The sequence below is a fragment of the Symphodus melops genome (genome assembly GCF_947650265.1).
Source record: "Symphodus melops genome assembly, chromosome: 11".
Lineage (NCBI taxonomy): Eukaryota > Metazoa > Chordata > Actinopteri > Labriformes > Labridae > Symphodus > Symphodus melops.
In genome coordinates this window covers 13,256,209-13,387,798 of record NC_136701.1, presented here as the reverse complement: position 1 = coordinate 13,387,798, position 131,590 = coordinate 13,256,209, and the positions used below count along the sequence as shown (strand labels likewise).

At 40.4% G+C, this 131,590-nt stretch overlaps 2 protein-coding genes and 1 long non-coding RNA gene across 4 annotated transcripts; 2 read left to right on the top strand and 1 right to left on the bottom strand.

Moving 5' to 3' along the window:
* The first annotated feature begins 44,129 nt into the window (after nt 1–44,129).
* Nucleotides 44,130–98,951, top strand: clmpa (CXADR like membrane protein a). Of its 2 annotated transcripts, XR_013780095.1 has the most exons (8): nt 44,130–44,463; nt 88,914–89,071; nt 90,330–90,528; nt 90,729–90,896; nt 91,880–92,002; nt 92,872–93,013; nt 94,636–97,513; nt 98,188–98,951. XR_013780095.1 is itself a non-coding variant. In XM_079355695.1 (7 exons), the coding sequence occupies exons 1-7, from the start codon at nt 44,430–44,432 to the stop codon at nt 95,000–95,002; spliced, it is 1,191 nt and encodes a 396-aa protein (XP_079211821.1). In that variant the 5' UTR covers nt 44,130–44,429; the 3' UTR covers nt 95,003–97,522. The 2 variants fall into 2 exon arrangements, 1 of the variants encoding a protein (XP_079211821.1); XM_079355695.1 differs by lacking the exon at nt 98,188–98,951 and having other exon boundaries at nt 94,636–97,522.
* Nucleotides 97,608–98,194, bottom strand: LOC306831541. Its single transcript, XR_013780096.1, has 2 exons — nt 97,773–98,194; nt 97,608–97,721 (listed from the first exon to the last, which is right to left on the bottom strand). It is a non-coding gene; the product is annotated as an uncharacterized lncRNA (long non-coding RNA).
* A 14,449-nt stretch (nt 98,952–113,400) lies between the features above and the next one.
* On the top strand, nt 113,401–128,720 carry LOC306831467 (uncharacterized protein). The gene is made up of 3 exons (XM_079355586.1): nt 113,401–113,811; nt 125,299–125,425; nt 126,260–128,720. The coding sequence occupies exons 1-3, from the start codon at nt 113,572–113,574 to the stop codon at nt 127,918–127,920; spliced, it is 2,028 nt and encodes a 675-aa protein (XP_079211712.1). The 5' UTR covers nt 113,401–113,571; the 3' UTR covers nt 127,921–128,720.
* The last annotated feature ends 2,870 nt before the right edge of the window (nt 128,721–131,590 follow it).

The following is a 131,590-nucleotide window of genomic DNA, read 5'->3' as shown; positions in this document are numbered from 1 at the left end:
AGATTGGGCTGCTTGTAGGACCACAAGGGCCTATGTATAGGGACTGCTAATAGATAGTAAAGGCTGCACTTGCTGGGAAAGGGTTCAAGTTCTCATTATTATTAGTTGTGTTCCACCATATAGTGATGTACTTTGATAGTCAAACAGTAGGCCTGGTTGGGGAGGTCAGCAGCAGCAGCAGCAGCAGCAGCTCTTCAACCACTTTGATGCTGAAAGTAAGAGGAAGGAAGAACCACTACCAAGCACAAGCCATAAACCCATAACTATACTGAACAGAGTAGGCAGTATCATAGTAAGTCAATGTTTATTATGATAATAATCTCAGTATATGATATAATAATATACAGTACTGCCACCTTTCACGTATCAGTAACAAGGGTGTATATAATCGATTGTTTTTTATTCTCTTAATGTCCATGTGCAGAAGAGCACTTTATATTCCTGCGTAATATTCTTCATTACAGCGAATTTGGGTTCGATTCTGTCCTTTGCATGCTCCAAACAAGACTCTTTCTGAATCTGGTTATAATAATAATAATAATAATAATAATAATAATAATAATAATAATAATACTAACTTTATTTATAAAGCGCTTTCAAACAAAGTGCTGTACAGGTACTAAAAACACAAAAAAATAACACAATAAAAACAAATCAGGATGAATAACAATAACAATAATAATGTAAACAAGTGTGTCTTTAGCTTGGCTTTAAAAACATCCACAGAGCATGCCTGCCTTATGTCCATAGGTAGACTGTTCCAGAGTGTTGGTGCAGGGCTATGCTCATACAGCTGCTGTTTTTGGACCGAATAAGACTAACAGAAAGCAGTCAATTAGGGAAAAGCTGGAAAAGAAGGAATGGTACATACCCGACTGTGTTTTTTTGCTGATGATGCTGGCATTTCTGATGTTATAGGCAGTCATCTTAGGTCTACAGGGAGTTTTAACAAAACCTAATTGAGGAATACTTTGGGAGACTGTTGGACCAGTAACCCAGCACTGTTGGCCATCTACACAAAAAGAACAAGGGCCCTGGACAGAAAAGAAATCATTGATGCCTTCGCCATGACACATAGCATCAGACAGACTTAATTATAATTAGGGCATCAAAGATTAGTTGTGTTTTTTTCCCTGCAGCTGTGGATTCTATAATGTTTAAGTCATCCACATACATTTTATATTATTGGAGGCATTTATAAAATTAATATGGAAGGGAATAATGTAAATTTGTAAGCTGAAACATTGGTAACTGGCAGCTGAGTTATTGGCATGAATTTGTTTGGATTAATAATGTTTCCTATTTCTTAACTCCTAAATTCAAAAAAAAAAAGAAAAAAAAAAGTTCAGCTATCTAAAACTAATATAAAAGGTCTGGATTTTAATGGCCTCATACAGTGAAAGAATGATGACTAAACCTTTAAACTGAAATACATTAAAGCAGAATATTAGTGTGTACTGTATGTGCGTGATGGATGGGTACATGTGCAGTGTGATCGTCAACAGGTGATGAAAATTTAAAAAAAAATGTATTTGACTCCCCAAGTGTTGGCATACAAAGTATATAATGATCTCAATAAGAAATGTAAGAAGGTGTTAGGTAGAGATTTTTTACGTGTTAAGAAAAATACCAGTGACAGTAAGTACTTGAATTTTTTTTTTAATATACTTTATTAATCCCACGAGGGGAAATTCGGTTTTCACTCTGCATTAATGGAGAGGTCTCAGAGTGAGGTTGCTGCACACAGCGGGCGCTCCAGAGCAGTTTTTGGGGTTCGGTGCCTTGCTCAGGGGCACCTCGGCAGTGCTCAGGAAATGGACTGGCACCTCTCCAGCTACCAGACCAGTTTCCGGACTTGGTCCGTGCCGGGACTTGAACCGGCGACCCTCCAGTTCCCAACCCAAGTCCCTACAGACTGAGCTACTGCCGCCCTATACTTACTGAATGTAAGTATAGGTCTTATAGGCCTAACATACAAAATACTTGTGTATTTGTATCACTTATTATTTTCTAACACGTGAAAAGCCTTCCCCTCATGAGAAAGAAGTAGAAATAATTCTTAACTTGATTACGGTAGTTACCCAGTGAGGAGTTACGGAAAGGACTATCATCCCTCCATAACAAGCTAGCACAAATTGCATGCAACTGATAAATATCCTTAAGCAAATTACCTCTGTCCTATTCACATTTTTCTTACTCTTCTCTTTTGTCCCTGAACTCAGGAGGCTTTGTTTTCTTTTGACATAATAATGGTTGTTATATGGTCGGTCAGTGTTACTCACATCTGATAAATTACCTTTCCATCTCGACCACAATGAACATGTAACAAGCAGTGGTGTTATGAGGCGCCCAGGCGGGGTCAAACAGAAAGCAGGAAAATAGGGCCTTTTTTTAAATAGGTGATGTAGACTCTTTCCTTGACTTCTTACTGAATACTATATATAAAATAACTGAAAAATAACATGAATGAAAAATGAGAAAAAAGAAAAATAATAAGTAATAGTTTTGCATGTTTTCCTTCTTTTTCTTCTTATCATCCACTTACCTTTTTTCTCATAGTAGGCGCCAACGCCCGGACAGCTCTATAGACAGGTCCATCAGCTCCTCCCCCTAACTAACTCCCTTTCAGTTGATCACTGGAAATAACAAGATACTAACATGAAAATGCTGCAACAGTCCAGCTGTCAGACCTGCCAACAAGGTCAGGTCCTCTCTGTCTCTGCTGTCCATCACCTGTCAGCACTACAAGGCTGTCCCACAACCTGTCACTCACCTGTCACACCTGCCTGTATGTGGGAGGATCAGGCTGCCCACTCAGCTCTTTGTATGGGAGGCCAGTCATCACCTTGTGTATGCGAGTGTGTGTGTGTGTGTGTGTGTGTATGCGAGTGTGTGTGTGTGTGTACTGTATGGCTGTGCAATAAAAAAGTGCTAATATTGTAGTAATATTGGAGTTTCACTTGTTGTCTACATAAAAAGTAACCAAGTAACCCATGGAGTATGATGGGCTTGGTTATGGAGTCAGAACAGTCTCTAGTGAATAAATGCACACAGAAATAAATAAATGCACGAATAAGGACTCACAAATGTATTTGGGAGTTGTATATAAATATGACTCGATACACAAGTGCATTTTCAATGCACACACAAATGTGTTTCAATCCATATATAAATACAAAAAAAATAATATATAAAAATAAGATTTGTAAACACATTTGTGATGAGCAGAGGTTACCATACATTTCAGCTTTGGACCCCCACAATAACTGTGCTAGAGACCGGGGAACCCGACTGTCTCTATTTCAGCAGACTAATGTAAGAAATGCTGTATAATAATATAATGTATAAACAATATGACTGTGTGGACATTCAGAATTTCCTTAACAGACACTCTACACTCTACTACAGTTTATGTAGGTGTCAAATGTTATTCATAGGGAGCACCAGACACCTGCATTGTTTCACTTTTGGGAAGCATAAATTACGTTGCCCCTGTTAACCATTTTTGAACCATTAGTTAAAATTCAACTAATATTTGAATGGGTTTTTTTTCGACCATATGAAATTTTAGATCATTCAACTTTTGTATTTGGTGATGGAAAACATCTCGCGACCCCCCCTCTCAGCGTCTCACAAGCCCCCAGGGGGTCCCGATCCCCACTTTAAGAACAGTAGAGTGTGAAAAAAACTCAGACCTGGACCCCTAATACATTAAGCAATGTGATGCAGTATATTTCTTAACTAGTAGTCGAGATATTAAAATCAACATATAGAGCTATTGTAAATTTACATGTAAAAGTGGGCATGGCCATTTCTCCACCAAGGACTGGATTTTTTGGAAAACAAATGTTTGCAATGGATTCAGAATCCTAAAGAACCCCTAGTTTGACCCCTCACAAGCTACCAAAAGCAAAGGTTAACATTTTCAAGTTTTTCACCAATAAGTATATAGTACCAATAAGGTACTATTCCAGGTACCCCGACTTTGAGCCACTCTCACGGATTTTCCTATGGGAGTTGGATTTAAATGTTTTTTTATGCGTTATAAGACACCTTTATGAACACGTTTGTGAAGAAATCTATTGGTAAGGAATTTATTCCCAGATTGGCCAAATATCTGATAAAATACCCTTACTATGAGGTGAAGCCGGCAAGAAAGGGTGAGCGTTTTCTTGTGTATATACCTCTACTTTGGAATATTGAATTCTCTTTATCAGCCTGCCAAAACAACTCTCTAAAAATTGTCCACAATGCTGCAGCTTTTGTAGAACTAGGACAATAAATCACATTAGTTCTGTATAAGCTTCTCTCCACTGGCTCCCTGTAAAACCTTAAATATTTACAAGCCTCTTAATGATTGAGCTCCGTCATTCCTCATAGTGCTGTTTAACCCCTCTAGAATGTCACACGCTCAGAATTCAGGCCTGCTTGTGGTCTAAAGTTTCTAAACATACTATGGGAGGTAGATCTCTCAGTTATCAGGCCATTCTCCTTTGGAATCATACGAGCCAGGGTCCAGGAAGCAGGGGCGATTCCAGGATCTGTCAGGGCCCTATAGGCAATAACTAATTCGGGGCCACTACAACCACTGTTTCTTATTATTTCCCTTTTTCCCAACCCCAACTCCTCTTCAGTTTCCTTCACTGATACATTTTGGTTTTCACAGGAATAATGCTGCAATGCTTAGCACTGCAGGGCATTGAGAGTGAGTGCTGTCAAATGGGCCCCCGATTAGGAAGGTTTCCTATTGTTATTACAAAATTTGCACATTTATAGGCAATACTTTTGTTTAAAGTTTGTCAGCTGTTGGGGGCTCCCTGCCTTGCCGGGAGGCAGACATCTTTTTATTTTTTAAGTATATTCTGCTCGATGCGGCTTGGACTGAGCTCCTGTCTTTATCCCACCCTCTATCTGCATGCATTCATATCATACTTCTGCATGTCACTTACATTGAATATTCATGTACCATTTAAGTTAACCATATTGCTCCCTTTGGAGTTCCTGAGCTCCCTGTCTGTACATTCTTCTGGCTCAGTAGTGATAGAATATTAGGCCTTTTTCTGCTTATAATCGATGTGTTCACTGCAATAAAATTTCATCACCCAGTCCAAAGGAATGGTTTGATGTCTACAGTTTGAATGATGTTTGTTTACATTTACATCATATCAGTTATTATATCATGTTTTACTCAGAGTGTTTTAATCTAATTGTTTGAGATTTTAGTTCAGAGGTTAAAGGTATTATGTGAAGAGGGCTTGCAGAAGTGAGTGCACATTCCAATGTGTTTTGATGTGGCCCTTTGAACTGAATCACTCACCAAATCAAACATAGGTTTAGTTTAAGGCCCTGAACAGTTACTCACTCACCCACTTTTATATAGGTTGAGTGAGCCTTGATTCTTAATTACCTAAATTGTCTTCTCCTTAAAAAGAATTAGTTACTAGACAAGATGTCAGGTTGTGATAAGAAACAGGTAGGAGGTGTCTTCCCCTACAGATTGGACAAAGGATTCGGGAGTATGATGCACCAATGAGAGAAGCGGAACCAAACATCAGGAGACGCATAATTTGGAAAGCTGCCCAATCGGAGGAAGGAAACCGCACATTCTCAAATGCATAATTTGGTTAGATATTCTCTGTCTAATGTATAAAAGGGTTCAGGGAAAGATAGTCGGGGCTCAGACTTCGCGAACTGACCAGGTATCTGTCTGGCGTCAGGGACACGTAGTGTTGAACCCAGAGACTCTGTAACTTGTATTCTTGATTCATCGGGTTAATAAACTCTGTTAACCTGAAAGAGACGCCTCCAGTTATTCCTCTCATCCCATCAAAAGAATGCGCAGAGATTTGAGGTAATTCTTTAGAGGAGTCAGATTTCTATTAACAACATAGGAAAAGGGTTATATACAAACTTTTATCCTTCAGTAGTTCAGACGGCCTGCTGCTGTGAATCTGTATGACTGCTGAATGATCTGCTACAACTATTATCATCAGTCTTACCTTTATTATCACTGTTTTAATGCTAATATGAATCTTAGAGCTGCTCAAGTGCTATGCTATGGAAGTTGTTTAAATTAAACTGATCAATTATTATCCTGTTTCTGCAACAAATCTGTTTTATTTGTTGTTGTTGCACAACCTAGTCTCAGTCTAAGGATGGCTGTTCAACTTGAGCCTGGTTTTGTTTGAGGTTTCGAAGGCATTTTTTCCTCGCCACTGTTATTTTATTAAATGTTCCCAAGAGCTGTTCTAATGGTGGATTAACGCTGAGCCTCTGTAAATAATATAACAAAGCGCACCATTTAACACCTGTTCAAAAATAATATTAATTACATTTGTTACATGTTGGCACCATACAAATAAAAATAGATTGACTAATTGGATGGTTGATTGATGGATAAACCAGCTACACACATGACACAGTGCTGGAAAACCTTCTCTAATTTGAAATCAACTGGTTTAAAGGACGCTGAAACTTCACCTATTCAAAAAGTGGTATCTATTGAGATAGTTTTAATTTCCCTCTTGTTTTTGAAGATCTGATAAAGGCTGGTAACTTATATTTACACCTGATTGCATTAGAATGTAATGTCATTGGATTTTGCTCGATTCTTGATTATTTTACACATTCCTCTTTTAAAAATAACCAGAGATTTTCTGTAACTACTTTAGGCTAAATAAATTTGCACAGGCCTTGAGAAGCCTGTTCACAGGCCACCTCTGATGTGCAAAATGACTTTCAAGTCGCCTGGTTTCTTAAATGATTAAGTTTAGATGAACATCCAGGAAGTTGAGTAGTTCTGTTTCCTCTCCAGTGACTTCATGATTCCCAGGATGTGCCATGAATCATTGAGCAGCGTTGTGAACATGCTGCCCCCGGCTCACCTCGTTCACAAGCTGTCGCAGCTCTTTTCAAAGTTAGGGGAGAGTGACGCACAACACAGGCCTTACAGCTCAAGCTGCGACTGACACACTCACAAGGTCAGACAGTGTACATGACAAAGCTTTAAAGAGAAGCGGTAGTCCTTCTAAACAACACACATTTTAAGCTGCATTTTAATTGGGCCTGTCTGAAAGGTGATGAAAAGTGCAGACAAAGAAATGAAAACGCAAGCACGCCTTATTGTTGCACATTTACATTGACAATAATGGGCCTCATTTACTTAAAGACTCTTTTGGAATAATTGTTTTCTTAAACCCTTCTATGTAAATTTACAGAAGCTTTTAACTTTCACCAACATTTTCTTAACTGGAATGTGTTTTTATGTTGAACTAAATCTATAACCTGTTCAACATTGTTCATTGTGTTTATGTGTAATATACAGATATGTCTAAATACATTATTTAAATCTTGTCCACTTTAAATAAACATATATCAAATAAAGACTGAAGTAACATTTTTCTTCTTCTTTAAACTTCAACAGGTTATTAAATTAAAATGTATAACCTGCCTTTATACGCAGACATCTAAATTTTTCCTCCTTCTTTTCCTCTTCTCTAATCCCTCCTCTCTCTCCTTTTTTCTCACCTCAACTTGCTCCTTATCATTTGTTCCTTTCGTGCTCTCTTCTTTCTCCTCCTTCATGGCTGTGGAAAATCACAGTACATTGATTTTGTTCGGGACCTCAGTGGAGCAAAGTTGACCTGACATTGTGTGTGTGTGTGTGCAGGTGTGTGTGTGTGTGTGTGTGTGTGTGTGGGGGGGGGGGGGGGGGGGGGGGGGCACTTCCAGTGCTGAAGTGCTGAAGCAGCTCCTTTGCTTTATGGGATTTCCTCATCTCTTGGAGTGACTTTATGGATTGAATATTGACGTTCCTGCCAACTGCTGAAACAAGATGACAAGGACAGCAGCTGCAGAGGAGACGCAGCTTCAGTTCAGAGATATGGATACCAAGGAAGAAGAACACAGCAGGTTTAAAGTACACCACATGAAAAATAATCTTCTGAGGGAAAAGAAGAGCTCTGCATATATATATACATGTTGTAAAATGTTGTTCAAGGCATTAGTTCTGACAGCAGTCAGCCTGTTTAAGGTCATGTTTTGTGTTTACATTCATTCACTTTCATGGTTTTGGTCATGTGTTGGTAACCCTTGTCTCTGTGTTTCAGACCCTCTCCTTTCTTTGTGTGTAACAAGCCCTGCCCCTGATTACCCACACCTGTTTCTTGTTGCTCCCTGATTGTCTTTGCTATTTAAGCCCTGTGTTTCCTCCCTCATGTTGCCAATTCGTAGTGGTTCCTTGTACGCCAAGTGCTAGCGGTGTCTGTATCCTGCCCTCGCGTATGCCTCCTGCCTGCTTTTTGTTACCAACTTTAGCCTGCTACTCTGGATTTGTTTGCTCATCTGACTAATCGTCTACCAAACCTGTTTGCATTAAAGGACTGATTTTTGAACTTCCCTTTGGGTCTGCGTTTGCCTCCATACACTTCCATGGCATTATGGCAAGTTCTGTTTTTACATTAAAAACCATTCCCAAATTCCCATTTGTTTTTTGTTTTTTTCCGCCTACCAAACCAAAACTAACACTCAGGGGAGGACAACACACAAAACAACGAAAACGTAATGCCAAGGAACCCTGAGCACTTGGTATGGACAATAGTCTTACCTGCCAAAGTCTTACCTGCAGGTGTACAGGTCCTTAAATTGTACAGGTCCTAGATAGATGTCAGATTGCAGCCATATTCAGCTCTCACGAGACATCCTGGGTAATGATGGGATGCAGAAAGACTCCACAGTGAAAACTGAGTCCAAATATCCGCAAGCGGCAGCATTTTTCCTAAAGTCAAAAACCACCTCCACTGTCTTTAGAGCATGATGCAGTTAGCTGTTCATACCGCATACAATAATCCCTTCTCTGCTTCAAGACAAGCTCAACTTGCCTGAATCCAGCTGCTTAAACCCTAAATATGTGCATGTTAAACCCTAACTAAGCTTAAAAACTAGCTGTGTTTTTTTGTGTTAAGTTTTTTCAGAAATTATATTTAAACTTTATGTGACCAGTCATTGAAAACATTTTACTTATTGCTGTGTTTGTGCTGCGTGTCTGTATCTTATGTTTAATTGTCTCCGACACATAATCAGTCTGTTTACTTACAAATTATGCATTATGCATTATGATTAGTTGATTACTAAAGCCTGCAACCTTAACCCTCTGCAGCTCGTCACCATCCAAATTATCCCACCATTCAAAACCATCACCATGACAACCAGGTAGGAGCTTGGTGTTTAGTTTACAGTAAATTGTAGGGTTCAAACAAGGCTATATTTAAATGTATGCAGAGCTGTTGCAGAGCAATTTAGAGCTTAAAACTTTGTAAGACACCAGAGATTTTAAGTTCAAATTCATTGCTCCTCCTGTCCCCATCACCATACCTATTTTGTCTAGAATTTATAAATCCCTTTTACCTTTGTTTATTTTGTTGCTGCAATCACACGTTAACATTGTAACAGAGCAAACACAACCAGTGATGTTTATACAACAATTCTGAATGGACAATGCAGTGTTATCAGCTGTGGTCACATAAATGGTGTTGACACACAAAAGCCAAATGTGTAAGCCAGTGCTGTGATCTCATCTGCCAATGTGGCCCGACATAATAAGCCTCTGCATCAGAGAAATTCCCCACTGCCCTTTAACACACATAAAGCCCCTGCACTTCAATTCATGAGGGTTGAATTTGACGGCTCTGACACCACCATACTATGTGTGTCCAATGCAGTGATCCAGGACTCAGTTGAATTTGGCAGCCTGCCTCTGCTGGATGCTCTGCTGCTGCAAGGCCTGGGCTATCCCAAGGTGACCCCCCCTCATCCTCCAAAAGGATTACAATAGGATCCTAGAAGGCCCCCTGCCTGTCATAAAGCATCACACATACATCAGAAAAGCTTTACAAATAACACATCAACACAGAAAAGCCATCACTGTTCAGCCACATTATGCATGGTAATGAATTATAAGGGCTTGTAATCTTAAAGAGACAGTACTGTTTTCTGCAGAATGGCACAGCTTTGTGACAATGACTCTGTTGGTAATTTAATTCTGCTGTTTTCTACGGTGGCCCTGAAGGTCAACTGTCTAAATATTTCGCCTGCTGTGACTATATGTCACCTGCTGTAAAAAACTGTAAAGAGAATGCCCATACGGCTTGTTAATGATTGAACTGAAGTCATGTCAAACATGTGACTCTCTTCTACTGTACTGTCCAATGTGCTGTCTATGGTCCTAGTTTCTTGGACTGGCTGCAGGTGTTGACGGGAGAGCTTTTTGGAAGATAGGATGAATTGAAGTCAATTTTCCAAATAATTGGATATCTCTTGTGTAGCCAGAATTATGGAGTATTCCAGTCCAGGACTTGGAGCATTTAGGACCCGTACTGCTTAGTTGTTGATAGTTTGGAGTAAAAGGCCACACTTGTGTTGACCTGCATGTGTGTTTACGCACCGTTTTGTTCAGAAACCATTAACATGTTGCGATGATGTGTGGAATGCCGTTGTTGTGGACAAACGAGTATCACTTTTTATTTTATTAGACACCTTCAGCGATCAGAAACAATTATGCCATGGTGAATCGTAGTATCAGTATAACCTGTGGGTAACCCAACTCAGTGCTCAGGCTTAGACTGAATTTGTTGAACCTTCTTTCTGAAACAAGACATTTACAGTAAGCCTTTTGATGTTCACAGTAGGTGAGTTTGTGCACAGTGAGTCCTGTGGTCTGGAGACGTCGCTCGAGGGCACGCCCAGCTATCCTCATTTTTCTCAGCTTGCTGGTGAACCAGGGGGCTGAGTGTGACAAGGTGACTGTCCTGGTTTTAACACGGGTGTGGATATCCAGGGTTCTGCTCAAGGTTTGGTTGTAGAAACCTACTGCTTCATTGGCTGATGGGAAAAGTGGCAGGGAGGATAGATGAAGGAGGTCAGATGTTATGGAGCTCGGATTGACGTTTTTTTCAATTTCTGAGCTGAAATTGGCATTTTGGCTTGGTTTGAGAGCATAGAAGTGGCAATTCCATTGAAATGAGACTTGAAGGTTGTTTTGTAGTGGCAGTGTCTGGGATGACCAAGTCCAGTGTGTGCCCCTGCCTGTGTGTGGGGTCAACATTTTGTGCCAGGTTGAGGCAATCCAGTAACTGTAAGAATGTAAACAAACATTGGCTGATGTTATACAGAGGGTCGTGAGGGGGGTGTTGCATTTAAATGAGAGACATCCACATGAGGACAGCTGCCACAACCAGTGCTGCAGGCTTTCTTTAGGTAGCTGTAACCTGTTGGGCAGGCTTCATTGACTGCAAATTAGGTCAATCCCCTGATCCAGGACGTGTTCATAAATAAAACATTAATCTGTGCGCTCAGTGTTAAATCAATAAGTCAATCTTTATTTGTATAGCGCCAATTCACAACAAATCTCAGAGCTGTCATGAGAGAGCTGTCAGACACACAATGTGTTTTTACAACCATCCAATTACAGGCAAGTTATTTATTGAGTATCAAACGAAATCCTTCAACAAAATACATGTTTGTAAAAAAATATAACCCAAGAGGACGATTTTTCTGGAACTAAAGTGCCTATTTGGCAGATTGGGTCAAATAGCCTTGGAGACCATACATTGGAGACCATAAGCCAAATGCAGCATGCTTGAACAGCAACAATCAAGTTTGAGGTAAAACAGATATATGAACATTAATATTGCTGAGAACAAGCTTATTTGGTATGCAGAAAGAGATTTTCACTTGATAGGTTTTCATATAATTAGGTCAATATGTCAATCTTAATAGAGAAACAGTTCTCTTCAGGGAGAACTGAATCAAAAGATGTGTCTGTACCTTTGAATAGAGAGGAGTTTGATCTAAGGCACTTTCAAACTAGGCCCTATTGCCCCATACTGTGCTGAAGCATGACTGTTCCCTCAACTAATCCCCCTTTTCGTCTTCACTCATATTGCTCCAGAACGAACTAGACCTGGGCACAGTTACCTCTTAAAAATACATAATCAAACAGTAGACCTCTGCATCATCATCAGGAGATGCCTGTGACGAGATCCGACACTGAAGATATAGGCTATGCTTTGCTGCAGAATAGCTATTTGTATGTTCACTTCTTAATTAATTAATCAACCAATAAATGTACTTATTAGGGTGGTCAGACATTTTTTTAACTCTTCTTTTGTCTATATCTCCATCTAACTAAAGAAACCCAAATAAAATAACAGATGATGATGAGGCATGATGCTATTTTGGATCTCCATTCAGTTTCTAAATTCTGCTGCTTCTTATTCTTGACTGTTTTTTTTGTGGTGCCCCATGGTGCTGAGTTTGGGTTGCTTGGCATTTAGTAGCATCACAACCATCCATCCATCCATTTTTTGCCGCTTATCCGGGGCCGGGTCGCGGGGGCAGCAGTCTAAGAAGAGACGCCCAGACTTACCTCGCCTTATAGTAATCCAGAGACTTAAGATACTCAGGGCGAATCTCATCCACCCCTGGTGCCTTGTGTCCGAGGAGCTCGCCAACCACCTCGGTGACTTTGGCTTGGTTGACGGACGAGTCTACCTCTGAGAACTCAAGCTCTGCTTCCTCAGTGGAAGACGTGACGGTGGGATTGAGGAGATCCTCGAAGTGTTCCTTCCACCGCACAACTACATCCCCAGTTGAGGTCAGCAGCTCCCCACCTCCACTGTAAACAGTGTTGGCACTGCTTCTCCCTCCTGAGGCGACGGATAGTTTGCCAGAATTTCCTCGAGACCATCTGAAAGTCTTTCTCCATGGCCTCCCCGAACTCCCCCCAGGCCCAAATTTTTGCCTCCACAAAAGCTTGGGCTGCAGAACACCTGGCCTGCCGGTAACCGTCAGCCGCCTCAGGAGTCCTATGCACTAGCAATTCCCGATAGGACTACTTCTTCATCTTGACGGCCTCCCTTACTTCCGGTGTCCACCACCGGGTTCGGGGATTTCTGCCACAACAGGCACCAGAGACCCTGCAACCACAGCTCAGAGCAGCAGCTTTGACAATGGAGGTGGGTAACATGGTCCACTCGGACTCCATGTCTCCAGGACTCGAGTCCCCAGTCGGAGCATTGTCCAGCACCCCTCTCAGGAACTCCAAGAAGGCCGGGTACTCCGCACTGCTGTTTGGTCCGTAGGCTGAGATGAAAGTGAGAGACCTGTCCCCTATCTGAAGGCATAGGGACGTGACCCTCTCGTTCACCGGGGTAAACTCCAACACCTGGTGACTGAGCTTATCACATTATGAATCTTTTAAATAATTGCGTTTTATTTTAGCCTGACTAACAGTAACATTGCTGCTGTTTAAGCCACTTTTACACTTGTAATCCTTTTTCATATTTTCAATCCAACCCTTTGAAATACCAGTTTTGATTCACTTGAGTTGTGACTTTAATATAGTCTATTATTGTGGTTTGATAAACTTTGATTTCCATGACATAATGTTGGCAGAAGTGGCTCCAGGTAATCTGCGCTTTCTAAATGGAATACACTTGAAACTGCCCTCAAAAGTCTTACTTTATTTCTACTTTAACCTACTGTAATGTGTTATAGGATCCTTAAACCATCTTTATTGATTCCTCAATCATTGTGCTGTTTGGGAGTCTTGTGAATGTTTCTTGCTCCCAGGTCTCTTTTATAAAACATATCTTGATCTCAATGGGAGTCATTGCCTGATGATAATAAAGATTACGAATACATTTCAGGACGGTAATGAAATGTAGTTTAATTTAGCCTGTGACTAATGTATTCACAAGGCTGTGCCAATTTGCTTGATGTCTTGGAAATAAGACCCTGGCACACTTAGGGATCTCGTTTGTCAGGATCTACAGAGGGACCGTGCTCTTTGTTTTTGCTTTGAACAAAAGTGATCATGAAAGTAAACTGAATGTAAATATTTGCTCAATAAGACGTATCTTTGCTATGTAACATTCACATTATTCAAATAGTAGCATTACTCCCATCTCCGTCATCACTTCCTCGTCACAGTTAGGTTTTGTTTTGTAGAGTGAGGATGGGCTCTGGTTAGATTTTCAGAATGAATCAGGTATGAGTCATAAAACAAGAAATATGGTTGACTAAAATCAGTCTTTAATTATTTAAACACGCTGATTAAATGAGGGGCCGGAGTAGATGAAAACACACCACCTGTATCTTAGCTTAAAGTCTTTAAATATCTCTGCTCTGTCATGATGTTTAATGACGAGAGGTAGAATATCTTGTCATAGTGCAAGGTCACTCTCAGTAATGAATTCAGGACACTTGTTAGAAACACTTTGTTTGTATTTCAGAAGCACACGTTAGCTCCCAGTCCTCCACCTGCAGAATGAAGACGCTGTGCTGCAGTGGCCCTCTCTTGTGATCACAGTGTGTGTGCAGTCTGTGCTACCTGTACTGCTCTGATACACACTGCAGCAAACAGGAGAGGGGCGGGGAGCTTCAGGTATCTATAATTTAGCCAACTGAATGTGGGCTATTTTTAGTTCAGTGCCGCTCTGTGATATGTGAGTGGACTTAATTGGCTGGGTCTTCTTCCCTCTATGCTTCAAATGCATGAGAATGTTTCTAATACCTGTTCTGCTCCTTCTCTTTTTTCGTTCTCTCTTTTTTGCTTATGCCTGCTGTTGTCATCAAATTGATACATGCACACAACGCTTACAAGAGTGATGTTCTGAAATGCAAAGAACACTCCTACTCGAAAACATTCTGCTCAGCTGTTTATTCCATTCTGCAATTCAGTGAGGAAACGATGCAGCAGGTTGTTCATTAGGCAAATGTATTCTTATTAATATTCTCCCCCCAGTATTTACCAGTTACTGGTGCACAGTTGATGAGGCAACCTCAGGTTCCCAAAATCACTTTTTTTACCAGCGTTCCGAAACAGTTTGCAAAACTATTTTTTCTGTGAAAAATAACTTCATATAGTGCTCACAGCTCTGTTGGAAACAGACCTGAGATTTGAATACATAAAACATCTTTGTATTTTGCTTTCACAGAGACATAGCAGTCTGCTGGTGGAAGAGAAAATGCTTCACTGTCATGACAATAATTTCTATTTTTTTTTTTTTAAAGAAAGATTTTTGGGCTTTTTGTACCTTTATTGCAGAGATAGTACAGTGGATAAAGAGTGGGGATTGAACCACAATTTGGATTCAAACCTGGTCCGCCCGCATTGAGGACTATAGCCTCCATATATAGGAAGCACACATTAACCACAGCACCACCAGCGCCCTCAATCATTTCCATTTAATAGTGCTACTAATCAAAATGCCCTACCATACAGCTCTGTGCAGTGCAGGGAGCATTAATTGATAGGCGGCTTTTGAAAATGCTTCCTCTAAAATCTGAACTACTTGTTATAATAGATTATCAAAACATGCTTCCTTTTTCCTAAAGTGCAAATGCAAGGATTAGTGTTTCACAATGATTCTGTATTTGAAGCAATATTTGATAGGAGATTATTGTCCTGAAATCTTAAATGATCGTACCACAAATTGATCAGCCTACTCCTACAATGCATGTGGAGTGCGTAGTAAATAAATCAGTCAGGGGGATACAGATTGCTCTGATATCAGATACTAAAATAGATAATATTTTTGAAAAGGGAGCACATCTTTACATAACTTACAACTGTTACACTGTTTGGACTGTGCATACATTTTATTTGGTCTCTTGAAACAAACATCAAACATCTATTTAATTTAAATTATTCCTTGGCTGTGTCCACCCAATAACACATGATGCACATTCAACTGATGGCTGGTGGTTGGTGTTAACATTACCGGCTTTAAGTTCGATGTGAATTACCTGAATGTCGCCCAGAAGCCATCACCATACTGATGTCTGTGTCCACTGACAGTTGTGTTGACAGTGCTCTGAGTTGTGCAAAGACAGATCTCAGAAATAAAATGGCAAACATATGACTGACTACATATGACAGATTAAACACATCAAGATCAGTCATAATTGAATTGATGCTGGATGTACAGGAGTTTAACATGAAGGAATGCTACTTGATTTCCTTTTGTCCTCTTCATTTTTGTGATTTACGTTATTATAGTGTTGCTGAATTGTGGTTTGTTAGTTATCCTCTCTTTCGCCACTGCATTGCTTCAAATAATGTTACAAAGTGATGAAATCATGTCCTGCTTAACACCACCACCCTCTAATTTACACAGAATCCTGATGACTCAGCCTGTTTTTAAGGAGGAAATTGCAATCTCCAGCATGTTGCTTCCCTGTATTTAGATTAAAACTTTCCAAGCTGAGAGGTGGATCAGATGAGTGTGGTGGGGCTGCAGGATCACCTCTGTGATCATACAGAAAGACTACGCCTCAGTCTTTATGATTAATGTAGCAAATATTTCGCTAGTTATTTCCAAAGCTGCTGGACATTAATAATTCAAACAGTATGAGCTGCAGGTCATCAGGCCAGTAATCATCCCTGGCTGACTTTCCTGTGTTCATCCCTTAAAGGCAACGTTCTGAAGTGAGGCACTATAGAAATTCTGCTCATTAGCAGCTGAAAATAAATAAATTGTGTCTTTTCTTTGCCTTCATCTTCATCCTCTGAGGCTAGAGGAGGGACACTGTTTTAAACTTATCACGATGGATACATAATTATTTTGTGCACTTTTGAACATTCAAACTGTACTTTTAATGCATCACTGTGGAGAACACTTTTACAGACACAACTCACGAAAGAGCTTGTTATTGGTACAAATACTTCATTGTCTCAATAAGTGGAATGTGAATTTGAAAATGCAATGTTGGTGCTCTCGCTCAAGCCTTTTTTAGTGAAAAGAGGAGGGGGGCTCAATTCCTGAGTTGGAGATAAATGGAAGCAGATCTTGAAAAAATGAAGCAAAAGTGGAATCGCAAAGTCCTGCAGGCTCCAGGAACAGAAGAAGTCACATACACACCACAGGCAAAAGAGTCAGTTTTTACGGGATAAAATAACGTGTTTACAGCCGAGTAAAGAATAAAAATGGTTCTGATGAGTTACTGGGCACACACTGTACAGAGCCTGAATTAAACTGTTTTAACTTGATGATTGTTATTTGGCACGTAGCTGATATGATTGACAGGTGGGTGAGATGTAACAGTGACAGATTGCTAAAGTCACTGACCCTCCATCCCCCCCATCAAAACGCAGGCCATACAAACAACAAATTATCATCACAAAGACTAAGCTACATGTTGTTTGCATGTTTTTGTCTTTATTATGTGATCTTGAAGTTCTCCTGCGATGCAGAACCATGGACTGTAACATGCACATATACAGTATGTTGGTGATTGATTTGTCCATTAATATTTGAAATCTATGGTTTGATGGTTGCTGACATGTGAAGAAAGTGTTGCCCTGTCTTTTCAGGTGCAAACCGAACCCATACAATTTGTCAAACACGACTACAACAGGACTTTACACCATCACCATGTTCCCTTTAACAATTCTGCCACATTATTTCTATTATGTTCCCAATCAATATCAACCTGCTTTCATCCTGAGGTAAGGCCAACGATTGATTTATGTGTTGAGCCAGACATTCAGGATTATCTACAACAGGCTATGGAGAGATTGTAAGCCTCAGAACTGAGTATTACTCTAAAGGGAAAAGCTGGACATTTAAAAATCAACTTCTGGAGCCATTATTTGTGGTGCCCACTCCTTCCAGCAGGATATCATATAAACATGACATTTTTTTATCACCAATCAACTGGAAGGTTGAGGGCTCGATCACTGGCAACATTGTCCATTGTGTCTTTAGCTCTTTTTATCACATCCCCGGGTGTTTCTGTTTATTTCTGTTTTCCTCATGTTTCATGTCTTGCGTTTGTGTTTTACTTTGATCACTTACCCTGTGTCTCGTTTCAGGACTGTTGCTGCATGCCCTTGCCCCAGTGTTTCCCGCTCTACTGATTACCTGATGTGTCTCACCTGTGTCTTGTTAACCTTTTCAGTATATAGTGTCTGTGTTTCCCTCACTCTGTGCCAGTTTGTCTTGTTCATTTTGTATCAGCGTTCCAGCATTCTTTTGTCTAGCTTTTTCTGATTCTGACCCTGCTTTGTTCTGACCTCGTTTTTGCCGATTTTTTGGATTCTGTTGCCTGGATTGTATTTTGGATTACCGTGTACTAAACCCCGGCCTGAACATACAGACTTTGAAACTGTCTTTGCCTTTGAGTCGTGTGTATGGGTATTCTGCATCTGGTCGTGACACTTTTGCTCTTGCTGCATCGTCTGCAGTGTATGAATGCAATAGAAAGGGATTAGTTACTTCTGATCGTCTCACTGCATAGCAACCACTGCCAATAGAGTGCAAATGGGTACGTATGATATGCGGTGTAAAAGCGCTGAGAGTAGGCAGAACACTAAAAACAGCACTATAGAGTATAAGCTCAAGTACATTTACCATAATAATATCTTACACTGTGCTATTTGCACATTAATATTCTTGATAATTTTTTTGCAAGACACAAAACAGAGCGTGGCACGGTGTGTTTAAAAGAGTACAAATATTTATATATCTCTGAAGAAATAAGCACACTACTGTTTCCCCTTGTATTAACATTTTATCACAGGATAATCTGAGTGAATGTGTTTCATATGGGTGATATTATTTATGTTAAAGTCAGCTTGGTCAGTAGAGAGCGCTCTTAGCTTTACACTAGACTGTGCATCAGTAGCTGGCACCAGTAGAGCAGAAGTAGTAGTCAGTACGTGATGTTCTAGTTTGCGCACATCGGAGAAAGTTCCTGATCTGTAACTGTTTCATATTTCTACAGGAAATAAATGTGTTGCGCCAAAGATGGACGTGGCTTCATTTTTAAACCTGTAACAAATGCAAGCTAGCTTTGAATTACCCGATAGTCAGTCAATGATAAACATCAAAACAAAATGCTAAATACTGGAGATAATTTTATAATGATAATTTTATCTCTTTCCAAATCTCTCTCCTTTGTCACTGCAGTAGTTTTCATATTTATGGATGTATTCATTTTGATTTTGAAACTCCTAATCTTTTTCACGAGAATTTCTGATTCACTAGTAGAAACACAGGCAGAACTCCTTTTTACAGCTGTTGCCGTGGTAAATTGTAGGCTCCATTGTTGTGTTTTTAATGCAGGCTGAACCTACTTAGAAATGATTGAACTAACTCTCATCCACTGTACTAAGATTGGACATAAATAGGCTTACATATCAGCGTAGATATACTCAGACCTGTCTCAGTTTTCTGACTGATCAACACAAACATATACCGGCACAGCAGGTCAAAACTGCTTTGCAATGGCTACTGATTATGCCACAATGTCACAACTATTTTCTGAATACAATAATATGACTTGCCTATTTCTGTTATATATTCCTTTAGATTCTAAAGATTTTTGAGACTTAAAAGTGGGCCCTGAGTTGGAAAAGGTTGGGAACCACTGCTTTAGAATAAATGTTTTTTGTGTCCAAGGGATATAAATGACTTGAGAGCCATCTGGATACAGAAAGATGAAAGGTCCTTCATCCCTTTGATGCAGTCCCTTTTTTCACAGCCTGATGTAGCAAATTTGGGGCATGGTATTTGTTGGTGTATTGTTAGAGAAATAGTTTTTCCATGCTGTCGCTTGATACCACCTGTTTAAGTGGCCATAAAGCCAACATTTATCTGAAAACACACAGACTGCTGGGGAGCTATGTTTAATTAAAAAATATTTTTTTTGTGCTATGACATTTCATAATATTGGATCCAAAATGCCACTGAAAGCATGATATTATTACCAAGTGATTGTTTTGACATTTTTTATCCTCTGGGCACTTACTTTCTGAGTAAAAGCAAACAGACTGGGAGCTGTAGAGATGGCCCTGTGGGATGCAAGTTTTGGCCAGCCAACTCCAAAGAAAACAGCAAATGGGCCACTTCCCCGACTATGTGGCCAGTTATTGATAATAAAACAAAAACTAAGATAATTCATACTGGCCCCAAAGTGCATAGGCACACCAGGAAAATACCATGTCTGCCAGATTACAGAATGAATGCAGCTGAGCTCCATGCAAAACAATACTCAGTCTCTGTCAGGTTTCCTTTTAAAATCTACAACCCTTCAGTGTTTGGATTCTTGTTAACCCTTCTACCCTGTTCTGTTAGTCTCTATAGAGCTCTGCATTATCTTGATACTTTTACATAATGGTATATTTAATTTTTAGTGCCCTAATATCATATCTTGGTCACAGCATGTTGAGATGTGATTAAAGGCTCTGAAATGCCCACATATGGGAGTGTTACGGAAGCACTGTAAAGAATAGATTTTGAGCATTAATACAATTTTAAAAAGACAAGGTGTTGTGGACTACGGGAGGTCTGGACCCAAATACACGACTCACAAGACAGATTCTCAGTGCAAACACAAATCCTTCGATAATAGTGCAGTGGAATGGGTGTGTCCTGCCTGTGAAACAAAGCCACGCCCATGCACTCACATAAAAGAGATAGGGGAGGAGACACTAGAGGATCAGACAAACAAGTAGACAAGAACAGACAAAAGAGGAAGGAGGAGCTGCTAGGCACAGATCCTGACACAAGGAGACACATTTTTTTCCACAGATGTGAAACACTGAGGATAGGTAGAGGCAAACAGGTAAAAGTTTATAAAGATACAGTCAGGATCTCTGTTGTTGTGAATTGGCAGCTTTAATGATGACCAAAACAGGTTGGTTGGTTAAACTGAAAAACCATGTACTGGTCTAGTTAGAAGGTTTCATGAAAGAAAGGGTAAACAAAAAAAGTACAACTTGTTGTATTTAGTTTGACATGGTGATAGAGAATTGGCCAGAGTCTGGACCTCCAGCAGCTAAAAGAGCAGAAACTGTTTCGAAAGCATCCATACTGAAAGGACTGAACCACAGGGAGCAGTTCATCTTTCTGTAAATGTTCTGTTTGTTTAAACACAAGATCTTTACTGACGAATCAAGCCAGAATCTGTGCAGTCTGCTGCACATCACGCCCAATTTGACAACAACAGAGCAGAACTGGTGGGTAGTCAGTGTGTAACGCTTCACTGACTGAGAGCTGAACTCTAATAAAGACATACGTACTGTGTGTCCAGGTGGGAATTGGATCAAATATAGCATAGTTTTTCAAACCACAAAGCCTGGCGCATATATATATATATATTATTAGTTCTGACGGCATTATTTGGCACTGTTTTGGCATCGTTGGTAACGTGAAGAAGACGTGGCTAAATAAATGTCTGTGAGCAAAAACGAACGACTTGAGCCTTGATTAAGACCTCGGAGGGAGTAACATAGTTTATTTATTCACACAACACAAACTACAAGATAGTACAATACTTGCACGGTTTCCTAGTTTGGTTTCTTAGTTTAGAGTTTCCTGCTTTATCTTAAGTTGTGTGTTCGGTGTTCAGGTTTTACGCTGTAGTTTTCCTCAGTGTTTCTGGTCTTGTGTTCTTTGCTCCTCTGTGTGTTTCCCTCCTGTTTGATTGCCCTGATTGTCCTCACCTGTGTAACCATTCTCACCTATCTTTGATTACTCCTCTTTAGTCTCAGTGTTTCTTCCCCTCTGTGTCAGTTTATTGTGTTTTTTTTGTACCAGTCGGAGCTTTCCTCGTGTTCCCTGCTCCTGTTTTTTTTTTTGCCTTCTGCTATTTTAGTTAAAATAAATCATCTTTTTGTTTTACCTGCACTCTGTTTTTTTTTTTTTTTGTTGAACCCTGATCATGGCCAGATGAGCCGTACTGGGAAATCAGTGGCTACACCTGGGCAAGAGAACGCAGAAAGTGGAGACGGCACATAAACAGCATAGGGAACATACAGCCGTTACAGGACTGAGTTAAAGATATTTTTGTCAAACCTTTTATTCTTAGTATTTTTTAAATAATTACATCATTTAAAGTGACTGCCTGTCTCTGAAAGAAACAACTCATGAGAGCACTATAATTATATTATTGAGGGATCTTTGCATGTTTTTTTAACCTATTATCTGATTCCCCAGTGTTTATCCTCTGAAAAGAGCCCATGAATACATGCATAAGAATTAGGTATGGATTCTATAAAGGAGACAGCACTAATTAAAGTGAAGCCAGCAGCAGTCCAGGTTCAGTGTATGAACAGAGTTCGACAGTCTCTAAGAATTTCTTGATCATGACCTGAAAATCATAATCGGCTTTAACAAACTTTTAAGCACCTTCATAAGCATGCCAGACTTAAGATGGCAGTAGTTCCCCAAATCGGCAAAAAAAACCATCCTTAACATCGTCCTTCGCCTGTGTTCTTGAACATGGAGCAGTCTCTGGGCTTGTAAAAACAAGCAAGAAAAAATTACCTGGACAAAAAACAAAGCTAAAATCATTGTGAGGGCATCCATACTGTTAACGAATGTAAACACAGGTCGCATATGGGACATATTTTGTCGCAGGCAGTGACGTTTCGAAATGCGAAACCCCGGTCATTGACGTCCACATGTAAACGCATGTCTTCACTTTGGTCTGCATCAAAAAGCTTAGTTTTTGAGCATACAGCATACATACAAAGCATACATTTATTGTATTACGATGTTGCGTGTATGTACAAGAGGGTACAGTCAATCCTGGTGCAGTGTGACCATGGGCCCTGCCGGCCAGTGTGACCATGGGCCCTGCCGGCCAGTGTGACCCCACCCTTAATTGAGCTGCGCTGCACCAGATGTTCAACTATTTGTTGTTGATAACTACAGAATACCTGGAGCCCAAAAAATGGTATTGGGCACTGTCCGTATCGGATGTATAGCAAAAATGACCCTTAACAAGTCTGAAAGTTAGTTATCAAAAAGCTTAGTTTTTGATGCAGTATCTGCGTTTTCATGTGGCCAAAACGTAGAAAAATATCTTCTTCATTTTGTGAGATACCCGGTTATGTATGGACAGGAGTCTGTCGCCGCACACCGTAGAACAATACAGAGAACATGAAAGTTACTTTGTGTGTTATATTGAGTCATTTTAGTCAGATACAGCCATAAGTCTCTAAAACATTACTACTTAAAACAGTCAGGTGATTTTTTATACTTGTTGTGCCACCATGGCAGGACAGTTTCAAATTGCATTTTTGGCCCACTGCCTTTGTCTTGTCTTTACTTAATTTGAAGGTTCCACACCGTTGAAGTCTTCAGCATTTTGTCCGCCATTTAACAGCAGCGGTGAACTGAAATGTGACGTTCACTGATTGCAGTGACGATAGAAAGATCAGGTAACCCCCAAAATAACAAAAACAATCATCCGAATTGAAAAATTAATAATTGATTGTCTATGCGATGAACGAATATTCAGGACCAGTCCTGACAGATACAAAGAAAGTCTTCTGCTCATACTCTTATGTTCAATTTGTACGTAATTTCTTATCGATACAAACGTATCAATATCAATGGCGCGGCAACATCAAGCTATGTAGCTAACTGTTTGAGACAGACAGACAAGACACTACGAAGATGAATACTTTGGAAAATTAGTCAAGAATTTTGAGTATGCTGTTATCTTGCCTGGACATAGGGACAGTCAACATTAACATAGCTGGTCAGAAACAGGACCTAGACAGGAATTTAACATCGGTTGGACACGGCAGCGAAGGAGACATGGAGGTCTAGGGAAGACAGAGCCCTGGATGCATTTCTTTTTTTGTCTTTTATGCCTTTAGTTCAGAGATATAGGACAGTGGATAGAGTAAGAGACTATGGGAGAGAAAGAGTCCTCTCGAGGACTACTTTATGTAGGGTGCACTCTCAAAACCACGAGGCTACCAGCACCTCTTGTGGATGCATTATCAGCCATCTCAAGGACTCATGGAAGTAGTGACTGTTATATCATTTAAAACATGCGTATCTATTTCCAAATTTTAAAGAAGCATAAATGAGACTTTAGATAGAATGTATCATGGTTTGTGATTAGTGTGGTTCCTCCTTGCAGATCGTTTAGACTACAGCTGAGTAATCCTGACAGAACTGGAAGGCTGCAGAGAAACAGCATTACAGATCTGCGCTTTAGACTTTTCTCAGATAACAGCTCTGGCTTTGACTCATGCATCGCTATATTTGATTGTTCAGTGATGTTTTATTCATTTTTTTCAAATGAGTCCCGACATCTCCTAACAAAGGGAAACACAGTCTATATTAAACATTAAACAGAGCCCCAGGTGGTTTGATAAAGGATTATAACATACCAACATAAATAACAACTTCAGGGAAGCTGTGTCTGCACCAGCAGAAGCTGTCTCTTCATATTTTTAAACACTCAGCTGAAACTGAGTGTTTAAAATTTGATTTGATCAAAACATTTTTTCCTGATTTGCAGGAATTTAGACTAACATGTTTCTCTGTGTGCTTGAGATTTGTATTGGTCTTTGGTTTTTTATCATGAAGCATGGGCTCTTTCTGGTTTGTCTGCTGTAGAGGTGACCCAAATCCTGTTTTCGTCAGGGCCTCAGATGCCTGCCATTCTCACAGTCGAACACAAGGATCATCCCATATCAGCCATATGGGGGTGCCCAGTGTTTAATCTTACAAAGACAATGCCTTTTTTTTAATCCAAATAATTCATGGCTCACACTATCTTTGTATACAGAACACATTGGTAATGCTTAAATACAATTCTGAAAATTACACCTCCTTTAAATCAATCTTTTAAGTGTGAGCATGAAGAGATCGCCCCAAAGTATTGATAGAAGCTGCATATTAAGGCTATTCAAGGCTGCTGACCATGGCTTTGTCCGTGGCCAATGTAAGGTAAATGAAGGGTGCAGCTCTGACCTGAGATTCTGGTCTAGTTTACTGACCCATTGGAACAGAGTGACGTTCTTTTATGACGACCTGGTTTACTCCTCTGCCTCCAGCTTGTCATTCATCCGGACATCAAACTGCTGCTACTGTAAAAGGTATTTTAAAAGTTTCTCCTTCTAACCCCCAATCCCCACATACTCACCACAGTCTGTCAGCACCACGGTTTTGATCAGTCAGATCAGTTTGATCCCCATTACTCTCCCCATGTTGCTCAAATGAGTTTTGTCCCTCTTAAATCCATATAAAGTGTAAATATGGGGAGACATTTTGGAAAAGTTAAAAGGGATGCACCAAGACATCAAAGTTTGACCGCACGCCGTGGCCACGCTCTTCAACGAAATATTGTGAAGAGCACAAGATGAGTTCTTCAACATGTCTAAAAAAATTGACGCAGAGTTTGCAATGATCAGATGAGCCCCCTTGTACAAGTTAGTTCAAATAGGTGACCTGTGAAACGTGAATTTGAGCCTTTTTTTTTTAATTATAAAAAAATATGGTGGACTTCCTGTAGTGTTTTGACTATGGATGTAAGAAGATTGTAGGTATTTTCAGGTGAAATTAATGTTTTCTTAAAGAAATGCAATTTAAATATCCTTAAGATAACACTTTGAGTGGACTTAAGCATGAGTAGATCTGAATCTTACTTTTGAGTTTAAACAAGTAAAATTGATCATGTTGGTACAATAAGTGGCCGTGGATAAATGAAAATGGAAAAAAAAGGCCTCCCCATTTATGTTTTGTTTGTCCTACATGAATGACAATTTTTATGCACATTAACCACGTCAGGACCTACATCAAATCCTCTTACAACCATTGTCAAAACAATACAAGAAGCCCACTATATTTTTGGGATTGCAAGACGATTGCTTAAAATTCACATTTCACAGGTTACCTATTTAAACAAATTAGTCTGAGGGGGTTCAGACGATCATTACAAACAGGGTGTTCTAGACATGTTGAAGATCTCCAGTTCTGCTTCTCACGATTCTACAGAAAAGGGTATGGCCTCAGTGTACTGTCAAACTTTCACACAAATCAAACTGTAAGGCCTGCTCCTTGGCCACATCTTGCGGCTGGACTCCTGCAATCGCAACACACCCCACACGCACTGTGTGCTTCGGGCCCTTCATCATTGCTTGCAGTTTTAATTGAAGGGTTTGTCTTTTTCCTTATACCAACAACACCTTATGTTATTAGTGAACTGTCCTCAGTAGCATCTGACTAAGGTATTTGTCTTAAACGTGTAATTCTTACTATATAGTATTATAAAGTAAGCTCGGTAATTTAATTTCAATGTATCTGATTTATTTGTATTTTCTTTACTTAATGTTTATCTGAAGTGGTACATTTATTTCTTTCATTCTATGTACACAACCGAGTGAGCTTTGGTGTTTCTTCTCTATAAACAAAAAAACTCTGGGACTTAACTCTTTCCTGCATTGTGGCAGGTAATGATGCAATTGCAGTTCTGTCCTTGAGACAAAAATGGAACCAACTGAAATTGTACTACAGTTCCTCTAACCACCACTGGGGTTAGTTCTAAATGTGAGTCCTGCCATCATATTTGTTGCATGTTTGAGCCAGTGTTGTTTTCTGTGGCCGTTTTTTTTTTTTGCCCTATTTTTATTTATTTATTTATTTTTAACCTTGCTGGTTCCTGTTGTGGACCCTGACGTGGGCTCATGCTGCACGCTGCCACTCACTACAAAGCTTTAATCAGGTCATGATAATAAGTTGCAAACTCCCTCATGTGCCCCTATTTCAACAAGAAGACCTTCATGAATAATTGGTGGGGGGGAGTTGGGGTTGTAGGGGGGACAGGCCAAAGCAGCCAATCTTTTGAAGTTGTCTATTTCATAAGACAGAGAAAATAATGTAAGCTGAGGATAGAGAGAGTCCCTGAGCGAGCTGGATGAAGATGGCTGTCTGCGGGAATAAAACATTGCATGTCTGAGGACCAGATTTCTGCTGAAGACAAACTCAGTGTCTGGAACTAATGTGTTTGTTTGTGTGCTGCTTAGAAATAACAACCTGTGTCAGTCAGCTTATACTAAAAAAAACCCTATAATGATTCCTGTAATAGTTGTGTGCTCCCATGATGCATAGTGTGAGGGACAGATTTAGAGATAAACATTTAGAGATAAACATGCGATTTCTCTAAATGAAGAGGCTTTTTCCCCATTCACTTAAAGCTTACAGCTCCCTGTAACTTTTTGTTCTGTTTTGGTTGTCTTACAAAAAATGGAACATGCCAAATCTTTTCCAAAGATCTTCTTGTGGGGAAAGTAGCAAAAACTCTTAAATATACATTTTAGATAAAATTATATATTTGTATTTGTCAATTTCCACACATATACCTCTGCTCCACTACGCGTAACAGACCATAATGTATTTTTTTTTTAACCATGTCCCCGCATAAATCTGATAACATAATCACTTTCACATTACATAATACAAAATATATAGCAAAATAAATACGTTTATAAGAATGTATTGAACTATGCTGGAACAGTCACCTATATTAGTTATAAACAACAAAAGTCAGCTAACCTTCACCTGTAAAACTTTGAGCCATTTTAGCATTTTAGCTTACATCCTAGTGTATCATAAATTCCTTTGAAGTGTCTACTTCTATTTTCTACTACTATTTTATCGTCTACACTAAAGCAGTGTGTGTACTACAGTTTGTGTGAAGTAGCATTCTGTGTGCAGAGCAGCAGTTTGCAGAATTCAAGTGTTTGCAGCATTATGTCTGCAGCATTGTGTCTTTAGCATTGTGTCCGCAGCAGCAGTGTGTCTGCAGCAGCAGAGAGTCCGCAGCAGCAGTGTCGAGGTAAACTTTATTATACTTGAGGGGCATTTCGTTTTACAAGCGGCAATACAAGAAAAAGCACAGTCACATAGAGCACTGTGTAACGCAATAAACGCACGAATAGGACAAGGAGTCACATGGTGCTGTTTAAAAGGCCAGATGTACCAGGGAAAAATTAGTTCTTGAATAGTGCTGCACCTTGGGAGATACTGTATACCTGTGACCAGATGGCAGCAGCTTGTGCTCAGCATCATGTGCCTGCAGCATTGTCTACATCAGCAGTTCATCTGCAACAGAAGAAAAAATTCTCAAACTCAGGACTCCATCAGACAGGGGTTGTTTTTTCCTCTAGGTTTTACATGGAGCCGGGTTTTTAGGGTAACAGAAGAGAACTGAGGGTAATAGTGATGGTTGCACATGTGAGGATTGGACAGAGCTTCACTGTACCATGATGTGGCTGATCAGTTGACTTCACACGGCACATCATCACATGGGTCATGTTGCAGTTCAGAACTGCTCTCTGCTTTCATGTAATGAGCAGCGAGCAACACTTTTTTTAAAAAAGTGTGGAGGGGGATTGTGGGAGGTCGGTCTACATGAAAGCCCAATTCTGAAATTAATTTCACTCAGAGGGCATGAAAAACAACATAACGACACTTTTAACACCCTTCAAAGTAAATCTCACACTCTGAGATCTGAACAGATGCCCAGGAGACAAATCAAGTCCCAGAGTGGACAAACAGCTCTGCTGTCAGCTCATGTCAGCATCAAATAATAATCTATCAACAAGTATACTGAACATGCTGTGTAGCCTCTTGTGTGCAGTCAAACATCATCCATTCCAGTGTCTTTGTGAAGAGACAGTCACATCTGCCAAAGACCCCAATAATGGCTTTATACAAAAAGAAAATGTAAGTAATTAAATGTGTGGACTACATATCAAAGATAATCTTTATAAGAAATGAGCACAGACCTTCTGAATGAGATGTGTCCGACTCTGTCACTCTACCAGCCGATTCACAAGATTCATATAAAGATATGTATTTTAGTGTGTATGTTCCTGCCTTGCTAGTTTTCAGCTTCTGTTCATTGTATTAATATCCTTGTTTAAAAGTTCAGTTTTTCTGATGAGGGATTATTGGTAGATCATTGTGCATGTTGAGCAGGATGCATGGGTAAGAGGTGCATAACCTCTCCTGTGTAACCTCTCCCCACGAAGAGAGGGGGAGAGGTCTCCACCTCCAAAGAAAGCGTCATGAAAAAGTGCAGAGGATCAATGTCTACTTTCTGACCACACAGATGCTGCTGCCCTCATCTCTTCACCTCTGAGGGATTCCCATACTCCAGCTAGTCCTCACGATAACAATGCTCTTGTCTGAATTCTGTCCTTTGATTAATGTGAACTTGATAGAACACAAATGGAAAAACACTGATGATGTTTGTCTCTTGTATTTGTCAAGATAGGGGAAAGAGAGGGAGGCCTACTCAACACTGTATGGACCTCAATGGCTCAATGAGCACAAATAATGATGCGCCCGTCATTGTTGTAGCAATTATCAAAGGAGATGATGGGACGTTATTTGCCTGTGCTTTATGATATATTGTTTCATTGAGCGGCTGTTGCTGCTTTATACAGGGCGTGCGAATGTGTATGAATGGATTGGTTAATACTGATGGACACTTTTGCAGCCCCTGCCATCAGTGTGTGAATGTAGTGTGAATGGGAAGGTGTGACCTGCGGTGTAAAAAGCATTCTTGGGAAGTTAGAAGTGCTATAGAAGCTTAAGTTCCATTAAGCATTAAAGTTACATGAAAAAGATTTTGAAAGTTAACAGAGAGACTGAGTTCAAGTACTCAGAGTGTCACACACACACACACACACACACACACACACACACACACACACACACACACACACACACACACACACACACACACACACACACACACACACACACACACACACACACACACACACACACACACACACACACACACACACACACACACACACACACACACACACACACACACACACACACACACACACACACACACACACACACACACACACACACACACACACACACACACACACACACACACACACACACACACACACACACACACACACACACACACACACACACACACACACACACACACACACACACACACACAGCAGAGGGACAGTGGAAGTTGTCACAGCAGCTATGATAAAACCTCTCCCTTTCCTCTCCTGGCACATCAACTCAGAGTGACACATTTCAAGAAGCTGCCAGAGTGTGTAAGTCTCACATAGAAAACTGAAGATCGCAGAGCTAAAATTACCACTTATGACATGTCTGAATATTTGCACTCAGGCCATTCTGTGAGTTGTAACACACACAGGAGTGTATAGATATGCCGGTGCTGAATACATAGATATGGATATAACAGCAGTAAGAAACAGCAGTAAACAATAAAAGGATTGCGAGAGTAAAGATAATGTCCTCAGCCTTTATTGAGCCATGAAGAATCCCTGAGCTCAGAAAAAAACAGGGCTGCTGTACCCTTGATACATTTTTAATGAGCCCGTCTTTGTTCCGCTCCCTGCTATTTCAGGATGATTTTCACAGTCAACACTCATTTGGTCCTGCACACTCCCTTATTCACTGCAAGACAAGAGTCGGAGTTTCCACTAAGCAGCATGTTGATACTCATCAACTCCAAACCCATGTTGGATCAACCACACAGACGATTCTAGTTAGACTACAATCAGTCAGACAAGTAGGTCCAAGTTTCAGCATCATTGTGCTGCATTCTCCTAGTGCCTCAAAGCAGGTTGAAGTTTGCATCTGGTTCCTGCGCCAGAAAGAGAAAACTGAAACCAGTGTAACCTTGCCCTTGTTGTGTCTATTGGTCTATTTCCTGACAGACTTTGGGTGTGTTTATATCTTTATGACTGGACACAAAAGCCACTCTGCTTGTCTACATTTTTCATGCTCGTATTTTTTTTTTGATTTACTACTCTGACATGCAGATACCCAGGCTGCTTTTCTCACTCCTATGTGCATGGTGTTGACTTTAAATCATAATATCAATAATTCATATTACATGTGGTATGTTGTTGGTACTTTTTGCTATCTAACAGTCTTTTTTACTAATTAAGTATGGCACATACAGTAACCCTACAGCACAGGATGTGTAAATTACCCTCTCTGCTCTCTAGGTTAGAGTGAATTATGTTTCTCATTTCTCTTTATCATCCGGCATTAAAAATTCTTATTTTTCTTTTGCCTGAGGTTATGCATTTTTGCAAGCTGATTCTGGTCTATTAATTATCGGCCCAAAGTCTCTTATGAGGATCTTTACAGATAACTGTAGCTGTGAAGGTATTCTGTGAAATCATTTTAAGGTTCCAAAGTACCGAGTACATCTTTCATATCTTAACCCAATGAACAGAGAGAGCAGCACAGCCTGCACATACCAGTGATACTAGTATCAGATTGATCCTGGATAAGCACCAGAGCCTGTATTCATGAAGCTTACTAGCACAAAGAGTTGCTCCTACAAAATTCAAAGAAATTCCTATAATGTTGATGTCTTCTAAGAATTCCCTTTAACAGTAAGACCAGGGGCCTACGAAGCCAGTTCCACATGTCCAGGGTTATTTTTTGGGGTGATCTGGCTTCAAGAACCCTGACACAAGAGATTGTGCTTAACAGTTTGATGTAGCTGGTTATGATTCTGATAGGTCAACCCAGAGTTGCCAAAAGCGCATTCACATAAAAGGGCGGAGTTAGCTTCATTTAACCTATCACAATCATCACCGCGTCTGCCGTCAGCACATCGTCTATAATCTATAGACTCTGATCAAACTATACTAACAATATAAAGACATTTAAGACAAACAGGCTCCCAAAGACTGAAGTTACACCGCTGCAGCAACAAATGCAGGAAGGACACAAAGGCACAAAAAAAGACAAATTGACGATTAATAACATGAAAACTACGGCTAATAATTTTTGATTATTAGTTCACCTTCAAACTGACTATAATAGCTCCTGTTTCTTCTCTGAACTGAATGTGTTGCTCTGACTTAAAGTGGCGAACATGCTGGACACATGTAGTGTCCTCCCCTCTCAATTGACTCCATGTTCAAAAGATCTGATTGGTCAATGGGCAGAGATTTTTTCACAGTTTGATCTCTTATCTCCATCATAACCTGCTCTAGAGCAGGTTATATGTGCAGCATAAGTTACCATGGCAATGTATCCAGGCGAACGAACACAGAGTTTCTCCCTGTCTCCTCCTTTTTAACAGAGTCAGAAACGCTGTTAAATTTTCTCTTTTATTAAGTCTGTATCATGTGTGTAAATGGAGATTTGTGGTTATCTGAATAAAAATCCAGATTATTTAATATAATCTGTTTGACATAGGCCTACTGTTTGGAACTCATACTGTATTGTCAAACATGGCATGTCCTTTAGTCAAGGAGCCTCTATGAAGGGGCTGCATTATTACTCCCCAGGGAGTTACATTAATGTCAGTTGAAGTTAATTTAATAAGGCCGAATTAATTTACTAAAAAGGGTATGGGTAACAGGACCTAGATGCTGTCAGCCTATGTGAAACAACCATTGTATTTGGGATAAAGCTGGTGTACATTGAAATATAGATATTATAGAGATATTTAGGCTACTTTAATATGTCAAAGTAAGTTTAATAAAGTAACGTGCTACCACCATGACATTTTTTGCCAAAGCCTTTTGTTTAAACTACTGTATTAATCTAATTTCTCGTTCAGCAGTTTTCTCCTCTCTCCTTTGCGCTACAGCATGTATTGGATTTCTCTCAGTTTGTCTATACTCTTTTGATGTCTGCATCAAGATTTAGGATGAGAGGGTTAAATAATGCAGACTTTTTTTCGTCACCTGTTGCCATGGTGAATTATAGTATCAGGGCTTTATTAATGTTGGTTTTTATAGCCGTGGTTCATGCACTGAAATCTGACTGAACCTAGAGTTTATTGAAGAAACTCAAATCAACTCATGCAGAGGTTCCCACCTGAGGATAAATCAATTTATTGCTCAGGGTTGGACTGAGAGTTTATTGCATCTTCTTTCTGAAACATGCCTATTGGCATAATGCCATGTCTGGAGTGGGATTGTTGTGCATGTTGAAGTGACATAAGATCAGCATATTGTGTGTCCAAAGAAGAGCAATTAACTGATTATGAAGCTGAAAATTCAAACATGAGATCCATCCATCCATCCATTTTCTGCCGTCTAAGCAGAGACTCTTAGCCCCAGACACTTCTTCCAGCTCTTCCAGAGGGATGCTATCGGCATCCGGCTTACATGCCACCTACCAAATAGGGCACAGGTGGCTGTGGAAACGCAATCAGGATCAATCAAACCGTACCAAACTGTACCGATCCGTATCGGATTGCTGTGTGGAAATGGGGCTTAAGGGTGCACCCAGCCACCCTACGAAGGAAGCCCATTTCCGCTGCTTGTATCCGAGATTTCGTTCTTTCGGTCATGACCCAAAGTTCATGACCATAGGTGAGGGTAAGAACGAAGATTGGCCGGTAAATCGAGAGCCTCACCTTTCGGCTTAACTCTTTCTTCACCACGACTGACTGATGCAACGACCGCATGACTGCGGACGCTGCACCGATCCGTCTGTTGATCTTACACTCCATCCTCCCCCCACTCGTGAACAAGATACTTAAACTCCTCCTCCTGGGGCAAGGACACCCCACCGACCCAAAGAGGGCAAACCACCTTTTTCCGGTTGAGAACCGTGGCCTTAAAGGTGCCGATCCTCATCTCAGCCCCTAACCCTGGAAGAGACTTTCCCAGGGAGGCTGAGGAGCGTGATTAGTTCGAGAGTTGGAACACACCTTCCGATCCCCCTTCTTGAAAAGAGAGACCACTACCCCGGTCTGCCAGTCCAGAGGCAGTGTCCCTGACCTCCACGCGATGTTACAGAGACGTGTCAACCATGACAGCTCCTACACATCCAGAGACTTCAAATACTCAGGGTGAATCTCATCCACCCCCGGTGCCTTGCCACCGAGGAGCTGGCCAACCACCTCGGTGACTTCGGCTTGGGTGATGGACCGGAACATGAGATGTCATACGGAAAGCAACTCTTTTCATTTTGAACAGAAAAGACGAGGTCGATATACGTCTTGGTGCTGGAGACAGGGCTTCTGTCTGATCCACAAAGGGGACAGTGTGGAACTCAACAAAAGCTATTTCTCCTATCACCAAGTTTTTATCAATGCCTTACAAATTACAAATCAATGTTCAACAATATCATTCCCAGTATAAAGTTTAATGAATATAAAATGTTTGTATGCTATAATATTTTCAGAAAGTATACTTTTCATGGGTTGAAATATTAGAATAATATGTACAAAAATGAGTAGTTAAGTAGTTAAGTATGTTAATTATAGAGGTTGAAGATGAGTACCTCAAATAATTACTTTAATATTTATATTAATAGATATAAGGTTAATATTTATATTTGATTTCCTTCACTTTGCACAATAAAATCCGACACTGTCTTCTATGTTAAAGCCATGGTCTGCCAGAAACATGTCTTCAGGCAACAAATCCTTCAGAAGTCCACTCTCTTCAGTTATTTGCTTGTCACTCACTCACTCTCCCTCCACAAGCACGAGAGATGTGACATATCCTTGAGGAGCAATACCAATGACAAATTGTTAGTACGCTTCGCCACTCTACTATAAACTCAAGTTAATTACCTTGTGACAAATTCGTGAAACTGTGTTATGGTAAATATTGAAGCTGTAAGCAAGATCTTGGAGTGGAAGATATAATCTGAGTGCTCTTGTAAAGAAGGAGGATGCTCAGAATCCTTCAACAGATGAGCTAAGGAAAAAAAGTCCAGAGGCTTTTGAGAACAACTAAGAGAAGACCAAATTGTCCAATTTCTTAGTCTTTCATCTGTGGGAGTCATACATTACCTATGTTGAAAAAGCAGAGGGAGTTCCGACCAAGCACAATCTGATTGGACAAGAGACATTCCGTGAGTGCTGATATAAAGTATAGAATCACTTCGACTTTTCACAGTATGTATCAATGTTAAACAACTGTTACAACCCGGCTCTCGGCCGCAACAAGAAACATGAACCTGGACACGATTTCTGCTCAGAACGCAATCACGTTTATTCACATCCAGCCAAACTCGTGTCATCCAGCCATACAGCCACACATCTGCGCCACCACGTTCCCACGGTCCCGTTGTGCGGTCTTCAGAGAGAGAGAGAGAGAGCGCCATCTTTCCTCAATCGCTTTTATGGAGGAAGACTACTCTGGTCCCAGGTGCAGCACATCCACTGATTACGAGCCCGCCTCCTGGAACCTGCAACAGAATATAACCAGCAGCACAGGAACACCAACTGGTGTGGAGGGGTCGTCACACTCCCCCCCATAAGAACGGAGTTCCAATAGGAACACCGGTAGCTAAACGGACCCACAGTGAATTTTTTTTTTTAAACAACATTTATACAACTTGTATTTACAAACATACTGACCCTTTGGGAAGTAGTGTTCTCCAGCTAGCTAAACCCGCCTCCATACCTCCCATTCAGCAACTCGAGCGCCTGAAGGAGCATTTAAGAAGGCAGAACAGAGACATAGAAGACCAGAGCGTTAAACAGTACTTAAGAGATAGGGGCTCTAGACAAAGCATCGGCCACAACATTATCAGAGCCTTTGATGTGACGAATGTCTAGACAATAGGACTGCAAATACAACATCCACCGCATCAGCCTGCGATTTGGGCAATGTATAGAATGTAAAAAGGTTATGGGGTTATGATCAGTGTACACAACCAGAGGAACGCTAGAGCCGACATAAACATCAAAATGCTGTAGAGCCCAGATGAGTGCGAGAGTTTCTTTCTCAATCACAGAATAGTTTAACTGAAATGAATTAAACTTTTTTGAGTAAAAACTCACGGGACGATCAACATCATCACCATCTGTTTGAAACAAGACGGCTCCGGTACCCACATCACTTGCATCCACGTGCAGTTTAAAAGGCCGATCCATGCGAGGAGCTGCGAGAACAGGCGGTGAACACAGAACAGACTTGACATTGTCAAAAGCTTGTTGACACAAGGAGGACCAAACAAACCGAACTTTTCCCTTCAAAAGATCAGTCAAAGGAGATACCACAGTGGAGAAATTTTTGCAAAAACTGCGATAATACCCAACTAAACCGAGAAAACGCTGAAGCTCTTTCTTCGTGGTGGGAACAGGATACTTCTCAATGGCGACAACTTTGTCCTGAACTGCACACACATTCCCCTGTCCCACGACTTTGCCAAGATAAGTGACCGTGGCTTTAGCAAACTCACATTTCGCCAGGTTCACGGTCAGTCGTGCATCCCTCAGACGATTAAACAGTTCCTTAATACGCCCGATGTGTTCCTCCCAATTATGACTATAAATTACAACATCGTCTAGGTACACAGCACACCCTTCCAGCCCTGACAACACCATGTTCATGAGGCGCTGGAAAGTCGATGGTGCATTTCGGAGTCCAAAACTCATTACAGTGTACGAATACAACCCGGAGGGTGTAATAAAAGCAGAAAACTCCTTAGCTCTTTGAGACAAAGGGACCTGCCAATAACCCTTCAGTAGGTCAAACTTACTGACAAAGCATGCAGAACCAACCTGATCAATACAATCTTCTATCCGGGGTAGCGGATAAGCATCGGGTTTGGTAACCCTGTTTACCTTGCGATAGTCCGTACAAAACCTCGGACTCTTATCAGACTTCTCCACCAGTAAACAAGGGGATGCCCAACTCGAAAATGAAGGTTCTGCTATTCCATTCTCAAGCATGTAGCTTATTTCTGCATCCATTACCTTTTTCTTCTCCTCAGACACCCGGTAGAAACGCTGTCGAATGGGCTGTGCATCACCTACATCTATGTCGTGCTCAATGAGATGTGTTTGACTCGGTGTATCACTAAACAACCCAGGATAACTGTGAATAAGAGCAGACAACTCAGCACATCTTTCTGCAGAGAGATGACCCAACAAGGACTCAAGATTACACAAGGTTTCAGAATTTTTCAGTCTACCACGCAACAAACTTTCATCCGGTGCGGTGACCCCATCATCCTCCCCTGCTGATAATGAACTCCCCACTGTTGCCGCTGCTGAAACAAGTTTGAACTCCCTAGCATAGTAAGATTTTAGCAGATTGACATGGCAGAGTTGAGTTGATTTCCTACGCTTTGGTGTGGAAAGGAGATAATTTTGGTCAGACACCTGACGCAGCACTGTGAAGGGTCCAGTAAATTTGGCCAGAAACGGTGAATGAGAAATCGGCAACAAGGCAAGGACCTGATCCCCAGGACTAAACAGTCGCTGTTCGGCTTTACGGTCGTAAAGGGACTTCATTTTACCCTGGGCAGACAACAGCTTTTCCTTAGCCATCTCCCCAGCTGAGTACAAACGATGCCTGAAACCGTTTACATACTCAAGAAGGCTAGGAGGAGGTTCAGATAGTGCGATAGCGTCATGCAACAGCGCAAGCGGCCCTCGTACGGTGTGCCCGAAAACAAGTTTATTTGGACTAAAACCGGTGCTTTCCTGCACAACTTCCCTGGCAGCCAATAGAAGCCACGGCAGCCCCTCCTGCCAATCCTGATTTAGCTCAACACAATAACTACGCAGCAATGATTTAAGAGTCTGATGGAACCTTTCCAAAACTCCTTGGCTCTGTGCATGATAAGCTGAAGACTGGTTATGTTGAACTTTTAACTGTTTTAACACTTGCAAAAAAAATTTTGATGAAAAGTTCGAGCCCTGATCACTTTGAATTACCTTTGGAATTCCAAAAATGGAAATAAACTGAGTTAGTGCTTTTACTACTCCCTTGGTATTTATGGAACGCAGTGGATACGCGGCGGGATACCTCGTGCTCTGACACATCACAGTGAGTAAGTAGCTACAACCAGATTTGGAACGTGGTAAAGGGCCAACACAATCAATGATCAGATACTCAAATGGCTGTGCGATCGCAGGAATGGGGCACAGAGGCGCAGGCCTAATGCTCTGATTGGGTTTACCGGTCATTTGACAGACGTGACACAATTTAATAAAGCGGGACACATCTTTCTTCAAACGCGGCCAAAAAAAATAACGCAACATATAATTATACGTTTTTCGAACACCCAGATGCCCCGACTGGTCATGTGCCGCCTTCAGGATGTCATCACGAAATCGCACAGGAACCACGATCTGGAATACTGGCTTACCAAGAAAGTCCTCCCCATGTGGCAACCATTTCCTCACCAGCAGCTTCCCCTGCAGCAGATAACCACTGGCAGAACTGTCTCCATCCATCGTAGACAGTACGGCATCAAACAAAGGACGTAAAGAGGAATCCACTCTCTGCTCTTCCACTAGATCAGTGCGAGAGACAGACAACAATGAGTCAGGAACAACAACAGAATTCTCCTCACTCACCTCTTTTACACTCTGCTCCAATTTCCCCTGTGCACAGCTCATAGCCCGTGTAACAGCACAAACTGAAAACACTTCCGGGAAACTTTGTGCACTCTCATCTGGGTTCTCAGTCACAGTGGGTGAAGCAGACACTATAGGAGGTGGTGGAACGTCAGGCCACACACGGTTACCAGCCAGGCCGTTCCCAAGGATGATGTCCACCCCTCCAATCGGCAATGCAGGCCGCACTCCTAAGACAACCTCCCCTTGTACCAAACCACAGCTGATCACAACAGAATGTAGTGGAACAGGTACAACGCTCAATCCCATACCTCGCATCAAAACAAAATCCCCAGTATCTGAATCCTCAGAAAAAGGTAATACAGAGCTCAAAATGTATGAGTCGTATGCTGCAGTGTCTCTTAAAATTTTTACTGGCCTGCTGATGTCACTCCCAGCCAGTGACACACGACCGTCAGACACAAAGGCCGAGAAACCTGAATCCTCCCAACTACTGGGTTTTCCACTCTTTGCCTGCGGGTGAGAAAAAACAGGGACAGGTTCAACAGACACAGCACAAACAGCAGAGTTACCCCGACCCCCGCTATTTGACCTTCTGGCATTAGCTTTAGGACAATCAACTCTCCAATGTCCTCTATCTTTGCAGAAATTACATACTTTAGAAGGGTCAAAGTGAGACTGGACATGTGTCACTTCATCCTGACCAGAATGAGAACTCTCCTCCCATCTAGCCGAGGAACGATACGTACCCCCTTCAGTCCGGACCCTGAAGTCACGACCACCTCTGTGCGTCAGCACATACTCATCGGCCAGCGCAGCAGCCTCGGCAGCAGTCTTTACCTTATGCTCGCTGATGTAAACCGCAATGTGGCCAGGTAAAGAATTTTTAAACTGCTCCAACACAACTAAATCACACAACGCAGCATAAGTGTCAATATGTAAAGCATTACACCACCGGCTGAAAAAGGTAACAAGATTTCTAGCGAACTCTACATGAGTCCGTTTGTTCGACTTCTCCCATGTCCTGAACTTTTGACGGTAAGCTTCAGGAACTAACTCGTATGCCTTTAGCACAGCATCCTTCACCGTTAAGTAAATCTTGCTCTCCATCACTGTAAGTGCAGAATAAGCCTCTTGAGCCCTACCTGTTAGTACACATTGCAATAACAAAGTCCGTTCAGAATCAGACCACTCCCTGCTCTCGGCTACCCGCTCAAATAATGAAAAAAAAATATCAGGGTCCCTCTCACTAAACTGAGGAACTAACCGCAGATTACTGCCAACATCAAAAACAACAGATCTACCTGAGGCGTCAGAGGCCTGACTACCATTCCCAAATGTGAAACTCAACCTCCGCTCTTCAATCTCAAGTCTTCTGATCTCTGCCTCTCCCCTCAATTTCTCCACGGCCAGCTTCTCCATTTCCGTTTGCAAGAGCAGCAACTCTTTCCTCTGCTCGAAAGTCAGACCAGCATCGCTACTTATCACCATGCCAACAACCCTCTTTTCAGTTTTGAGAATACCCATGTCGGTCAAATTTGCTTTTAAAATGCCTTTAATGTTTTCCTTCATTCTCTTATCACCAATATCCAAGTTGAAGTGATCTGCTATCTTGATCAACTGCTCCCGTGAACAGCACTCAAGCAGCTCCTCTGACGGCGCACTCAGAAACTCTTCCACACTGCCCATGTTCAAAACATTCACTTGTCTACACACAGTCTTCTACTCACGAGAAACCCGACTAATGGCCACCCAGCTCACGCAGCCCTTTACACAGCCTGGACGTCACCGCAGCTTCTCGTCCCTCTAACTGCCTAACAAAAACTAACTAAGCTCCCCCCTAGCGTCTTCAGATGCTACTTGTGATGGGTATTTATGCACTTTATCCCGCAAGCCCGGCAAAGCAACCAGTAATTGGCGACTTCACCGCAACCTCGGACGTGCTCCCGAGCTGTTAGCTCCAACCACTTTCACACCACTTCTACCACCCACCTCACGAACTCCATATGGGAATCCGCGCTAAACCTTACAGGGACAGAAACCATCGGCAAATGTCAGCACTGCACCGGAATACATAACTCACTGCCAAAAAATAAACTCACATTAAACCTGGCGACCCCGACAACACCCACCGCTGTCTACGCCATTCAGCTCCGTGCCACCTCAAAACGTAACTGCACAGGTCAACGCTACTTCCTCACTCTTGATTGCGCAACACCCGACTTCATTCAGAAAAAGGAAAAACTCCGCCCATCAGGCCCTTTACCTGAGCTGCGGAAAATCTAGTAGGACAATTTCCCGGACGAGCCCCCATCTGTTACAACCCGGCTCTCGGCCGCAACAAGAAACATGAACCTGGACACGATTTCTGCTCAGAACGCAATCACGTTTATTCACATCCAGCCAAACTCGTGTCATCCAGCCATACAGCCACACATCTGCGCCACCACGTTCCCACGGTCCCGTTGTGCGGTCTTCAGAGAGAGAGAGAGAGAGCGCCATCTTTCCTCAATCGCTTTTATGGAGGAAGACTACTCTGGTCCCAGGTGCAGCACATCCACTGATTACGAGCCCGCCTCCTGGAACCTGCAACAGAATATAACCAGCAGCACAGGAACACCAACTGGTGTGGAGGGGTCGTCACAACAACATTTCAATGATTGTATTTTTTTTTTTATTTGTTATGAATTGAATGTTTGAATTGAAACATTGAATGATGAAGAAAATTGAATGATTACATGTGTATATCTTTATGTAGGTATATGACTGGTAACATGATTGGAGGAGTGGAAACATAAAGCTTCTGAACAATCTGTATTTAGAGTTTTTTGTTATTTTCATATTGCCCGTTTCTGTTTTTCACAAAAAAAATTCCTCAATAAAAAGAGGAGGAGAACAGTGAGTTAATCAAAGATACATATTTATTTTTCACATCTGATATTGAATTATTGTCAGATAATTTTGCGCTTGAGATCTGCAGGGTGTAGACTGTAGAAGGTGTCTGCCCTATGCAAATACTGGAGGTGTCATAATTTAGTTTTGAATCTGAGTTTTGATTTTTCGTCTTGTTTAAGTTCTCATTTCCTTTGTGTGTTTCCCTGTTTTAGTGTTTTTGTAGTTTGGTGTTTAGTGTTTCTTAGTCTTTATTGTTTCGTGTTTTATTTTGTAATATCTTGTTTAACTTGTGTTTTAAGTGTTCAGGTTTTACTTCAGTTTTCGTCATTGTTTCTGTCTTGTGTTCTTTGCTCCTCTGTGTGTTTCCCTCCTGTTTGATTGCCCTGATTGTTCTCACCTGTGTAACCATTCTCACCTGTGTTTGATGACCCCTGTGTCTATTTAGTCTCTGTGTTTCTTCCTCTCTTTTTCAGTTCATTGCTTTTCCTGTACTAGATGTTTCCTTGTGTTGCCTGCTCCTGTGTTTTTAATTTTTGGATTTTGTTTTGTGAGTGAGTTTTGTTTTTCCTTTTTAGTTTAAATAAGTAAACTAAAAAGTAGATTAAATAAGCCAAGACTGCGTTGACTGACGATGTGATCTGAGGCTGGTGGGATGAAGAAGGTGATGAAACTGCTAAGACTTGATGGAGGTGGTGGAGGGTTGCTTTAATGATACCTCAGAATCACACAACATACCTTGATTTATTTGGTTGCATGATAAATTCAAACATGGAGTTCAGCCTAAGTTCAAGCAGGAAGACTGGTTATATCAGGGGTGTCAAACACCAGTCCTGCAGGGTTGACTTTTTCAGACTGTTAGATGTCTCCCTGCTCAAACGCAGCTGAATCCAATGAGCGACTCGTTATCGGGCTTCAGAGCTTGATGATGACACATGGTTTAAAGCAGGTGTGTTGGAGCAGAGAGACACCTAAAAGTCTCGGGTATCTGGCCCTCGAGGACTTGAGTTTGACACCTCTGGGTTATATTCTCTCACACATTTATTCAATTTCTTCTCTAACTCTTCCTCTGTCCCCCTACTCTGCTGATTCTGAGCGTTGACTCTTCAAGTAGTAATCCAACCCGACCCTGCCACAGCCTCTCTCAACCAAGCATCCTGCCGCTAACAAGAAAACCTGTTCCACAGTTAGTTGTTTAATTTCCCTTCGACCCTCCGCCACCCCCATCACCTCCATTCCAGTTAAGCAGAGTTCAGCCTCAGAAACCCAAGAGCTCAAGGTGCCAGTTCTCCGTTAGTCCAAGCCTATAGCAGCATATCTAGGAACAGGTCGACGTCTGTGATCAAAAAGGAAAGTTTTAAGTCTATTCTTAAGTGTGTCTGCCTCTCAGACCTTGACTGCAAAGATTCCAGAGAAGTGCCAGACAACTGAAATCTCTACCTCCCATAGTACATTTAGAGACCGTTAGCACCACGAGCAGACCTGCATTCTTGAAACGTAGTGTTCTCGAAGACTAGTCATGATGGAGTCTAATCCCTAGAGACTTTTCACGTTTGTTCTCAAAATTGTTCAATAAATATTTTCTTAATTCAAGACTGTCCTGATTGCAATATAATCAAGTAACTCAGTGACATGGAAAGTGTTCCTGTTAGCCACACTTCTTTGCTGCTATGGCGAGGTTGGAACAGGCCGTGCATGAAGGAGGACAACAAAGGATTGTGGGGACGGCTAGTTCAGTTGGTGGAGCAAAATATAGTTTGAGGCAGCAATAGGGACTTGGGTTGGGAACCAGGGGGTCGGCTGTTCAAGACCCGATGCAGACCAAAGTATGGAAGTTGCTCTGGTTGATGGAGACATGCCAGACTACTGAGGTACCCTTGAGCAAGGCATCAAACTTCCCCACCAGCTCAGGAGGTGCTTCCTGTGGGCTGCCACTGCACTCTCACATCTCATCGTTAATGCATGTTCCGGGTCCGTTTTGCCCGTGTGTGAGAAGCATGTCTCTAAAAAGAATATATTTAATTAAATTAAAAAAATAATCTGGTTGACTATTAACTTTACTTTGCTGTCTGCATGATTTACTTGTATATAAAATTATTTTAAGACAGTCTTCAGCCTCATTCCTGTCTAAATCCCTTTGTTGTTGAGATTGTTTTGTTTGCTGCTTTTTACCAAACCTTGAACTTTATTAAACATTTTACCCTCTTGAATCCATTATGTGCTTATCTTTGTGTCCATAGTCATACAAAATATAATAAAGAAATATAGTTAATGTTGGCTCTGATTTTGTCAGCTGTAGGAAGTGTTGACAATGTATGCATCAATCTGATCTGATACTATGTATAACTTAGCATTTACTACCTCTTTCCCTGATTTAGTGTTGATATACCTGCCCGCTCTTTGATATGCTCCTTGAGTCTGAATCACTCTGAACACGCTGTATCGAGATAGAACAGCATGCTACATTTTACATTTTAAGTGTTAATAATAATCCAAGCTCTTAGCAGGTACACAATTATGTATAACTTGTTTGATTATATGTTACCCACTGTGTGTGTGTGTGTGTGTGTGTGTGTGTGTGTATGATATTTTAAAGGTATGATATGGTTTAAGTCCCAAAGAAAAGCAGCACAAGGTTGCTGTATCGCTTGAAATCCTTGCTGTGTAAACAGCGCCCAGGTCTCTCCATCCCTCCGGTGATGTTTCTGTCCCCTGTCTCACACCTTTTCATCCCCTCTTCTTCTTTCCCACTGCCTCACAGGGTCACAACTCATTCGTGCAGTGAAAGAGCAATCAGCTGTTCTCTGTCACTGTGAAAGAATTACAGGAAAGGCTATTTTGTTTCTTTTTCTGGCAAATTGATCTGTCACTTGCACGGGTCATTTAAGATTGAATTACTCAGTGATCAACCATCATGTCTTTACTGCACACGACACTCAAAGCTGAATTTGAATGATCAAAATGTTTGATTGCATGCTATACACACAGAATTTTCTAAAAAAAAAAAAAAAATCTCATGTCAGTATGAACGTTAGAACAGAAATTGTAATTTGTGTCACGTATTTGTCTGTTTCTGCCCACGTCACCTGTAGAGGTCCCCCTTCCACCAGATGCACGCGCACCTTTGTTGCACCTCCTCCTCTGGCTCCAAGCAGCGGATCGCGGGGCAGGACGTTCTCAGAGGAAACACCCGCAAGAGCTGAGGGTGAGCTCAAGGAGAGAGTCACAGAGGATGCTGCAGCTGACGCGCGTGGACGGAAACTGCGTGGTGCGCGAGTGACACGCAGGGCTCTTCACTGCTTCTCCACCACCATAGTCTACCTATTGTGAAGTCCGTCCGGTTTGTCTCAGAAACCTCCGCGGTCCCCCTGCTTTTCTGCGCGGGTTTGTCCTTGCTGCATGCCGGGATGCCCACCGCGCCTCTCCTCGCGCTCTTCTCCGGTAAGTTCCTCCGCGTGCACCGCTGCTGAGCTCAGCTGAAAAACTGTGTGGTGTGTGTGCGTTCGTGCGTGTGTGTGTCTGTCTCTCCTCCACTTCAGCTTTCAGCTCAGTGCAGTCTTTAAAAACTGTTTTGGAACAACTTCCATGTTGTGCAGGTTCAAGCTCCCTCTGTGGATAAAAGCGGTTCATCTGATGTTGTAAAGATCTTGACAAGACTGGTCTGTGTGGATGTGTTTTGAGACATCTTTAGTAGTCACAGCATGTCTGCATGTCACAGCAATGAAACATTTGTGATATTTCTGAACAAGCTTTGGGAATCCTTGGGGGCTTTGGGCTTGGTTGATAACCTGGAATGTTCAGGGTCCATGTCAACATACGGTGATAAAGAACATGTTCGCTACTTGTCTTTGGGTTTGGCTGGTTCAGGATGAGAGGTGGGTGCACCAATTGTAAAAATCTGTCATGATACTAACACTATGTTTACGATGAGAATGTACAAATGTTTTTTTCATCCCTTCTTTGTAACTCCTTCTGTCTATTTTTCAAATGAGCTACATGCTGGATGTAATTAATATGTCCTTAGTCCCTCCTCTTGAGATGTCACTGGAGCACGATTTACAAACATGTTAGTGGTCTTTCCTGGGACGGTATAACACTTAAAAAACATTCTTATTCACATTCGACCATGAAAACTAATTTGCCACATGGGAGAGTTCTGCCCTGTGAAAAATCTCTTCTTCATAGAGTATAGGCTACATGATACCTCCATTCAAATTGACTTTTTGAGCAGTCATTTTATTTTTTATTTTTTTTTATAAATAAAGCTTGCAATAGTTCTGATCAAGTTCTTATAGATCTCTCCTTTCTCCCTGATCAGACACTCATTTAGAAGTCATTTATTTTAGTGACCAAACTGAAGCTCAGTGTTTAACAACATTCTCTTGCTGCTGTCTCCTGCTCAGTTTTTCTGGTGATTGGATACTCTTCCTCACACAGTGACAGGGGCTTAGTGATTTACAATGTGATAGGAAGGTATAAACTCAAAGGATTGATTAGCGTGATTATCTGAAGATGTCTGCCAGATGGCAGCCGAGAGAAGCCGGGAAGTCTGTTGTTTGTGACCGTCAAAGGAAGCTAACTAATAATTCACGATTCCAACAGTTGCTCTACTGCTGTTACTGATACCTCTATGACCAGTAAAAATGTAAAGTAGCGCTGAACAGATTACTCAGATATAGACATGACCAAGTCATGTTTAGTTTGGGCCTCTGGCCCCTTATTGACAAACCGAGCCACATAGCCAAAGAAAGTGCCACACTTATTGATAACATTTTTACCAATGCTCCTTTTCAAGCAACAAGTGATTTGCTTTTAAGTGACATCAGTGATCATCCTCCTATTTTTGTAATAGTACATCATTTTAATACTAAATGTTCAGCAGCAAACCTTGCGCTTTAGTGAAAAAACTCTACATTTTAAAAGATATATAATAACATTGTCCTATTAGAAAATGCAGGGTGATAGATACTATAAACATAAAGGAAAACCATGGATGAAAACAGGTCTGCCTCAATTTTCAAAAAGTTTAGAGAAGTTATTTGTGAAACAATAGAACCTGTTCATTTGTAAAATTAAATTGCTGAATTAAAACCAGCATGGATTTCGGGAGGGGGAAAATCACTACTTATACAGTAATGCAAATGGTAGAAGAAATAGTTTTTGTTGTGTTCTATTGGGCTTTATTGACCTGCAGAAGGCTTTTGATGCTTAAGATCACAGACAGTTATCGAACAAAAAGAAGAAGAAGAAGAATGGGTTACACAGTGTTGTATTTTCTTAACTGGAAAGTCATTTGGACAGTAAACAGCGGTGTGTACAAATACATAATACAGTGCCAGGAGGATTTAGGAAGGTTATCTGTGGAGTGCATCAGGGATCAGTGATTGGTCCAAAACTGTTTATACATCAATTATATTTGCAGTGCTGCTTTTTTTTAAATTCACAGTTTTTGCAGATGGCTCTGGTTGAAGTGTAAAATAGCTTTTGTGTAGCACTCAAAGGGACTGGAATTTCTCAAAACTTGGTTTGATGTTAAGAAATTGTCTCTAAACAAATAACAAAAACGAAGTTAATTTCTAGAGGAAACAGAAGAGAATGTTGTGCAAAAAAAATTAATATTAATGTAGAAACAGTTTTTGAGACAAAGTTACTTGGTGTTGTCATTGATCATAAATTAACAATGAAAAAACATTTCGACTAAAAGGGAATGGAGGAGATGTCAAGGTCAATAGCAATCCTATGTAAATTGAGAGATAAAATACATTTTAAGGCCTTGCATGTCATTTATTGCTTACTTATGCTACCGCACATAGCTTACTTTGTAGAGTTATGGGGATTCACCTTTAAAAGAACTCTACATTTTTTTAAATAAGAGATTATTATGCTCACACAAATCCAGTTTTCTAAATTAAAATATGAAATTCAATGATTTGTTTGATTACAAAATAATACAAATGAGGTTTAAAGCAAAGTGTGAATATAAATACTCAAAGGCTAGAGGTCAATAAAGAAATCTGATAACATTATTACAGGTTACATGCCAGCGAAGTAAAGAGTCCTTAAAAAATGTGGTCATAAACTTAAAAGTAATTTGTTTACTGATCAGGTCATAACCAATTGTATTCACCAAATAAGATTTTTGTCCTCAATGGGCTGATGTCTGTCAACTTGGCAGTTATTGGCTGAAACCGATGGACTATAGTGCATCATAGTTCGTATTAGATTAGAAGAGTTTATGTGGGAATGTACACCAAACTTTTCTAGCCTGAGAGAGGGAGGGAGGGAGCGATGGATCGATGCATTTTATTGATCCCAAGCTGAGAAATTGTGGAAAGAGAGGACTTGAAAACTGGAACAGTTACAGTTTAAATAAACGTTGCTGTTAGATCAGGAAAGTAAACTAGTTTTAACAACATTCCTTATCTGGTTTAACCTCTGGGTAACAGATTCTGCTGCTCTGTTTAAGTGATTTAAGTAAATGGACTTCTAACTACATGAAGCACTTTTTACACCACAGGTCACCCTTTCACACCACATTCACACAGTGATGGCAGAAGCTCCTATCTAATCTGTCATTCATTATTAACTAAGCCATTTGTATGCATTCATGAGAATCTAACGCATCAGCAATTTGGGGTCCAGTTAAAAAACAAAAACAAAAAAACATTCAGACATGTGACAACAGGAGCTGGGGATCAATCCCTGACCTTCTGGTTGAGAGATGACCAACTCTCTCACTGAGCCAAAGCCTGGGATTAAAGGGACATTAAAGTGACCTCCATGGAGTGTACACATGCAGCAGTGTCTCATCGTGTCTTTGATAAATACATCAGACATTTGTACAGAACAGCTGTTTTAGGAGAGAGTTGTGCAGGATCCGTTTTCTCTTCTTTTGGGGCGGCAGTAGCTCAGTCTGTAGGGACTTGGGTTGGGAACCGGAGGGTCGCCGGCTCAAGTCCCGGCACGGACCAAGTCCGGAAACTGGTCTGGTAACTGGAGAGGTGCCAGTCCATTTCCTGAGCACTGCCGAGGTGCCCCTGAGCAAGGCACCGAACCCCAAAAACTGCTCTGGAGCGCTCGCTGTGGGCAGCCCCCTCACTCTGAGACCTCTCCATTAATGCATGTCACTAGAACCCTGTTTGTGCATGAGTGTGTATCTCGGCCTATGTGTGCGTTAGACAGAGTGTAAAAACTGAATTTCCCCTCGTGGGATTAATAAAGTGTAAATTATTATTATTATTATTAACCAAGTTTGTCTCAATCATTGTCCATTTGTGTGATCACACTTTGGTTTCTTTGCTGATCTGGTATTGTGATTGCAATATTCTCGTAAGAAAATCTTCTCTTGCTTCCATTTACTGTCAAACATATCGCTCACTTTGAATGTTATCAGGTAATAGCATTAAAGGCTCTGTCGGTCGACTGCTATAAATCAGTTGGTCTGAAAGCAACCTGCATAGTGACAGTGCTGACTAATGTCAGAAATAACAAAACACTTTTCACACTAATGGTCTGCCTCGCAGTTGTACTGTAGGCCAACTGGATACAGAGACATCAGCTGCACACCTCATTGTCAGTTTAATTGTTTTGACCACCCAAAATAATCGTTTTATGCTGTTTTTTTAAGTCCCTGGAATATTCTTCAAACTAAAAGCTTTATATGTTCAGATTGTTACAGTGCCACAAAAAAACTCTTCTATGTCAATGTGAAAACATTCTATAAACATGTGTAATGTGCCTGCTGTGCAAAGTTTGCTTCATCATCAGCCTATCGGCCTGTGTGTGTGTGTGCGTGTGTCTGTGTGTGTGTGTGTGTGTGTGTGCGTGCGTGTGTGTGTGCACATGTGCTGTGACATCAAATCAGTCCAGTTGTCCAGGGGTGATGAGGGGGTTCGTTAGTTGCATTATGGGAGTGAGTGAGACGGGCCGGGTTGTAGCTGATGGCAGTGCCTATGTCCTCTCTGCTGCAGAAAAAAGAAATCTCCCTTCTGACACATTACAATCAGCTGAATGAACGAAAAAAAAGCCAGCACTAGCCTTTCACTATTTATGAAAACTGTTTCTTTAAAACACATCAACAGTTTATTACATATTATATGGAAATGTGGATTATTACGCAATGCTTTCATCCTTCATGTTTTATATCCCTTAAGTCTGTGTCATTTCAAGTCAGGGAATAATAGATTTTTGAGTCATGCCTTTGAAATGCGAAAATTTGCCTTTTTTTTATTTTTATTGAAAAGCATTTAGCTAAACACACAAAACCAGAAGTTTTCTGTACTCTTTTTGAAGTCTTATTAAATATGTTTCATAGTTTGATCTACAATAACATCATAGTGTCTTCATAGGTATTTTCGTCTAATCTGCTGCCTTTAACTTCAAACTTTAAATGTCTTATACTCTTAAAATCTCTTCACATTATGGTCATTTAGTCATGTCACTATAGGGATTTATGAAGAGTTAGATCACACATGAATTAAAAACAACAACATGCAAACTGTAGATTACTTTGGCTCTCTCAGGCTGATTTGCTGTTCAGTCATTATCCGTTTTGTCACAATGTTGAGAAAGTGATTGGATATATAACCATGAAGTCTGTAACGTTTGTAATTTTGAAGTTTACTGGATCCTCTATGCATTCCCTTTTCTGACTTCCTTTGGAGTTTGACCAGTAATGTTTAATTAATAAATCTGATAGTTAAATAACTGTGAAAACCATTACCTAATTGTTTCAGTAATCATTGAACCATTAACATAGTCGTTAGTTGCAGCCCTTTATGTAACTCTGGCTTTAAAACTTTAACCTGAAATCAGTATGTGTCCATCCCTATGAGGATTTTGACTGTTAAATGATAATGTGTGGTGGAGGTGTTCTGTCTTTATAGGTAACATTTCAGGTATACATACCTGGGCCTGCTGGTTGTGCTAATGTTGTGATCAGCCTGCAGATGTTCTGACCTTCAATATAAAAGTAGCACAGAGTCTTAGGCACAATCTAACCATTTACAGATTCTTATGACACTTTGTTGCCCACACAAAAAAAAACTGCAGATGCAGTGTGAGTCAGAGTGACTGATGTCCTGATGGTGTCAGACTGAGCAAAGGATTTGTGCAGGATGTATGAGTGAAGCGATGAATACGAGGAGAGGGTGTGTGTCTTTGTGCTGGACAACTCTGCTGCTCTCCTTCTCCCTCTTCACACTCTATTTTTAGAACTCTTCCTCTGTGACCTTTATGTTGATGACCATTATTCTGTGCCTGTGAGATCCTCAGAGCTGTGTGTGTGTCTGTGTGTCAGGTGCTGTAACCGTCTCTATATTTAGAGGAAATGACCAGCGGCAGCCACACGATCTGTCAGTGTGGAGATGACAGAAGTCTCCAGAGCCAGAGGTGACCATGTGACAGCACTCTGGACTTAAATCTTAGGCAGCCCCCACCCACCCCACCCCACCCCCCCACCTCTGCAGTGAGGCTCTGTAGGTGACTTTGACAACCACAGACTCATGGGTACCATGGCGTCTGTTCTTCTTTGGGATGTGGGACTGTTCTTTGGCCCAGGTTCACACCCGACCTTTTCTTTGTTTTACCAGGATTCTGTCTTCAGTTTGAAACTAGGGCTGTAGTTAATCTTGGTCAATTGAAATGACACCAACACATCAACGAATCTATTGGTCAAACTGTATGTTACCCCATCTTTAGATCAACCAAACAAGTGACAGTGTAGTCAGTGCACTGTGGCTGGTTGTCTAAGTGAACTTAAAAATTAACCTAACAAGCTTTATCTTTATGACAGTGTTCTTCGAATCCCAGTTATGAATTACATGACAAGTGATGGTAACATACAGTATTACTCCGTGGGTTAGAGCTGTCAGTCTGTGGTAACACAAGCTTAATTGATCCATTGCAAAGAAGTCATCATAATGACTGGTCAATCACAGTTAAAACAGTGTTAAATCCTCCCCTTCTTTCTGGCGTTTGACTCTTAATGGTAATTTACTAAATTAACATGATGTGTTGACTCAGACTTGAAACTAGAGATTTGGATCATATGCTCATAAGGAAAATTACACTGAGGTAATAAACTTCTAATAGACTTCTATACAACCAGACTACTTTTTGTAACCACTTTTTGTAAAATGACCCTCTATACTGGACATTAGAAAGGATACCGGTGGTCACATCTTAAAAAAAATCTGCTCCATATTCAACCAGGAGATTTGGGGTTGTCTTTGGATCTCACTCAGTGTGTGTGTGTGTGTGTGTGTGTGTGTGTGTATGCGATTGTGCATGTGTTTGTGAGCTTTAATTAGCTGAACACAGCAGCAGGAGGTACTGTCTCGTCACTGAGCGCCTCCTCAACCATCTGACAAAAATTGCTGTGACAACGTCTACTCTCTCCTCTCTCACCCTTTTCACATCTTACACCTACCCCCACCACTCCCTTCCCCCTCACACAGTCCCTCAGTTCAAGCCTCACCATCGCTCTCTCTTTCTCTCGCTCTCATTTGGGAGCAGCTCCATAATCCATACACACTGCCGGCTGTGTGTATAGCAGCAGACAAACAGCTTGAGGCTTGTATATATCGCTCAGAGAGTGAACTTCTCACCAACACACACATCCAGCAGGAAAATCTGCTAATTACTTAATTTAATCACACACTTCGGTGTTTGTGTTTATCCACACCTGGTGAAACAACTTTCAGAGAACAAGAATTGATGTTTGTTTGCTTTCTATTGGTTTCATCTGAATATTGTTCATCCCCCCACATTGTTCAAACCTTGTACACGAGTTATAATATAGAGTGATGGAAAACTCTGCTGTTTGCATTATTGTAAAAGTTAAGTTGCCAGAATCCACACTAACGTGTTCTTCTGTTAAATATTAAACTGTCTGTCCTCTACACATCAGAGCTGGTGAGGTTTTCCTCTGAGTTCACACCCTAAGCTGCTCTCCACAGTGAAGTGGGAGAGTGATGGAGGCTCCGCCCAGCTGCTAAGAGAGGTTCTTTGTTTGAGTCCAGAGCGCTGTAATGGAAAGCAGATGTGCTTCATGTTTTCACTGAGACAAATGACCCTGATGTTAATTTTCAAAAATATTTTCCTTTTATATGAACTCCAGCAGATTTACAGGCTGTTTGCTCCTGCAGGAGTTCACAAATGAAGGAGTGCTGCAGGCAGAGCCCATGCTGATGCTGACCCTCTGATCATTAACACTCATCTGGATCACTGTGGACTCACAGCCCACAAGAGAGAGTGTGCGTGCGTGTGTGTGTGTGTGTGTGTGTGTGTGTGTGTGTGTGTGTGTGTGTGCAGAGGACATGCAGCGTTGTGGCCTTTGTGAATGACAGTATGTGGCACTGCAGGAAATGTAATGTATTCCTGTTTGTGTGAGAAGGCCTGACTGATGTTTGTGAGAGTGACACAGGAAATCAACAATATGTGATCAATGTGACAACTGAGCTGCAGGGTGTGTGTGCTGTCTGAAAACTTCTCCTCACACGTGTTCATACAAGGACAGGCAAATGGCAGACAGTCTAACAAGCTCTAATATGAGGACACCTGAAGAACTCCTGCTGTGTGTCTGCGTGATAATTGGTGTGTAATATTTACTGTACACTGTGGAGAGAGCCGCACAGTTGTTAAGTGTAAGTGAAGCAGCACACACTTACACTCCGTCCTGACAGTGAGCACAGCTTTTTGTTGCAGACATAATGAACAGACTTAGTCACGTCTATAGGAGCTTCATGAAGTGTGAGTGCTGTGAGACAATGCCGCCCTCCCTCCTTCTCATTTACTGACTCCCTTCTGATCCCTCCTTGTTTTTTTTTAATAAAGTCCTCTTCCCTTAGACCTTTATTTTTCTGATGTTTTCTTTATTTTTCTTGAAACACTTCTCCTCTGTAAATGTAGGTTAACATTTTAAAGCCGTGCCCCAGATCAGGGCTGCTCAGAGAGACTTTGTGCCAGGAAACACAGTCCCTTTTGTCTGAATATTGGAACAAAACCCCAGTGTCCTTTACAGAGCTCAGTATTCCATAATCCATTTCTGCCATTCAACCATATTCAATAAATATGTACATTTAATGGACAGATTCCCATGGCAATGGGCATCACTGCTTCAAAATGTAAAGGTAATCTTCACTGGCTTAGCCCCTCATATCAGAAAACAGCTAGTACATAATACACACAATTAAATTCATTCATAGAAAAGATAGTTTCACTAAAACATTTTTTGTAAACCAATGCTTTTGATAATTTTTTTCAAACATTTGGATTAAAAACATGTGTTCTACCTTCAATGTCTGTATGTTTGCAGCGAACCGCAGAGCTGCGAAGCTAATGAGCTGCTGAGCTGCATCCAATCACCGTCTGTTATAATGTAATTAGAGTGCATGTTCGTGGAGGGGAGATGTATTTCACTTCTTGAACATACATGGAGTAGAGGGAAATAGAAGATAGACTCTGCTGTTGTTCACTGTCTCCTTTCTTCACAGTAACCTGATTCCATGTCAGGCAGGCTAATTATTAGCTTGCAAGCTGCACAAAGTTGCTAACCAAGAAATGAAGAGAAATCTGCTTCACTTGAAGTTTGATTGTTTCTGCTCAATATTAAACAGCTAAACAATTTGTACTGCTGCCCTACCTCTCAATTTTACAGCATTGTGTCTGTGTGTGTTTAGCCTCATTTGCAAAACACAAACAGGCACATATTTCACCCTGACTTTTCCTGCCAGCCACGTAAAATTACTGTGTGAAGTTTGATGAGCCGATGTGTGAGCTAAGCAGGAAATATTCTGGAAAAAGAATGGGGTGATTTTGTTTATACCTCCAAACTGGTATGATTTTCATGTAAAAGGATATTTATTCATAGTTCTGCTAGCTAGTATTTTCTTTTGAACTTGTTTTTCTGTCAATATGTCCAATTACACGAATTTGATTACACATTGATTTACAGTAAAGAAAAACTAACTGTCATCATAGCATCTGACTCTACTTCATCCACCATCGTGGATATATTGTAGGCTAAACATAACACTTGGACTTCCCAGTGTCCTTTATCTTGTCCTGCCTCTTGAGGGAGGGAAATTTCAGGGTCGTCAGAAACCAGTCGAACTAAAAGATTCTCAGTTATTTAAAATGAAATAATCCATTTGTGATATTGATTTTGATAAGCTTTTATTTTTCTTACGTGAACCATATCTTCTTAGTCAGTGAAGCAGTTTCGCTAAAGTGACTAAAGTGAGTATTAAAGTGATCCTAATCCTACTTAGTGTTGAACTAGAGGATTTTTATGGATAAACTAAAGGGTCAGATTACTTGATATTTTCCCCATTATGTCATCTTTTTTTTCTTTGAAACAACCAGATTTCAGAAGGGCCCAGTTAGGACCATTTGGAACTGAGAAACTCAAATGAGATTACTGAGCTATGCTGTCCTGAAAATTTTCTAGAAATGTTTATAATGTTTGGGTGAAAAGGGCTTTTTATAGATCTATTCTATTCACACAAGAAGGTGGATAGGACACGTGAGAGTTTCCTCAAATGCATGTACAGCTACTGAAGATGTTCTGATAACATTACTTCATGCTCACACTGGTTCTGATTTTTAGACTATTGGCTGATAAACTACCTCCAAATAATAAAAAAGAAACATTATGAAGTAACCATATTTACACTATGCTGACCGTTGATCGAGAAAACCCTAATCAACCGTTGAAGAGCAGGCGGTTGCTTGGGATGCAGCTCAAATCAGTGTTTAATTATATCATATACCTTTGTAAGATTACTAGTCATGACAAACATCATTTCACAACACATTTGTAGTCCAGCAGCGAAAGGCTAACAATTGTATGTTGTAATAAAAAAACTAACCGATATAAACAATGAGTGAGTTACTAACTGTCATGAAAGCTTTTGGCCTCTTGTAAATGTTTGGATTAAATTCCATTGTCTTCTCCTTTTTTCTCCTTCTTCTTCTTCTGTTCCTTCAGTAGAAGTTAGGACAAATTGGAGGTTATTAGTAAGCTATATGTTTGGTGCAGGTGTTGTTTCCTTTCCTGTTAGCCAGTGTTATCCTCACTGGCTGTCCCTCTCTCGTCTATTCTAAGCCTTTCTACCTTGGTGCACATGCAGGCTGACAGCTAAACTGCAGTGTGCAAGAGTTTAATGTTACCCCTTCTGCTCTCAGAACTACCTTGGCTTTGTCTTCATTGTAAGGTGGCATTCAAGAAAATAAACGGGCCATTAAAGAGATCATGAGGAATTCCAATAAGCATCCACAGTGATCCACAGATTTTCCTGACATCAGAAATATTATATCAAAACTTTTAAGAACAAATGTGAACAATTTGTTGACTGTCTCATTTCACAGACCTGACACAACATGAATTCAGAATTGTAATACATCAGAATTATTTCAGAATCATTTCAGCATGTTCATTGTAATCATAAGTAAATCTGTTAATCTGGGTTCATTTTGCTGTCAGCTATTGTGTGACTTCTTGTTAGATTTAGTGAATTTCTCACTCGGCAGACAGATCGGCACGAGCTTCACAGCTGAAACAGAAGACTGGTAATTGGGGTCCAGCACAAAAATCCTGGTACTGATCCTCGTTAACAGGTCAACAAACTGAAACCTGTCAGGCCTTATGTCCCTGACACCCAGACACTACCATCGGACTGTGTCATCCCCACAACCATTGCCACCCTTCATTCAAATCCTGCCTGCACATTATCCCATATGCTCTTTAGTAAACGATTGTAAAAGATTGATTATGTAGCTGGAAGCAGCAGGAAAGTTCATCCAGATAAATTTTATGGAGGGGCGATTAACTCAGCTGTGAGAGAGTCCAGGTGATAATCTGAACACACCATGATGGAGATGGGAAAATATATTCAGTCTGTGTTTAACAAAAGTAAATAAACAATTGAATAACTCAAGGTGAATTCAAGAATGATCTTGTCTTGAAGATTACTCTGTGAGGACTTTCACTTTGGTTTCATTCGTTGTTATTCAACCTTTTATCTTGCTATCTAAGATTCTCTGGCTGCTTAGCCAGAAGCAATCAGAGAATAGAAGAGAAGAAACACTCCCCTCGTGACCAAAGCGATGCTTTACTGTCAGGAATGATCATTTTAATTGCTTTCATTAAAGAAAAAGGCTTATACACACTAGCCACCATCTACAGGCCACCAAAACCCTCCACCGTGTTCCTCAATGAATTTGCATCACTACTAACATCTGTTTGTGCCATGTCCCCCACTGTAATCCTCCTCGGCGATTTCAACATACACATCGACAATCCGTCCAACACCTTAGCTAACGACTTCACATCACTCCTGGACTGTCTCGGAATCACACAACATGTAAAGCTCCCAACTCATAACAAAGGCCACATACTGGACTTAATCTGCTGCACTGACATCACCCCCACCAACCTTGACATCATGGACTTCCCCATTACTGACCACAAAGCTGTACTTTTTGACATTCACACCCAACTTCACAAAGTCAAAGAACAACGGACCATCTCCTTCAGAAACATCAATCATATCAACACGACAAATCTCTCCACCCTGATCAGCTCCTACCCCAGCCCTCCCCTAGCATCTTCCCCTTCTGACTTGGTGACCCACTATAACAACTGTCTCTCCACTGCCCTTCAGACCATGGCTCCTCTGAAAACACGCTCAGTCTCCTTCAATCACACTGCTCCCTGGTTCACCCCTGCCCTACGCCAGCTCAAAGCCACAGGTCGTCAACTGGAGCGACTGTACAAAAAAACCGGACTCACCGTTCACAGCCAAATGTACTCGGACCACCTGCATCACTATAAGAATGCGCTTACTACTGCCAAATCTTCATATTATTCCAACCTCATCAACACTGCTACTGGCAGCAACAGAGCCCTCTTTGCAACAGTCAGCCACCTAATTCAGCCTCCTAAAATCCTCCCACCAGACATATCCACCGATCAGTGCACTGCTTTCCTGGACTTCTTCAACTCAAAAATCACTACCATTCACCAACAACTGGCATCATCCTGCACCTCCTCGATCCAACTTGGATGATCACTGCTGGCCAACCTCTCATCAGCTGCCTCTCTGACTTCACCCCAGTATCTGATCACACCATCTCTGAACTCATCCGCAAAGCTAAAACCACCACCTGCCAGCTTGATCCTCTTCCCACTTCCCTCGTCAAAGCCTGTCTGCCATCCATCTCTCCGATGATCACCAATATAATTAACTCCTCCCTCACCACTGGCATTGTACCCCCCACTCTCAAACTAGCTGCTATCACTCCCATCCTGAAAAAACCCGGCGCTGACCCAACTGACCTCAACCTCTACCGGCCCATCTCCAACCTCCCCTTCATCTCCAAAACACTTGAAAGGGTGGTTGCCGCTCAACTACAGTCCCACTTCAACACAAGCAACCTCCATGAACCCTTCCAATCCGGTTTCCGTCCAAAACACAGCACTGAAACAGCCCTAGTCAAAATCACCAATGACCTCCTCTGTGCAGCTGACTCCGGACTTCTGACCATACTCATCCTCCTCGACCTCAGCTTAGCATTCGACACTATTTCCCACACATTACTCCTGGACCGCCTGGCTGGCATTGGGATCACTGGTGCTGCACTCCGCTGGTTTACATCATACCTCACTGACTGCCAACAATTTGTGCAAATAAGGGACCACAAGTCTGGGTGTTCGGGTGTTTCACTGGGTGTTCCCCAGGGGTCAGTCTTGGGTCCATTACTCTTCATCATCTACCTCCTCCCCCTGGGCACAATCCTCCGCCATCATGGGATCCACTTTCACTGTTACGCCGACGACACACAGGTCTACATCTCCTCCAAACCCACTGCCACCACCCCTCCCACCTCCCTCATCACCTGCATGGAAGACATTCGGAACTGGATGAGCAGGAACTTCCTAAAACTCAACGGCAACAAAACCGAGGCCCTGCTCATCAGTTCCAAACCCACCCTCGCCAACTCACAACACACCCCAGTACCACCCATCATCATCGACGGTTTCCCTGTACCCTTCTCCCCCCCAGTCAAAAGCCTCGGCGTCATTCTGGACAGCACCCTCTCATTTGCTCCCCACATTAGAAACATCACCCGGACTGCCCTCTTCCACCTCCGTAACATTTCTAGACTGCGCCCATCACTGTCCCAGTCCAGCACCGAAATCCTAGTTCACTCATTTGTCACTTCCCGCATCGACTATTGCAATGCCCTCCTCACTGGACTCCCCGCCAAACTCATCAACAGACTGCAACTCATCCAGAACTCTGCCGCCCGGATCATTACTCGCACCACATCATCTGATCACATCACCCCCATTCTCATTCAACTTCACTGGCTCCCTGTACAATTTCGCATCAACTACAAAAACCTCCTCCTCACTTACAAAGCTCTTCACCACCTAGCCCCCACTTACCTCTGCGACCTCCTCCATCACTACAGCCCCTCACGCACCCTCCGCTCAACCTCTGCTGGACTGCTAGTCATCCCCACACCACGCCTCAGTACCATGGGTGCCCGAGCCTTCAGCTGCTCGGCACCCAGACTTTGGAACTCCCTCCCCCCCCACATACGACAGTCAGAGTCCATCTCCACCTTTAAATCCCAACTCAAAACCCACCTGTTTAAACTGGCATACTCACTGTAACTGTTCACTCCACACTACACCTGTCTTTTGTTTGTTTTTATGTTTGGTTTTAACCTAATGTATTGTTTTTATCCACTGTAAGGCGACCTTGGGTGGCTTGAAAGGCGCCATTAAATAAAATGTATTATTATTATTATTATTAGTTCTTACCAAAAGACCCTTGGGTAAACTATCCAGTAAGTGGTGAATTGTAGTTTAGTTTGTATGTGCAAATCTAGTTTTGACAACCTTAGAGCAGACATGGCCCTCGGTTCTGAACTAAAACTCTTCATGAATGAGTTTTCCCAGCATAGAGGTACAGAGAATGGATCTGAGTTTGGAGAAAATGCAGAGCTGTATGGAATTTACCTTTCCAGGAGTGAGCCAAGATGTGGTGAGAAACTGTCAATAGACATTAAATAAACTAGAATGTATTTTTATTGAGTTCAAGAAAATGTGCAGTCATCCAGGATTTGATGTCTCGATGACAGTTACTCAGGTCATTCAGTTTGTGGAAGTCGTTGGGCTCTAGGGTGAGGTAGATTTGTATATCATCTGCGTAGCAGTAAAAATAAATTTTGAAAAAATGTACTCTTTAGGGGTATCATATAATTTAGATGGAGAAGAGGATTGGACCAAGTATGGAACCTTGGAGGACACCACAGGACACAGAAGCAGTGGAAAAAGATTTTCTGAAAGCAGCTTAGAAAGGGTCACAAACTCTCAGGTAAATGTTTTTGCCTTTGATGTTCAGTTAGCAGATAATTAGACAAGTGAGTCATGCTTTCGCACATTCAAACCAGGACAAATGTATTAAGCTTAAAAATTAGCAACAGATAAAAAGCCTGTTAAAGTTTGTATGCTTGTAATCTGCCTTCTCCTTTTTCCCTCCAACTGATGTGGACTCGTATGCGATGAGCTTTAAAACAGAACACATTTTCATTTCAAGCCTTTGGAGTGTCACTTCTACCAGAGTTGCTAGATTTGTGTTGACATGTAAGAGCTGGTTAGGGACCATGCTTCATCCAGCTCTACTGATGGATCAGATTTTGTGGGGGTTTGGAGGGATAGTAATCCATGCTGCCCCCTGTATGATAAATCCTTAATGTTTCACTCTATGATGAAAGCTAACGTCACATAGTGAGAAAGAGCGGTCAAGGTTTTTTGACGGCTGTCAGTTTTTCCTCCTGGGAAGGGATTACAGCTGCTCAGGAGAGCAAATTAAGATGAAATATATGCAAGGAGAAATTACCTGAAAGTGAATTATTTAAACGTGTGAATGCAGTTTTAGATAAGGAGCAGTCATCTGTGATGTAATGGGTCCCTGGTGCACTTTGTGCTGTGTGATGAGCAGGCAGCTAAATCCAAGCAGAAACTATCAAGGAATGAGCGCTGCTTTTACAATGGACCTCTCTGAGTGTGTCAGTTATCATTATTCTGATATGGCTCAGATTCATTGTCTATCTGAATCCACCCTGTAGCTGCCTCTGTAGTCTGCACTGCTACGGATAATGTTGTGTGTCAGTACTGAATGAGGAGTAGGGGTGTGTGCTAAAAAAATAATTAGAATGTGTCTACTGGCGTCAATGATTGCAGATGAATTATTTGTGTTGGAGCTCTCTCTTTTTGATTTCCAAGAAGCATAAAAGCCATGACTTAAAACAGTCAGAATAGTTAGTCTTGTTTCCTCGCCTTTGTCAACAACATGGAAAAGAAACCTCATAAAATGATCAATTGTAGAGATGAAAACACACATGATGCTGTGTGTCAGTACTGACTGACTATGAGTAGCTATACGAAGCTCTTTAACTCCTTACACTAATCAGCTATCCTTTAAAACTGCTGATTTTCAAAGCAACAAAAAATGTATCACTGTCCTAAGTCCAGGATGGTTAAAAAATTAGCTGTTACTCATGGTCATAGGTTATAAATACTGTAACTCCACAGTGTTATTACAGTGTTACTCTATGGTTCAATGCATTCGATGGTACACATTTTATTTCTCACAAATTGTTTTTAATAAACGTCATCAGTACTTTTTTGAACTGCTGTTTAATTAATACCCTATTCCCAAAAAAGTGAGATTTGCAACCTGTTTGATCTTCTGTCAACTGTGAGACTAGAAAACTGTTTAGTCACAGTGTTTCTGTATACAGTAGTGACGTTAGTAAGTTTGAACTAAACGACAAGTGTGTCAAAATTTCAAAGCTTATAAAGCATTATTGAAATTTTAAATTCTTGTGCTGCTCCCTCATCTTTACTCTGTGCCTGAATTTAAATTAAAAGTTTGGAGGTGGACAACTGCTGACTTTCTGCCTCACTTGAACTGTTCTATCTGAAAGCTGCATGCCGTCTGCATGATGTTTTGAACTTCTGTCACAATGAGCAGCACATGTTCCCTCATTATGTTTATAGCCTCACAACGAGTTAGAGCACATGTGAGCCCCTATTATCACAACACAGACAGTGTGTGTGTGTGTGTGTGTGTGTGTGTGTGTGTGTGTGTGTGTGTGTGTGTGTGTGTCAGTGTGTGTGTCAGTGTGTGTGCCTGGACATTGTCAAATAGCAGAATTAAAATCAGGAGTCAACGTAACTAATTTGTCACCATGGTAACAAGAGAAAGTTATGTCATGTAATCATCAGCAACATGCCTGATACCAATCACATGTTGTGGATCAGACAGTGTTTGCGCTCTGTTCCCATAGTGCATTGCAGCAGTAGGTCCCTGAGTTTCTGTATTTGGGACAAGAAAAGGTCGATGACATCACTGTGACACATCTGAGACATTGTATCAGGGCTCTGTTCAAGATACACACTGCACACTTCACACACACAGCTGTATCTTGGTGAGATCTGACATCCCTTTCTTTACTCTTTTTTATTAATTAATGCTGTCAGATGATGAATGAATCTATCAGATTGATTACATGCCCTGTAATATATTCAACCTAACCTACATTTTATTCCATGAGAAGCATTGTATCGCAGGTATGATTCAGTCTGTCTGTTTCACTCTATTCAAAAAAAGAGCTAAATATGTGCTGTCTACACACAGAGATCCCTCTGTCCCAGTTTTCAAGGAAAGAACACCAAACAGACTCAGGATTTGATTGTTTTCACAGCTCTGTTTTTGCAGATGAGTTGTGACACAAAGAAACAAAACAAATCGACTTTATTTTTGTCAGTAATTCTCATTGTACTTTTATAATGTTGCAAGTGTGAAAATTATGTTAGTATATATTTGTGGTGTGTTTATCAGAGCAAAAAAATCAAGGGGATGGCAAATGGATGGTATGGAGATTAAAGGGTGGCAATTTTATTGCAAGAGATCATGTGCTACTGCTTAAACAGCCATCCACTATTTTAATTGATTTGAAAATTGAAAGTGAATCCCTAATTGAAAGTGAACTGAAAGTGAATCTGACGCAGAAGTGAATGAACAAGACTGGAGTGGAGTCTCTCTGGTGGTCACACCCCACCGTCTACTGAGCAAAAACACAGCTGTGTTTAAATAGTTTGTGGTTGACAGATCTGTTATGCTAGCTTAGCGAAAATGCCAGTTGCTTTATTTCTAAATTTTCCTAAGTTTCCTTACTCTTTCCAGTTAACAACACAACTGTTTCACTATGTAACCATGCAAGCCTCGTGCTCTTCTGGATTTGCAGCATTTGTTTGCAGATGTTTTCTGAATATGTGTGTTTTTGGCTCCTTGCAGCACGTTTGATTCATTTGCAGAGGGTTTTAGGCCTTTAATCTCTTCTGGACTTCTGAATGTTCTTTTAATTAGCTGATAATGCTTTAAAAAAAACAAACATTGCTGAGCCTTTTGGGGCAGCTATGGCTCATTGGTAGAGTCGGTCATCTCTCAACCAGAAGGTCGAGGGATCAATCTGCAAACTGTTAATTCTGCCTACAGTGTGTGAATGGTGTGACATGCAGTGTAAAAGCACTTTGAATAGTAAGAATAAGTGCTATTCAAGTTCATCCATTTACTTTTCATTTGTTGTCCATCACGCACGCGCGCGCACACACACACACACACACACACACACACACACACACACACACACACACACACACACACACACACACACACACACACACACACACACACACACACACACACACATAAAGGAGTGACAGGACAGCAGATCCTTCCTTCTGATTAAAACAAACACACACTCTTTCTGTCTTGATATCTGTTGCTCTTTTCTTTGTTTTTACCTCTGGCATGAAGCTTGTCGCAGATGTCTGTAGTGATTTAATTTCTTTGATCGACAGGGAGAACTTGTAGTCACAGATTAAAAAGGGTAGCAGCAAACATGGCTAATAACAAGGTGGCAATTCAAAGCAGAGACATTACACACGGTTAATGTTATCATTTCCCCTCTTTTGTTATTTGATTTAATGTTAGAATGATTTTACTTTAATAGTCTCCAAATACAGTATAAGGTGAGATACAGTGAGCTTTGCAAACAAACAGCCAGGAGTAATGTACTTCAGAGGGAATATGTAAGAGCACTACTTTTACCTTGTAACACAGTTCTTTTATCTACTGCAGTAAATACTGAGTGTTCCTTTTGCCAGTAATAAGTCACTGCACCACATTTAGGCTGTGTGTTGATTGCAGAGCAAAGACGTAAGAGGAGAAAGAAGAAAAAAGACATAACCCCAATACACTTCTGCCACCTCTGCAGAGCTGGCACAGTCCCACCTGTTTTGCAGGACTTCTGCTCAAACTCACACACACAAACCCAGTACACACACACATGGACACACCTGCAGTCTAGTGGTGATATGCAGGTTACACATTCTCTGTCCATGCTCTGCATGCTGAAGGTTCATAATTGCCCCGATGAAAGCACCTACACCAACTGTGTGTGTGCCTGTGTGCGGTTGTGCATGTGTGTTATCTTTAGGGATTGGTAGCAGTAATGGGCCTAATTAATCATTCAGCATGGCTATGAATCTGTATAAAATCATTCAGATGCATGGCTAGAGAAAGTGCTTCAGCAGCACCTTCATGCTGAGCACTCTGTGGTGTCTGTGTCTCAGTTTGCTTTTATTTAAGATTTGTTGTTAAATGTTTAATGCATCATGAGCAACAGTAGCAAACAGCTCACCCAGGGCTTCAGCATACATTAAGACCCCTCTACCAACTGGTGTTGTGGGATGTGTGGGCGGCTGTGGTAGCAGTCCACACGTTATCCTTTAAAAGAGGAACACGCACACAAAGAAACAAAGTCCCGTGTCCTATGAGGATGTTTGTGTGGCAGATTGACTGATAAATTATCAAAGACGTTGATATTTTGATATTTTTTAAAGCCTTTCTTTATTCAGAAAGTTACTCTTCAGTTCTCTTCTTGCACGATGGATCTGACACACACACACACACACACACACACACACACACACACTCTTGGGAGCTGCCCAGTACAGCTCAGTCTGACCTGCTGACCTCTAACAACTCTGTGGAACAGTAGTTCAGGGTTCAGAGCAGCTAATGAGTCAGGTTAGGTTCTGTTGTCATACTCTGAGGGTTTTGGATCATATCTGCTGAGATGTACGGTATGCTTTCTTACACAGATTTGCAGCTTTCGGAGAGAACATTTCTCAGCGTCAGTTCAAAGATGGAGGATGTTCCTCTTCCTGTTTGAATGACAAACACATTCAGCTTATCTGTTTTGATAAGACTTTCACCTCCAGGAAATATTTCTGACTTCTTGTATATAGGATGACGAAAGCAGATTTTTTTTCCACCGTCTGATTGTTATACTGTCATTCTAAATCAAATTAAAAACATTTATTTGGAAAAATGGACCAGAGGTTTCATTAATAAAAGTTGACCACCCAAAACGGGGGCCTGAAGCTGGTTTTAAGCTCTCTCACAAAGCAAATCTGAAAGTTAATTCTGTGCACAGTACAAGAAAACTGACAACGACAGGGTGAATTGCTGCCAGACAATGTTAACTATGATCAAATCAACAGACCATCTTTTACAGATCAAGCTACTTTTGATAACATTCTAGAGTGACAGAGACCGCTGATCAATGTGAACGCTAGTGAAATCACTGTCCTGTACACGTATAAAAACTAGAATGAATAGTGGCTGTTTTGGCAATGCAGAAGGACAGCATGAATGCAGCAGCATCGTGGTGTCACTCACATTTTTCTGCTGTTCATTCTCCTGCATTTTGCAGAAAAAAAAAATCCACTTTGTAACTTCATTTAAAAGCATCTCAATTTCTGTGTTAGAAACTTTATCTTCTTCCTCTTTCTTCCAGTTGTTGCGCTGATTCCCCTCTGGAAACCTTTGATCTGTAAATGTATATATTTCAGATTCAGAAGGTGCTCTGGTTTGACTATTTATGATGGCATGTGCGTGTTTAGAGTGTAGGATGTTTGGCTGAAAAAGTGCATACCCGGTGTTATTTATACAGTAAAAGGAGCATTGCATGCAGTTGTGTTTGCATGGTTTTATAAATCTGAACTATCTTTGGCGCACGCAATTTTAGGAATTTGGGCTGAAGTTTTTCATCTCTGAAATTCTTACTCTGTTTAATGTGCTTGCAATAATCCATTGATACCTGTGTGTGATAGCTGCGGGTTACTCAGGCTCAACACATAAATCCAATAAATTAAACAGTTTTTTTTCAGTGTTGTTGCACTGCTGAAAAGTGTATACATAATCAACACCTTGGAAAAGAACACGCACACTGTGCTGTTTGTGCTCACTCTGTGTAATAAACCGACATGCTAATGTGCTGAATTTTAAGTGTTTATCTGGTTGTTGTTTGAAGCAGAGGAATCAGCTCCCTCATTATCACCAAACACGGCAACAATGATCAAAGCAGAGCTTCAGTAGGCTGACGCTCACACAGGGCCTTGCTCCTCAGAGAGAAATCCTCAACCTCTTCAGAGGCCTTTTCTTCTTATTTTTAGTCTATTTAACAGAGTCCTTACAGATTTACACAAATGTTTCTGACTTTTTCTCTCCAGTGAGTCACTGGGCAGTCTTTTGATTTATGTTTTCTTTGAAAGTGTCACTTCCTATCTGCTGCCATTGACGGCATGAAGCATTACATTCACAAGGTGCTTCTTGTGATTATATAGGGTGAAATGCACATCACATCTATTTAATCATCTACAAACGAACGAAAACGATTTTAACTCTTTTGACTTCAAATTTGAAGATTTACTGTACTCTCCCAATCATTAAATTACATCAAAACCAAGTCCTTGCTATCCAAATCAAGAGAAAGATTTAATCCAGAAATATTACATGGATATAGATCCACGATCGCAAATCTGCTGTTTTGCTGACCTTTTGATGACACTTCAGTCAGCCAATTACAGCCTTTGAGATTCTTCTCCCCGCTCCTTTCCAAACATGACAGGATTGTAAATACTTTATTTTTCTTTCTTTTTTCCTGTGAACCATGCAACATATATGTGTTGACATGTTCGAAACAAATAAACAAAATGAAATGATATGAGTTGCCAGTTGCACGCAAATATGCAGATGGATGAACATTTTGTAGCCAATTAGATTCTTAAAATGTGAATATGTTGCTTCTATCAGTATTTCAGGGTGATTATTTAATGTACACACTAGATGACTGATTTAAATTTAGAGAGGTTTGATAATTGCTTTAACAGTATTAATAAGGTGATCTTTAAACCAAGATAGACTATGGGACATTAACTATTTGAAACCCCCCCCCCAGAGAAATCTGTGTAAAATTAGACATTGAGCATCCCCTTATAGCGGGAGTTAAATTATTATTGTGTTTGAACGATACTCTGATGACATTGGGATCGCCCCTAGAAAAATTTAATTGTTTTGTTTTGATTTCTTGAGGAGCTCTAGGAGCAAATTACACCAGCCTATTACATATCTGTTCGTATTGCATTTATTTCCTTAGAAACCCTGGTGAGAAGAAGTGAGACATACAAGATAATGGTAGTGATGTAACCATAATGTTTCATTTTGCATTAGTCCTTCCTAATTATGTTTTTAATATATATATATTTTATAGTCTAACAGAACAGCTACAAAACAATTGTAAATGCTATAATGGGAATACAAATATACATGTGATGTGCCACCACTGTGTTAGTGTTTTTGTGGAGATTATTAAACAGGGGGAAGTCTGTGGGCTTACATTGCATATAAGGGAATAAGACACTTTTATCAGGGTGAAGAGATCTGTTCCCAAAAAGAACAGCAAACAAACCAAACTCTCCACAAACAGCAGTCTGATGCTTCAAACTATGACCATCTCAGCGCCAGTGTGCTGTCAAATTATTAGAAACAAAGGCAAAACATCTATGACGACTTCTGTAATGAAGAAGGTTACACTTTTCAAATCTAGTCTCTTTAATGGTCTTGATATGTTCAAGCACAGAAAGTAGTTCCAAAAGGGTCCAAGTGTAGAGAAAACAGGTAACACAATATTTGCAAACAATCATACGTAGTTGCATAGTATAGAAAGTAATGTTTCTACTGTATGTTAGAATACGTATATTAAAAAGAAGTCGACTTAACATTGATTGTTTTACACAGAAATCAAACATTGGTTTCTTGGATGAGACCCTCCACACATCTCCAGCAACTGTAATTTCCTATTTTTTCGTGTGCTTTCATGCCATGATTTTCTGTGGAAGTGTTTTGACATGTGTATAATAAACTCTAAAATTAAATTAAATTATCTTTTAAAGTATGCATTTAATTTCCTACATTAAGTTCACATATTATAAACTTTTTTTAACAGACATTATTAAATGCTCATTTGAGCTCTGTTCTTCAGTGTAACTCAATAAATAAACCGCTTCACTCTCCTAAGATGCATTTTCCCTGACTAAGCATAAGATCAAAACTGACTAGATTATTGAGGACTGGCCGGTCAACGACAGCTTATAATCATTTTGATGTTGACTTGTGTAGAGAATGGATGCAGCTCTCCAAGACACCTCAGTGCCTCTAGGAAGGTGGTGAAGATGGGTGGTGGTAGGCTGGCTATATTTAATCTCTGCTGGAAGTTGAGATAATTTTTGCATCTTCTGCAGCAGATGAGACCAGGTGAGATTGTCAAAAAAAGGTGTTTTTTAGAGGAAGTGAAGGTGCTGTTTCCATGGTGACAAACAGAATCTGTGAACAGTTGCTATACCATTTGTTGGGATGACGCTCTGCTCACTGTTAACATGGCCTTGTTGAACTTAGATCAGTGTAACATCACTGAGCATGCAGTACTGTCCTCTGCTCATGCTTCCATAATAACAGCAGGTGTTTGTCCTCACACCTGGCAGGACAGATGGCCTACTGCTGTTTGTGCTGTCTGCTCTCTTCTTGGGTCAGTCTGTTCACCTGCACCCCCCCACCCACCTCATACACACGCACACACACACATGCACACACACACACACACGCACACACCTAAACACACACACACACACACACACACACACACACACACACACACACACACCATATTTGTTTAAGTCTTAATGTTTCCCACAATATTCAGATTTCAGAATATATTACCACATGTAAGTTACATTTGAACATTTCTGATATTGAAATGAAAGAATAAATCTTTATTGTCCACCAGAGGTGGAAATTTGCCTTGGGCACTTATATACAGAAAAACAGTATAAGAACATTCACAGTCGACAAAGCAGCTACATTTACACAGTAAAAATAAGTTCATGTCATGGTTCAGATCTCATCAATAATGTTGCAAGATTAAAGATGTTTCCTTCACTTGGAATAAATGACTTCTGAAAGACATTTTTGGTAGCCAGAGGGACTCTGTACTGCCATCCAAAGCTCAGTGGCTCAAATTGGTGGAAGAGAGGATGGGGATTAATGCGAATGCAAAAGAGCAAAAAGTACACAAATGATGTTTGATAATAAAGGAGGAAGGGAAGACAGATTGCTACAGGGACGAAGAAAAATCAAGGGGAGGAGGGGGACAATATGCAGTCACCTTCAGCTAGCAGTTGGCGCCCTGCTGAGTCCCATGCAGCCTTAGAGGAGGAAAGGTTGGGCCTAAATGAAAAAAGGCTACTCCAAGCCTCAAAACAATAATTTAACTGATCAATTTATTTTCATTTTGGCTCTAAAATTATCCACTGAAAACATAGTTATTGTTTTGACAGAAAATGTTTGTTATTCCTGAATGAACATGTTCTAATGTGCTTGTCATGCTATTTACAATGCAGGTCAGGGATTGTACTAGCACACTAATGACAACCTGATTAATGTCCAAAATAACACTACAAGCAGTTCATCACTACTATTATTATTATTTTATTATCATTTTCTTTCTTAGTTGCTGTTGTTGCTAACCTGTGGTGTTTTCACCCTTTAGAGAGGTCTGGGTGTCTTCACTGAGGTGATTGAAGCGTTAGCTTGCTCATACAGGACTGTTTTGGAGCACCTTTTGGGATGCATGTTCTATAAACCACTAGTAGTGCTGAATGAGATATCGCTTTAATATCACAATTGCGATTTGCACATGTGCAGGTAATCATGTGACCTGAAGCAAGTCATGCTGCCACTTTTCTGTAGTTTGACAAAACATAAAAGATGTCTGACATGACCTTCAGTGATCACAAATCTGACAGTTTTGCATGCAGTCTGTGTCACAGGATATACAGGATACACTGCTGCTGTCACATACCCCATTAACTCTTTAACATAGGTCTATTCCCGCTATCAGCTGCATGGGCAACTCTGTGGATACATTTACAGACGGTTAACAGAGCAGATAATTGTTTACTTTTCACAGCTTCACTTGAAGCGCCAAGTGTTGTGTGAGTCACAGGCAGCTCAAGACATTGGTCTAATTAGACGTAACAATCTACGTGCACATAGTGCAACCTCATCATAACTAAACTGTTTACTAAACAAAAAGTTTACGAACCCCCCCCCCCCCCCCCCCGAAATTACAAAATTGAAATCCAAAAAAGTCCAAAAGAAGAAAAGAAACCACACAGGAGCACAAGGATAAAACTGCCGTCTGACATAGGGAAAATGTGACCACAACAATACACACTGGAACATAGAGAAACACAATTTTACAAATTACTTTGACATGAAGTATTAGAGGTAATGAAATGTGAGGTAATGCCATTTATCAGAGCTGTGATCTGTGGTGGTTGTAAATCTGGCTTTAATCAGAAACCATATACAAACAATATGGTTGTAATTATTTGTGATCTCCATGTATGACATGGGGGTGAGCCATCAACTTGGATCTTATCAGATACAGCAGATGAGGAGTTGAGGATCAATGGAGGCAGCAGAGAGAGACACAGTTGGAAATAAAAGTTGTAAGAATAATCATCAGAAGATTTGAACGAACAAGTACACATTGTCAGGAGACTGGGAAGAGAGAGACCATGAATAATAGACACTGGACACAATCAATTTTTCATCTTCTGTTAAAAGGATTAAAAATATCAAATTTTTATTTACATTCCATCAAAACTGTATGGAGATAATAATGCATGCATTAAAAAAGCTTTAAAATAAACCCATTTTCATAATACAGTTTGTCTGTGAGTGTGTGCGTGCACGCGCACTCGTGTGCCCATGTGAGTGTATTTGTGTTTATGTTGTATTTCATCCTGTGAATATTGTCTTTTCTGATTAATGTCTCTGCTGGGACAGAAAACCAGGACACCTCAGATCTACGGCAGTGTGTGTGTGTGTGTGTGTGTGTGTGTGTGTGTGTGTGTGTGTGTGTGCTGACAGCAGCAGAATGCTGTGGTCTGTCTGATGGTTGCAGCGCATTAACCTGACGGCTGCATGTCTCATTGTGATGGTGTTTAAAGGTGCAGGGTGCAGGAGCATTCTCCCTCCTGCAGAGCTGCAGAATAAACACAGTGGGCTCCCTGAGAGTCACGTTCCATCTTTAAGAGATTTAGAAATTTACATTGGGACTTTAAGGGGACTTCAGTTTGAAGGAAATGTTTGCTCAACTGTGATGGGAATTCAATGTCACCTTATTCAAAGAGTGAAACTGCAGCAAAGCCTCAGATGAGCCAAAGTTAACAGTTGACCTACAAAGTTACTTAACAGCAGAGAGAGCAAGGACATTGAAGTAAAGTGAACAACCTGCTCTTCAAATCAGTCTCGTAATACTTTCATTTAATTATGATGTAAGCCATTTTATTCAACACACACACACACACACACACACACACCTGCACACACTCAGCCGTAGATCTGAGGTGTAGCCGAGTAGGAGACTTGTTCGTCTTACAATTGAAATGTCAACAACACTGTCACTGTTTGTCACTCTCATACACCATGATGAATTGCTGCCGTGTGCCAAGGGAGGCTCATGTGGATCCCAATAAACAATAAAACAATAGGAAATCAAGAGACAAGTTTGATGTAAAGTAGCAGTTAGATTGAGCGTGACACAGACTCAGAATGTAAACAGCAGGTTTAGTCAGGATATTTCTCATCAACTCTTCAAATTGTTGACTTTTCTTTCTAACACATGTAGAACGTGCTGATATTCATATTTTGGGTCATTCTGGGTAAGCAAATAGCACATCCGAGTGTTTGTCACAAGTAGACTCTTCCCGTTTACAGACTCTGAAGTTCGCAGCTTGGGGTTAATCTCAATATTTAAAGCTTCACGTAAATAGGAACATTAGACGTCAAATTCAGACTATCAAGTTACACCTGAAGACTTTACCCAGTGGTGACTGCAGGGGAGGAGGAGGATTTTACAGGTTTCTGATGCTCTTCCCTAATCTGTGACCGTGACAAGAAGTGCAGCTGCATGCTGGTGCTAGATTATGCTATGATTGGTTCCCAGGTAGATTTGTTCTTCAGACGCAAGTGGAGGGTGAAGGTAAAAATACTTAGAGAATCACATTTCTTGCCTTAGATTTTGATGATCATATAACACTGTCATTCAACATTGTTTTCAATTTGGAATCTAGATTGTGAAAAGATTTGACAAATGCTCCGTTTATGCTCTGAATTATTTACACAAGTAACATGTACACAAAATGCACATCATTTCGAAGTGATTTTAAAAATCTGAGTTCAACTTACTGTTATATTATAAGTTCATTAATTTTCAATTTCAATACAATTTGTTACCAAACCAGAAGGCTAGCCGGTTAGAGGGATGATCTAGTATACCTAGACCTGGAGTAACATCCAGTAACTGGACATACAGTAGCGCTCTGTAATAAAGTGTGTTTGTCTAAGTTTGCAACTACAGACTACAGCTTATTGTTGAGCTGTATGAAAAACAGAAAAGATGTTCAAGATTTCTCTACCATGGTTGTTAATGGAGGCGAACTGTAAAGAGCTGCGGGACTATTGAATGTGTTGATGGAACGTAAATTTAAACTGTGTGAGTGACCTGTTTACCACACACAACCAAAGCTCACAAATGATGCGCTCGAACTTCACGGTCCGATTGTCTCGCACAGACCGAGAATACGTTCCAGCAAAACTCTTATAGATGACAGTCTAAGCAGGTTGCTACAATGCTAACAGAGCAACGGCGCTGTGTACTCAAACTCCAAACAACAAAAGGTTGGTGTGTCCCCATTTTGTTTTAACACCGTCTACCATTTTGTGCAGGCGTGGAAACGAAACGCCTTGAAGTTGGGGAATCGGCTACAAGTATATGTTGTTACCAAGAATCTTGACAGATGTTCATCCGATCTGGAGCAGTTTTTAGGACATGTACTATGCACGGCATATGAGCTGAAAATTTTCCATGCCTTTAACTATTAGCTCAAACATTTTGGCAGAAGCAGGCTCTATTGTTGCCTGGCCAAAGAGACCTGAAGCCATGCTGTAACCATAAGCATAAAACTGATGTTCATCCCAACAGATGCCTTACCAGTGACACATACTATAAACTCTCCTGTCTCATACTTTGAAGACATTCAAACTTCTGGTATTATATTGTGAATAAAATGATCATTAGAGAGGACTCAGTTACTGTTGGACTGATGCGTGTTTGTTGTCACAGATAAAAAGAGAGCATGAATGAAAACGATTCTGCTTTTCTCCTGTGCAGCTACAGACAGCAGCATCTAGCTGACCTGGCACACAGTCACATTGCTTTATGTGTCAAACACTGCGGTCTGTCACAAACAAAACACACACACACACACACACTCTCTCTCTCTTTCTGACTCTCTCTCTCTCACTCTGCTTTGCTGCCCATGTCCCCACCTCCCAGACTGCATTGCAGCATCAAGCGTGGCTTCTGTTCAGTTTTAACTTTTGGGCTTGCACGAAAAAATATACAACACAAAGCGTGTGTGTGCGTGTTAGTGTTTTTGTGAATCAAAAAAGAGCCAGAGAAAAAGATCTACATTATTTGGATTAGATAACAGGTATTTTGGATAGCCTTCCTTCTCTTTTACAGATGATACGCCTTCTTCCCCATAGAATAGCCTTTATTGAATCTTTGAAAGCCGTTGGATTGAGCCTTCCTGGAGGTGAAAAATAAATCATACATGGGTCTGCTGGTGGCTGATCAAATTTACTGGCGGGGGCATGCGGTAATAAAGCAGGGTCAGCGGACCGAGCAAGAAATGCTGAGACTTGGAAACAGAGCGATTTATAGGCCCATAAGTCAGAGCAAAGCCAGAGAGGAGCAGGAGGAAGGGAAGACAGATTGCTACAGGGACGAAGAAAAATCAAGGGGAGGAGGGGGACAATATGCAGTCACCTTCAGCTAGCAGTTGGCGCCCTGCTGAGTCCCATGCAGCCTTAGAGGAGGAAAGGTTGGGCCTAAATGAAAAAAGGCTACTCCAAGCCTCAAAACAATAATTTAACTGATCAATTTATTTTCATTTTGGCTCTAAAATTATCCACTGAAAACATAGTTATTGTTTTTTTATTTTTTATTATTATTTACATTTTTCCAAAAAGTTCCAAGAAACCAGCTCTATGAAAATAAGCCCAGAAATAAGTGACTTGGCCCAAAAAATAAATAAGTTGAAGCCCAATAGGCAACCGACCACATTATGTAAAAGACAGGTCACTTGAAAACAATGTGTGTGTATACGTATATATGTGTGTGTGTAACACAGTTAACATAAAAAGTTTGAATAAGTTAAACTTGTAAACTCTTGAGGTCAGATCCAGTCCTTCAATGTGCTCTGTTTCTGCCACTCTTTATTATATTTTTTCGATATTTTACCCACTCATTCTGGGGCATTGTCACTTTGTCACTCTGTAAGGTGTAGTGGTGTGTGTGCCTGTACGGCGGTGTGTGCTTAGCGGATCAGGAGGGCATGGTAACCCAGAAAACAGGGTTTTGGACAGATCCTGCAAAAGGACAAACTATCTATTATGTTTCATTTTATTGTGGAGAACTGAGAGAGGATATATGTAGGGGTTCATACAGGGAGCAAAGCAAGCCCGAATAAGCAACTACACTTCAGAAAACAACCCAAAACTTTAATCTTTTGGTCTCTTGGGTAGAATACTTTTTTCTTTTTCCAGAGATTAAATACAGTGTGTTTCCAGAGGGGCCTCACAATGCACTTCCACTCGGTTTCTTCACACATTTCTAAGTATATTTGTGCTAACTTTGTAGTTAAATCTCATTCTGCATCAGTAGATACAGATACTGTAGTTAAGACAAACTATTTCCATTATGTTAATCCACATTTTCAGATTCCTTTAGGCCTTTATTTCTAACTTTCAAAACATATCCTGCTTCTATAGAGTGGGATAGACTGAGTTGATGGCTCTCACAACAGATACATCCATGCATGCCGCCGGAACTATTGTTTTACATTTCTTTTAATATCTTTTGCCATCTAACATGGCATACATGACTGCTTGTGCCTCTAGAGACAAAGGAGCCAGTCAACTGCTTACTCAGAGGAAAACCAAGTTTCAATCTCAGCACTCATGGCTCATCATACACAGAAATCACACAGCACAGCATTCAGGTGCTTCCCCCTTAAGGGCCTCCCTTCGCAAATTACAAAGTTCTAAGTCGGAGCATACACTGATGTACAGTGCTGTCAGGGACAGGATGGCCATCGGGAATTTAACCAACACAAGGAGGGCCACTTAAATGGTATGACTAATGGTAAAACAATGAAAATGGTAAATATCTAAATCATTAAAATAGTCTGGTCTTTCATGATTTTTATTCCTGTATTTTTATGTATGCGACACAATGCATCAGAGCAATGTTTTTTAAAGCCTTGAAAAAGTGAACGATCCCTGTAAGTATATATTAACAGCCCAAAGACACCCCACATCTTCAATCATCAAAAATTACTTTAAATGAAACCAAATTGAACCACAGTTAAATGTTCTGTTTATATTTTTTCAAAGTAATGTCCTTCCATTAAAAACGATACTCGTAATGCCTATCATTAACAGTTAACAGATTAACGGGGCTACAACACGTACACCTGTCAGTCAGGTTAGCCATGTGCCTTACTGTATAATGACTAACTCATATCCTTTATGAAATTCAAATCAGATAAGTTATAAACAAAAAGTGTGAGCCAATAAAAACATAAAATAAGACTAAAATCAGTTCTCTTTGTACCAGGCTGTAAACATGGTCATTTCTACTGTCAAAATTGACATTTGTTGAATATAAGGTGCTTGTGTGACTTCTGTGTCTTATGAAGCCAGCCTGGCACTTTAATCACAGCTTTTTTTTTAAGCTACAAAATGAGACATTGGCTGCAACAATCACAGAACGCCTGTAACATTCCAAAGGGACTGGAATGTTTTATGGTGTTTATAGCAGCTCTAACATTGGCATGATAACAGTGATAATAAAAGTAAGACTAACATAAATAGTTGTAGCAGCAGGGCTGGAGGAACCTACGAGACAAGGGAGCGCAGGAACTCCTATAGGAAGATATGGTTTGAAATGTTAATTCAACACGAAGATTCAAAGTTAGCTACTTGCATTAATACAACCTAAAAACTCATACAAGAGAAGGGGAGGAAAAGAGACTCAGTGTGAAGGCCCCCTGGATAAGCCTATACAGCACAAATAGAAGCCACATTAGCCAGCTAAAAGTAAAAGCTATACAAAAAAGAGAATCTTATGGGCCTACACTCTATAAACTCTGAGACCATGATTGGTAGATGATACGAAGAAGTGGGGCCTGATAACTGAAGGCTGTATCTCCCATGCTATTTTAAGATAATGTGGGTGTCAACAAGCAGGACTTGAGTAGAAACATCATGGGCAACTCCCTGTGTCCACCTAGCATTTTTAGCAGAAAGCGGCCGCCTTGATAAAAAGTGCAGCGTCTAGCTTCTTTTAAACAACCGCTCTGACATTTTATGCGGTTGAAAATCTTTCAACTTTTTGGAAAAGTGCTGTTGACATCATCGGCGCTCTTTTCGAAATGTTTAATATCCCCCGTGTTTTAGCGTCCTATGGATCATATCTTGTAACCAACTCCTCTTTGCTCCGTGTCTGCTGGGGTAAAAATCAATCTCAAATATAAAACTTGATGTAAAGTAGAGGAGCCGTGTCTGTTATACAACAGCCGTTGTCAACCGTTGTCAATACACTGTTGTCATAGAGACAAGACAGACGTGCAATTTCCTTCTTAGCAAACAAACACTTCATGTAAACACTCCCGAGTGCACAGCCAGCACTTTTCTGCCTGTGAAAAAATGCTATCTGGACAAGGGGCGTAATACAGCACTATGAGCGCTTTAAGATATGATGGGAATGTCATAGGGAGGGTTATGACTCATTTATTTTCCTGAGCATCGTCAGTAAATGTCCTGCAGCATTTTGGAGCTGAATTGTTAGAGACTTATTGGGGCAAGCCTTAATCGCAATAATTCAACCTAGAGGTAACAAATGAATCAAATATTTGTTCTGCATTATTTTTAGGCTGTATGGGCCTGACTTTTGTAATACTGCTAAAGTGAAAAAAGACTGCACTTGAAATTTGTTTATCGTGGGAGTTGAAAGACATATGCCTATCAAATATAACTCCCAGATTCTTAAGGACAGTAGTGGATAGACAGTTGTATCATGAGAAAATTATTATCTGAGGTGATTGGGGCTGACCAAAATAAATACCATGTCCCTTCCATTAATACATCTGTAACTGTGATCATCTTTTAAGAGGACATTTTCTTTCAAGATCACAAACATAATATTGTGTCAAGTTTTACATATTCATCTAAAATGTCAAATGTTGGTGTTTGAACTGGGATTAATATGACAGATTCAATCACTGAACCATCACTGCCCAAAAAGACATGCCAGGTTTAGAGTAAAAATGTGCGACAAAAACAAATTCATGATCAAAACATGACATGATGCAGACATCCTTGTCACGTGTAGCAGGCAGGAAACAGGGAGGAGGACCCAAGTGCAGAATAAACGTAATTTATTTTAACAAAAAGGCAAAACAAAAACGTACTTAAAAAAACTAAATCCAAATGAGTGACAAAAAACACAAGAAAAACCAAAATCCAAAAACCACGACGAGGAGAAACACAGGGAGCAGGGAGAGGAAACAACAGGCCACGACAACCGACATCTGACAAAGACAATGACAATGAACCAACAAGAAACAGAGGCAAACACAGAGACTAAATAGACAAGGGGTAATCAGACACAGGTGAGACTAACGAGACAGGTGAGGAACATCAGGGTAATCACTAAGGCGGAAAACACAAGGAACAAAGAACACAAGACCAGAACACTGAGGACAAGTACAAAGTAAAACCCAACACTGACACCACCACCAAAACCAGATCTACAAAATAAAACAGGAAACACTAAAGACTAGACTTAAAACACAAGACAGGAAATAAACTAACAGGCAACATAGAAGAACACAAGGATACAGGGAAACACACTAAGGACTAAAGTAAAACACACTAGGAACATGCATACACAGAACACAAGGGAAATAATGAAAACTAAAACAGGATTAAAAACAGAACAAAACCAAACCATGACAATCCTAGTTGTCTGAAAGGTCTGAATAAGAGAATATCGTGTTGTGGCAGTAAAGGGTCTTCCCCACTTATATTGTATGTGGGCAACTACAGTGTTGCTTGTTTTGGTGTGTGTGTGCTGTGTTCTACTTAATAAGTGTGTATGCGTCTTTAGCTTTTTTTTTTTCTTTTTTTTTTCCAGAAGGATTATGGGATGGTGTCAGCTTTGTAGAAAATAGATTCCGCTGCAAAAGTTGGGTGCCTATCACATCATTATTGTGTGTGCATGTGAAGACAGTTTTTGGGTTGGAAGAAAACCTGATGAAGAACCCTGATGAGGTATTTTTATAGCTTTATGCTCTCATGGCTGTCTTATGACCTCTGACCAAGGGCAAATCCTTCCTGCGTTCCGTGACAAGATGGTGATGGGGCTGTGACTAAGTGCTGCAGCAACTGGGGGACAGCAGTGGTGATGATGACAGTGATGATGGTGATGTCTCTGACATGTCACTGCTGTCTTCTTTACAAAGCTGAACTCTGCTGGATTACTGATTGGACAGATCAATGAAATACAACATGGATCACAGTAACAGAGTGTAACAGTCACACACGGTTTTGTCTTCTGAATTGAGGGAGGGTGTGTGAGTATAGTGTCAGTGTTTGTAAGTCGATCCATCATGATCAGAGGCCATTGGAGGCTGTCAGCTCTCTGTAACCCCCTAATCTATTCTTCTCTCCTGCCTGTCTGTCAGTTTTTATAATTCATTTTTACACTTCAAGTGGATGTATTTTCTTGTGATATTCGAGGAGTAAGCTTAAAGGAACAGTTCAGTAATTGTAAAGTGGAGATATATGAGGTACTTGTCAATTATGAGTGTATTAACCACAGGAGATACCAGTCAGCTCGGCCCCTCTAAGGAGAAATTAGTGGTATTGCAGGCATTTATTACTCTACATAAAGAACCATTTTTACTGTGTCATTTATGTGAGGGAAAACAATCAATGATGATGACAGTGTATTTTTTTATAACATTTGCAGCCATTATTTTCACGCCACTTTGTTTGCAGACTACATTGTGATGCACCAAGTACGTCTTTGTGTGCCAGCAGCATACTTCATACATCAGCTTTTCCAGTCAATAGTTTTGAAGTCAACTTGAATTTTGCCGAACAGAATGATAGTTACTTGAATGATAGTTAATTTTGGTATTAATGCATCCCAGTTTGAGACAATTTAAGCAACATCTGTTTCATGATTATGTGTCTAAAACAGCACAGTAATGGCAGTATATAGAGTTTGTTATTCTGTGTTACACCTACCCATTCACAGGCTGTTAACAGTATGTAATGAGACCATCAGAGGTAATTCATCCCATTCATACGCTGCTGGAGCAATTTGGGATTTAGCGTTAAGAGCACATGTGGTTGCATGAGCTGGGGATTGAACCTCTGACCTTTGGGTTGAGACAACAACTCTACCAACTGAGCCACAGCCGCCCCTCATACTCAGAATTGTGCTGAGCTGTTTGTTTTGTCAGCATGCTCCTCTGCTTCTGAGTTATAGGATCACTCTGATCTAACCTCAGGATCTGACCTCAGGATCATTTAGAAGACTTTTATGACTTTATGTCTGTATTGATGTCACCACAGTGTAGTTCCTTCTCCCTCAGATGGATAAACTTTCCTGATGATTCCAGTTACTTAAGGCTGACCAGTAGGATCAATACCAGGATTTCTCTCATGGACACTAGCTTCTGGTGTTCTGTTTCAGCTGTGATGCTCTTGTCCTTCTGTCTACCATGAGTGTTAGTTTTAATATTTACCAAGTGATACTAGGCTGATATTTGTTGTACTGCACGCGGCACTATAAAACCAGATTAACATATTGTGTTCAGTTATCAGCTGACTGTTCAGTTTTATTGCATTATGGAATATATTTGCTGTTTGCAAAGTGTCCTTTTTATTTTTCATTAAGTTTATTGCAGCGGTAAATGCCATGAAAGTAATCAATAGTTTTTCAGACAAAGTGGATTTTTTGTCTGTCAGGCCAATGAGTGAACAGTGCAGTTAAGAAAATAAGGACATGGGCAAAAAACAAGATAATGATGGTGCAGTGGGGGAAGGAGAAGTTGGTCCTTTACAAAGTTGGTTCAAACATGCCCATGGTTTTTATCTCTAAAGGCGTCCAGGAGGTGAGATTTGATACTGAAGAGTTTTTGGAAAGAGTAAGCTCTTGCAGAGAGGTTAAGCCTGATGTTTATTTTTGCATTTTTCTGCTCCTCCCCTCTACATTCCAAAACTTCCAAACAGCCCATTTTACATGAGCGGTAATTAGATTGGAGTACAAAGAGTTGGCAGAGAAAGCTAAGTTGAAGGAAAGGGGTTGATGAATGTGGGAATATTAGCTAAAGAGAGATAGAGCAGAGGTGGGTGGAGATAAGGGCAGTAAATCCAAAGGGGTCACTGTGAAACATCCCTGCCTGTCTCTGCTCTTATTTAGCCCTCCCCTCCCCCCAACATCTAACATGTGGTGCTTTCAAACTTCCAAAAAGGTCCTTAAACATTCATTAAGTTATTAAGGGGAGCTGCATTTGTTACCCCAAACAGTACATTCTAAAAACATATGTTTCATTTAACAAATCAATAGCCCCAGTCTCTATCATCTTTTTAACATTATGTATAACCACCCTCTTGTCCGATGGGTAAAGTCTCACGGAGTCTAAGGAGTGTGTGCTATCGGACACACTTTCACAAAAATGTTTAAAAAAATTACAATTCAAAGCCTAGTTTTCTCGATAATGAGGGCTGCCCACATTGTGTACTTGGGCTTGTGCTTGTGCATGAACTGTGCTGTTCTTCGGCACACCTCTTCAAAGTGTGTCAGGGCTAAGGAAGTGTGCCATGCTTGAGCACGGATCGGAGCACTCGCACTGGTCAAACGAAATGAACTTCAGGGGTGAAACGTTCTTAGGCACGGTACTGATTGCCGAGACTGAGTGTGCCCCAGTGTCTCATGATGCTAGTGACATCATGCTACATCTCCTTAAAGGCTGCTCAGCTCATTTGGTCTCTGTGCTGGATGTTTGAGCTCCTCAGGATGTTTGGCCCTCAGTCTGACCTAAGGAGAGACTTCAAGCTGCTGCTCATCATTGCAGGCTCACTGACGCCCGCTGAGGGAGGTAGAGCTTCTTGAGTTATAGGGAAACAGAGAGGAATGTTTCAGAAGTTCTTCTCCGATGGATAAGCTGATAGCTGAGATTTCCAACTGTAGCATTCCTCTGTCATCATCTCACATGGACTCTGTCTCCCTCAAGATATCTGACCCCAGTGGCTGGACAAGGCCCATAATGCTAATCCTGCACAGTGTCTGCAAACACACCCACATGCTCTGTTGGTAGAAGTTTAGGGAATGTGTCTGCAGCTGAAGAAAAAAAAAAAGAACGATGCAGCGAGTGTCCCCCACCCCCGCCCTCTGTCTGAACTCTGCTGATGGGGTTGTGTTTCTGGGGCTTCTCTGGTGTGTTTGTTCTTCCTCCATTCCCCCCACCGACTGATTTCCTTATTCAAAGCCTTTACTCGCCCCCACCTTCTCATTTAGCATTTATGATTAATCAGTATTTCCTTTATTCTTCTGCCTGTGCTATTAAAGCTTCAAATTGAATCAACCTTTGGTATGATCCGAGCTTTTTTTAAGACATCCGCACAGCTCATATACAACAAGTCCTTCTAATGGAAGTGCTCGGCAGAGATTCAATTTCATATGGCTTTGTCTCCTCTCATGTGTCGATCTCACCTCATCGTCCAGCCTATTCCTTTCCTCTGACATATGCAGGGGGACAGTCACATTGAGGTAAAGCATGGACGTTTCACTTTCTGCAGGTGAAGGAAAATCCATTTACTTTAGACTCCAAAGTGTTGTATGCAGCTAAAAGGCCTGATGCATTGATTACAGTACAGTATATCCTAAGTGCTTTGATAAACCCACCCCCTATTCTGCCTCCAGAGTACAATGAAAATAAATCAGGGCTGTATTTAATCACAGAAGGAAGTGAGGAAGGAAATGAGAACTGAGAAATGAGGAGGAGATTTAGTTGAAAAAGAAAATAGGCGGGCCCAAAGAGAATATTAGAACTTTAACAGGAAACATGAACCTTGAATGAAACTTTTTTTTTTCAATTTCTTAATTTTCTCACACTTTCTTTCATCTCTGGCTGATGTGTCCCTTGCGGCATTTTCAATTGATCTGACTCAGCTGTGATACATCTCTTTGGCTGGTGAAAACTAAAAACCAAAGCATAGTCCTCTCAGTTTTTCTGCCGATGATCAATACTATAAGTCTTCTGAGGTGATTACAGCTTTGTCCACAGCGAGATGAACACAAAAACACGTTCATCTTATTGGGGCTACTGCTGTGTTGGCAAAATAACGTTCTCTGCACTCTGTAAGTGCAGAGACTTTTATAAAATAGTCTTTATGAAAGTAGAAGTAGCTGCTGTAACTTGTCTCCTGTGTTAAAGGCTGACAAATGTTCAGTTTAAATCAGGTGGATGGAGAAGGTCTCTGTGCTATGATTCTACTGTTTGTTGTCAGCCATGTTTGCTGCTTCAGGAGTGAAGAGTGCACGTTACGGACTGTCCAAGTGCGCCCTCACGCCTCTCTGGTCTTAATGTTGACTCTCTGTTCCTTCTATCTCCTTGGTAGGTGACCTCATTCATTATGGTGGAGCTGACACACTCACTTTCCTCTTCTCCAATCTCCAATATCCCTCAAATTGTATTTCTCTTCAAACATAATTTACTCAGTTTTCTTCATGATACGCATTTCCTGTGTGATACAACCTGATGAGAAAAAAATTAATGAGGAAAGTATCTCAATATTCTTTTCAGTAATAATATATAGATTTCCCCACGCCCCACATCAAACTATTAAATAGATTAAAACATTCCCCCTGTAATAACAGCAACCTCTGCGCCTCTAGATGTTGCTATTAGGCTAGCTGGCCAATGAATGAGCAAGAGAAAGCAGATGTGGTCGAATGCCATAAAGATTAAGTTAAGGGAGCACTGTTAGTGAGGAGGAAGCATAAGAACAAAGACTTTATTAGGGCCCGAAGCACTGACAGTGCGAAGGAGTGCTTTTGTTCTTCTGCTACTTTGCCACCATCTTTGAGTGCCTAAACGTGAACGAAAACTCACCAAAATTGTCATTAACAAAGTTTTCAAAATGGCTCTAGGTCCCCACCTTTTGGGTTTTTTTCACTACACAAATTACTTTTTTTTTTACATGTTAATCATGCCAAGACCTGAAAAAAAGTCCTGATTGCTTGGCTGTAATGTCAACAGGAAGTCCACTAGGATTTTTTGAAAATGTTTATGCACATTAACCATGTCAGGATCTACATAAAATCCTCTTAAAACCATAGTCAAAACATTACAGGAAGTCCACCATATTTTTTGAAATGCAAGGAAAGAGTGAACTTGTCCGAAGGGGTTCAGCCGATAATCGCAAACTCACTGTACAATCTCAGCTAAAACCTAACGGCACCTTTTCATTACAGCATTAAAGAAATAATAGTTTCTCTGATTGAAACTAAACTCGTCCTGTTTAGCTATGCTGCATTCACTTTCAGCTTCACAGTGTCAAACTAATTCTGTTCATCGGCAGTATATTACAATGAGCATGCATTGATTGTGGGGGACTTGGGAAAACCCTTCCCACCCTGCAGAGAACACTTCCTGTACTGCTGTCTGCTCAGTGTGGGGAGGACAATGTCCAGATAACCTCAGCGTACTCCATCTGCTGATATAAGACTGCCAGAAGGAATGTGTAAGTAGGAGTGGCTGATAAAATACTGAATAAATGAACTTTCATAAAAACTGACAACAAGACTTTTTGGCAAATTTGTGTGTGTGTGTGTGTGTGTGTGTGTGTGTGTGTGTGTGTGTGTGTGTGTGTGTGTGTGTGTGTGTGTGTGTGTGTGTGTGTGTGTGTGTGTGTGTGTGTGTGTGTGTGAAAGAACTGGAGCTCTTATAGCTATTTTTCTCGTGATTAGGGTTATCCCAGGTCACCTGACAATTCACACCACATTTTCACACTGATGGCAGAGGCAGCTATGCTGTGTCCGTCCAATCCCATACAGCATAAGGGTTAAACCCAAAAACCTTGTGGCTAAGAGACCAACTGTACCTCTGAACCACAGCCACCTATGAAGTAAAAGTGTTAATGTCTGAATAAATAAATAATTACTGTCTGTTTCCAGGTGAAGGATTGCAGGAACATTTTCTAACATCAGAGAAGAGGGATAGATACGTCACATGCTTCAGTGTGATGCAGTCATCTCACCCTCCACAGACACACACCAACAGAAGAAGCACTTCACTTCAGTGTTTTATACTCTTGTGTAAGATCTAAAGGCCTTTGTGTGTCTCTCTTGGCTCATTTGAATCTAATGATGGGAAGTAGACAGACAACTTGATTTATAGCTGAAGTGTGCAAGCAACATGTAACAAGCTCAGAGTTGAAGAAGCACAGCAACACAAAACACATGAGTGAAGAGAAGAGATAAAATATAACCTTAGTAGTCTCAGTATTGTACATTGTACTCATTGCGCACGTTAAAATTCTGATTTTACTGTGTAAAATAAATGATAATTAAAGAGTTTACTGTGTTTAAGTGTGACAAAGTCCAAGGCTATACAGAGTATTCTGACCTTCCTGAGCGTTGGTGTTTAGTTTGGAAGATAAACATTTCTTTGTAAAATTAGACTGTTTCTTCTTGGTTTGGCCGTTAATTATAAACTTACACATGAAGGTACTTTAAAACACTAAGTTTTATTACAAAGTACTAAAAGAATATTCAAATAGCTAAACAGTGTAACACACGTTTAAACAATGTTTGCTAGCTTACTGACGGCATCCATATGTAGAAAGTTAATGCTACACATAAAGGAAAGGCTAACAGAATTAACTTTCAATTTGTGAGTATTTTTTACAAAAGTAAACAATGTATTTCACATGAAATAGAGCGTCAACATAATACATCACTAATAACAGGCATATATTCTTGATGCTTTGAAAAATGAACTTAAAAACTGCTAACTGCTAACTCATGACACGTTTAGGCCTAGGGGTAATAAACACAAACGGGCTTTGTTCAGACAGGGTAAACCAACATATCAGTCACATAGGTTTAATCATTTTTAACCTTGTAGTTAATTGCATTATCTCCAGTTATACACAAAGGGTATTTTACTGACTTCCCAACAAGATAGTAGAGGCAGCTGAAAGCTTAGCTCCCTTGGACTCTGTTCTCGGGTTAACTTTAACTTAAAATTAACATTGACTGTCACACCAACACTATTCAAATTTGAAGGAGCTGAAAGAGACTGGAAAATAATTTGTCTCTGTATTTGTCACATGGTGACAGGTAGAAAGACTAACACACATACAGGTTTTTTATTTCCCTGCTGTCCCCACATGATGAGAAGAGTTTCAGAGTAGTTTTCTGTTGCTCAGGTTGAGACACAGATAAAGCATTAAGCAGGGAGGTGTTTCCTCCTCTCAGGACAGGCCAGGCAGCTGTAGCAGAATACATGAAGGATGATTCATTGTGAGTGCCTGTTCCTCTGCTCCTCCCCAAGTGTTAGAGGCTGCAGAGAAATGACTGCATGCTTCTCAGAGCAGCTAATGTACAGAGAGACAGGTACAGCAGCAGGGTGGAGACACATCGCATAACATACTGTACATACTAATATTTTCAGCAAGCATTTACAAGTTAAAAACATGAGGAACTTGCAATGTAGTTTCACCCCCTCTAATCAGCCTCCAATAATGCAAAACAACGTTTTTGCACCATTGGCTCCTTTTCAGACAACAAATACAGAGCTTTCTCGTTTCTGGGGAAAATGACGGGGTTCAAAAATACTTACAGGTTTCTAAAAAATACAAAGCTTAATGCTAATAGGTGAAGTATCTCTTTAACATTGACAGTTCAAAAAACATTTTTTACTGTATTTGTTTGGGGTTTAATAGTGATGATAAATCCTAGTGTCAATTATATTTTGTAAAACATTAAAAGTTACGTTTTTGAGACATTTCTACTCAGAAGAATGACCGGTCTGAAGTTACTTTGGATCCAAAAAAACATCCCTATGGCTGTTTTCAGGGACTGCAATCAACAATACTCACAATTGAAGGAATATCTTTTCCCAGAAATGATGAGATTATTGACAGCTTCATACATATTGACAACACATGGAGACAAAGCATATTTCCTTTATGCAGCATCTCCAGCTTTGGTGTCTCTATGACCACAATCAACCTCTGCCTTCATGCTACAGCTGTGTCCTGGCCTCTGCAGTCACTTTTCCCTCGCTGGCCTTGTTGCTAAGCTGGCCTGCTCCGAGGGCCCTGCAGCCGAAATAAGTGGCTAATCTCCCAAGCTACTGCCAGATGCAGAAGTGGCATGCCAGACGCCTACTGGCTATGTGTTACAGGGCTGGGGCAGCAAAATGATCCTGAGATTGGCAATGGAACTTGGCTCCTCGCTTCAGCTCATAGCTCCATACCAAAGCAAAACCCCCAATTCATAGATTTTACAGTGTGGAACAATCACCTGGTTCTCTGGAGTGTCTTTACCACTACTTACTTTCTCACACCGCTTCAAAATCATGTTGGATGAGACTTCAGTCCAACTGAGGGTCTCCCTCAAACTGAGTCTCCCCTGGTATGCCCATATGCGCTCCAACAGCAACAACCATATCAGTGCAGAATAGAGGGCAATGTCCAGCCCTGTTAACTTCCCCTCATCTCCTCATACTATCAACCCCATCCTTCACTGCGCACACAGCTCAGATCACTCCCACTTCCCCTGTAAGTGATCTGTGCTCTACTTGCCACCTGAAGTTAGCGTTGTCTCTAGCCCTGCCCACTTGTCTTTATTCATGTTCTGCCTCCTACTGTAGGTCCTCCACTATACCCACTGGAATTGCCTCTTCTGTCAAAATTAATTACAACAGACCAAAACCTGTTACATGGCTCAACGTCAGGACCATGAAAGCGGAGAATTAATAAATAAACAGGTAGCCCATAGGTCATTATTTATGTGATATTCAAAGTATAGGTAGAGGTTGTTGTTTTTTTACCAGCAAACTGCATATGTGGGAGTATCAATATGAGATAAACAGAATGCAAATCTATTTGATCAGCCTTTGTTTTTACCTTCAGAGCATCACAAAAATCCTGCCTCAATATAATGCAGACAAATTAGTGTGTGCAATTATCCGCTTGACATTGGTTGCAGATGCACTAAAATCCCCATACACATGTCATAAAAAAAAAAAAAAAAGTTTTTACAGCAGAAATCATGTTTATAGACTGGCACAATGAAAACTCAAAAAGACAGGTATATGGGTGCTGGATCCAAAAACATAAATCGATAAAGAAAAGAAAACAAGATCCACACACCAAGAAGCTACCGTTTCGTGACGCTTCAAGCCATCAAAACATGCTCTTCCTTAGAATTGCCACCTTAATATACAGTACATAGACAAACACGTGACCCAACATAAATCTGTTTCATTCATTCTAGTTGTTGCTGCAGTTGGTATTGTTTTTCTGTAAGTCTTGTTCCATCTCTATTTTTTTGCAAGCGCAAGACTGTCTTAACATCATGGATTTTGAAAGTCCAACAGACCTTCACAAACATTCTCGTCAACGTCTCCTCTCAACTGGAAGGTCAGGGGTTTGATCCCCAACTTCTATACACATTGTTAAAGTGTTCTTGGGCAGGACACTTGACCACAAATTGCTCCTACTGCTTTGCCGGGGGTGTTTGAATGCCTAAGAATGGAATAATACTGTTTGATGGTTGGGAAATTTATGTAGCAGCCCCCACAAGGGTATAAACTACAGGTGTAAATGTGACATGCAGTGTTAAAAGTGCTTTGAGTGCTAGCGCTATCTAGTTAATGTTCATGTTTTTTTGTAAGTAAAGCCACCTGCACAGGTTTGTGGGACAAACCTATGCTGTTCGGGTGGTAAGGGTGTGTGTTAGTTTGTTAAAAAAAAATATATCTTTACATTTGACCTTTGATGTTTCATTAACAGGAAATTTCCTTTAGTGCTACAGTTACATTTCCTGTTTGAATCAGACTCTCTCTGACACCCACACCCACACACACACACACTATTCTAGTTTGGCCCAGTGTCTATCCAGCAGGACATTCAAGCCCACACAGTTGATCTGCGTCCAAAGAGAGTAAGAAGAGATAAAAGAGGAAACAATGTGCAGCTATCATCCTCAGTCTCTGGGTAAATCAAGCTCGGTCTGCACAGCCAGTATCACTGTGTGCAGCTGTGCTTGGTGAACTGATACCCCCACTGGACCTTATGTATCCTCTTTGTTGTGTGGAGGACTTTGAATACTGACTTTAGGTGGAATGAACCCATCCATTCACATTGTATTTGATGATTGTGCACCCTGTATACTTAAAGTATTCCCGTATTGATTATTCTTTTCTTTGGATGATAGATCTCCATAGATTGTTTAGCAAATGTTCAAAAAACGTAATGAACTGGCCCCACCGTTTGGGCATGTGCAATGACTCTATTGAACGTGGTGCATTACCACCTACTCTCAGTCAAGCCTAAGTCCTTTCTTACCTAACAAGGAGAAGGGACTCCACTGCTTGTGGATCCTACAGACCTTTGAAACTTCTCAATGTAGATTTCAAAGTGTCAAAGTTGTCGACAGAGCAGATCCTCCCTAACATTGCTTCAGTAAAACAAGCAGGATTTATTAGAAGTCAGTATTATTTCTTTTATTTATGTACTCTTATGAATATATCTACTCAGGTCAAAACTTCATTCTGAATTCTGAAGTTGTGGTCTTCTCTATTTAGAGCTAATTGTCATGTGTATGCTCTAATGGGGCTTTATTTTGCTTCTTCAAGCAGGACTATTGGTCTTTTCAATGTTGTTGTGTTTCTCGCCTCTTTTTCATGTAATATTGCTATCTGCAGACAACTTGCTTCTTTTTACTACACAGTGTTTATTACAAACCTCCCACTTTCTGTGGTTAGAGTGACCTCCCTTTGTGAATACAAAACCCAGATTTTCCCCCAATTCAGGGTTAACTGACTCTGTTTTCACTAAACCTGCTCTCTGAAATGGGCCTCATCAAAGCTCTGTTCCTTTTGTTGTTTTGTAGCTCTGCTCTTATGTTTAACATATTATGCCGTAAACATTAATCTTGAACCTCCTCTTTCTCCATAGTTTTGCTGGGTGTGCTGACGACATGTGCCCAAACAGAGATGAAGAGGGTCGTCGGAGACAACGCCACACTGCCCTGCCACCATCAGTTTTGGGCAGGGGATGACCCCACTCTGGATATTGAGTGGCTGTTTCTCAAGCCGACCAATAGGCAGAGGGTGGTGAGTGTTTGTCAGTGCAGCAGAGGATATTTCCTTTTTTTTCTAATTCGTTGTATTTGTGTGGGGACATTCATGAAGCATAACTGATGCCACATACAGCACTTGTAATATGCAATGTCTGCTCCAAGAAAGGCCTTTAAGATACAAATAAAACAGCAAATACATAAATCTAAATAACTAATAATCACAAATAAAATGGTTAACAAATAATGTAAGCAAACAAAAAGCACAAGAACATACATGACTTGCAGGTGAGAACATTGTTAAAAATTTCACTTTAAAATGATCTTAGTCAGGATTCAGTTTAAATCAATCAAACTTTATTGATACACTTTCAATACAGGGATGTAGCACAAAGTTCTTTACGTAAAAATGAATCAAGCAGCAACAACATGACATTGAACATTTAAAAGAGCCATGTGAAGTGGGCTTTGTGATGTTTGGAGGGAATTAGCAGGATTTTTATAAAATATTAAAACAACATCAGTCAGGAATTGAGCTTAAAATGTTAACAAGCCTGAATTAAATTTAAAAAAAAAGATCCCTTGATACAATCTTAAATTATCCAGTAAGGATTTAGTTTGAGTTTAACATAATTACATTCCGGCTGCAGGATTAGATTAAAATGATCTCAGGCAGGATCCAATTTGAGTTGATAACAGTTTAATCAAACAATCTAAGATTGTAACCAATTCAATACAAATTCGATCTCAAGACACTACAAAAAAAATAGGCCGAGACTGTACTCTTGCTTATACAAACCCCAATTCCAAAAGTTAGTTGGTTGTGTAAAAAATGAATAAACAGAATAAAATGACAAACCTTTAATGTGGTTGGTGGAGAAATAATTTCTTATTATTAGTGACAGGTTAAAAAAGCAGCATCAAAAGCTATGTACTGTATAGTCCGTCAGCTCTATGACATCTGCACCTTGCAACATAAACAAATGTTATTCTCAAAATATAAGACCTAAACCAGAGCAAGAGACTGCTGTACCAATAATGGAGATTTTATCAACCGTTCATAAATTAAATACTTTTCTTGATTCAAATAGGAAGTGAAAGGTTATGTAAATGCAGGTCATGATGAACTGAAGATGGACGTGATGTTCCCTTTTTACATGAATCGAAGAGGAATAAGCAAAAAAATACACCAGTGTTGGAGGCTGTCATGAAGAGAATTATAGATGTATATAAAGAAGAAACTGTCCCCCATCCTCATCACAAACTGTTTGACCCTGTTTCACCTCTCCCATCAGGTGATCACATACTTTGCTGGGCGGGTTTTTGACCCAAATGAGGCAGAGCGTGGCCGTGTTGCCTTTGCTGGAGAGTACTTAAAAGGGGATGCGTCCTTGCTTATCAGTGATTTGTCTTTGACTGACTCAGGAGAGTACAGCTGCAAAGTCAAGAATGGTGCACAATACCACTGGAGCACCATAAGCCTCATTGTCCTGGGTAAGTGGCATAAACGGTGCTCTCACACTTGCATGAAACTCCTGAAACCTTCCTGAAGCGTTGATATCTTCATGCAGCGTCTGCGCTATTTGGTTAATATTTGAAACTGAATGTATCATCTTCTCATTATAGCAAATCTTTGTCCGCCACTCTCAAGTAGATCTTTGTGGATTGTGTGTATTTGATCATTTTGTCAACAGTTAAGCCATCCAAGCCCCGATGTTGGATGGAGGGGAAACTGTTGGAGGGCGGCGATGTTAGGATGAGCTGCAAGTCTGCTGATGGCTCTGACCCCATCCTCTATAAGTGGGAGAGGCTCATGGACAAGGGCAAGTATGTTGGCAAGCTGCCTCCACTCGCCCTGTTAGGTAAGTATATTCACACTGCATCTTAAAAACCATGATTTTTTTTAACATCTATCAGTTTGATACAAACACAATTCTACATAAAAAAAACAAAGGCCATAAAGTCGTGTGACCCCAGCGCAGCTGTCTATTTCACCTCATCAGCTCTGTTCGCAGAAAGCTTGGGGTTGTCATGCTGCTGCAGGTAGACTCAGATACACTTCAACAAATAGTGGACTGTGTGCTTGGGTTAATGTTCTGACATTATTGTTGCTTGTTTGACTCTGAGAAAAATAAATTCTTGATGCTGATAGGGTTTTTTGAAACATAGTGTTCTCACTGAACAAGGGTTTGTTGATTCAAGCACTGATGACTCAGACTTACACCCGGACTGGAGCTTTGATTGCATTCAGACTCAGAAGTAAAAGAGGACAACTCTTGATTTTTTTTTTAATTAATTGATAATGTTGATATTGTTTTTGTAAGTTTTTTATGAGGCCCAAATATTTATTTAAGTTTCCATTGAAGGCTGACACGGCAAGACATGAAATGTAAAATTCTGATTAATAACAGGGGGGTAGCAGATATTTTTGAGTTTATTACACACCTGCAGTGATCCCTATTAAGATAGGCGCTGGCATTGTTATGCACAATGCACAGTGCTGTAACTTTATGAATAATTTAAATGTTCACTTATAAGAGGAATATCCAAAATCTTATGTCAATGAGTTACGTGTTTTTACACATCCTAAAGGTCCACAAAGTCAGTCGATCATATAGACTCACCTTCATTTACATATACAATCCTAAACTTCGTCCAGAAAGTGTTTTAACTTTAGTAAAGCTTGGACACCTCTGAAATGTGTTAAGCTCTGAACAACTGGTGTTTTTTTCTGTTATCCTCTAGTTCAAATATTGAACTGAAAACTAATCATATCTATTTGGAACTATGCTAAAAGATAAGATTTTAGTCTTATATCCTGTTTTCTCTTTGCTCGTACTCTCAGATCTTAAGAACCCCGAGATTGTCACGTTGAGGAATTTAACCAAAGACAGCGCAGGAGTCTATAAGTGCACAGCCAGCAATGATGTTGGTGAGGAGAGCTGCACGGTGGAGGTCAAGATGCACTGTGAGTGAAACACTTTGACTCGTCAATGAAACGTTTTTTTTTGTTGTTTTTTTCCAACTGCTTGCTAACACCAGCATCTCACCAATAAATGAATTTCAGATAGACACGTCTTACAGTAAAACTGCAGATTTCGTTACCTTTGCAGTCTCAATCGTTTCACCTGCATTGGTTTGAACTAAACTCTGGTTTGAATGACGAGAGTGAGACTGACTACATGATTACAAGATTACATGACTATTTGACCTTTTTCATTTCAGAAATGGTTATCTGAAAGGAATTTAGTGGCTCCATTTAGAACAGAAACACTTAATGTGTGTTATGGAGGATAAACAAGTAAATGATGTACAGTACCATGATTTTTATGGCCAAACAATTAACCCACAAATATATATTCATAAAGATCAGACCACTGAGCTTAATCTTCATGAATGAGCCAATGAACTTTAAGGAAAAAGTAAACTTGTTTAAGCTAATTTCTGACAAGAAATTTGACTTTTGAGGACCTGATGAAGTACAACAACACAATTGGCACATAAGTGTAACTTCATGATTAAAGAACAACCTGCAGGTTAAACTGAATTTTTTGACAACAATGGCATTTTTCTCTGTTGTAATGACTGCAGTCACCTTTTATGGTTTTATTAAAGATCCTTAAAATGGTGCTTTCTGATGTACAAATAGATGGACTTGTTAGTTCTCTGGTCTTATTAATGTAACTTCTTTGATGTACAACCAGACCACCACTACATTTTAATGTGGATTTATTGGCACACACACTTTATTTTTATTTTTAAAATGATTATTAATTCTGACTATTTCATCTTTTTTCGTGTGTGTGTGTGTGTGTGTGTGTGTGTGTGTGTGTGTAGATGTAAGGGGGATGGGTGTGGTTGCAGGGGCAGTGGTTGGTGTCTCCTTTGGAGTCCTCCTCATAATCCTAATCATCTGGTTGGTGTTCCGCAAAAAGGAAATGAAGAAATATGAAGAGGAGGAGACCCCCAATGAAATCAGGTACTTGATGTAGAGAAATGTTCTCTGCTATCCTTAACCAAACATGGGATCAGGAATTCAGTCCAAACTCTTACTTCTGATTAAATAGAACACACTGATTTGGGTTGTTTGACCTTAGTGACGTGATATGAATAGAACAAATACATTAACTTGCACAAGCATTATCACCAGCAGAAAAGATTGTACAATTTCTTCAGTTATTTTGGCATGCTATAGTCTGTCTATTGTCAATAAATCATAATGAATCTGTTAAACTTGGGTTCATAGTGCTGTGCTTAGCCATATTGTAGCACATACAACTAGAATAATGAGCAGTTTTTTGCTGAAATTTCCTTTCCTGGAGATGTTAAAAAAATATTGTAGAAAACAAGAAACATCTTTTGTGTATGTCAGAGACTGTAAACTTGCTCCTCTCGCTGCAAGAAAAAAGACAAAAACAAAACAACAAAAAAAAGCTAAATATATATGTACACACACACACACACACACACACACATCAACATTATTATTATCTGATCTGAAGCAGACATCAAGACACAGCACTATTCCTGATGGTTATGCAACTTTTAAGAAAACATGCAGAAATATGTACAAAGTGAACACAGCGGACAGGCAGAAGGCTCTGCCCTTATCTATATGCATATTGGACATGAGAAATAAATGAACCTTAATTGTGAATGCACCTCCGAGTCTGTTAGTCTGCGAGTGTGCAAACTGGGCCACGATGAGGTTTACATTAACAGTAACATCACGGTAGCTCAGCCAACCTTACTAATTGTTACATTATCTACAAAGACCCAACATTAATCCATCCTGAACACAAAGTGACATAGAGGCAGAAACTTTGAGAAAATCAAAAGGACTTATGTTGAACAGCTATCTGTCCCCTGGAAAGTGAGATAGAGCTCCCTGTAAGTAGGAGGAAGGAGAAGGGTAGAGACAAATAGAGCAACATCAACAATGAATAAGACAGACTTATAGCAACAATATCAGTTATAAGTATAAGTATATATATAAGTATAAGTATGTGTTAGCACTAACAAGTTGGTGTTATCAGTCTAGTATTACTGTTAGAAACTGTCATAAGGGGAGGACTAAGAGGGAGGACTGATTATGTTATTGTATAGGTTACGTTGGGACCCCCACTTTGCTTTCCAAAAAAAAAAGAATATTAAAACTACATTTTATTACCATTATACACAAAGTAGTTTAATTTCTCATAAATCAATTAATTATTGTCACGAAGGAAGTTCAATGAAATGAATGTGTAAAAATACTTACAATGTAAGTTTTGCAGATGACAGCATAGTTCTATCTCTCGGGGCCTCTTTCTCACAACCTTATTTTGGGGGGTCATGAGCTGCAGAGTTAAAGAACCACTGACCGAAATGACTGCTTGATATGCTGTCACTACTTCTGTCAGTGACAATGCAGGATGCTGCTAGTTAGACCCCATCATTAATAAAGCCAAGTTAAGCTAAGTTATTAATACTGACTTTGAGATTTTTGAATGTTTAGTGTTTGTGACTGAATATAACTGCAGTTTCTTTTTGTTGTTTTAGAAAACAGTGATTTGATTAAGCATTGAGCTCTCTCTGGAATTAACCACATGTTCCTTTCAGGGAGGATGCTGAGGCTCCTAAAGCCAAACTGATGAAGCCCAATTCCCTCTCCTCGTCCCGCTCAGGCAGCTCTCGCTCAGGCACCTCCTCCACCCAGTCCATGGTGCACAACATGGGGCCCCGGGGTACAAGGCCATGTATTCCTGCTGTGGCCGCCCTCAAGGAAAACTCCACCTTCCCTCAGACTCCACCTGCCTACCATCAGACTGTTCACAAGACTCCTGAACCCCGTTGCACACCCAACCCCACATCTACCTCCAACTCCAAGCCCAGCACTCCACCTAAACTGAGTCCTGGGAACCTGACCCGCATGGGGGCTACTCCTGTCATGATCCCAGCCCAAACCAAGGCCTTCCAGACTGTGTGATAAGACAGAAATCATGCAGAAGACGAGGCAGCCTCAGGAAAGTGCTACCAGTTTAAGATCAAGTTATATTATGGAAATTCATTCACACCGTTCACAGTCTGATGGAGACCTACAGCAGATTATGCTGTAGTTTACAGGGACAAGCTTCTTCTGCCATTACATTGCCACACTGTCTCCTGAGAAACATCTGGACCAAGATGGTGTTTTATGGAAATCAGTGTTGATTAAGATGAAGCAGAGAGAACTGTGTGAAGCAGGGAGTAGGTGGAGCAGATAAAGTGGACGCAGTTTGGGATTAGAGAAGTTCTTTAGGGAAAAAGACGTATAGAGCATGTCTACAACAGTATGTTTTTAACAACCTTAGACACTTTCTTCATACACATTAAAGGTTAGAACACCCCGCACCTGGCTGGACTTAAACTGTACTTTGTTGGAGTACATAAAAGGATGAATGCCTCTGATTGTATAAACAGACTTTTCACACCCATACACAACCTCTTTCACACTGTTACATGTGTCTCTGCTTCCTCTGTGCCCACATGTGCTCATATGTAGATGAGCCGACCTTTTTCTTCAGTAGTTGACTGGATTCATACAGCAAGTGGTAATTCTGTTCACACTGGAGGATTCCTGGCTTGGAGAGAAGTCAGAGTGTGACAGATATTTGTGGATATTGCCAGTTAAGGAGGTCTGATCATTTTGTAGATTGTTAACAGGGTTTAGATGCGACCCAACTGAGAAAGTGCCACATCATTACGGTTTACATTAGTTTCGTTTTTTTCTGTCTTATTAATTAGTCGACCAGTCAAGTAAAGAGAAACTGTATGAATGTGTCGCGAAACCATGTGCGTTTTTTTTCTCCCAAATGACTTTGATATGACTGAACACTTTAGGACTTCAGTAATGTTCCTTTCAACTGTCTCTGGTCACATGCATGCCACACATACCTGCATGTGTGATGATCATACATGTACATTGAAAGACAATATTAAATCTGCATCAATTCTCCTTCACAGGGAGCATTACACTTACAGTATGTCTTTGTTGCTCTGAGGGGATAAAGTCGACACCAGCCACAGCCATCTGACAGAGCTACTAATGCACTACCAGCACTTCATATACAACAGCGTCATCAGGTCCTACATGTTATTATTTGATGATCTACGTTATCCTGTAGTGTCAGATATTCAGCTGCAGGGCACCAGTAAGCAATTATAGTAATGAATTGAGTTAGTGATTATCAATATGCAATGTCCTGCCATACTCTACAAATGAAGACATCTAGTGAACAATAAAAATAAGGAAACTTCAAGATACAAAAAAACAATGTTGTCAAGATAGTCATAGCAAAGTAGTAACATTCACTTTCTACTTTGGCTGGGAATACACTGTATTACTGTAAATGTCTTGTTGTTGTAGAATGTCGTCTCACTCTTTGAGTCGGTCATTTACAGTCAGATTGTCAACCATGAACTGAATGCTCACACTGAATGTGTAAACTTAGGGTGGTGCATTTTTTGTAAATGTGAAAACTGCCACAGACAGGAGTTGAAGCCAGATCAAGTTGTTTAATATTCACGAAAAAAGACACCGCCAAAAACACTCAATCTCTCTCTCAAACACTCAGCATCAAACACAAGCTAACGAGCAAGCTAAATCCTAGCAAGTCTTCCCTGGCACCTTGAGGGCTGCATCCTGTTAATATTAATGTGTGTCTTGTTTATGTCATTAGTGATAAAAAGGCAAAGACACATCAAATGGACATGTCTTCTGTTGCCATGGAACTTTTAGATACTGTCTGCCATTTTGCACAGATGCAATCAGGAAAACTGATTCCAGCAACTGGGTTCTGCTTTTGCACTGTGTGTGTCTTAAGCGGCAACCTCTGGAGTTGAAGAAATTAAGCTAACGCAAAAGTCCAAAAAACTGCAATTGCTCTGTGCTGTGACCGGCACTTATACCCATCTATACACTGCACACAGTCCAAATTCAAACTTTGGGTCAAAATTGCATTAGATTTATCGTCCAGTGTATGCCCGGCTTTAGAGTTTAAAAACAAAATAATCTTGACCACAATAAAAAAGAAATATTCATGAATAATTTATATGAATAACTTAGAAGTGGAGTTCTTGAATTTAACAACTCCTGGATGTCAGTTCTGTGTTTGACCAATCTTTCAGCCCTGACCAACTCCCTCAGTGGGCGTTCTGATGCTTCAAACTACATCACTTGACTTTAACATCTAATCAAGAAAACAACAGAAAACATCTACTAGACAAAGTTAAACATGTCGTCACACATTTTCTCTGAGTTACATTGTAACAGCATTATGTTTTATGTTGCACACTGTTTATTTGAAATGGACGTGTCAGCTTAACTTCTTCTGCACTTCAGTTGACTCTTTTGAAATCAGGTTTTCTTTTTCTCACAAAACGTTCTGCCTTTGTTTATTCACATAGTTCTGTTTACCTGTTGCAATCCTGGTCTTTGAATTATTATACAGTGATTATTGTTACCGTGATATGCTTTTTCAGAAACTCCTGATGAACCGAGCTTACACTCACATTATCATGCCATCATTATCGTGGCTACAAACAACAGTGTGTTTCTTTCTTTTGTGTCCATAATGTCACAAAGTTCACCTGTTGATTTTGGTTGGCCAGCTTTTCCGAGGAGAGAATAAGGAAGGCTTTGAATTTCTCTCTTTTTCATTCTTTATCTTGATCAAAATATGTGAAGATGCTACTAAAGTCTAGTGCTGTTTTCACACATGCAAAACTCCTGAAAAGTTTCTCTCCTAAATTACAGTAGGTAATATTTTCTGCCCGCCCTCTATTAACTGTTATGCGTGAAGTCAGAGAGCTGATAGAAGAATGCAACGTAAACATTATATATATTAATTATAGATTAATAGCAAAAGGATGGGTGAGGATATTTATATCCTGTGACCAGCGCACAGCCATAGACTGTATGCACACTTCTAGTGCGATCTCTGTGCACGTGATGAAACCGTTCATTATGGTTTCTATTTACCAGTATGTTCCATGCTTTTCAGTAGATACTGGTTAAACTGTTTGCTTTGTGTCGCCCCTCTGCTTCGTTCTTTTTACGACATGTACTGCCTCCTGAGGCCGTCATCTGACAGGGGCGGGTATAGCACGCTGTAAGGTGCAAGTGTAAACAAGCCAGGAGGATTTCAGAGCCTGTCTGATTTTTTCTTTAAAAAATGTAAGGAGGGAAACTGTGAAAATGGCTTTATCCAGAAGTAATTCACTATTCCACAGCAGATTGTTGGTATCAAACCTGTCCTAAGAAACAGCAACCATCTCTGAGCCAGGCTGGGTCCCAGTTTTATTGTTTGCCCTTCCTTCTGGAGCTAACAAAGCAATTATCTTGATTCATGTCCATACCATCTGCAAACACCATTATCACAATTATGGTGCAGCCTGAGGATCAACCGGCACTCAGAACAAGGTTTAAAGACATCCATAGGCTCATATCCCCAATAATGGCTTAGTATGGATGATTACATGCATGTTACAGATATTAAACCATAGGAAGGATTTTGTCCGTAATGGCCTCAAAAGTTATATTATATAGATATGATATTTATATAAATGAAATGTAAAGATCATATAAGTCAGACAGTTAAGTCAAATATATGATAATTTTTGTTTCATTTTAATTTGTAAATGGTATGCTTTTTACTCGCTGTCTCTACTTTTTGTAAATATAAGCTTTTCTTCACGAAAAAGTATGGCAACAACATGGTGCCAAAATGTTTGTTTTCTCTTTGTTATGATTTTATGTCAGAACTTAATTTTTCAAGCGAGTTGTGTATAGCCCTCTGCTTGTGTTAAAGAAATGTATATTTTAAAGAATATCAAAAACATGTTTTTAATTCTTTGCTCATTTTTAAAAAATATAATGTTGAATGGAGAAACAGAAAGCTGCTGTGGTTATTCCTCATTTAAACGCGTTGACTCTTTGCCTCAAGGGCTGGTACACACCAGGCAGACAACCAAGGACAAGCTGTGACAAAAACCAACTGCTGCGTCATGTTCTGTCCATCGAAGCCGGGCCAAAAAGTCACACTGTTCACATCTAACTGATAGCAGCCTCGTGCCAATTAGTTTGTGCATCCATGTTTCACGTGGATGTCATGTGAGGCAATTCCATTCTATGCCATTGGAAAGACCATGAACTGAGAATACATTAATGGATGCGTTTTTAAACTCCTGTATAATTTTTCTGTGGAATGCATTTATATGACCTCAGCTTGAGAAAATGTCCAAAGCTATATAGACAGCACTGGGGATAAATCAGAAAATACTTCTGTGCATGCCATCTTGACTCGTCACTTCCATTGCTCTACTCGTGCCCTGAGAAGCTGGCTGAGAGCCAATCAAAATGATTTCTCTCACGACTGGTCGGACCGATTCTAAATATTGAATTGAGTAAGAAGCCCCAGAAAAGCCTCGACCAGTACTGACGCTGCTGTTCACACCACACACACTATAACGACCGACTGTCTCTGACAGCTCTGACCCCCGATAGTCAGCTCGGTCTTTATAGTCTTCGCTGTCTGGTTTAAGAAAGGGGATCCCTCAGAGATAGTACTTCTAAAAAGATGATTGCAAAAGTATTATTTATTTAAATTCATTTGACAATTAACGTGAAAACAAACTTTTTCCTGAGAAAATAAAACCCTTTCAAGCTGCATTTACGCTTTTGTATTGGCATGTAATGGCTTTAAAGAAGGAAGCTAGGTCATCAATCGATCAGAATATTCTGTCTCTCCTGTTGCTAGGCAAAGAATGCTTCTCTCCCAGCTCTGTAGTTGGTGGTCCCACTATAAAATTGTGCATAATAATGGAAATGAGCGATAAAATAATTTTCAATGACAGTAAAATAAAGTAGTCACTTCTTAGTGGGGATGCTTTTAAATAGATGTCTTTATGACATATTATGACTGCCGTTTGGCACACAAATCAAAAGCTTACTTAAAGTTGCTCAAATGAACTGGCTCGCCTTCTTCCACTACAGTAGTCACAAGTTACCTTTCTGTTACTGAGGAGGAGAAACTCAATATCGACTGTCTGCAGAGGTGGAAGTTGTGATCCTATGACTTCAATTCATTGTCCAAAGCCTGTCTTAACCTTTCTGATCTGAGGTCCGATTCCTCCTTCCCGACAATTGCAGGGTCGCTTCAGACTCAAGTATGCTTGGAACCGATTATCTGCTCAGATTATCTTCTAGTGGTTGTGGCAGGATTCTGTTTTTAAACATGCAAAAAGTTTGAAAAATACACAGGTGTAGTTGCAGACTGTGATTTTTTTTAATTTTAAAAATAGGGAAATAATATTATTTACATATCTACAAGAAATATTTACAAAAAAAAACCAAATAACTTTCTCCAATCGCTGTCACCTTCTCTGAGTTGACTGCCCACAAGGTCAAGCAGCCTTCTTTTTAAACAAAAGATATGTTATGATTTACATAACATTTTTAACAACGGACATTTTCTCATAAACATAAACATGCCTCCAGTCAAGGCACCCAAGGAGGCAGTCCTGCCTCAGCTCAGAGCCACAGAGAAAAGACTGACTAGAGATCCAGAGAAAGCAGAGGCCTATAACGCCGAAATTACAAGGTTGGCCACTGCAGGCTACATCAAGAAGCTGGAACATGGCACTGAAGACACTCCAACCAGATGGTATATCCCCCACCACATGGTAACCCATAATGGGAAACACAGAGTGGTCTTCAACTGCTCATTCGAGTTTAAAGGCACAAACCTGAACAAGCTCCTACTCCCAGGACCAACCCTGGGACCCTCTTTGTTGGCAGTGCTACTAAGATTCCGCGAACATGCTGTTGCACTCAGTAGCGACATTCGGGGCATGTTTCACCAAGTCAGGTTGCTCCCTGAAGACCAACCCCTCCTTAGATTTTTGTGGAGAGACCTGAAATGCGAAGAGCCGCCCAACATCTACGAATGGAGAGTACTCCCATTTGGCACTACCTGCTCTCCCTGCTGTGCCACGTTTGCTCTCCAGAAACATGCCATTGATCACAGTATCGAAGGTGAGGACATCAGAGAGGCAGTCCTGATGTCATTCTACGTTGACAACTGTCTACGAAGTCTGAAATCAGAGGATGAAGCCAAAGCCCTCGTCGACAAACTGCAGAACACTCTAGCAAGTGGTGGTTTTGAACTGAGGCAGTGGGCTAGTAATAGACCTTCTGTTATATCTCATCTCCCAACTGAGATCAGATCAGAGAAGACAGAGCTGTGGATAACTCAAGGTCAACCAAACACCTCTGAACTAGCTCTTGGACTCCTCTGGAATTGCTCCTTAGACATGCTTTCTTACAAGCACCGCCCCATTGAGCACCCAGCAGTCACTCTCCGAACCATATACCAAGTGCTTGCTAGTCAGTATGACCCCCTGGGGTTCATAGTGCCCTACACCATCCATCCAATCATTCTAGATCCAAAGCACAAAGTAACAAAGCTTCTTATACAGCACTATGATGGCCAGCTTCACCATCCAGGAAGTGAGCGAGTGTTTGCAGAGATAAGAAGGAAATATTGGGTACTTAGAGGAAGGGAGGCTGTTCGACATCACCAGCATCAGTGCATCGAATGCAAGAGGTGGCGAGGAAAACCCCACATCCCTCGAATGGCAGATCTCCCCCCAGCGAGACTACGCCTTCATAGGCCCGCCTTTTATTCAACAGGTGTTGATTGTTTCGGTCCCTACACAACAAAAATTGGCAGAAGGACTGAAAAAAGATGGGGAATCATTTTCAAGTGCATGACCACGAGGGCAGTGCATTTGGATCTCCTCTCCAGCATTGATGCAGACTCCTTCCTCATGGCTATGAGGAGGTTTGTGGCACGGCGTGGCAAGCCTTATGAGTTACTCTCCGACCGGGGCACTAACTTTAAAGGAGGAGAGCGTGAACTACAAGAGGCATTCCATTCACTGCAGCCAGAACTTCAAGCACTACTCGCCCCCCAGCAGATTAAGTTCAACTTCAATCCACCGAGTGCTCCCCATTTTGGTGGCTGTTGGGAGAGAGAGATAAGATCACTCAAGCAAGCCCTCCGAGTCATCATTGGATCTCAGTCCCTCAAGGAAGAGGTCCTCCAAACATTGCTCGTGGAAATTGAGGGGATCCTCAATTCCAAACCATTAGGCTACACCTCCGCTGATGTGGCAGACCTTGATCCTGTTACCCCCAACATCCTGCTGATGGGGCGGCCAGATGCATCACTGCCACAGGTGGTTTACCCAGAGTCAGAGCTCCTCAGTCGACGGCGGTGGCGACACAGTCAACTGTTGGCTGACCACTTTTGGAGGCGTTTTGTTAGATCTTACCTGCCTGACCTCCAGAAACGGCAGAAGTGGTGGTCTGACTCCCAAAACATGCAGGTTGGAGACAGTGTCATGATCGTTGACCCGCAGCTTCCTCGGGCCTCATGGCCTATTGGTACGATTACTCATATTGTTCCGGCCCCTGATGGTAAAGTAAGGACTGTGGACATTAAAGTGGGTGATCGCTCCGACACCAGACCAGTAGCCCGCATCGTCAGTCTTCCAAAACTGCCAGACTAAAAGATCAAGACTGTGGCTTATTGCCTTTTTGTATTGTTCAGATTTCCTACAGAAATCTGGGGGCGGCTGTTAAAAAGGCCAGCTCAAGTTGGACTGTCCCAAACCTCCCCTACAACAGTGGTAGGTTCCGGCTCCGTAGTGTCTGTCAGTGTTTTGACGGAGAGAGACCGGAGAGTTTGAAGTTTAGTTGCAAGGATGACAATGTAACAGAAAGGGTGCTGCTTTGTTCTTTTTCACGTTTTGTGTGCGTCCACTGAATAAACCACACACACACAAACATACTCGTAAACATACACAGCCAAGAGATGTTACACATTCCTGTGTATGTACACCCTTTCAAGATTTTTTATTAAACCATTATAACTGGAACCTGCGACTCTTGCGTGATTCACACATTCACACCAGTGGTGGTTGGATTTTTTTCTGAACACAAGTTTTGAGAGAAGCCTCAGTCAGCTGATCTTTCTTTTACACTAGCCAATGAACAGTTTCTCACTCAGAAGTGTGCTGTTTGTCCTGATATCAAGCGTCCGTAGCTCAAAATTCTATGAAGTTATTTCTCCGTTCCTTTCTCCGTTCCTTTCTCTTAAATAAAAGAAAAAAGTCATCAGCGGTGGTCACATTTGATCCCTTAACGTAAATAATATAATGTTAGTTTTTAAAGAGACACACTGGTGCTCTGTCTTTTCTTTTCCTCTTCTCCTTTTATTTACTTTTCTTCCTCCTCTCATGAAAAAAAAAAATCAGCAGTGGTGGTCATATTTCAGGAGCGGCCCTTGCTAAATGGGAAACACTGCAATGAGCGCTCAGCATTTCATAAATAAACAGGGTAACCATATCCACAGCTCAAGACACAGCAGGCATTCAGCTGTAATGTAAACACATCTGTGATAATACAGGGCGCTAATGGAAACTGCAGTTATTGACATAGTAAAAAGATCAAGATCATCCATGCGAACCAATGGTCAAGCAGGTGTTCAGTCACGAGCCCTGTAACTTTTTTTGCATTGTTCCTGAACTGTTGTGGTACGAACATTCAGTCAGGTCAAATAAATTTACCTTGATCTAAAAGGCAATCACACATTGCAGTATTCACTAGCCCAATCCAGGTGGCGGTAATCAGCTCGTAAGTTTTTGCTAACGGTTTATTAAACAATAAACAAAAAAGAGGAAGACAAACCCATGAAGAAGAAGAGCAACATACAGTGGCAACATGACAAGGCAGACCTACAAGACCCATCTCTATCTTTTAAAATGTTGTGTGGGGACAGTTGAGTTCAGCATTTAGTTCGCAGCGCGGTCGAACACGGTAAACATTTTAATTAACGTAAGAAGACATCAGCCAATCACCGGAGCTTGGCAAAAGAAAACATATGTCCATCACTTTATCACTGCTGTTTTTAACAAGCTTCTGACTGGGAAAGTAAAGAGGGTCTAAGACAATCAATGTTTACTTTCTTTGAGGCTGTGCAGCCTCTATGCAGTAGTAGAAGACCCCTGTCTCCAGTGTGTATTAAAAGTTTTTAAGCTTACTGGCTTCACAAGTGGTTATAATAACTATGTGACGGCTAACTTCATGAAAAAGGTGATTTAATATTGTGAATTTGATTGATCTTGTTTTTGTGTATTTTTTCTGCCACTTAAAGTTCGAACAAACTGTAACTTTCATGACTGATGTTTCAAAATAATTTAGGTAAACCTAGAAATATGCATTTCAATGCCTTTTTATCATTTTGATCACCATACCAGTGTTTAAAATATATTTGTCAGCCAGTTTATGAGTCAGGATTGTCATTGCTTCTTCCCTTCAGAGATCACAGTAGACAGTAGTGACAAGTTATTTTAAACGACCTGGTTCTTGATGGTCTCCCACCAATGATTAAGATTAGCAACTCGATTAGTGTGTGAATGTGGTGTAAATGGGTGAATGTGACATGTGGTTTAAAAGTACTTTTGAGTGGTCACAACAAAAGAAGACTGATAAGGTCCTTGTAATACGTTGTAATTAATAGATAAAAAGCCACTTTAAAAGATTATTATAAACATAAGCCCACATAAGTTATAAAAGCATAATAAACACATATTATTGCCTATGACAAGTTAAATATCCTTTTCACACATACAGAAAGCTCCTGAAAAAAGTAACCAGAGGAGCTGTATGTAAACATCCAATTTTTTTGCTCTGACCTCATCCAGAGTTTCCTGTCAGACACTTGGTATTTTTTCTGCACCAAGCTGGAGTAGGCTGATGTGAGTGCCGCAGGATATTCTCCGAATAATTCATCAGCTCGAGCCAAAAGGAGCGTGAGTGACGTCTCTATACTGTGACTGCTGCACGCTGCATAGAGTGTCTGCACGCAAACACTACGATCTCTGTAATTAAACAGCTGCAAGTTTTCTGTTCACCAGTATGTTCTCCGCTCTTTTGTTGACGTTGTCATTCCATTGGACAACACATAACACATAAAGGCAAATATTGTCATTATAATGTTCTACAATAGACCCTGTTGTTTGTGCCGCTACTTTTACGTTGTTTTATCAGGTTGTGTCTCACCTCCCATCTGACAGGGATAGTCTCCTGCTGCATAGGTGATAACGAGGTAAGGAAAATCCCCAGAGTTGTCCTCCTGTAATTATCTAGATATTATCCGGAGTGCATATGTGAAAACACCTGTCATAAACATGAACACATTGCTTATTAACTCCCCTATAAGTTCTTACTATAAACTTGTTTACTAGACTACTTATAAGCTGCTAGATGACAAGAGGTTAATATTAATGTATTATAAAGAATCATCCTTTATGAATATTTTTTAAAAATGCATGTTCTTAAATGGTTGTGATTCCAGTGAGTTGGTTTTAAATGCAGGCTTTTTTTGTTTTGTTTTTAATCAAGACAACAGTATGTTCCTCTCCCTTCTTCTTTGTCTTTTTCATTGTCTAATTTGACTTCTTTCTCTTCACATTCTGCTTCTTGGCGTTGCTAAAGTTGGAAAGAATATGTAGTTTGAGGAGTCTAAGGAGTAGTTGGAAGAGGACGGAAATCTCTTATTTGAGGACAATTTTCCACTAGACATAAAACAGGTTAAAATAAGTATTTTGGCAGATCATGAAAAAAGATGAACGGGTCAATATCACAATGGGTCTGTTTAGGACAAAAATGCTAAGATCTACTGTCTTTAATGAAATTGTACTTGTGAATATTGATGAAAAACAGGTATAAAAAGGTAGCATAGAATTAGGAGTCTTTGCAGTGTATAAACACTCAGCTCAGCACTGGGTCATAATACTGTCTGACTGCTTGACTTTCACTGAACCAGCTCACTGACGGAAACACAAAGGACCAAAAAGTCCAACTTGAGAATGGACTCTCTTACAGGTCTGTGTCTGATCCAACAGACCTATCACTGCCAAATCCTTATAAGCATTTTAAATAAAAATCACTTGAGTTTGAAAACCGTTTACCCATTGTTTCCTGCAATAGCAGCATTTGACCACTAGAGAGCAGCTTTAGCTCCACAATTATCAGCTAACCCAGCCACCTCAGACATGGAAACAACTTCTTCTGTGCAGATTAAAATAAATCTGTTGGATACCATCAATACATTTAGCAAATTTCTCCTCATGCTGTGTTCAAGATGAGAGTAAATATCTAGAATTAGCACGCCTTTCCTGACGTATCCATGATTCTCAAACATAAATGTGCACTTGAAAGGGAATACAAATGTAAACTGTGTTTGTTGGAAGCCAACAGGTTATTAAATGCAACACTCAGTATACTTAACATTGAAACAGTTGTTCAGCTATGAGACATGAAATGATTTAAACCTGGAGAATAACAGTAAGACACAACAACAACGTGTCACTTCATGGCAACATGGCTGCTGTGGGATTATGGGTGTTCTATCAATGAGATGTTTAGCTCAAGGATGCATAATGTTGCCACATTTGTTGGATTTCCATTTTATTCAAAAGTTCCAATCTAGGATTTAAACATTGCTGTTTGTTTAAGTAACCTTCTGGGATCACTCTGGATAATTTTGTCTCATTTCTACTTTTATTTGGCAGTCATTTAGACTGATATTGTATATGTCATGATTTTTGAAAGATTTTTTCCCTGATACATTTTGAAATTCCTGTTTTTGTGCTGTTTTCTGTCTTTAAAGTTGTCAGACAATATGTGAGATTGACCAAGACAGATTCCATTGTAAAACTAGTTCTTCGATAATGTCTCATTAGCACTCTGCATACATGCACTCTGCCTCTGCTCTTGCTGCACTTCAAAGGGCTCATTGTGTAGAAAACAAAAACAAAGGTTAGTAAAAGCACGTGCCAGCTCCATAGAAATACATGTATGTAGCTCGGTTGGCCATTTAATTCCTGTGATAAACAACAAGCGAAATGAAGAGGCGCATCTGTGTGGAACAAGTCAGGGACATGGAAGCCCTTAACAGCAAGCGAGCTGCAGGCTGCAATTCAATCCACATTCCTGCTGCTAGGGCACACGCATTATTCCATCACCGAAATGTGGAATCCTGCTTTGATTTATATTTTACTGCTAGAGATAATCCAATTTATTGTTGACATGAGAAACCTGAGCAATGTGTCCCCTTTATAGGCCACTGCAAATTGTGTTTTTATATGCCAAGCAAGCCAATGAAGGATGGGCGAATGGCCACAGATGTTGCCACATCTTGTGCCTGGAGCTGCTAACAACACCGACAACGAAGAAATAGGTAGCCCACCATACATCAACAAACCAGAGAAAATAGTTGAAAGCAGTTCTGGCAAACTTCAGATGTGCTGCTCTTATTTGGTAAAGGCCACATGCCCATCCTTTAATGCTAGTTCCCCAATAGAATATGACACTTCCACCGGTCTCATCACCTCACCATCATTATAAGAGACATCACTAGTATATTTTCCTGGAGCTTTTTGACCATTGACTTTGCCCTTATGGTCTGCTCGTGCCTTTTAATGAATTGTAAAGCATTTTGAAATCTGGCAGTTGCATCTGTGTCCAATGATCAGTCTGTGTTTATGAGCATCCCCAGATTCAGTATAAAGTTCAGACACATATTCATTCCATCTGGGCCAAACCAAAAACATCTAAATCTTTTCCGGCAAAGTGGTTTGCAACAGTTTTTTAGAAAATGTACAGTTTGATCATACATTTTACCTAAGGTCATCATTGAGTTTTTTATTCTCACAATTAATGTTATTACACTCACTAGAATAAAGAGGTAATTCAGTCTTACTCAGGTGCTTATCGGTATAATTGTTGTAAGCCTAATCATCTTCTTATAGCCCTGACCAGTAAATTTTCCCATCCTGCTCATTGTTGTCATAAAAGGTCAGCTCAAGACTCCTAACATTAAATATTATAGAAACTGGTTTGTGATCAATTGTAGCCAAATCATACAAGATCTCAATATTCTTTATACAATAACAAGCATCAGCTGTACATATACAGTGATCCAGCCAAGAGGTTGAATGCCATGCTTAACTGCTGTGTTGACATTGTGACTCGAGGTGTTCTCACCCTTGCATGCCGCTGTATGGCACCGTGCCAGTTTCCGGCACACTAATGAGGCGGTGCCATACACACCATTAAATACAAGTGTGGTTTTACGTGAGTCTTTTCTACTGCTTCTCCTTCGTGATGGATTAGGGTTGTGGCGTGGTGGAGCCTATTTGTTTGGTGTCCAAAGCCATTTGGGCCTTTCGGTGAAGTATGTCTGGAAGCCGCCGTAACGCACGTCGCTCCGTTCTTGGTAAAGCGCGCTTGTATGTCTTCTTAAATTCTATGCACAATGTGCCTATTGATGACATGACCTTTATGTATCGCAGAGTGGTTTTCTGCTGGTGCCGTGGAAAACGGGTCGCTCTGTTTGTTTGTGCGCGTGCTCGTTAAGTTGGCGTGGTCTGTTTAAAGTCTGTGACTCTCTTCCCCGCACGTGTATTTTATGCTGCAGTTGAGCTGCGGCCTTTATGCTCTCACCCTCTTACCCCCTTTGACAGAGGATGTACCTGCATCCCTAGACTGGTGTATTTATGGACAGATGTAAACTGTAATTCATAAAATTACATTACTGCAAATTGTGTTGTGTATTAATGTTGTTTCGAGCTGGGGCCAATACTTTGGCTCCTTCGGAATTTTTTTTTGACTATTGTGATTTGTTGAACCCTGGTCTGCTGTTGTGGCCTATTACCCGTCTGTTGTCGAACGTTTAGTTGTGTATTAAAAAGGACACATAAACAATGACCTAGGCCATCAGTTTACTTATGTCTAAATCTGTCTGAATTGCACACTCTCACCTGCAGGATCAAAATGTGTTGAAATGAGTTTTAACATAGTTTTATCATGTGTTAGATTAACACTTTTTTTTGCACTGGTTTGGTTTTGCTGATTCATTTTGTCTTTTATTTTTTCTTTTGTTATTTCTCTTTATTATTGGTTACCAGTACTGTTTTATGTAGCACTTAATTGCCTGCTTTTATATTGATCTCCTTTTCTTTGTGATCAGGTGCTGAGGGCCCAAAGTAGCTGTTGGTTTACTGGCGTTGAATTCTTAACAACCTGTTTATGGTGTTGGTGTGCAGTGTCACAGGTGGTACTTTAAGCACCCTTAAGGGTCCCATATTATGTCCATTTTGGGGTTCATATATCTAATTTATGTCGACTGAAATATGTTCACATTTACTAATGTTTGACACCAATCCACATCTAGCCTAATCTCACTGTTGAGAGTACCATTATACTGTGGCTGTGCTTACTTAATCTACGCTGAAGTCTCTACAGATGTGGGGGAACGGGAAAGTGGATTTATCATCAAACCATGTACAGATCAACACTACCGGTGTGTCTGGTTCTCTACCCCACTGTCTGTTGTGCACAAAATGACTTCATAACATATTCCAAAAAAACCTAACGACTTACATGAGGTATGGTTGACTGTTGGCTGCCCGGCTACTGGCACTGTTTCCTGTTATCCTACAGGACTTCAGTCCGCCAGGATTTTCAACTTGTCAGGCAAAATTTGGGAGTCAAGTCTGATTTGACTTAAAAGTATGGAGTGAGACACAAGTTCCCTCCTATGCCAGAAATGTAATTTAACAAGAATGAGCACAAGTCCTAAACTACCAGTCTGAAGTCTTTAAGGGCAAGTCCAACTCCAGTTTCAAGGCACATTTATGTCCGACTTAAGTGAGACTCAAGTCTGAGGGCTACTCTGTATGGCAGATGGAACAATGTAATATCATTGTCAAAATGAACTGCTTTAAGGTTACTTTGGCCAGCATCAGGGCACAGGGATCTGTTAATGGAACAGAAGGGGCAATAGGTAAAGGACAGTGAGCGGGGGTTGTTCACCAACAATCCTAAGGGACCTTTGAGACATGAGAGCTCGGGAGCGTCCAGGAAAAGTTTTTTTCTTCCTTGTTCTCAGCCACCGTGCATGACACTGCTTTTTTTAAGAGAACCATTTCTGATGTAACAGCTGTGAAAGGGTTTTCTATTGAAATTGATACATCCTAACAAACAGAAAAAGCTGAACATATACTTCTGTCCTCCTGTCTATCCTGATCATGTCTACATTGTCTTAAAAACAAAAACCGACTGTTTCAGTTGAGAAAAGCTCATAGTGTAGTGTGCAGCTTTCTCTCTAAGTCAATGAACATTGCACTTTAACAATATCTTCCTCCAGACCTCAGCTATAAATATAAACCAATAACAATCCCTCCATATCATCAAAAAGAGGGGACTTTCTTAGTTTTTGCATCCATATCATTTCAAATATTGTAACACTCTGTTTTTTTAAGCATTTTATATATATTTTTCATCATTGTCATTCACAATAAGGAAAACCCAATTTAGTGGTTACATTAATCAAACCTACAGGACTGCTTGTTTTGTATACAAAGGCTTGAATTCAAACTCACAATGAAATGAAAAAGGAATTTTACTGGTTTTAATCCAGCGTGCATATGTTAAATGTTTATTTATCTGCCAAACATATTTTAAAAAGCTCTCTGAGTATGTATAATTTGACCAAATTTTGGTCTTGGTCAATCTTGGTCAAAACCATCATTTTGACCAAGCTTTGTCAAAACTAATGATCCAATCAAATGAATCACAATGTTATGTCCCTTCTTCTATATTGTGATTGGTTCTGTCTCATTCTTGTTGGAAATGCTTCATGACATGTCAGTTAGATACAGTTGATGTCCCGTTTCGTGGGGGCTTTAAGGATTGTACAGCAATTGAAAAAAAAAAAAAAAGAAAAGAAACAATTACAATGTAAAAGAATAGGAGGGTCTGAAATGTGTCCCAAAAAATGACTATCCAATAAGACTGCAAACTTCTAGACAGAATTTGTAATTTTTTCTCCATAGTGATTTAATTGAAAAAAAAAAAAAAAAAAAAAGGTTAGTCAGTTACTACATTATGGGACAGGCAAAACATTTTTCCCCAAAAATGTGTTGTCACATTTTGGGCAAAAAGTTTCTATGTTTTGGGCACAGCATTTTGTTACATAATTGACCAGTTATTACATTTTGGGTTTTATTACATTTTTTATTACATTTCGGGCTCTAACATGGACGGTTGGACTACAACACAAAAGTCCAACAAAACAAAAATAGTTTGTTGTTATCCATAGTACAAGTATTCACTCTTAATTACAAGATACGGCAAGCTGAGGCTTGTTTATTATGAAGACCCTAAATGAGAGTCAATGCCGTCTCCATTTGTAGAGTCTACCTCACCACACCCCTTCTATTGTGTAGAATATTTTATGTATCATCCCTTGTTTATCCTCAGGGGAATTTCCGACGTCATGTTTCACCCTTTCATTAGTTTATTGTGCTGTTCTCTTGTAACATTTTGATCTAAAGACAGCCACACCTGAACATGACAGTGTCTCAGCATGGCCGATATAAATAAAATTAACATACTGTACATGCCTGAACATTCCATTGAGAACAGCAGCCAAAAAAAAGAATAATAATAATAAAAAAAATAAAAAAAAATAAATATATATATATATACATATACACGCGCAATGAAACGTTAACATAGTTGAAAAAGAGCTCCATCCACCTTGGCCTGTCAGACAGGAGACAAGCAGCATCACTGATCTTTATGACATCCTGTGATTCTGAGCATGTGGAGGAAACACCATGCATAAGAAAAGAACAGTTTTCTCAAGACAAGGTTGTCGTTGACAAATCTATATATACAGTCAATATATACATTCTCCTCTTCAACCAGCTTGTTTTATTAAACATTATAATATAAGGTATTATAATGCAACAGCAAATTTTGGACGCAATTTGATTAAGTATTTTCTAAACTCCACTGAAACGTTACCTCATTTCAAACGAGGCCAGCAGGTTGATGCTTGCTCACAAACCAACCCACTGTCCTTTATCACATAAATTGAAACCACTAATCTCTGTTTTTATGCATTTAGATTTTTGGAATTTTGGCCCACAAACTGGGCTGCACTGGCTGGAGGAGGCAGAACAGCCATTCCTGTCATGAACAGATCACACGCATCTTTAGACATTTAAACTGCTAGTAGGCTGAATTCCAGACAAGCTAGGTGGGCATTTTAACTTTACTCTGTCTTATCGCCTCGGCTCCAGTAATGTCAAGCCAGGCCATCATGTCCTTAATAGTTCTAACACTTCCTCCTATTCTTTATGTTTTCTATCTGATAGATATTTCTTCTTCATTTTTCTTGGTTGACTTTCACTGACAAATGTTTGTTTTCACAGCAACGAGAGCGAGCGCTGTCAGATGTTGGCCCCCATTAGGGAGGTTTCCCACTGATAATGCAAAACTTTCACATTTTGGGGCACTGCTGTGATTTAAAGTTTGATAGCCTTTAGAGGTCTGCCTACCAGCCTGGGGTCCCAAGCAGTTGCCTGCCTTGCCTGTTGACAAGCAGCACCTCTGCAACCAGGAGCTGAGCAGAAGGCTTTATGTTGTCTCAAAATCTATGGAGCACACAGCTGATGTGGATTGAATCTGCTCGTCATTCTCTTCCTGTCACAGCAACAAGTCTTTCATTGTTCCAGTGTAGTCTGTACCACCATGTTGTAAACGCATAGTAGTGTAAAGAAAACCTCGGCTGGATATTCACAGTCCAATAAAAACACAATTTACACAAACAAGATGACTTCAGATGATCATCTGCTAGTCATCCTTTTCACCAACAAGAAAGGTAATGTTCACAGTATTCACAGTAGCACTGACTATTGCATTTGCTTCTTGGCGTGACGTTGATGTGAGTTACGATGGATGTTGAATGAATGAGAAACGTTGACACTTTTCTGGTCCAAGCATCTGATTCTGAGATATCATGGCTATGCAAAGGTTTGCTGTTCCAGAGTTTTGAATTGTCCTCAGCAAAGCTGCCTTTCAAAAACCGAAAATAAATCTGTCTTGTAGGACACTCACAGCCACTGGGGGTCGTACCGAGCTTATAAGGACAGCCAGCTGTCGATGACTCCGTGTGGAAGAAGTTTCACTTCTTATCAGTGTGGCTGTGTCCTCTCACACTGGTCGCACAGCAGGTATGTGCACACCAAGCACTCGGAAAAACACCATAGGAGGTTATTTTCATTTACATATTGAGTTCATAATGATAAGTAAGAGGCCCCAGTGGATCCAGCTGACCGGGGGTGTCAGACTGCATGTCAGAGTCCCTCCCCTCTCCCCCTTCCCCCTGCAGCTGTCTCTCGGAGCCTGCACGCAGAGGAGGGGATGGGTCCACGGCGGACAGCGGTGAGCTCAGCAGCTGCAGCCTTCAACCACTGTCTCCATAGCAGAACAACAGCGGAGAGGGAGAGCAGCGAGCCGGGCAGGCTTTGATTTTATTAATTTATCTTCGTCTGGATATAGAGGAAGAAAGTGGCTTTGTAACTGTTTTCAAAGTCATGTTCGCGTCGTTCTCCTTGCCCATGAAAGCGGAGCGCAGCCGGAACAAGGAGAGGCTGGAAGCCAACCTGGCCGGCCTGTGCGAGCTTGAGTTGCTTAAACAGAGACAGGAGGCCCGGGTTCTGAGCGCTCTCTGTCTCGGGGACTCCCTGGCTCCTGGGCGACCGCCTTGGGGAGCTCTACGGTCGACGCGATGCGCTCTCGACGCACCAAAAGGCGACTCGTCGGATGAGCAACACGTAAGTAATGTTTCTGTGAAAACTATTGTCTCTGTGTTATAGGCCGAGACAGACTTCTGCAAAAGCGTGAGATGTTTGAAAAAAGTTTCCATTGGCTTTGGCTTAGCGTGATCCTGTGCATTGTTACTTTTACATTCCTCCCTGCTTATAGACTTAAAAAGGAATTAAGTGTCTACATGTCAGACGTTTTCAGCAGTCTCATTATTCCTCAAACTGTAGTATCTGCACTATTAGAGCGAATAGACTTGACCTCAGACAGCAGAATGAAAATACCTCCTGAGGAAAAACGTTACCATTTAAGGGCAGACTTGGACGAAGTTTTTGTTTCATGCTCACTTGATGGATTTAGCAGACATCCCTGGGGTTTGGATAAATGTTAACCTCAATGGGATGAATGGTAAAGTTGAGGTCACTTCACGGAGAGTGGTAGACTTCCATCAAACTCCCCAGGACTCTTTGAAGAACATTCCTACACCAGCCTCATCCTTTTCAGATTCACTTTATTTTCTAAGGACCTGTATGGCTTAATGTCCAGTGCTTGGCATACTCAATACTACATGGCATGTGAATGGCAGCAATGTAGCAGTTTACAGAATAATAGCAAGGATGAGGGTTTGCAGTTTGAGACATCTAAGACATTACATTTGTTAAGTTGTTTGCATTCTGGCTACTTTGGTTACAACAGTGAATGTGTTCATGTTTATTACCCTTTAACATCCCCCTGTTTTAACAGACGCTTCTTTCTTTGGTCATTGAAATATTGTCAGAGGGAAGGTTAAGAATGAGAGGTTGTGTGTTTTGAAATGAGGTTCATTCAGTAATTTAGTTTACACTTCCCCATATTTCAAAGTACATGCAGATGTTTGGTGATGCGGTGTAAACTTGGAAGTAGTTTTCTGAAATAGAGAATTGTGTTTATTTCAACACATTTCTGCAGTCTCTTTCCACTTCTTCTCTTTCTCTATGAGCCTGCAGTGTTGGAGCTCTGTTATGATCTGACCCCTCCCCAGTGACTGAGACATGGAGCTATGCAGTCTGGTGTCTGTGTGAAGGATCACGAGTGCACCATCAGGCTTTTACTAAGATTGGAACATAGGGCATCTGTCTTATTGCTCCAAGACACAGAAAATGAAACGTAGTGAAGAAAATCTGCTTGACTCTGATATCATCACTGCGAAACCTCATTTCAAATCTTATCTTTCAGAACTCAGAAGCATTAAGAAAAACGCCTATAAATATAAAGTCTTGACAACAAAAAAAGTTCAAGTAAGAATGTAATAGTTCCGTGAAGGCCAGATTTGCCTGCTCAGGAGATGCAGTGTCTAACTGTGCCTTACTTTAGGCCTCACTGTGTCTGTGTCCCACCTTCTGTCTAGCCGTTTCTCACTTCAATCACTCTGTCTCTCTCTATGTGCTGCTCTGTGTTTCACTTTATGTATTACCCAGTCTCACTTTGCGTGTCACCCTCTCTCCTTCTGTCTCTATGTAATACACTTAATGTTATTACTCTGTGTCTCACTTTGTATGTATTAATTGACTCTTTGGTCTGTGCCCTAAGCGTGTCTCACTCCTTGACTAACTTTGTCTTTTTCTGCGACTGACTTTCTGTCTCACTCTAGACATATTGTCTGACTCTGTGTCCTACTCTGTCTAATCATCCCACTGCCATAGAGACTCAGACAGAAAAAGACACAGACACCGGCAGAGTAATTTATGTTGATGCACACATTGAGACAGACTTCATGATCCAAGCAATGTTTGTAAAAAAATAAAAATAAATAAAATAATCATGAAGTATTTTAGCAGTTTCTTTTTAAAATGTTTCTACAGTGTGTGACCTACACTCACCGGCTACTTCATTAGGTACAGCTGTTCAACTGCTTGTTATTGCAAATATGTAATCCACCTAACACATGGCAGAGACTCGATGCATTTAGGCATGTAGACAAGGTCAAGACGATCTTCTGAAGTACAAACCGAGCACCAGAAAAAAGTTGATGTACCGGTAAGTGATTTTGGATGTGGCATGATTGTTGGTGCCAGACTGGTATTTCTGAGTATTCCAGCAACTGCTTGTCCACTAGGAATTTAACGCACAACCATCTCAAGAGGTTACAGAGAATGGTCCGAAAAAGAGAAAAATATCCACTGAGGGGCAGTTCTTTGGGTGAAAATGCCTCGTTGATACCAGAGATCAGAGGAGAATGGTCGGACTGGTTCGAACTGATGGAAAGGCACCAGTAACTCAACTTACCACAGGTTACAACCGAGGCCCCTGTCTACTTACTGCGCATCATTTAAATATCACAGCCTATCTGAGCATTGTTGCTAACCATGCCCGGCCCTTTATGACCACAGTGTGTACCTATCAGAGGCGGAGGAAGACAAATCTGCAGCAACTGTGTGATGCTATCATGTTAATATTGACCAGCACCTTGTGCCCTGTGCCACGAACAATTAATGCAGTCCTTTTCGACAGAAGGGGGTCCAACCCAGTACTAGCAAGTTGTATCTGATAAAGTTGACGAGTGTATATAATGTGTGTGGTGTTTCTGGAGCCCTGACATCCCTTGTTGGTTATAGTTAATTTATAGGAATGCATGTAGTGTGTGTGTGTGTGTGTGTGAGTTTTCTTCAGCTGGACCTGCTGACAGCCATGTGACAGCCCACAGCAGCTGAAGAAGCAGCCCAAACTTCACTGTGGCCCCCTGCATGTCAGGGGGGCTAATGAGGGGCATGCTGAGATGTGTGGGTGTGCTTTCTGTATGGTCACATAACAGTGATCACCAAACTGGAGCACTGAGTGGTGTGTATGTTGTTGTTGTTGTTTTTGTTGTGAATAAATACTGTCTGCTGAGCATGGGAAAACAAAAGCCGGATTATACATGTAAAGTATAGTGTTTTAAACTGCAGAGTATAGCTGACTAGACATTAAGTGACTTTGTTTGATTATTGAGGGCTGTCAAATGATTACATGTTTTAATTGTGATTAATTTCTTGATTTCAACAGTTGATCATGTTCAATCCTTTTGAATTGCATGTTACATCATTTTGGTTTTAAATAGATAAGAAGATAAAAATAAGACTTTTTTAAACTTTAAGAATAGAATAGAATGCCTTTATTGTCATTATACAAATTGTACAACAAGATTACTTGGCTTCACCTTAAAGTGCACACAACTAAAAACTAAAAACAACAACAACAAGAAGGGTATGGGTCAACAAAAAAAGAGTGACCCTAGTTAACGGAAGGTGGGATATATGTAGTAGGACTCATTTACAGTTTGCAGCATACTAAATTTAAAAGGATAAACAGACATCAGATTTCTGGGATAGAGGGACATTTTCCTTTGACTTCTTCCAGCTATAGTTTACAAAAGATACATAATATAGAACGATTCTACAGAAATTAAAAAAATAAGCAACTGCAGGCAGTTTGCAACAGAAATTGAATTTAGTGCATGCCCTTGTCCACACATGAAATATTTACACATCCACACATTGCAGTACTTACAGATAGGTATTGCAGTCATGTTGAGCAGATAAGCAGACTACTGCAAAGGTTCCGCATATCTTTCTATAACATATCACATTGTTTCTTAAATATCTCACATAGTTTATGTTAGTGGTAGTTAGTAGTTTTATTGACATGGACACAAAAGTGTCACAAAAGCTTTTGTAGCAGTTCAGCCTACATTTGGGGACTCTGAATCTCCTGTCAGAAGTTAAAGGCTAGAACTCCTGGTGTAGATTGTGAGCTGGGTCGATACCAGCCTCATTGTTTAGACGATCACACAGGTTAAATGAACTGGACTTCAGGGGTGAAGCGTGCTTAGGCACAGTAAAGATTGCCACTCTGATCGCGCCCTGAATGACCTGTATGGCCACTTAAAGTGCAAAACTGAGCATGCTGGGAGCAATGCCAGTAAAGAATCTAGAGGTTATTTTTAACCCCATGACTGTCATTGCAGAGTGCACCAGACTGGGGATTATGATCTCAGCTGCACTGTCAATCTACATATCAGACTGGAATGCCATGTCGCCTGATAGTTTCCAACACGACCCAGTAAAAGAATAACATGATTTTCCACTCCACTCTATAGCCTTAAAGTCTGCACAGAAAATAAATGAACAAAGCCCTGACCTCCAAAGAGACTACAGAGAGCTGACCCTCACACAGCTGGTTCGGGGACTCTATTCACAAGCGAGCCCCTCAGACAGAAACCCAATCAGAATTAAGCAAATTATTATCAAACAAAAAGAAAACTATTCAAGACATTGGAAAGAATCAACCAAAAAACGGAGCAAGTTAGAATTTTATCTGGCCCGAAGTAAAGATTACGCAGTGGCACAATATCTGACCGCTGTGACTGATCCAAAGCAGAGGAAATGTTTGACCATGAACAAACTTAGTAAACACGGCCTCTCAAAAGAAACATACATAAAGAATTACCTTAATACACAACAACCACAAACTGGTATACCTGCTGGGTGAGGTACATCAGTGTGCAAACACTGCTGCACGTTATGTGAGCTGCTGAGACCGTAAGAGAGTGTCAGACAGCTCCAAACCCCCGTGAACAAAACATAGCTGCACCATCATCTGCACTAATTCAATCTGTATATAGCTGTACATACACACAGACCATTGAGCTGTAAATACACCTTTCGTCATTAAAAAAATGAGCTGCTTGGGCAGCCTTAAAAATAACTTGGCAACCTGTCAGAGAATGGTCTCCGTGTGGTAACTTGATGTGAATGCAGCTTGTTCTGAATGCTTGTTTTGTGTGAATCAAGATATTAGATTTATTTTACAATTAATCATGCGGCCCTAATGGGCGCCATCATTTTAGCAATATGCAATACGAATACATGAGCGTTTCAGCTCTCTACTGTGTCACTTTAATGCCATGCGTGATGCAGTTGTAAAATGTGTGTCATTGTATTGTTGTTGTACATCTTAGCTTCTCTGTCTTTGTGATTATTTCTTTCTATTGTTATATTAACTCTTGTTATTTTTCTAAAGCCTCTTTTGGACAAGTGTTATTGTGACGTCCATGTCAAATGATTTTCTATTTAACGGCGAGTTTTATATTCATCATGTAACATTTTGCTGTTAAAATAAAAAATGGCATGATTAACATAAACATTGAATATGAATGCTAAATAAGAAGAGCTCACTGATGTAATTGTTCGCTTACAACACTAAGGGAGTGTTGAGTGCTCAGAACACATTTCGGATAAGAAAATGTGGGTTTAATTCAGAATCTTTCTAAAAACTGTGTAAGTGGGTTGTAAGAACAAATTGCTTCTTAAGGACAGTCGTTGACTGAGGCCCTCAATGTGTGGAGTGTACATTGTGTACACGATGAGCTGTAATGAATGAGACCTGCTTACATGTCATGTTAGCTGTTTCTAGGGAAGGTGAGCTGGGGGGTCCTTTGTCACGTCTCCAAAACAAACAGTAGGACTTGATTACTCAAAGTCACAGCTGTGAAGCTTTGGTCAAAGTTTTTCAGTTTAAAACGCACTTAATGTCACAACAACCACTGTGGAAACAGGAGGAATGTGAAGTAAACACAGCAGAAGAAGAAAAACACATCATTCAAACTGAATTAAGGCTTACAGACACTTGGAAACCACTGCCTGTCATTAATGTTCACAGTTTGTCCTAAAACTGTGAACTTTGACTGATGGGACTTTGAAAAATGTTGTATTGTATTGATGTTTTATCCACATAGGCACCATATTTTATCAGCTCACGATGCGTCCCTTAAGTTCTCTTCTCCGCACACACACTCAGTCTACAAGCCAGTGGCTGCAGAAACTTCCCCAGCCATGCCACTCTTTAACTGTAAACTTCTGTTAGGCAACATTCATCAACGATAACCTACTTTCTAATATTTGCTAACATTTGAATGTTTCACTCGTGATTTGGCTTTGACTACAGGGAATCCAAGTGACATCAAACGTTTCACTTGTTTTGTTGTCTTGCCGCATGTCAATTACTGTGAGTGAGTGTGAGTGAGTGTAATCAGAGAAACGCGACAAAACACTCAGGCACAAATTTAATGTGATACTGTGCCATGTTGAGTGAAAGCAAACACAGTGATAAGGTTATAAGATAGAGAGAAATGTGAGCAAGAGAACAGTGGCAAGATTTATCATGAGGCAAAGATGGGCAATCTGATGCAGAGAGGTTGTTGATACACTCAGGAATAATTGTTTGATAGACTGTATTACATAACTCCAGCTGCATTTGTGTGAGTAGGAGTGTAAACAGCAATGACCACAATTTATTGAAAACTGCTTGTGATGAACAGTTGAATAGCTTGCTCTATATGTGATAAGATTACTTTTGTCCTTATTTGGTGCTTTTTAGGTGATCATTGATAATGCAAGATGCCACTCCTTCAAGAAGCTGCAACTTTGACAATTGATTTGAAAAAACAACAAAATGTAAAATCTGTTAAAAAGGACAGTTGGGAAGGCAGGGCAAGTTTATTTATATCGCACATTTCAAAAACATGGCAATTCAAAGTGCTTCAAACGAGACATCAAATGCATCATGACAGAAAAAGAAATATTAAAATCAAACTTTAAAATTTGATTCTAAATTAGATTTTTAAATCAAAATTTAAAAATCACTTCAATAATTAAATCTGAAAATATGTTCAAATAAAAATCGTTGAAATTAAACGTAAGTTTAAAATCTTATTAAAATGGTTTTATTAAAGGCAGCTGTAAAAAGTTGTCTTCAGCCTAGATCTAGTAGAGCTGAGAGTTTCAGCAGACAGTAAGGAGCATAGAACCTGAACGCTGCTTCTCCATCTGGCTCTGGGGACAGACAGCCTTTTACCAGACGACCTGAGCGGTTTGGATAGTTCATAATTAACCAGGACGTCATTAATGTATTTTGGCCCATAACCACTTAACGCTTTATAATCCAGCAGCAGAATTTTAAACTCTATTCTCTCACTGACTGGGAGCCTGTGGAAAGACCTCAGAACTAGACTGATGTGACTTAGTCTTTGTTGAGGAGTGTAGCAACAGCGTTCTGGATCAGCTGCTGTTGTCTGATTGATGTTTTAGGCAGACCCGTGAAGACACTGTTACAGTAATCAAGGAAGTATTTTTCTTCTTTGGATCAAATAATCTCCAGTCCCAGAAGATCCCATTTTTCAGCAGCATCCTCACACTGGCATGTTTTTTTTTACTGTATTTCAAGAACTAAAAGGGAAACTACAGGGGAGAAAGTAAAGGCAAAACAAAGAGCAGCTCTTATCAATTCTGCTCAATCCACTTGTGTGGAGGAGAGGCAAGGAGAGAGGGATTGAATTCATCAGGATGGGACAGTATTAAATCTGAAATTAACTTTTCTGAATGTGATAATGATGTGTTTCTACAGCGTTACAGTCGAGACTGACTTTTCTTTAAGGAGCGTCAGTGGGAGTCTGCTCTTTTTTTATGTCTTTGTTTTCATTCTTTTGAAACATTCCCACCATTAATCCATGTTTCCTGTTTCTTTTACCCATGTAGGTTTTCCCCCTCTTCTCCTCTTTACTTGCTTTAGAAGGGAACTTTTCTTTTTCTTACCAAAGTTCCCCCTTCTTACGTTAGGTCTTGTTGTTGTCAGTGGATGCTCTTTTAAACTTTAGGAATCTTTTTATTTTTACTCATAGTGTTATTCTCAGAGATTTTTTAGGATTAAAAAGGTTTAGGACTTCTCTGTAAAAAGACTTTCATGGAGACAGCTCTTCATGAAACATACCGACACCGACTAAACCACATATTAACACTGCTTATCTGCTTGTCATTCAAACCACATGTATCCATACAAAATTTTAAATTTAAGTCTGTCTCCATTCTACTTCAAGGTTCTTGTCGGGGTTAATGGAAACCTACCTCTGATAAAGTATTTGTCTTCATTTAATTGTAAATTCTTATATGCTAAACGTGTGGTGAACAGAGTCTGTGTTTATAGAATATAAATTCATTTCATTCTTTGCCATCGACTGACTTTATTTATCAACAGGGTCAGTGTTATGAATGCATGTATTATTTTTTATTTCAGGCCCTGCAGGGCATTATTATTGTTGGACATTGGAGCAAGACTGACAGTTATTCTGGTCAGTTTATCAGACTAGAATTTGTGAACACACAGATTGATGCATAGTCTGAGAATGCTAAAGAGGCCTGAGTGTTCATGATGTGGGACACTGCAGGACTCAGAACCACTGTGGGTCTGACTATCTGCTTAAAGCTCATAGATTTAATTTGACAGTGTGTTTACGTGTGACTTTGTACCATCGTGTGTGTGTGTGTGTGTGTGTGTGTGTGTGTGTGTGTGTGTGTGTGTGTGTGTGTGTGTGTGTGTGTGTGTGTGTGTGTGTGTGTGTGTGTGTGTGTGTGTGTGTGTGTGTGTGTGTGTGTGTGTGTGTGTGTGTGTGTGTGTGTGTGCACACGCACCCACAGGAGGAAAACAAGCAGCTATTCAGACAGTGTGGTCTCATGTAAGAAGCTGCTTCAACCCACACACAGCCCCCTTTATACAGTGCATGCCTGACACACAAACTCCCTCACACACACACACACATACACACACACACACACACACTGAGTGAAAGCCTTGTGATGGTTTGAACTGGAGTGAGCATTTGTAGCTTCCTCAATTTTATATCTATGGTAATGTTGTAAGTCTTTCTTTTCCTCAGTGTTCTTGATTTGAGTGGAATGATGATCAGCAGATTGTTTCAATGTTCACCCCTGTTTCTGCCTTTTTCCCTGCATGCAGAGATTTATGAAGATCCTCTTTCAATGATATAATAAATATATACTATCGCCTGCACAGCCTTAGAAAGAGAGATGGACCCCTCTCCTTCCTCTTGTTTCAGAAAGACTCCCTGGGATGTTCATTTTATAATAATTAATGTTTTGAAACTTGTCAAGCCCCATTGTCCAAACTTTTTGAAATATGTTTCTGCCATCAAATTAAAAATGGGCATTCATTTTCCAAAAAAACAATTACATTTTCTATGTTCAATTAGATACGGGGTTGAATGAGTTTCTAACATGTTGCAGTTACGTGCTGAGTAAAAGTAATAAGGTGTACAGTGATAATGGCAGAGCACAATTGTAGTGCTGTTTGGCTGTCTTTGTAAGAACCGAGCTTCAGCAAGAAGACATGGTGAGGGAGATAAGGAGCAGGATGGAGGTAAGGTATTAGTTTGTGTACCTGCAGAGGGAAAAGCAGTTCAGACCTAACAGGCCCGCACTTCCCCCTCCCTCCGAGGATACCAGGAGCCAAACCCAGCAAGAAAAACACCTCTGTATTCTCTGTAGTCCAACTGACCCCTGCTGGTCTTGGGGGGCTGGGTTCGGTCCTGGTCTGGCTGTCCCCCGAGGCTGTTTTAAGTTGTGTAATGATGTCAAATGCCAAATTAGAGCAGATGTTCTCATTAATGTTCTGTTTCCATGATTAACGTCAGTTGTCTATGTCTTCCAATATCAAAAGAACAGACATCTGTGTGTAGTTAGGACTTCATGACAAAGGACTATGGTAAATACTGGGTGTTTGAAGACCAAAAGAGCTGCATATTATTGACTTAATGCTATAAAGACTAATTGATTTTCTTGATCCACCAGCTTCAACCCCACCTAAACATCAAAACCCGTCATTCAAAGGTTCATTTAATCAAGATCCTTTATGATGATATTCAAGTTCAAGCTTGATGTGACTTAACTAGCTCACCATCTAACTACTTAGCTTCTAAGTTATTATTCATATAGTATGCCAATGTGACAAGATCAGTGATTAGACAAAACCCACTAGGGTTTCTATAGGAGAAAACATCAAAGCCAGAGAGGATGAAGACAAAGTCAGTCATATACAGAGAGAGATTTACATGACCTAAGCAGAGACTCTTCAAAGAACAAAATCAACTTAGTTACAAAGAAGGTGATTATAAACGACTGGATTGCTATAAAGCAACAATGTCTAGGAATTTGGTTTGGTGCACATTGGTACCTAATGAAGGCCTCCAGAGTCAATGTTCACTAGATTCCTCTGGTGGGTTAGGTTAGGTGACTCTGCAAGCATCTGCAGGCCATTGTTTGCATGTGGAGTATGAGTACATGTATCCAGCTGTTGTCGTGATATTTATTGGCTTTGGCTTAATGGCTATATTGGAGAAGGTAATTAATGACATCCTATTTAAAGGGAATGCATGGTTCCAAACTTATAAAGTCTTGAAGATAACAAACACATTTTTTGCTTAAGACTGTTTTTTTTTAATATACGAACCTGAGATATAACTTAAATGACTTTCTGCAAAAGCTGCTAAACATGAGATAACAATGACATCTGTCACCATCCTCTTCCTCTTAGCCTCAGTCATTGTATCAAACTGTACAGAGAAAGAGGAGGGCGAGCTGACTTCTTTTTATACTTAAAGGCTTGTGTATGAAGTTGTGTTTAATTTGACACACTTCTTGCAAGATGACTTCAGTCTGCTGCAAATCTGTGTAAATCTTAGATGACATTCTCCCTGTTGAAAGCTATTGTGCTGTTAAGTTGATCAGTGAAACTGTTTTAAGTGGATACTTTACATGTAGTTGCTCTTACTTATCCAATACAAAAAGAATAAGTAGCTAAATCATGCAAATTATTAATTTAGAAAGGAAAGCGGGACATCTAGATGGAAGAAACAGCCAGTTGTAAAATACTTTAGTTTGGACATTGAATATTTCTGTATGGTTATGGTTCAGTAAAATTAGAGAATGCTACTATACTATACTAATACTAATGTATAAAAAATGTTTTGTTTGTTGTTTAGAAGGATGTTTTAAGTATTTTTGTTGATTAACTTTCAGAACTGTGAATGTGATTTATCTGATTTATTTCATTTTGGTTTGTGATTAAACTTCTTCAATGGTGCAACAGCTGCATTTGAAAGAGTCCCACTAGCATAGATATGAACACAATTTTGACTTTTATTTTGAGATAATCAGTTTCTTAAAGGGATACTTGGTCATGAATCCAGCCCTCATTTTGCCCTGAGACGAGAAAAATTTGTTTTTCTTTGCCTGGAAGTTTTCTTCATGTGATGCAATATGACGCTTTTTGCATCACACAAAGAAAACTTCCAGGCAAAGAAAAACATATTTTTCTCGTCTCAGGGCAAAATGAGGGCTGGATTCACGACCATTCAACACTACTACCATGTTTCTAATGATACAAAGCTTCATGCAAGTGGGTGAAGTATCCCTTTAAGTTTCTAAAAGAATTTCTTTTTAATTGAACTTCTCTAAAACCACTGCACATTCTAAGGTCATGAGGCAAATATAGTTAAGAGGCATTATGTGATTTATAAAGACTCTGTATAAATATTTGTGAAATTTACAAACAATAGGTCCTTTTGAGAAAAAAAAAATATATATCTGTGTGCAATGAGTTGATTCTGTTCTGTCTTTTCATTTGTATTTCAGAGAAGTCTCCAGTGTACACCAGGGAGTATTAAGACATCTTTAGAGCATCAAGTAGCAGAGCTGAATGTTAACTCTGAGGTCAAGTCAGCAGATCTTCCTGATTTGGAAGGCAACCAACTGAGCACAGGTAAATACATAAACATAACCTCTAAGGTTTTACCTAAAAAAAGGTCAATTTAAAGCCAGTGCTTTCTGGGCTTTGTGACTGTTGATGTCCTTTTGTGCAACTTTGTCTGTTGTGTTTGGTACAGATACTGAACTATCCAATACCCCTACATTGCTAAATATGAATCACTAAACATGAACATGAATTTTCGTCACTTTGACTCAGATGTGTAAAGAGCACTGAAAATCTGTTCAAAGGTATAAGTACTCTTATGTTAATTTATTATAAGTACTGGTGAATAAAAGTAAAAGTCTTCTTCTCAGAAACTACTCATACAACTTTTAATCGGTAATCAATATCAGACATTAAATCAAATAGGTTTCTGCTTCTTGAAACCTTCATTCTCAATTGCATCCAACTCCTGAGCAGTTCTGGCCAGTGGTCACAACATTTTTCTGCTTCATCTGTTTCAAATACTTGTGTATAAATGGGATTAGTTTCATCTGATGATCACTGAGTTTCTGAATGTATTGCAGTTAGTGAGCGATTTAAATAATGGAGAAATGGTAAGTAGACTTAAGCTTGTAGGACTGCTTTTTAAGTCTTCTGACTTCTCAGAGCACCTGCCCATTCACACCCCTTCACAAACTGGTGGCAGAGGCTGCTATGTAAATTGTCCATCAGAAGTAACTAATCCCATGTATACACACATCAGACATGTTCCTGCAAGGGCTGGGATTGGAACATCTGACTCTACCAATTGAGCCACAGCCAACGGGAAAGTTTTGGTAGAAAAATGTAATTGAAATTTTAACTGAAACAATCCAATCACTTTGTCTTTGCTCTCTTTGTCAGGTGGGGTCCTTGTTGAACAACATAATAGATCTCCTGAATCAAATGACTGCCCTGTAGTCCTGCGCTCCCTCTCAGCCACTGAGGGAACAGGGAAGATTGAGACAGGCGATACATGGCAGACAGACTCAAGAGGGGCCACAGCTTTTGTGGAGACGAGGGTTGTTTACCCAAGTCAGGAAGATTTTCAACAAGCCCCGAAGGTAAAGACTTATATACTTGGATTGATCCAACGCCGAGCACTATCCACACGACCGTCGAAGCCCCGAACTAGCCTGGCACATGAAGCCCGACCTGCCACTGTGGTGAGACAGAGTAGTGTCTGCTGCAGGGAAGAGCAACATACTCAGAAGCAGATGCCTGTTCTAGATAGCTCTCCTCCATCCCAGTGTCTAGAGGAAACTGCTCCACCGTCTTGCCATTACATAGAGCAGGAGTGTAACGTGAGGACAGGATTTACAGAAAGTCCCCCACCCCCTTATCACCACCATGCCCTCCAGCAAAGTGTCCAGCATCAACCAGGGCTTTACCACATGCTCAGGCAGGCCTCCATGATGAATACGTCCTGCTCAACTTTGCTGGACTATCCATCTTTCAGAGTACTGCAAGCCCACCCAGACTCAAGCAATAGTGAGCCTGATTCGCCTCAGCAGTACCACTGTAACTATCCCCCTCCAACTCCTTCTACACCTCTCCAACAGCCATTATCTGATGAGCAGCTGGTGAACGCTGAGTATATTCCGGCTCAGCCCTGCCGAGCATCTACCAGAGCTTATGCTCATCACCACTCCAACCCGAACAAGGGCCCTGTGGTGAACAAACCCAACCAAAGCACTTATTCTCCAGAAAGAGGCCATCATCATCATCATCATCATCATCAAGATCAGCAGCTAACAGAACCTCAGATCCAACCCTCCAGATCCCGAGGGGGTCCAAAGAAGTGTCGCTCTAATGAAGACAGAAGTGGTGCCAGCAGGAAGTCAGGGAAGAAGGCATGTAGGTCCCAGTCAGAGAACAGCCTGCAAAGGGTTCCAGAGCGGAAATACAATACAGTAGAGAGGGATGGTGGAGGAAGTGGAAGCGGTGGAAGGGGAAGCCGTGGTAGTCAATCCAAGAGCAAGAAACATCCACACGGAGGAGTGAACTACCGCCGTTGGCAGTCCACGCAGGAGCTAAGCCAGGATGAGGCTGACCAAACACCTGTGCAGGTTCCAATGCAGGGATCCTCAGCTTCAAACCAAAGGGATCATTGTGGAAGGCGGACACGGAAATCTCGCTCTACGCAAGCACCATTGGCCTACCAACATCAACATCACTCACGCCTTCATCAACATATGGAGTACCAGTTTGAGAGGGACCAAGTGCACCTGTGTCAGCAGCCTAGTAAGGACTACCCTCACCAAGGTCAGGGTGAGACTGAGTCCAGCATGAGTGAGGCTGATTCTCCCAATTCCAGCTCTTTGTCAAGTGACTCAGACGAAAGTGGTGGTCTGGTTTGGCCCCAACAACTACCCCCTCATCTTTCCCTCCCATCACCTTCTGCCCAATCTGCTGGAGCCCCTCTCCAGCCAAAGGCTTTTGTCAAGATTAAGGCTTCCCATGCTCTGAAGAAGAAGATCCTACGTTTCCGCACCGGTTCTCTAAAAGTAATGACCACTGTTTAAAGTTGAAACCATTTTTTAATTGAAAGAACCAAGGGGCGGCTTCACAAAACCTATTTAAGAAAAAAAAAACTTTTGATGTGCTGCTTTCTTCTTAATGTTGATAGTCATGAAAAAAGTGTGTTTTTATATTTTCTTAACTTTTTTCTCATGTTTCTTCCGAAGAAAAAGAGATTCTTGACAGCAAAGATCTTAAATGTGTTTTTTTATTTTCTTGGCAACTTTAAGATAATAAAATATATACATTCTAAAATTGTGAGAGGGGAAAAAGTAAGTCTTTAAATTCTTAGGAATAGTTTTAGGAAGAAACAAAAGAAAGTTAAGAGAATAAGAATGCACTTAATTCATGAATACCAAATCTTCTTAACTTTTGTCTTGAGACTAAATTTAAAAAGAAAAGCAGCACTTAAGAGGGGTTTTTTCTCTCTCAACCTTATTTTTGGGCACATTTTTCCCAATATCCATCTAAATGTAAATATCATATATCTGAGGCACAGATAACGCTTGATTGTTCCAACTATTACATTCGTATCGGGATATTGAGTCTCATGCAAGAACAAAGTATTACAAGTCAGAAACAGCACAGTGTTCTAATGCTAGTTTATGCCAAAGATTTGTGACAAGATCAGTTTAAACTTGCAGCTACTTGCAAAGCAATGTGCTCGTCCGCACAGTCTGAAAACTGACAACAATGCATCCTGCTTTACTCATTTCTGTCTTTATCATGGAAGAAGTATACAACAATGAGTTCCAAGGTTGTTTGGGTATGTGACCATTAATCATGTAGAACTGCACACATGTAGAGAAGAAAGATCAGAGAGGCAGGAGGAATCTTTGACTTAATTAACACAAAATCTTGCTTCACCTTACCTCACCTTCCTGCAGGGTTTTGTGTGGTCAGGAACATATTTGTTTGTAGTCTAGAAATCACGTACACACAATCAGAAAATGTAAACAAACTTTCCGATTCACTGCTTTTTTTTCTTTAGGGCAATGCTGCTCTTTAAGTTGGTAATGAGGGTAGCCTGTGAATGTTGTTCATTAACAGCTATGGATGTGTTTTAGGAATAAAAAATTGCTTTTCCTAAAACACATTTTTGAGATGATTCCCTTTTTCCTTTATCCAAAACTCTATCATTTTGTTATTTTTTTGTTTTTCATTCTAATTAAATTTCAGTCCTAAGACAAATTCATTTTAATTGACTTAAAGTTGTCTCTTGTCATTTGAGATCTGAAATACGTCTCAATATGACCAAAACTAAGACAAAATATGAGGCATTTAATAGACACAGATAAGATCTCCAGTCAGAATAATGGGTTTCCTTTCATCCTCACAATCTTCTCTTAAGAAAAACAACTTTCTTATTAGTCATTGTAAATGAATTGTCAGATTTTATGCTCCTTGGAGTTTCTCTTCTCCTGCCCTGAGATTTATGTTGAAAGCCTATCAGAGTAATTTGTCTCCCCGACTGGTCGCAGCTGATTTGACATGTTGGATCAGGCTTAAAGCCTCCGACAAGCTTCAAGCAGTACCAAAGCTGCTTTTCACACCACACTGAGCATAACCCCTGACTCTCTCTGGCACTTGACAAGTCCTGATCCCCGATGATCGGCCCAGTGTGTACCTACCTTTAGCTTTCTAAACAAGGCTCTCCCAACAGCCAGCATAAATTCGGCTCAGACAAAAAGCTGCACCTTCTCTCTACAATGTTCTAAAATGATTGTATACAGTAATAACAAATCTATGGCCAGAACTTGATTTCACTCATTAGTAGCTCCACATTTTCCATTTCATCATTCATAGAACAATATTGTTTCTATTGAAGTATAACTGCTTCTTTAAAGCAGGGTTTGTTTCCATTGTTTTTCTATTATCTTTATCAACCAATTACACATGAGATCTCTAGAAAATTATGGTTTAGAAATTGGGGAGCTATGCAGAAAAACAAACCAAAATGTTTCATGTTTGTTGACATATTATTAAATGTCTTATGGTCTTTAAAGCAACAATATGTAACTTTTCAACCTTTAGCAGTTTCAAAAGGTCAATTTATTGGCACTATAACTTTCAACAGGGAGAATGTCGAGATCGGTTGCGCTGTGGGCGCAAATTTATGTAAAAGCTCTGTAGTGTGTAGATTTGGCAGCATGCTGAGATCATCTCTCAGAAATGTATTCCTAACAGATTTCAACACGTGACACTGTCACTGTTGTCTTGTGTTCAGCAGCTTTACCAGGTGCCAGGTTGGCACTTTCCTTGTACATGCTAATTGGAATTGAGCTTGTATATTGGCTTTTTACATTGTAGGTCACACCTACACATGGTCAGAGCCCAGACAAAGCATAGGGAGCATCTTGGGTCTACTGTAAGTGTCTTGTCAAAGGACAAAACATGTGGCTGCAGGAGCTGGGGAGTGAAAACTCCAACATCCCAGTTGAGAGACAATCAACTCTTCCTCTGAGCCGCAGTCACCCTATTTGATCTTAAGTTATCTTTATAAGTTAAGAACTTTATAAGTTTGGAACCTTAACTTTTCAACTCAACTACCATGTAGTATATGACCCTTTCCAATATAGCCATTAAGCAACAGCCCATAGATATCACATTACCACAGCTAAATAGTAAAGTAACTTCAGCATTACTGTTTGGCTTCAGTCCTCATATAATTTCACATTTAGTGTTGCCGTGGTTCACATTTCAAACAACAGTGTAGTCATTCTCAGTGAGTTTTGTCTGGCTTACGCATCATGGAGCTGTGTCTTTCTACTAGTTTGGTAAAAATGTGTTGTGTTTTGCAAGGTGCTTTGTTTTTGTAAGAGAAGTTTTCCTTCCTACACAGACTTTAAGTCATCGCTCTTTTCTTATTGTTTAACTCGAGTAGGGGCAAATGATGTTTGTACGTCTGACAGAGAGAGAGAGAGAGAGAGCTGAGGGCTGAATGATCACCTGCCCAAGTCACATTTGTGCGAATTATACTCTGCGATAATAATAATGATACTGCGAATAGTCCAATAATACTGTATGACTGTACCTTGTCCATCGACATGGTTGTTTCTCACATCTTTTCCAGCTTTGCTTCCTCTGCTTGTAAACAAATGCATGTTGTCTATGAGGTGTAGTTGAAACCACACTGTGTCTTACAATAATACAGTGATTGTGCTCAGAGACAATTTGGTTTTGGCACACCAAACCAAATACCTACATATTGTTGCTTTAAATTAAAACGTTTAATTTAATAAAATAATATGTAATGTAATATGTTTAGAAATATTGAACATGGGGGAATGTGACCACAACATATGAAATAAGAATTTTTGGGTTTTGCATTTAGTATATTTGTCTGGTATATACAGGGGATATATTTAATCCTGCTGAAATGTCTGCAAATCATTGACATTTTCTGTGGTGGCAGACACAACAGAAAGCAACAAGTAATCAGATGACTCAAGACTTTTTTTTTTTTTTTTTTTTTACTATTTCCAATGAATGAGCCTGTCCAAGGAATGTATTAACTTGTACATTGTCACTTTGAAATGTTCCCAGTATTATCATTAAAGCTAACTGTAAGCTTCTTTTTGTATTACATATGTTTGACAAAATGTATCAAATTAAAATGTTCCCACTCCATATTCCAACATTGACTTGATCTTTTGGAAATCTTTCATGAAAGTG

Excerpts from the sequence above, each read along its gene's own strand:
- clmpa (XM_079355695.1), top strand. The coding sequence starts at position 44,430 with ATGCCCACCGCGCCTCTCCTCGCGCTCTTCTCCG. Across the intron at positions 90,529-90,728 it reads CATAAGCCTCATTGTCCTGG|TTAAGCCATCCAAGCCCCGA; the intron begins GTAAGTGGCATA and ends TTTTGTCAACAG. Across the intron at positions 92,003-92,871 it reads GGTGGAGGTCAAGATGCACT|ATGTAAGGGGGATGGGTGTG; the intron begins GTGAGTGAAACA and ends GTGTGTGTGTAG.
- LOC306831467 (XM_079355586.1), top strand. The coding sequence starts at position 113,572 with ATGTTCGCGTCGTTCTCCTTGCCCATGAAAGCGGAGCGCAGCCGGAAC. Across the intron at positions 113,812-125,298 it reads ACTCGTCGGATGAGCAACAC|AGAAGTCTCCAGTGTACACC; the intron begins GTAAGTAATGTT and ends TTTGTATTTCAG. Across the intron at positions 125,426-126,259 it reads AGGCAACCAACTGAGCACAG|GTGGGGTCCTTGTTGAACAA; the intron begins GTAAATACATAA and ends TCTCTTTGTCAG.